The following is a 121896-nucleotide window of genomic DNA, read 5'->3' on the forward strand; positions in this document are numbered from 1 at the left end:
GGGGCTATCGAGGAGCAGCGTCCTCTGAGTAGGTAATGGGAGCGGGTTACTCTTCAGCACAAAGCTAGTGTGTGCTGGGCAGGGCAGTTCTGGCCTGTGTCTGCTGTTGTGTGGTTTGTGTGCTCTGTCTTCTGTGTCTTGGACTTTCCTTAGGTTTTGATGTCCTCGTTTCTCTTCGCACTCAAGGGGCTCGGCATGTGCCTCGGGCACCACCTGTAGGGTCTCAAATGCCTGTGCTAATTGGCATAGCGCCCAATGGGCACTTCTTTTCTTGCAGAACAATTCTAAAGCGCAGATCGGACTTGCCTCTCAGAAGTTTCTGGACAATCCTCTTCTGCAGTGTCATTCCTGGCTGCATGAGCAGCTCTGTTCTCTGAGCTCTAGCCATCTACTTTTACGGACTGGGATTTCTTCCCTGCATCCTTACGTTCTCAGGTCTTGAAGCCAGGCTTCCTGCACATATGTCATCTCAGTTTTGACAGGAACTTCTTGTAATGGGCCATTAAATTTGACTCTGTTATGGCTTTGCCATAGACCCTCCTCACGTCAACGCTGCAGCCCTGTAGGTCTTCTTGCCCGACAGAGTCTCTTGTCCGAAAGTCAGTCTTCTTGTGGAGAGTTTTCTCTCATCTTGGAGTCACATTATCTACAAGTGCTGTGTGGTGTTGGGCTGCACGTGGGTGTGTTTGGCGTGGAGCTGCCCTGCCTGGGGGTGTAGAGTCAGGGGTAGGTGGACCAGCAATAAGAGTCTATGGGTAATATGTTGATCTGCCAAGAATGTTTAGCCAAAGGTTGTACGGTCATCTGGGATCAAGCAGCCATTGGCAGGGACAGTCATTTCCGTGGTGTTTTATGGAGATGATTTGAGCCTTCTGGGAGGGCCTGTGTGGCAGTAGCGGAGCAGATTGAAGGTGTTAAGGCTTGTATGTGTGGGGGTTAATGTTGGGTCCAATTTTTTTTTAATGGCAGGCTGTAGTTGAAGCCTACATGGTATTCCTAAATGGAAACAAGACCCCTGGAATTGTTCAGCTACTGATCAGCATCTGGGTGACTTGTTTACTAATTTTTTCAGCTGTAGCAGGACAAGATGTGCACCACAGAGTGATGGAGGAGGCAAGCAGGACCCCATAAGAAGGTGGGTCAGTGCATGGTACTGGAGGGAAGCTGTGACTGGTGGCTATGTGATTATATTATGGCTTGGTGGTGTTTTTGGTTTTGTGTTTTTTTTTAATTTTGAAGGTGTGAAGTGATGAATAAAGCAGGATATTGGCACCGGACATGACTCGGGCGAGGTGAGCAATGTCTAGTGGGCTGAAGCAGCAATTCTTCTCAGATGTTATATTGTCGGTGAAGATATGTGTCCTTTGGATCTGTTTTACAGGTGGTCTGTAAGCCTCAAAGTGGCAGCCCAAAACCATGGAGGGCAGGTGGGCAAGAGGCCAGGGTAAAGGAGTAGGAGACAGGAATGGCTGTGGGCAGGCTGAGGTTTCAGGCAGTATCTTAGCATATGCCTTTTGGTTGACTTTTTTTTTTCAGGTGCAGGACCAGAAGGGCTAAGACACATGCTGATGAGCGGGCTGAGAAGGTGAGGCAGTTGTGGGCTGCATTGGTATCTAATAGTGAAGTATTATACGGCAACTTGGTTAAGTCGAGGCAGTAGCGAGGAGGAGCTTGGGGCTGGTGACTTCTCACATGTGCAACAGTAATTTTGTTTCTTGGTATCTCAAGCAATGATGGCCGCAGCGTCTGACTCTGGAATGAGCAGGTGAGTGGAATCCCATCGTGCTTTTGAGGAAGGGGAAATTGTGGAAGAGGCTGGCACTGACCTCGCTGAAACTTCTTGCTGTCACTGTTTGATTTTCTTTAATTGCAGATGATGAAAAGGAACCTGGTGACTATAGGAATGTCCCAAACAGCTGATGTGCTGTTTTTTTTTTCGTTGACATGGGATTTAAGACCTCCAGCCCTCTGAAAGCTAAGCTGAGTGGTCAGGGCTGGGGAGAGTTTGGGAGGAGGGGAGAAGTTTGGGAGTTGCAGGAAGGCATCTTAAAGTTAGAAAAGGGCAGAGGGCTGTCCTGGAGCAGTCCCCTTTGGACAGGTAAAGGGAGCGGGTTAGTCTTCAGCACAATGCTAGCATGAGCTGGGCAGAGCGGTTCCAGCCTGTCTGTTGTGTTGTTTGTGTGGTCTGTCTTCTATGTCTTAAACCTTCCTTGGGTCTCGATGTCCTCTTTACTTCAGGCACCATCCCTAGAGTCTTGAATGCCTGTACTCATTGACATTGCCCCACTTGGGTGCTTCTTTTCTTGCATTATAAGCTTAAAGCATGGATCGGTCTTGCATCTCGGAAGTTTCTGGATGGTCCTTGTGGCAGATCTATGAGCCTGTGTACGGCCAAGGACATAGCGAGCAGAGCACACAGAAACAGGAACGAAGATATCGATGTGGATGGAACAAGAAAACAGCTTCGCCTGCTTATCTTGGTGGCAACTGAATAACGCGACTGGGTTAGTGATCTGAAATATGTGTTTAATTGCCTAGCAGGTGCATGGAAAGTTTTAGAGCTCGGGTATAACAGCCGAGGCTTGAGAAGCAATAAAAGATTTCGTGCTTATCACAAACGGAGTCTGTGACTAATTGCCACAGGGACAGTGGCTGCACAAGGACCTTTAGCCCTTGCTGGCCACCGAGCCCTGCCTACGTCTTGCCCTGGCTCTGAGCGCATGGTGCGGCTCCTAGGAGACAGCCAAGCCTCAGCAGAACGTGGTCCTGGGCAACCTGCTCTAGGCGAGCCTGCTGGAGGAGATGTTGGAGCAGGCCACCTCCGCACATCCCCCAGTTTCTTGTCATTTAGACAAGGAGTCCATCACCCGATGTCCCCACCCCAGCTGGGAAAGGGAATGGGCAAAAAACCACGGAAACGCGAGGGCTGAAAGAGAAACAGATTTAACAGAAAAAGTAATTCCCATGAAGAACACTAAAGACCCAGTCCTGATCCCCATCCCAACAGCAAGTCGACAAGGATTCCACTCAGCCCCTTCTCTCAGCAGGAGGCTGTGCACTGCCAGCGGGGGACAGCAAGTGTCAGACACTGCGAGCGCTACGGCTTCGGCAAGAAGGGAAGGGCGCAGGGGTCCAGCGCCCGGGCAAGAAGTTCTCCGGGTGGGCGCCATCAAGGTGAGAGAGAACTGTCGCTCAAACCAGGACACGGACTCAGTTGGAAGGGAGAACAGCTCATTTTATTCTGGACGTCGACTCAGGAGGGCCCAGGAGTCCCAGCGCTTCACTGGGTGAGAACCCATCAGCACCTCCAACGGCAGAGTCCGAAAGCTCTGCTAAATGCCTAGAGGCAGGAGGAGGCAGGGTTTGGTTCCCCTCTCTTTGGGGAACCGCGCTGAGGAGGCATTGTTTATGGCCCAGAAGAGAGAACTGCTGCTGGCGTTGGTTGCGGGATGGCTCTCGCGCCTTCTCCCCATGGGTGATGCCCTTAGAGGCCCCTGCGTGTGCAGAGATGCTCAGTGCCCCTGCGCCACGCGGCAGGGCTCCATCGGGAGCCCCCGGGGAGTTCTTCCCAAAGCCTGCGCGGCACCGTCCCTCGCCGCCCCCTGACAGCCAGCTGGAGCGACTGAGAGCAGTGCTCCCCATTGGGAAACATGGGCAGCAGAGCCTGGTACGCACCTGGCCTTCTTGACCTGCCGCATCTTCCTGCGTCTTCTCCTGGCTCTGTGCGCAAAGGCTTTTCCTCTCTTCCTCCTCTTCTTTTCCAGGTGGCTTTCACTCTCCTCTGCCCAGCTCTGTTTTCTCTTGCCTCTTCTTCTTTTTCCCTCATCCTGCGGAGAGCCTGCAAACCTTTCCATGCCACAGCGGTGTTAGTTGGGAAAGCCACCACCCCCCAGTCAGTTCTGATTTTAAGCAGCGGCAGCTCGTTTTACCTTCTTTCTTGGGAAAGCCTCCCCACTTCTTCTGGGCACCCCGGGGAGCCTGCCGCGCTCTCGCGGGTGGTTGGAGGCAAAGCTGGAGGTGCCTACAAAAGAAAGGTTAGAGTTGGCTGGTGGCCAGTGTCACGTTAAAAGGACTGTAGTTTCGATATTTGTCTGTCAGAGTCCCACACAAATAATCGAAATGAGTTACTTTATTGAGAGCGACAGTCACAGATTCGAGATTGCCGTTGATAAATTGACTGACTACAATAGCGTTAATTACTTCAGGTTTAATATTGCTAGCAAAAATAGCGATAGTACAACAACCCAGGGTAACATTCACCAAAGGGTGAAAGGCGCAGTGCTTACCCAGAAAGGCGTCCCTGCCTGGGGTGGAGGAAGAGAACGCGGCCCGTCGACTGGTCCGTCAGATATCAAGTTTCTTCTCTCCTAATTTAACAGTCATTTTCTCCATCCTTTTATCCCCAGAATTATGAGGTTTCCCTCCCCTAGCTGACGTGTAGTGTGATTTGGGTGGAGAGACGAGTGTATATAGTCATGTATGTTCAGCATGATCTCGAAAATCTTCATTAGCATATACAGGGGTGTCAACTTTAATATGCATTTCACAGGTAATGAGGCAAAGGTCAATTACCAGGCATGGTAGCCTCTCAAGGAAACAAACAGCTGCACAAAGTCTCTGTTGTCTTGATTTTACTGTCTCTGCTGACGAAAAGCAGGGCTGTCCTGGCTCCCCAAGACTACCCCGTTATTTATGTATCACGGAATCACGGAATCTTCAGAGTTGGAAGGGACCTCTAGAGATCGTCTAGTCCAACTCCCCTGCTAGAGCAGGATTGCCTAAAGCACATCCCTCAGGGCTGCATCCAGGCGGGTCTTGAAAATCTCCAGAGAAGGGGACTCCATAACCTCCCTGGGCAGCCTGTTCCAGTGCTCTGTCACCCTCACTGTAAAGAAGTTTTTCTGTGTATTTGAACAGAACTTCCTACGTTCTAGCTTGTGCCCATTGCCCCTTATCCTGTGATAGCCAGACAAGCCTTCGCTCCCCTGGGTTGCACAAGAGATAGCAAAGCCAGTCTTAATTGCTCTTTGAGCACAGAGACTTCATCTCATTATCCAAATTCCACAGCCACAGACGGCCTGCAGTGGTGAGCGACTGTTTGCCAAATGGCTACCTTAGCTCTCCAGAGGAGATGCCTTTGGCTGGTTTGGCTCTGCCACGTTACACACACTTCCCCCGCCCCCCAAGAGAGAGACTGGGTGAAGCTCTGAGCAAGCAGGAGCCAAGGCAAAGCCCTTGGAAGCTGACAGCTCCTCCCCTCTGTATTTTTCTAGGCCTTTTGTAGGCATCGTGTTGGATGAAGCCCGTGCCTAGTGCGTTGGAGGAACAACCTTGCCAGTTTGCCCTCCTAGGTATCCCCGGGGGTGGGGGCATAGCCCAAACACATACCAGCTCTCCTGGCAGGCAGAGGCACAGCAGTGACTTGGCCTCATCAGCAACTGCCCTCCTCCACCAGATGCACTCTCCCTGTCTTTGGGGACCTGACATACCTCTCCCGTTTCAGACTCCAGCACCGCGTCTCCCTCAGCTTCTGCTGCCGCTGCAGGGACGCTTTGCTCTTCCAAAGGCAGAGTAGGGAAGAAAAAGCACGGGCAGCACAGTGACTTCTTGGAAGTAAGAAGCCGCTCGATCCAAAGCTACCCCAAGCCCTGCCCCACTTGTGTTTTCAGCCCCCCCCCCCAGTGACCTGTCTGCAGGCTTCAGCTCATCTGGCAGAGCAAAGCCTTCATGCTCCCAGAGGCAGGGGCCTAGCAGGGGCCAGGCAGAAAGGAGAAGGCTTGGTGCCCAGCCCCACCAGAAAGGATGCTGCGGTTGCTGGCAGCCCCAGCCCCAGCCCGCCAAGAGCCTCAGTCCCTCCTCTTACCTGTGCCTCTCTGCGGGGGGACTGGGGACTCCTGGGCTGCTGCAGGGGAAAGGATGGCCACCTCCTCCCCAAAGATCTCCCGGCACTCTCCATCACAAACTCCACTAGCGCCTTCACCTGCACACATCAAAGCCGCGCTCTCAAGTCTGCTGCCTGGAAAGGGACCGAGCAGCCTCTTCCACTGCGCACCCTTGCCTCTGCGCAGAAGGCAGCCATGGCTGCGGGGCTGTCACCCCCCCAGCACTTGCTGCAGAGAGGAGGCAGACAGGGACCTCTAGCAGAGCAGCCCGGCTCTCCTGGGCTGGGAAGGCTACAGCCTACCTTCTCCGTCACCTCCAGCATGGCCTCCAGCGGGAGCAGGTCCTCATCGGGAGGGCTCAGCAGGTTGGGCCCGACGCAGATGGCCAGATTGCTGCAGCTCATCCTGCTGGTGTCTGCGTTGTGCCCGATGTGCCACAGGAGGCACAGCAGCCACTTCAGCAGGACAATATTGGCCGCCGGCAACTTGTGGGCCACCCTACAGGAAGGGGAACACCACTCGTGGTCCTGAAGCAGCCGTTGCCCACAGCCGTCCCTCGCCAGGTTGCCCAGGCCTTCGCACAGCTGCCAGCCCTGCCCAGGGAAAACACGCCGGTCACTGCCCCTGCTGGCCACAGCAGGCAGTGAGGGCAAGAGGCTCTCCCTGAGCAGAGAGCTGGCTCTGCTGCGCCCCAGCCCAGGGCTGGCGGTTGCTTGCGTGCAGTCCTGAGGCACAGCTCCCTCTTGGAGTGGCCTCCCTTGCCCATCTGCCAGCTCCCCGGGCACTTGAGGGTTCAGCCCAGCAGGGCCCGGCAGGGACTTGGGCATCTGCACTTTGCTGAAGTGTTGCCTGAGCTCCTCCTCTGCCAGCTGAGCCCATCAGATCCTCTCGCCCCAAGGGAAGCTCTTCTCTGCTCCGGCCTTGTGCCCAGGTCTGTGGAGCCTGGCATGTCTGGAGGCTGGTCTGGCTGGGTCCCTCATGGCCCAGGGGGACTGGCAGAACCTAGAGTAGCCTCAAGCGCTGCCATAGGCGAGTGAAGGCCAGGAGGGTTCTAAAAGGGTGCCAAACAAGTCCTGAACCTTGAGCGTCTCATGAGCTGAATCATGAGAATTCTTCCCAGCAGCTCGTGTGGGGCTCTGTTTTGCAGCTGTGCTGAAAAGAGCCCGGAGAGCCCCAGGGTGCGCTAGTTCTTGCAGTGCCTGCGTGGCACCAAGGGCTTTTCTGCTTCTCAGACTGCAAGCCAGCGAGTGTGCTGGGGGTGCCCAAGAGGCTGGGAGGGGACAGAGCAGGGACATGTGATGCCAACCGCCCAAAGGGATATCCCACACCCTACCACACCGTGCTCAGCAATGAAACTGCAAGGAGCTGGGGGGGCGAAGGGTGGCGGGGGCTGCCCTTGCTCGGGGCCTGGCTGGGCATCGCTGGCATACAGAGGTTACATGAGATACAGTTTAAATGCAGTATGATAAGAGAGGCGAGCAAGTCCTGACGGGTCAGCAGGAATGCTGTGCCCAGCATTTGTCATGAGGCAGCACACAGCTGGCTCCGAGGGATAGAGTTCCATGGGAGCCATTGGGCGTATTTGTGTTTCATAGTTTAAGAACAGAAATGACCATGAGATCATTCACTCTGATCTCCTATGTCACAGGACAGATACCCCAAGACTTGGGTTAGAGTAAAGCAACAACTTGGAAGATTATATTTTATGTGACGAGCAGGAGAGACAGAAGTGCGAGACGTGCACAAGGCTTGGGCTAGGCCGCGTGTGATGTTTGAGCAGGTAACCCCTTCGCAAGGCCTCAGAAGAAGGTGACAAACTCCAAGGTCCCAACATTTGGTCCAAGGAAAACTATCCTGAGTCTAAATCTGAGAACTGTTATTACCCTCGCCATGGAGCAAGGCTGTGCACACCAAGAGCCTGAAAGAGCATCTGCACTGTCTGCTTTGCAGCCCGAGGTGGAGAAGCGGTGAGGAGGGACTAGCAGCGGAGGAACAAAGTACTTTCAAGCAACTGTATTTTGGAAAGAAAACTCTTTACTGGCCCCTGCAGGTAACCAGCTCAAACCCTAAAACATGAGGTTTCACTATAATCACCATTTAAAAGAGCGCACATGAAAGCAGAATACTGAGGGAAATGTGGGTTATTGCAGTCACAAGTACTGCTTTCAAACAGACCAAGGAAACAAAGCCTGGCTTCTGGGGTTTGAGCCAGAGCCTGCTGAAATAAAAAGGCCAATTCTGGATGGCAGCAAGAATAAAGAAAGGAGTCTTACTGTGACCTGTGTATGTAAACTGGTGTTCTAGCTACAAATTCCTTTCTTTTTCCCCCCATTATAGTGATTTTTCTCTACTTCAAACATGAATTTATTCTCAAAATAAACAGAAAGAGGCTGGTCAAAGCAGCAAACACTTCTGCTGTGCTACAGCAAGGTTCCTCCATGTGTGATAAACAGATTCCTGAGCTCTGCGCTTCTGCAGGTCGGAAGCTCTGGGAACTGCCCACCATGGGATGCCCAAGTACCACGGTGAAGCCAAGGATCCCTCAACTATGGGATACAGCAGGACAGGCTTCCAAGCTAAAATACTGATAAACTTAATCTGATCTCTGTCTTCCATTTTTCAGGGCTTTAGCTTTTATCCAGAACCATAAGTTGACTTGGTTTTGCGGTCTGTAGTTGGTCAAAACTGCTACCAGTTACCATGAGAAAAATGATGCCTTTGCTCTTACTGAGCTGCCTTCACACCTGAAATATCTAAGTACAACACTGACGAAGGCGCCCCAAGATACCAGGCAGAAAAAATTCCACTGACTTAAAACAGGCAGAGGCTTGGCAGGTAAAGAAGGGAATGTTTCCCTGCCCGAGCCTGTCAAGCTTGAACTCGCAGTCTTATATTCCCTACTCCAAAATACCCCAGAATTTCATGTAAGTTTTTTTTGTGTTCTATCTCATATAGGCTACACATGCACACACACAACCAAACCACTAACCTGTCACCGGGATGGCGGTTTGAACACCACACTGGTCAGCAGGCTAGGAGGGAACGCACAGGCATAGGCAGAGGACCATGTCTCCTGCATGTCTCCAGCTGCCAGCCCCAACAGACAAGTTTTTCCACGTTCCTTATGTGCAGCTAATTAAAGCTGCGGTGCTCCAAAATCTGATTTAACCACAGAACTGATGTGGACAGGCATTGGCATTGATGGCGTTTGCCAACTTTATATTTAAAAATCCTGCGAGCCCTGCAGTTACTCATTTTGGCAAAGTTGCCCAATCATTTCTAATCCGGGGTTGGGCTGGAGGCATGTGCAGACGAGAGGCAGTCAAGCCCAGTGTTTTGACTCCTGCCGCTGCCCAGGTCTGTCTGAGTGATTACAGCCACATTGCTTTTTTTTTTTTTAAAAAAAAAAAAAAAAAAAACAAAAAAAAAAACCCAAAACAACCCAGATTTTAAACACAAATAACAATACACATACTACTGATGCAAAATATGGTTAAGTACGAATTCCTACTGGAATACCAGTATCAGTATAATTTCTGTGGATATCAATGAAAACTAAAATTAAGGAAACAGCATTCAGAATCCTTCTTAGATACCAGTGATAATGTTGCAAGAAAACGGAGATAAAAGTCCTTAAAAACTTTTAATAAAGCTATGAAGATGTATAAAGAAGTTATTTTTACAAGGAAAAGTACTACCTGAATAACTGTGTACACAGCTAACACCATATTTAAAATTATAGTTGTTTCACCATCCAAACCTCTTACAGTAAATAGAAAGCGAGAATGAATATAAAATGCATACTTATAAAATGCCTTTTCTCATTGGAAAAAGTAGAAATGTGCTTATAATGAAAAGTTTGTTATTAAAATTTCATTTTGCTCAGTTAAATCTATATTCTTATATGTTCACCTAGCACTACACAGATTTCAGCTACACAGACAGTATATTTAAAACACTATCAAGCATAATTAAAAGGAACCATGTAAAATGAGTTGTGTTGGTCAACTTAAAATCACAACTACAAAAAAACCCCTAAAGAAAACAAAACTGGTACGATTCAGAAATACGGGAGGAACCCAAGCTGCTTTCACCTCATTGCTGTTAATAGAATTAGCTTTCTTAATGAAAAGTAAAATATATAGTGTGCCATATAAGAACACAGAGAGATGAGTATTTTCACATAACATTGCTCAGATGTATGAGTTTTAATAATACATGTTACATTCACATTTAACTGTGTATCTTACCTGGTTCTGCCATTCCTCCCTCTGCTGGTTTTATTGGCAAGTTTTAAGGTTTGCCTCTGCAGTTGTTCTTGTGAGCCTTGGGATGCTTCAAATAGAGCAATATTTGGAATGTGCTGCAGCTGCCTTGCTCACTGATGCCAGTTTTTGGCTATATGCATTCAATTGTCTAAAAAGGCAGGAGTTCAAGGGATTCAAGGTTACCTTTTCTTGCAACTGCACATCTGTTTCAGAGAAAACTGAATAAAGAGAGGTTGTTTTTTGAAGAGGGAGAGAAACAAGGGCAAAAACTGCTTTATGGTCTCTTTACAGCCATGAAACACCACACGATAAGCTCATTTATGTGCATCCACATATTTAGAGCATGACGGGGATCCAGTTCATTCTTTATCTCCCACATCTTCTCTCGTCCCTCTCCTATCAAAAAAACCAAACCAAGTTCTGTTCAGTAATACTTGTATATGTATTTCTGTAGTGATTAGTTACTTGCTAAGCATCACCAAGTATCTTGTACTACACAAAGGCACAGGGGTATGTTTAACGTCTTCCCTCTGACAGGTTACCATGTACAGTTGCAGGTTTTCATTACTCCTGGTGGGTAGTGGGTAACAAAATTCAAGGGAGAAACCTAAAGGGGGATCCTAAATTAACCTGAGAATTATTTTGTCCCGAATAGGACAAATTCAGAAGAGAAAAAACATGGAGATGAGTGCCAAATCTGAGCCAAAAGGACAAACTGCCCACTAGCTTGTATCACGTAAAAGGGGAGCTCCATATAAAGATCCCTTGGAGTGACCCTGGCCAGAGTTTTTGGCCAATAAGCATAAGAAACCCACTCAAAGTTTATTAGGGAAATTAAGTTCTATACAGAACATTCAGAGGAACACACAGGTGCAAAAAGCCCCTAACCAAATGCTTTTTTTCAGGCATGGGAGGACATTTTATCTAACATTCAGCAAGCTTATACATAATCCCATTTCAGATGCTAAATGAAACAGGGATTCTTCCTGTGTGTTTCTTGAATGGAAAAGGACACAAATTGCTGTTCAAAAGCCATTTCACATAGCAGGTGCACAGGCTGTTTTGAAGTGATCTAATCCGGATGTTTGTATAGTTCAGAGGAATTCATCGTGGGCTCCCAGAAGACAAGACAGTGCTCAGAAACACATTATACAGACCTTCTGAAAGAGATTATCCCTTTTTTATGTGCTCATTGATTAAAGATTAAATGCTTCACATACAAAAATGAATTTCAGTTATCACCTTTCTTCAGAATTGCTTCCTCTCTTCCAGTGACTGTGGAGATCACATCATCCTTGGAGCTATCATATCAGACAGCCTGAAGGAGAGGAATTAAGCTAAAGTTAGATTCTAGAGCACCAGGCAGAAAACATACTGGCTTTTCATACCAACACTTGTTGGTTGATATAACTTGTTCCAAAGCAGGTTCATAACTCAAGTATTTAATTTTGAAAGGACTAGAAGTGGTTATAATGAAAATGCAATCCCAGTCCATCCCAAGGAAGGGTCTGACGCTGAGCACAAGAGCTGCTTTCCAGGGATCCCTTCTCAGTTCCCTGCCTGATCCCAGAGCCCTGTGACTGCAGGGGCAGAGCAGAAGGGTGCAGGTACCTATCCAATGCTACATCTACAAAACAGTTGGGAGAGACAGCCTTCAAAATACCCATAGGAAATGCAATCATATGTCTGGTTATCTTTACAGGAATAATATTTGTTGTCCTAGATGCAAGAATGGAAACTATGGGCCCCGGGCTACATGACTTGTGTCCATCTGCAGAGCACTTTCATCTGGAATGAACAACAACAACAACAAAAAAATCTGTAGAATATTCTAAATACAATTATTTGTATTGGTGTGATCAGTATCTTAGAAACCACACTAACATACAAAATTTGTGATTGAACAGCATTCACTGCTGGCAAAACTTTACTGAAGACAGTTGTTTTACATCAGTGATGTATTTAGCTTTGTATAGATCGGTTTCATTACATACTATAAACAGTCCCCATTTTTTTTGTCTTTTGAGTTTGGCATGAATTCTAAGATGATGATTACAGGAAAATAACTGAAGCCAGGTCATGTCACCTAAGGAAGTTTTCATCCATTTCTGCAATCAATATCTTGACCAACTTGTTCCTCAGTCAGTTTGTGCTCACTGTCTCTTAGGTTCTTGTGCTTCTGTTTGTACAATGAGATACTTCAGAGCAGGTACTTTGAGACATTATTTCCAGTTCTGCAGATGCATCAGAAACATCAAGCTTTATTGTCTGCCCCCTAACACCGGGGTCCATACCAATAAGTCTCTGCTGGCTGAAGGATCAGACTCATGCTTCCTCTAGTAGGAGCACAAGACTTAAAGGATTTTTTTGGAACCTGAAACTCCTGTCTACCAATTAACAGCAATCATGTGATAACTTCTTTTCATAAATTTTAACATCATCTTAAAACCAGCAGAATTTCTGGGACCTGCTACTTTCTAGAATTTCCCACTGGCTGCTTCCCAGCAGCTGTGACAGCATTTGCAGCACCTCCAGACCTGCACGGGCTTCACAATAAAGGCTCAAGGAGTCTCCTTAAAGGATCATGTTCATCTGCCCAGGGAAACTAGTCAAAGGACATTCACTGGTTTTTAGAGATCACTTTGACCAAATGGGCATGCTAATATAACAACTGAAACAGCAAGCTCTCTGAGTACTGAACTTCTCTGGTGCTGGATATGCCTGCTGTGTCTCCACTGATGGCTTTTGCCAGTCTCTACATTCTTGAGCAAGACGGTTCTCCTTAAAAAATGCTTGCCTTTCCCCAAGCACCACGTAAGGAAAGTGATTTCATTACTGCTTATCCAAAATGGGTGTACTCGTAAAATAAAACTCAGAGCTATATAACATTTTATCATACCATCTACGATTCAGTGCATCATGTCATTTTCAGACACAAGAATAAAATGCAAGCTTTACATTCTTTGTCTAGCTTTGCTATAGAGCAGACTTTTTGGGATAGGATCCAATTTGTTGTAAAAAGAAATATGATTCTGTTCTCTGTGTAATAGATTTATTGAAAAAACACACCTCTCCGATACAATAACTTCATTGGCTGCATAGCTATTCCCGTAATAATCCTATCTGTTTTGGTTCTGCTAATTATATATATACACATCTGATCTAATGGAAATAATTTCTACCAGGAACCATGTATTCCTAACAAGACAATCTGACCTTCACAGATTGGGAACTTTCCAGGCCTAGTTGCCTTAAGCAAGGACAGAGAGTCATTGCTGTTCACAACAGTTTTGCTAACTACTGCCCTAGTTTAGCTGCATAGTAAGTACTGTTCTGCAAGTCTAAAGCGTGAGGTTAAGGATATAAAAGTTGTAACTGCATCAAAGAATAGGGTAACAATATAGACATTATTTTAGATGACACATCTTCTGTTTGGAACAGAGGAATGAACTGCAGACATAAATCTACAACAGGTCTCAGTCCAACAGCCGAAAATAAAAGCAGGAGGACAGTTTCAAAATATAAAAAACAGGGTGAGTACACAATGCTTAAGAAAAAACTCAAGAGAATGATTCATGGCAGAAAACATCTATTGTTTTCCTGCTGAAGAACAATATACAAGAAAAACAATTCCCTCATTTTTATTTGTGTTTCAAATTAAATTATAATTTGTGTATGTTTTTTCCTCTGTGTTTGTGCTGGGATGATGAAATACTCAATATCCAGAGTTAGACTTGGATGGTTAGTTGTGGTCTGAAATGAGATCTTTTTTAGCCTTCAGTTCACTGAGGTACTCAGATAGATTTGTCTCACTTAAAGCAGTCTTTTGAGAAGGCTCCTTGACTTCAGTCCCCTTAACTGCTCAAAGCTAGGAATGCACTTTAAATGCCTTTCAGGACTTTAAGTGAATTAGGGCCAAAATTAGGAGGAGGAACTGAGTAAGCCAGCAGGGCTGCAAGTCTTTCTGGAAGAGAAAGCAATTTTAAGTGGGGAAGAAAAGTACTGATGCTTTAGAAAATATTAAATTCTCTTCTTCAGATCCACGTGGACCTTGCCAAAAAAAAAAAAAAAAAAAAAAAAAAAAAACACCAAACCAAAAAAAAGAGCAGTGGCTGCTGTTGTATTCACTGGCTGGCTGGCAGTTATGAATGCTGCCTTTCACCAACTCCTGCTGTTCTCCAGCGTGGCCGCACATGCTGCTGGCTGCGGGGAGCGGCAAGAACCCTCCATAGGCTGCTAGATTGTTTTGGTGCCAAAACTTTGGTGAAGGGTTGGAAAGAACAATGTCTCTAGCTGTGTTCAAAAGTATCCCACCTCATATTACAAAGTGCATTATTCCACTGGTGGTTATCTTTTGGCTATTCCTTTAATCATACAAAGGAGCCTGCCATGGTTTGAAAGACCTGATGCTATCCTTGTCCAAGCCATTTAACTGCTTCTGCACTAAAATTGCCAGGGAAGACCTGGGGAGATGTCAGTGCTGCTGCATCTGTGGGCACCTTTGCCACACGAAACACAAGACCCCCAGCATCTGCCCTCAAGCATGGAGGGAACGGACAGCTGAGTGCTCATGGAAAGGGGACAATGAAAGCCAGAGTCCAATCCTAAAGAAAACAAGAAAAATCAAGCCAACACTAGTGGAAACATATTTGTACAGCTCTTTAACAGGTAGGCTGGTTATACAGGAGCTAGCTAACTAACAAGTGGCTAACCTAACACCAGGGCAACAAGGCTGACACATATTGCCACAACATGGTGTTGGTAATTTGTTTTCCTGTAACAATAATGAGCATAGATCTAATGTCAGAAACTGCAGCATCTCTACATCCCTCAACCCACCTGCTGTCCTGCGTTTGTACACAGGGGTTATCACAGTGAGCAGAAATACAAGCTGTGCTTGTTCAGAGATCGGAGCCATAGACTCTCGGCTTTGTGACCTTTGGGTTTCCTCTCCCTGAGTTGGTGCTGCTTTCTTAGACAATATGTTAGGGAAAGATTTAGCTATAAACAATCATGAATCACCTCAGTAAGAGGCAAACTCTTCCCCTTTTGTACCAGAGACAGGATTTCTTCATAGCACAGTCCCCTCTGAGGAATGCTTGGAATACAACAGAGAAAGCAAATATCATCTGCTGGGTAACAACAACATGGAAGCATTTGCTGTGCTACTTCTGCTGAATTCGAGTGATTTAGTGTCTGATGTTTGGGAAGCAACTGTCAGAACACCTCATTAAAATATCACCCATTTTGCAAAGAAAATTGACAATGTTTATGTTTAAATAGCTAATATGTTTAGAGTACATTCTAATCTTCATAATTTCACCAGTACCTAGATATCAAATATTATAATGTCAAATTTATATTTTTGTTAGCCATACTTCTAACATCTGTAAGTCTACATGCAGCGCTCAGTAGACCGGCAAAGAAATGCTTTCAGTTTTACAAATCCTATAAGATTTGTATAAATAACTGTAGGCTACACTGTTTTAAATTAGATTAGAGGGACATATCAACTCATCTTCACAAAAGGAATACTCCAAGTAATGACAGTTTTGTAATACTGACACTAATTTTTTTAAAATTACATTTCTTTCTTTCAGTTGAGCTTTTTCCTTTGAAAAAAACCTCTGATTTACTAGCAAATCAAAAGCCATTACTTTGCCATACTCTTCTTGTGACCTGCAGACTAACATGTGAGAACGTATCAGATTATTGCATTTACAAAATATGTATGTGTGGAAAATTTGTCTAATGAGATGCATTTTATTAGTCACATCAATCTCAGCATTTGAAAGCTCCGTTAAAAATTGCTACAGATTACTTCCACTCACATTTACATCATGAAAATATAGACTGATTGTTGATTTATTTGATAACTATGCAACTGAAGACCTGAAAAAATCCATTTATTAAGCTACTAAATATTTAATTCCACACACTGTTTCCTAGGGCTTGGGGTATACATGTCATTTCTCTTGGCAGAGCCAGCTGAATGCTGAGATATCTGATAAAAAAAAGCTGTAAATATAATGGAGAAACGGCAGTTCAGTGTAGACATCTACATGTACAATGTCATTTCTGAATTAGTTCCCCACTGGTGTCTAAAAATAATGTCGATAATGATGTGGGTTTTGTCTTTGTATAGCTTCATTTCAATAGCTGCTGAGTGATTGGTAAATACCTTTCTAGCTGGCACAGCGATAATTGCTGTGAATAAATCTGCCTGACACGTAATTTATGAGAAACAATCTCAGCTGGATTTCTTAGTACTGAGCTTTAGATGACTGGAAGATGAGCTGCATGACAAAACCGTGGCATGCAAGGCAATGCCAGATTTCAAAGCTGCCACTTCAGTGACCAAAGTCCCAATGAGCACCGTAGCCTGACCAGGGCTTCCAGACTGTTCTTTTCATCTTGCTGAGAGCACAGGCAACTGCCCACCCCACAGGGATGGCAGCACGTGAACAAGGAGCCAAACTAATTCACTGCAGATATTTGGAGAAATAAAGCAGCTCTGGAGCCTTCTCTGACCAAGAGTCCCACACCTTCACCTGCTGCTGAACTGAAGGGCATGCAGGATACTAAACACCTCCCAGGAATAGCTCAGTGACAAAAGCTGCCCAGCTGAGGGTCAGCGACAGGACAAGTTTCAGATGTTTCATGTAAAAACTTCACTGAATTTCTCCCTTTTCAGTGATTATTATTCAGGAAGGAAACCCAACCCCATCGTACACCATAAATCACCATGGGATTTATGTCTTGGGAAATGTCAGCTCTCTGGAGGATACATTTTATGATTTATACATTAGTGTAACCTGTTGGTGTGGATTTTACTGTGACAGCTGAAGAAAAATTGTCATTTTCCTCATAATTTAAAGGCATTTAATGTGTTGCTTGGATTTGCACTGAATCTTAACTTCTTGACCAAGCTGCTAAGCCCAAGTTAAATTCTAACTTTATCATGCTACCTTTTCCACATGATTTTTCTGCTATCACAAAAACATGAAGTTAATAATTATTCCATTCTATTTCTTTGGATAAGAAACTGCAATCTGTAGCATACCCTGTATGCAGTAAAAAGTTTAAGGAAGAGGCCTTGGTGAAGGCCTGGGGAGGCATGTTTGGCAGTGGCCAGGTGCCAGAGTCATAATCTCTGACACTGCTCCATTCTGCTGGCAAAAAGCTGAGAGCAGCCCCAAGCCACCCCCAGTACAAGGACAGACCCTGTACTGTTTTGCAGTTGTGGCCATGACCTGTCTTCAAACAGCCAACTTTTGACATTGTCCTGCATGACATCCTTGTCTCCAAATTGGAGACACATGGATTTGATGGATGGACCACTCAGTGGATAAGGAAGTGGCTGGATGGTCACACTCAAAGAGCTGTGGTCAACGGCTCGATGTCCGGGTGGTGATGACCAGTGACAAGTGGTGTTCCTCAGGGGTCGGTACTGGGACTGGTGCTGTTTAACATCTTTGTTGGCGATATGGACAGTGGGATTGAGTGCACCCTCAGCAAGTTTGCCAACAACATTAAGCTCTATGGCATGATCAACATGCTGGAGGGAAGGGATGCCAACCCAGCGGGACCTGAGCAGGCTTGAGAGGTGGCCTGTGTGAACCTCATGAAGTTCAACAAGGCCAAGTGCAAGGTCCTGCACATGGGTCAGGGCAATCCCAAGCACAATCACAGGCTGGGCAGAGAATGGATGGAGAGCAGCCCTGAGGAGAAGGACTTTGGGGTGTTGGTGGATGAGAAGCTCAACATGAGCCAGCAGTGTGCACTCACAGCCCAGAAAGCCAACTGCATCCAGGGCTGCATCCCCAGCAGCGTGGCCAGCAGGGTGAGGCGGGGATTCTGCCCCTCTGCTCCGCTCTGGTGAGACCCCCCTGCAGTGCTGCCTCCAGCTCTGGGGCCCCCAACACAAGAAGGGCATGGACCTGTTGGAACGGGTCCAGAGGAGGCCACAAAGATGATCAGAGGCTGGAGCCCCTCTGCTGTGAGGACAGGCCGAGAGAGTTGGGGTGGTTCAGCCTGGAGAAGAGAAGGCTCCAGGGAGACCTTAGAGCCCCTTCCAGTCCCTAAAGGGGCTACAGGAGAGATGGCGAGGGACTCTGGATCAGGGAGGGGAGCGATAGGACAAGGGGGAAAGGTTTTAAACTGAAAGAGGGGAGATTTAGATTAGACATTAGGAAGGAATGCTTGACTGTGGGGGTGGTGAGCCCCTGTCCCAGGCTGCCCAGAGAAGCTGTGGCTGCCCCATCCCTGGAGGTGTTCAAGGCCAGCTTGGATGGGGCTTTGAGCAACTTGGTCTAGTGGGAGGTGTCCCTGCCCAGGGCAGGGAGTTTGGAACTAAATGGTCTTTAAGGTCCCTTAAAACTCTAACCATTCTGTGGTTCTATCTGTGTTCAAAACCCTACACCTTCCAGCCTTCCACTGACACTGACCTGAAAAGCTTCCTCTGGCTCCAGATATGCTGGAGCAGGGTACCAGGCAAAAACAAAACAAGGCATACAATGCCATTAGCACTATTTTTGGAAAATTCTTTGCAGTTCTTATCCTCAAGATGAGCAACAAATTGATGGTTGCAAGAACAGAGCAGAAACAAGGAACTCCGTGTCTGACCTGCTTGGAGAAACCTGAACGCACAGTGCTCTCACTGCTCAGGCCAGTGAAACAGGGCACACTCAAGAGCTACCCCTTTTTCCAGCATTCACTGTGGCACAAGGGCAGTGGCAGAGGAAAGTGAATGGGATGAACGACTGCCTGAGCTGCTTTCCAACTGATTTTTCTCCTTTTGCCCAGGATGAGGTGGGGTAGCAGCAGTGAAGGAGGCCAGGAGCAAGTTGGGACACTCCAACAAGGGGTACCTAAGGGGATCGTTATTCTCGTGCACTCGGGTTCTACAACGATGCCCTGGCTGTACCCAGACAAAAAGATGGAAACAGCTGGATATTAAATTACACTTTCGATTTTTCCCTTGTTCTAACTCCTGAAAAACAAATAATGGAACTGCTCAGCTGGGTTGTGTGTTCCAGTTCTTGTTTTCAACCAGGAAATTCGGGGCTGAATCAACTTACTAGGCTGAAGATACTGCATTCAAAAACAAACGCTGGCTTGTATGATTTCAGCTCATGTGCTGAGCAAAGTCATACACAGGCTGAAAACATTTTTATTTGATCTCACTGTGTCCTCTGAAAGAACATTAGATCATGCCAGCAAGGAATACAATGGCAAAACACAAACTGGCTAAAGAAAAAAGGATATATTCATTAACATAAATTGTGAAAGACTTTCTAAAATGCTTTGTTTATCTAAGGTTTAAGTAATTTATTTCTTGATCTAATTATTCCAGTTAACCATAAAAACTGGATAAAATTGAGCAAGATGATTTCAATATGTGCTCATTAGAGCAAAATGAAGGATTTCTTCAGAATCTTTTATTCTACATTTTCCCATGTATTAGAAAACTACACCACAAATGAGCATAAGCCAGCCCAGGAATTTGTGCCCTACAGTCACCTATCCAAAACTGCACCTTCCCTAGCAGAAATACCCACAGATATTGCACTCTTATCTGTACCTACGAGGACTCCCTTTTCTTAAAAATTGGAGAAAGCAAGCCCAAATAAGGTTGGCAGTTAATGAAAGGGGACAAAATTCAAGAACAGAAGATGACAACTTGTGATAAAGCAAAAACGTATTAAGGTCAGCAGAGATACACCAAACTGTACCAGCTGAGACTCAGCATTTGTATGAGTGGCAGAGAGCTCTGCACATTGCAAACTCACCACTTTGAACGCGAGCTGAATCCGCATGATCTCGATGCAAGATTTGGCACTGTCCTCCTGGTGGGACTGGTTCCACGTTCCACTGCATTTTGTAGAAAACTAGTCAAGTCATTTTCTTCCTCCTTTTCCAGGTGACTCTGGCAGAAGTTTGCCTGGTTCTATACCTCTGTGGAGATGACCCCTCCCCTTTTGCAGTCTGTCTACTTGTGGGAGAAGATGAGATAGATCTTTGTTCCTTTCCTTTTCTGTAGTTTATATTTTCCTTTTTAAAGTAATCCTCTGTGCTGAGGAAAATATGCATTTTAAAAATTAACAAAACAAATCACATACTTCAAAAAAGCTTTGCAAGCCTTGAAAAGCCATTAAAATGTTACCAAGTTTTACCAAAACAGAAATAAAGTTCTGAAAAACATCCAAAAATTTACACTTCTATGCAAAGATTTTTCAAAAAGTATCTTATTTGTAAGAACATATCCAGCTTTACTAGTTAGATATGTGCTGTAAACACCAAGTCGTTAAAGAACAGATAGTGTGAAGAGCAGCTCCTACACTTGTGCTGCAGTACTCTCTTGCGACAGACGGGGCAACTTCAGATTTAGAGGGAATGCAGAGGATGCATCACTCAACTGAGGCACTGGAGCTATAAGCACAAAAAAAGTGTGGTTTTTTTTAAGAGAGTAAATATGCTGTACTTTAAACTTTTCTCAGAAAAGATAACATTTAGCATTTGAGGGCTTTGAAAGAGCCGAGTGTTTCCTCACTCTGGGGTGTCTTTGCCCCTGTTCAAATAAATCCTACTACGGTTATAGGAAACCAGGGCAGGGCACCTGAACCTCACAGTCCTCAGCCTGGGGTACCTGCATGTGCAGGCCAAGGATGCTCAAAAATGAGTGAGCACTGGTATTTAGGCTACTGTTCAGATCACTTGAGTAACTGGGAGCGATATCCACAGATGGAAACACAGATTTTGGTGTTTGTTTGACTTTAATCCTCCTTCGCCTTTCTCATTTCTGTGGGTTATTTTGCGCCAGACTGAGCTCCCAGAATTTGCTGATTTTTGCTTTCAGAAGCCAGTTCTGTTATTGAACCACAAAACCAGGGGTCAACACTGTCTAATTAGCCCCCTCTTTTCCAGAGCAGCCACAGATCATATGCACTACTTAAATCTGGCCACTGCAACAGTTTCCTAAGCAGAAGCCACACACCAGCCTACATCATCTCACTTTACTTTATCCATGGTACATGAAATTCGTTACTTCAAACATTAGACTGAACTTTTGTGATCACAGTAAGTCATCAAACTTCTCTAGGACTTCAGGAGTCAGGTCTCACTACCCAAAATCTTCCCTCCTGCCCAAGTCACCTTGGGACGGCTGCATCAGCCTGTGCACTCCGGCTCCAGGCTGGGGTGGGTGGCTGCCAGCAGATGGCAACCCCTTCCTGCAGTCCAGGCAGCCAGGCCAGCCGTGTCTCAGCTGTACAGTGTTTGAAAAAAAAAAAAAACATCTGAATGATAAAAAAATATATAATTAAGTGTTTCTATAATGAATTATATTACATATTATTTACATAGGAGAAATATTATTTTGTCTTGGATTTTTGGACACAAACCTCTCCTTTTAGGATACAGAACCTACAAAAGGAAAATAAAAAGCCAGTTCTCCCTTTCTCTGTCACCCACCTATAGACACAGATTACACTTTTAGCAAGGTTTTGTTTCTTAAACACTTGAGGAACAGTTCCTCTTCCACTGTCTCAATGATATATCATAGCCACAACTTATATTCAGCGTCATGTGTTATACCTTTTCTTTCTGTATTGATATATTAACATATATTTCTTAATGGTGTAAAGTTATTACATTAAGGATCTATAATGTACTGATCATTTCCTTGCTTGCTCTTCCTGTTGTTCCTTTGTCCCTGAGCTGCTGTCTGTGAACCTCATAGGGCCAGGTCCTCCCGCATCTAATGAAGACTGGTGGCCACATCCCATAGCATTGCATCGTACACCAATAAATTGGGTAGGAAAAGTTTGCACATCAGTGTAGGATTTGTTAATATGGCTCTATATACATTTAAAATAAGCTCAGGTGAATTAAATATGATGCCAAAGACTTCCCACTAAAACAATGTCCTTCACACGCAGCTGAAATTAATCTTTGGTTGATCAGTTCTGCAACTCCAGGATCTGAGAACTATCACAAACCATGCCACCCTCTTGTCCTTGCTAACACAATTCTGCAGCAGCAGTACCCGAGAAAGAACAATTGTGTCCAAAAAGCCCATACACTGCAGATGCAATTGTCTCCTTAGGGAAAGAAGGGCAGCACAAACTGCAACATTCAGATTTCAGCCAAATCATGTCATGACCTCAAATGTGGCAATGCATATGGCGATGACAGCATAAAAGACCTACGTAAAATAAAGTGGTCTTAAAACCCATTCTTTGGCCTTTGTCCTGTGCCTGACAACTGCCCAGATACCAACTATAGAGAGAGGGGGCTTTTATGACATGAGTTCATATCAAACTGGCCACGTGTCATCATGTGGAAACAATTTCCAGTCACTATTTGCCTGGACTGCATTTATGGCAGCAACAGGTGGGAAGTGCTATTCCTTTTACTCATTGTCAGGGCCACTGTGGCATGATGCCTCTTGGGTGATTTTGGGGGCTAATGACTGACAATGTGTCATGTTTCAGGCTCGTACACAAGTCGTTGATGTGCAGTATATTTTTAGTTGTTTTTATCTAACTTCTATATTGCACTTACTGCTGCAAAATCCCTGAATTTCATTCCCTACTGCAGTACTGGCACCTTGCACCATGGCCACTTCAGTGGTACTACTCCAAAAGCATAAAGTTACATATATACACATAAATCACTAAGATCAGAGATTTGGTCTCTTTATGTTATGCCCTGGGCTCTAAAATTGGAGTAGTGACATAAGAAAACCTTCACAACTGAGACACCTAAAAATATTATCCAAAATACTATCCCAGAAAATGTCACGCTGGCTGCACTGGCAGCCTACCAGCTTGGTAGCTGGAGGGCTTGCAATGCGAGCTGTGATGGCACGGCACATCTGTATTCCTGTCCGTCCCATGACAGCGCTGCATGACACCGCCACATGTGAGCAGCTCCACAGGGCTCCAGGAATGCCCAGTTCCTCTTCCCAAAGCGCTGTTGAAATGTCAATGGAAGATATGATTTACGTACTTGTACATTTGTAAGACATCCCAGCCTCATTCCATAGGGGGTGAAAAAAACCTTGGGAGGTGGCAACTGAGGCTTACGTTGCACTGAGATCGCAGAATAAAGTGTGAGATCATCTCTGAGCTGAATGGCAACTCTCTGGAGTACACCCAAGAAACATGAGCCCTAGCACTGCACTGATAACCTACATGGTTCATTTATTGACATTTTGAAGCATATCAACTACTTTGGGGAGGCTAGAGGGAACTTTCTCCTGTTAAAATAAAAAAAGCTTGGACAATTAGCTCTGGGGTAGTAAATCATACTGATAGAAGGAGCTATTTTTGGAGTTCTTGACTAATGTTCATGAACAGTATAGGAGAGCCTAGCCTTTAAACAACAACTATTTCTGTTCGCTCTGGCAAATCACATATTTGCTTCCTTCTCTGGCTGGGAGGAAGAGCTCTCCCCCTGTTCATCCGGGTGTATCTAGCCAAGCTCGTCACAACAGCAGCTGACCACAGTAATATCCAACCACAGGATAACAGTCTATTGGCATCCCTACCAATTACATCTCTCAGATGCATGAAAGCAAACGATCCCATCAAATAAACAGCCTCATCTTTAAATACTGCACCTGGAAATGCATGTTAAAATTTAGCATGAGATAATATTAACAAATTCCCAGTATTGCGCTTATCCCTTATTTAAAAGGCTTAAGATATTATATCCCCTTCCCCTTGTATAAACCTATTCAAGTTATATAACGTATGTGGATTTGCTTTGACCCGATTCCAGATGGCAATATAGTATTAAGCCAAGGCTGTACAATTGCAATTTGGTGGAAAACAGGTCAGGATTTTATTACATGTCAAAACTCTCAAACTGTTCTGAATATTTCAAATTAAAAAGGCAAGTAGAAAATAACCCTTGTATTGAAATGATCCTATTGCATTACCTTGCTCATGAATTTATATTGGGTGAATATTATGTCAGTTCTTTTGCTACTTTTCAACATCCGTGTGTGCAGTTTGTTATGACAAACCGTGGGACAAACCAGGTCAGGGATTGTACAGATACAAGATGAGGACACCAGCAGCCCGGCAGCTCCAGCTCTCCCCACCAAGCGGAAGAGCTTCAGCTCAGATCACACAGTGTAATGACAGTTTCAGGTGAAGGAGGAGCAGAAAGGCAAAGGGCGGCTGCAGAGCAAGATCTTACATGCAATGGGTTTGAAGGTTTGCTGGTACTGACCTCGTCTCCTGGCAGGACATTGAAGTCTGACTGTCAGGCGGATGTACGGTTCTCAAAGTTCATTAAAAAAAGAAAAGAGATCTCTGGAGCAAAACAGGCTTCCTTCCAGCAATCTGAGGAACATAGTTGCCTTTTCATTCTCTATCAACATCTCCTTTGAACCACAAAGCATGCAGAAAGTCAGACTGCTAATTTCCCCTGCCAACTCAGGGCCAGTCCCCAAGAAACCCATTAAATCCATTAATTTCCAGTCTCATCCTTCTCTCAACGCATGGTTCCAGTGCCGCCTGTGAACTGTATTAGTGGGCTGTTTGTTTGGACAGATTTAGTTTGTCTGATGCTATTACACTGCTCAACTACTTCCTGGCCTATAATAATCCTCTCTATTATTTTTCTGGTTTAATTAATGCTGTTAACTAATTTGTTGTTAACAGTTGTTTCCAAGTTCATTGAAGGAGAAATCAGAACCACAAAGAGTCTCTTTGATTCTCCACTGCCAATTTTAACATATATCAAAGAACATCTAATAAGCCATGTTAGTCATTGAAATCAATCAGCATATTGGTGGTTCTCTAATTTTTTTCTCTTTTGGAGAAAATACCATCATAATTACATAGATCTTAAACTATATACAGATCTTAAATTACATGACTGTCTTTCACCAAACAATATGTCCCCAAACTATATATGGTAGCTGACATTTATGTTCTCATATGCAATATCCATTAGTTTTGGTACTTTAGGAGCCACTTAAAAACAATTAGTGCTGTAAACAGCTAGACACAGGATCAGTTCCCTGGGGTGGTTCTTCGTACTCCACTGCATTATGCTACGGGGCTGAACACACTTGGCACAAGCCAGTTTTCGCATGCCAGGCTCCTTGGACAAAATACAGCATCTGATAGCACACAGATAAAATCTGTAAGGTCACGTTTAGAGTCCCTTCCAACTCTAACCATTCTATGATTCTATGTTCACAGATCAAACTGCAAAGGAAAGAGAAATCCAGATGGACCACTTACAAAATGAAAGTCTTTTATATGTCTGATTCATACTCCTTCACACAAACAGTATCTTAAATACAAATAATAGTATGTGACAGCATAAGTAGTTCCACAGAATATAAACAACTAGTGTTTCTGAACTATCCCTTACAATATCATTTTACCTTTGTGTTATTATATACTGTTATGCATATTGATTTCATAAACAGTAGCTGCTCCAGGGGGAAGAAAAAATAACCCACCAACAAAAACCCAAACCAAAACCAGATCATTTCCTTCCTTATTAAATCTCTTTCCCAACTTGTCTTCTGAATTATTCTTAATAGCCTATTTTTGAATGATTCCTCTACACATTTTGATACATCCTGCACTTGTGAATGCTCCCCCACAGCATTTGTAGTATTGCTTTTTTAAGGACAAAAACAGGACATTTTTTTTTCAGTACACTGCAAGACTGATCACCTAATGTAAAAAAAAATAAATAATGAAAGCATGTAAAATCTGGAATGCTGTCATTCCTGGTCCCAGTAGGCAGTGGAATGTATTACAAGTACCACCACATTATCTCATATTATCTAATGAGGTAAGAAGATGCCAAACACCATATACCCTGTTTTATGAAAGCTGACAGCTTCGCTGCAGCTAATTTTCATGTCTTCTCTCAAAAGCTCCAGTGGGTGAGCCCTGGGCCCTGGTGTCAGGGGCAGGAAAGGGAAGTTACTGCTGTGTCACATTTTAGGGGAACGCAGAGACTGAGCTGCTCTGCTAAAGAAACCACCTGAAAGTACATTTCTATCCAAAACAGAAGGAAAGACAAGGCTGTTCAGAATCAAAGGGGTTCTGGGTACATACTGTTTTGGGCTGAGTTCTGTGGGAAGGAAGAAAGACAAAGCTCAGCAGGGAACAGAGGCAGATGCAGAGACAAGAAGCAGCCAGAGGAGCAGCCGTGCTTGGCCTGGCGGGAGAAGACTCTGCAGGAGAAGGGCTGGATGAAAGAGTGATGAGTTAAGAATTGTTTGCCACTTACTTTGTGCATTCTGGTTAACAGAGAAATGGCGCTGCACAAAAGATGCATCAACATAACCTGATACCATCACTGATTTTTATTTTTTAGGGGAATAGACTGCTAAACCTGCTTCCCCCAGTTTTGGCTAGTTACCCAGCTCAGAAAAGAGATATCACTGTCCCAAGCAGGAGTGAAACAGCACCAACCAACACCTGGCCACTTTGCAGGACAGGGCAAGAATAGTTCTTCCACACAGTTTGTGTCTTCTCAGCAATGGTGGGGTGCTCAACTCCCACACTGAGGTTATGTCAGGCACAAGAAAGTGCAAAATACCTCAATGTAGCAAAAGAAAGGGTTTAGTAGCTCTACCAAAAATACCTTAAACAGTAAGAGCTGACCTGGGACAAGACTGCTGAAGTGAAGCAGGTAGGTCGCTACAGAGAAGAGAAGTGGTGGTAGCACTTCACGTTTTTGTTCAGTTGTAATGAACTATACTTGAAACTGTATAATCAGGCTACTTCCAGTGCAGTATCCTGACTTATTTTCAAGTACTGCCAGTGGTTCCTTGGCTTTATAAAAAAAAAAAAAAGCATTCATAAAACCATACCCTCTGCAATTAAAATGCTTGTAGAGTAAGTGTGGCTCAAGTCTGTCTAAACAGTTGTTATCTATTAACTTATGTTTTATGGCAATAGCACTACTGCTACAATGAATTAGTCATTTATTCCTAACACGCTGTCACAAAATTCAGTATTCTGTATAATACAGAGAAAAACAGAACAATTCTCCCATACCTACTAAAACTTGATATCTAACAATTTTCAGAACTAGATGATGATTGTGTAGGCTGAAATCATACAGAACTGTAGCACTGCAGCAGCATTGATGATAGTTTCCAAAGAACTTTAAAAATCCTATTCAAATTCACCCATATGCATCACATTCAGTATTTGTGTCTCCTGATAAGTGAAAACTCATTGCATCACAACTTAGTGGATTTTTATTGCCAAAACCACATTTCCCCCAGCACAAGTATGCCTGGAGCATCTTTGCATACATCGCTACAGCAAGGAATTGATTTCTTATCCCTCCCAGCTAGTTAAGGACTGTTGCCACCATTAAGGTGTTGTACACAGTCTTTCTACACACAAGTCAGACTTGTACATTCTCTGTTTTTTATGCACCATCAAATCACCTTCTCAAGGGAAAATGGATTTAATATACAAAGTCAGTAAAACATGCTTTGCTGCATAATCTCTCATTTCCTGGCTGGCACAGGGGAAAGGTGCTGCTGCATTTCCAATGAAGCACAGGAAGGAGTGAGCCAGTTGCTGGACAAATCAAACTAAGGACTAGGAGCAGGAATTCTCCTGTGGGCTATCCTTACAGGACAGATCCCACTGCTGTTTCAAAGAGACTATTTGCTCCACATCCAGGAAATATTTTCTCTTCACTCTGCTTTTCCCACAGCCACCTCAGCTACCTGCCAGGCTCCTGCCGTACCTTTCCCCCAGAAAGGGAAGGCCAGGACAGCCCGAGATGAGCAATCCTGCTGGGACCTCCAGTCAGAGCAGCTCCGCTCCCTCAAAGACTTACCCTGGAGACTAAAATTACTGACTGCACAGATTCCCAGCTCTTGAGAGGACTCATCAGCGACTGCCTTGCCTGTTTCACAAGGACAGAATTGAAACTGAGCTTTTAGTTTAAATTAGGAAAAATAACAAAAACCACCAAACATTTTTCTCTGCTGCCATATCTCAAGATTAAACACATTAAAACCCCCTAAAGCAAATGCTGAGGAAATAAATTATCCTCTCTGATTCAGTAGTACTTGAACGTGTAGGTAGGGAATCAAGGACTGTAACAAAGTTGCTGATCACCTAACAAAACTAAAGCAGGACTGTACATGGTATGTTTGGCAAAATTCTTAGCTTGAGACACACGAATGCTTAACAAAGTGAGGCTTCACTGCATTTATCCATCAAAGCTGTTGCCTTCAAATGGGGCTCGGCACACTGCAATCCTATCACAATAGTAGTATTTAATCATGGGAAGGTAGACGATACAGACTTTTCTATCCCTGTCCAACAATTCATTGATTCAAATGTATATATGACAAACAAGACATTTTCCACCATCTTTTTCCACCTCCTCAGTTACTATCATTTCCAGGTACAGGTCCTCCTGCTTTTGTTTTAAAAAGAAGCAGGTGCCTGTCTGACAAAAGAGCTGCCATACCTGCTGCTTTTATTGGCACATACCTTTCACATTCAGAGCAGCGGCTGTTGGAAAGGGGCTTTTTAGAGTTAGCCTTTGTTTTCAAATGCAGATTCATTCATGTTTATTCCACTGAATTTTAATCTAAAGTGTAATATTCTGCATATGCCACTCTGATTCTTTTTTTCCAGTTTCTAGAAAGTTAAAAGATTTGACAAGGGGCCAAAAGAGACAGAAATGCCTGAGCAAGTCCCAACTGCACCTAGAGAGCTTCTGCTTTGCTTTACAAAGCTCCTGGTCTCCATAGTTACACAAAAGTTGAAAAATAATGATCAAGTGTTACCTTAAATGCTCCCATCCAGAATGAAAAAGTAAAATTGCTCAGAAACTCCCGGTCTGACAGCCCGCTGGAGCGTGACTACGCTTCTTTCTGCTCCTGCAGGCTGAGTCCATTCCTCTCTGGATTAGGTGATGCTGGACACTCCCCACCTTGCTCTGGGTAGAGCCAGGAATCGACACATCTCTGTTGCAGCCCAGGATGCAGATCACACTCCCATGCATGCACTGATCTTATTAGGATTTCATAGACATTGTTTGCTTCCTTTGTCTGCCTCAAAGCACGCAGCTGGCAGCTTTGACTTCACACCTACCCTAGCAGCTTTTGCTAGCAATGGGCATGCAGGAATCCTGCCCAGGCATCTGCACTCCCTGCTCTCCTTGCTCAAATCAACAACCTGCGGCAGCCACCAACACCACCCCAGGCAACCCCAAACCCGGGGCAGCCTGCACACTCCTTCTGTGCTCCAGTGGAATTAAAAGCTCAGACAATTCACACCTCTCTAAGCAGCAAAAAGTGACATAAGCTAACGGACCAGTTTCAAAGCTCCAATAAAGCCCTCTGACAAAACCAGAACTGGAGGCTGTAATCTGTTAGTAGGCTAATCAAAGAGAAGGTAAAAATACATGCCATGAAAAGCTAAAGCCACCCTACAGCTTGCTCCAAAACAGATGAGGTTTTGTTTTCATTTATAAAAGGGCAAAGAACAAAGTCTCTGAGTCAGACTAATAAAAAAACCCAACAAAACAACACACTAACCACACAAACCAAACCAAAACCACCAAAAAACCCCACACAAAACAAAACAACAACAAGCCCCAAATCCAAAAACATTTCAGAGACCGCAGTTGTGCCCCACAACCATGCTTGCTCTCCCAGCTGTCCTGGAGCAGTGGAAGCAGGGATGAAGACCAGAGAAGAGACAATCACCGCAGCAAGGGCTGACCACACACTCCTGGTTTGACACACGGCTCATCTGTACTATCAAGCGTTCAAGCCCTCTTTGGCTCTTTCTGCCTGCACCCTAGGGTGTGAAGACAAGCAGGAGAGATGTGCTTCACCCAGAGTGGAGGGAGGATTGTCACCAGAATTCTCCTGCCAGAAGCCAGTAGCTTCACATGTACCACCAAGCAGAGCACACATTTGGTCTCTCGCTCTTAAAGCTGCTAGCTGAATGCCTTAGTGGATCATTTTTGTTTTCCTACTAGCAACACAACTTGCTGATGAACAGGTGTATTAAGTTTTGACAACATAATAAATTCACCAGTGCAAAGTGACATATGCCAGGGCTGCCACATGGAGAGACCATATGGATAGGCCAGTGTCAAAAAAAAAAAAAAAAAAAAAAGAGTCCTCGGATGTGGTCTTTGCCAGCAGGATGTTTGCTGGCTGAATGGGAAACTTGACTGGAAAACAGCTTGCTGTATTATTTTTCTAAAAATCAAATAGAAGTTGTTCAATAACTGGGTCTTTTTGTTGTTTTTGTTGGGTTTTTTTCAGCTTAGTAGCCTGTTTCACAACAAAAATATTACAAAACACTTTCTACAACTACTCGTCTATAGTGTACAACAGCAAAAAGGAGAGGAACTATGCACAACAGACAATGGAGGAGAAATTCTGAACAAATTTTGATACTAGAGAATATGCGACTTTGCTAAATCTTCCAAACCTGACACCCGTAAGTATCTCCAAATAGATCTATTAAATATGGTGAGGTTTGAACCAGTCCTATCGATGAAAAGATCCATTTCAGTTTAGAGTAGCTGAGATTATTATTCAGGCTTGCACTGACAGGCAAGTAAAAAGGCACAAGAACGACAATATAGTTGCTGACAGATATCTGTTCAGCAAGCATGTGAGAGTCCCTGCCAGCATCTGCAGCAAAGAAATTTGAAATTGACATAACTTAAATTTGCTGCACAAAAGTCACAAAGCTGGATCTATCCTTAATGTGTGAGCAAACAACTTATTAAACTTTAATGAATGTATGTTTGGCAGCTGCAGCTATTTAGTTATTCTCCCCAGTTCCATAAAGGTGTTAGCGCTGCTCAGGGAGCCAGGTTAGAACTCCAAACAATTTCTGCCCACATCCTACCACGCTTGTGTCACTTCATCCCATTCCACTGCCGGTCCTTTCAGCAGGGCCTTTGAATACCTGTTAAGCTCATTTGTGTCCAAGAAGCATGCAAATGGATTTGACCCCGATGGGAGATGGCTTCGCCACTATGGAAGAGAGCAGCAACAGGATTCATTTTTTACTGAATTGGTTTTAGAATTTGCCAAATCATTATTTATTTATTTATTGATGATGACCAAAATATAACAACCAGTTTGGATTTCCAAATTATTTTTCCAGAGAAGGTCTCTCCTCTGCAGGAGGAACAGGAACACAACTTCTTACCAGCTCTCAGTTTTCACACACCCCAGCAGCATCTGATGGAGACCTTTTGGTTTTGTTGAAGAGACCATTCAATCAACTGTTCTCTTGCCCAGCCACTTTTCTTCAACCTCCTTGATCGAATAGGATAAACAAATAGGATATTTTTATGGATATATATTTATCCCTTGAATTTTCTCTAGCATTTGTTAATTTTTCCATACCAGTGCTTCTGAGCAAGGTACTCCCACATTACACCAGCAGTGATTTTTATGGCAAGGGATCAGGTTAATTTGTCTATTTTTGAAAAAAAAAATGTTTAAATTGATACCTTCTTACATGCCTTTCTTTCATGGCTTTTCCCAGCAATGTTCTCTCTTCTGCCTCCTCTCCACATCATTTTGTGATGAACCAAGCTGCAGTAACATTTGATCTGTGCAGACTACAACAAATCGTGTTTGTATTGGGCCAGATCGCCGGATTTTTCATCATTATACAAAACATAACATAATCTGGCTGCTCTCGGCCAGTCAATTATCTAAATTGAGATCTAACTATTTATTAACAGATCTTCTATTCATCTTTCATTCTCAGTTTCAGATTTCTCCAAAATCTTTCCCCATGTGTGAGACGAGGTGATTTGTATGCACAGGCTGTGCAATGGAACAGATGGATCTGACAGCAGTGGCATATTCTTCCACAAAAATGACAGGATAATAAGTGGAGATCTTGTTAAACTTGGCTACTGTTAACATAACTGCTTGTTTACTAATATTTCACAGCAAGTCAGACTTACTGACAGTGCTTTACTTGCCAGTTGCTGAATGTACTGGCAGCTGCTTTTTTGTAGGCTTAAAGAAATAAAAGAAATAATAAGACTTTCTAGAGGTAGTCTGGCTTTTTTTTTTTTTTTTTTTTTAAATATTTCAACTGTCATTGATCAGTATTTGGAATCAAATATATACAGAGAAGCAAAGCAATTCAGAGCAAAATCACAAGACCAATCAATCTCTTCGAAGTGAAAAAACAGCTTAAGTTCGTGTTTGGTTTTGTTTTTTTTTTTGAAGAAAAGTATCAACTGTTTTAGTATGTGTTTGTTTTCAAGAGGAGACCAGACTTCTATTTAAAAAAGAGTAGCAATGACAAGTCCAAAAATAGAGGGATTTAGAGGACTTGGAGTCTGATAAACACCACAGTTGAAGCTGTTCCTCCTGACTTGCGCTTTCTCTGGTCTTCAGAGGAATTGTGTCCAAGGTAGTCCAAAAGGAGTTTTAAAACATTTTGGAATGTTCTCCCTGTTTGTTTACTGGAATGGCATAAGCGAACACAAATCCATTTGGATTCTTTAGTGATTCTGGGTCTAGGCTGAACGTTGCTATCCCTTGTCTGTTACTACCCATCTAAGAATATCCCAGCCTCTCCCTTCCTCTAGACCCACCACTCAAGCCGTCATCATCATACACACACAATCCAGGTGTAAGAACTCAGTCACTTATCTGAGTGCAGTAGAGCTGTGGCTGCAAAACAGGAAAATTTCTTTGTAATTTAATGAGATATTGGAGTACTAGAAGAACATTGAGGCAATACATTGTCACAAAAGAATGAAGATAAGGATGTAACCTGTTTGTTGGCACTCTGTGCATAAGTGCTATAGCAGGTAACTCCTGCCCTTAGAGTTTCAGTTCTAGCTTTAAAAGTTCAGTTCACTTTGAGAGGAAGCCATAAAGGATTTAATGGACTTACACACTGAGTAATCCTGCTTAGTTCAGTATAATGTGATAAAAATATCAAGTGTGCTTTCTGTTAGGATTTTTTTTTTTTTTTTTTTTTTTTACATCCAAGTACCAGTCTGTTGTACTCCTGTAATGATAAAAACCAGTTGCTCTAAAACAACGTGCATCTTAAGTATAGGCAAGAAGCAAATTTCCTTCTGTCAACATCCTGAGAGTACAGGAAGATACAGATGAGCTTTCCCAAGCCTTTCCACACTACTCCATCTCTGGAAATGATAAAATTCCAGAACATAGGGCCTGCATTTCAGGGACCTCACAGGGAATGTGAGTGAGTCAGGGCCAAGCTGGCATTAGAGGGCAGAGCTGGAAGGATCTGCCTCCTCCTTGCTAGGGTTCAGCTCCTAGAAAAAGACATTCATGTCTTCTAATAAACTTGCTCTCCATGCTTATCAGAAACAAAGAAGTCTTCCCCCCATCAAATCCCTTCTTTCTTCTCCTTTGCCCACAGAGGCTAACCTGGCTCTCTAGTACTTGTATCATTTCTGCTTGACTAATCTGACTCTGCATCCCGAGCATTTTGGGGCATGCACAGGGGAACAAATACCTTTTGAGTGTCTAGATCCAAGGTGGCTAGAGATCACCCAGCAAGCAGAGACTTTTCCAAAGATGCTGCTTAATTACAAGTCATTAGAGAGGTGATCAGCCTGCAGCATCTCAACAACAGTTTTCTTGCCACTGTTGCATCCTTCTCCTTTACTTTATAGGGATAATTACCTATAACCTTTCTTTTTGGGAATGCCTTCTTCAGGCATTATCTTCCAGCATGGCCTGCTTTGATAAGAACCAGCCCTAAACCCACTGGAGTTTAGCACCAAGCACGCATCATCATCCTCCCTCTCTTCTTTTAACAATACCTGGAACAGAAATTCATACCATTCAGTTTGTATCACACTAGTTTGTATTACCAACATGCTGACCACATATCACTGGACTTGCTTTGGTGCCTTGGCTCTGGAAGGCAAAAAGGTAGGATTTGCCTGATCTTATTCCTGCTGCACAGGTGATTGCATTCATTCCTTTTACTAGTCTCATTTCATTCACCTAACAAGAACAAACATCTCCAGCTGCCCCCTTCTACAGTCATAAGGGAGGAAGAAATTGTTGGAGACTTCACCAACACCTATCCAGAATACCATGAGAAACCTTGGAGGCTGATGGAGCCTGGGGCTGCCAGTCTGATATGAAACCGACCCTCTTGACAAAGGATTTTGCATACATGCAGCATCTGAGCTACTGAACTACTCGGAATTAGACAGCAAAGTTTTGCTTGGCAGAAACTGTCAGTGTTTGTAGAACCTATATCCATTCAGCAACTGCAGTCTCTGGACTGTTGAGCCTGGCAAGGCTTTAATAGATCAGAAACCCAGAACTGCCATGTTTACAACATTGTTTTCTACAAGTCATATCAGCACTTTCCCCACAATTCTTTCTCTTTAAAACAAATGAAAATACATTTTATGTGTATTACCAACAACTACAAATTTTAGTCTAATTTATACTGCTATAGAGCTCAAACAAAACACATGAAGTTATTCCTTGTTTAAAGCTTCGCATTCAGAAGTAGAAGTTGGCTGCTGCTTGTATTTATTCATCCTGCTAAGCATTTAGCAGCTCTATTAAATACAACAGAAGGTGCTGCCAAAACCGTTGAAGAGATAGAAACCATTTCATTTGGCACTGGGCTGAAATCCCTCTGCACGACTCCTAGCAAAGACCTACAGCACAGAAGGGCTTGCATCCTACTGGCCTGATAACGTATGAACTTGAATTACTGGCAAAAGAAACACACGCTTTCACATCTTTTGACTAAAGAAAGAAGTGCTTTTCAGCAAGGAAATAAAAGGGACAATTTACTGGACATGTGTGCATAAGGTCTTTTCCCTTCACTCCTGCTGTCAAGTATAGCAGTATTCCTGCTGCAAAGCTGGCTCAGTAGTGTGCTTGGCACAGAGAGGCTGAGCATGGAGACCACAGGCAGAGGAGACTGCTGAGGACTTATCTTTCAAATTAAAAACTATTAATGCGTAAATCTTTTTATCTCATGAAGGCGCATATTGGCTTCATGGAAATCCAGAAATATGAATTTCTCTGCAACCTTCTCTCACACCATTGTGGATGGGGAAGAATTCCACTGCAACAAAGGTCTCATGGCTGCAGTGCTGCCACAACTCGAACATGGGGTAAATCAAAACAACAGTTTTAACTCCCAATCGCCTGGCTTTACTTACTTGGCCCTGAGATATTTTTGTCTTTGTCTCCTTTACCCCTTGAAGGATGCTGGGTGCTTGAACTGCTCTCAGATTTGTTTTTTTTATTCCATTAGCAGATTCCCTGTGTTCACTTCAAGCTTTCTAGTTGAGGACAAGATCTCTGGAGAACAGCAGATGCTTTCTGGTGGCATTACATTTCTTCATCTGGTGAGATAACATGACAACAAGTTCTCTGTTCATGCTTCATAAATACCCTCAAGCACCATGCACTTTGAGTGTGTGTGTGTGTGCGTGCGTGCAGGACTAACAGAGCCAGCACTGTGACTACTGGCTCTGCACTCCACCTTTAGAAAGCTAATGAGTACCCAATTAAAAACAGGCACTTCATGCACCCTGTGCATATAGCTGAGACCGAAGTCTCCTCCAGAGGACAATACACATTCGAGTGGGCTGAGTCTTTGCCCACTGACTACACAGATTAAACCAGAAAATTGTAATGATTATCTTCCAGGGTTAGGAATGCAGCTGATTAATGCAAAAGCCTCATTTTATGCAAATGCCAGGTGTAACTATGTTCTCATTCAGGCTATAGGAAAAAAGTGGGAGTGCAGGTCAAGATAGCTACTATTTATTTAAATTAATTCAAAACAGCATGTGTGCCCTCACCCTTATGAAGGCTAGATATATATTGTAAATATTTAATATCCAAGTCCCAAGGCAATATATATACAACGGTATTAATTACTATCATCTTTACTCAGCATCACCTCAATTTGAAGATCAGATATGGAAAAGTAAAGAAGCCGCAAACATGTTTTAAATCAAACTTCCATCTCCAGTGTTAGCCTTTCAAACACCTTTAAATGGACTGACTTGGGGTACGTAGTCAAGAAACTGACTCCCATCCTACCATATATCTATGAAAACTCCATCAACTTCAGTTGTTACACCCTGTATCCGCACTGACTTAAAGAACCCAAATTTAGCACTTGATTGTATTCACTTATTCTGCTGAATGCTGCCCTGAAAGAGGATCCACTTGGATGCAATTAAGTTTTCATTTTACTGAAAAAAATATTAGTAGCGCTGAAAATAAATAAACAAAATAAAATTAACATCAGTTGCAGACACTCTGCACCTCTCTATATTCTATTTTCTCAGCCCTGTTAATTTTCAGAAGAACCGCTCCACACTCCAATTTAAAAGTGTCACTTTAGACTCATACATCTTGAGCTGAAATAAGATTTGGCTATAAATGTTTAAGATGTGAAGCTCTAAATTAAAAGGAAGAATCCACTTTTAAAAGCCTGTAAGGCAAACGAGTGCTTGAAAATTAAGCATGAATTAATCATCTACTTCAAGACATCTGTTTCCCTTAAAAATGGGCTTCCTTAAGACTATTATTCCTTAAAACAGGATCACATAAATACTGTCTACTGACAAACTTAAGTCTATATCCAGATGTACTTAAATTAACCATCCAACTAATGCCATTGCAGAATATTGCATGGATCAGGAACAACTGAGCTTCAGGGAAATAACTGTGACACAAAGGTGATAAAGCAGATCTAATTTGGTGTTTTATCTCCAGCCCTGGTCATACCAGGGAAATAACAAAGTCCCATGCAATGCTGCATGAGTGTTTTGTCTAAGCTGGGGGAAATTCCCTCCTGAAACCATTTGCTCTCTTGTACCACTGCACAGTGGAAGTGGGAACCAGCAAGGTGCCCTTGACCATCTGTGGCACAGCCTCCAGGATGTGTGTCACACCGCTCAGGGAGTACAAAGATGTTCCAGAGCCCTGCACTGACCCAATGGTTTGGGATATTGGACACCAGAGTTCCCCCTCATGACGTCATTTTGTACAAGGCCATGTTCCTTCCATGCCAGGATTAGATCTTACTGTTTTGAGTATGAAGTAACTATTACCACATCATTACAAAGTCTGAAATGGAAGTTCATACCACTTTTAAATGCGCCCACCAGGAAAAACAGGATCTGTCTTTATTTTCAAGTGCTTAGCAAAGCAACTTGTACAAATTTAGTCAATTCAGAATCTCAAGCTCTCTTTAGACCATTTTCACCATTCCTTACCCCTGTGTCTTTGCTGTACATGCATACACATTTAAAGCAAAGCAGCAAAGGCAGGCATTCCATCGACATAATCCACTTGCACAAGAGGCTGACCATATTCCTCAGGCTGGATCTGGACCCTACTAATACTATTATGGCTGCAGCAGCGATTGAGTCAAGTTATATGTGAAGACAAGTCTCTGCTGCAAAGGGTTTACATATTAAAAACCCAGCTGTTCCTTAAGCAGAGGACTAATAAAGCCACTACAATAGCTGTAGCTGCCTACCTTCCCTCCCTCCCCTTCCATGATGCCTTCTTATACATACAAACACATATGTGTACATCTGATATGAAATTATTTGCAAACAGACAGCAAAAGAAGGCAAGGTAATTCAGTTGTAAGCTGTACCTGGACTGCAAATTCTCCCAGTTGGTCCACAGCCATACCACATACTAAATCCACACACTAAAGAACACATTTCAACTCCCATGTTTCTTTACAATGGAAAAAAAAAAAACCCAAAACAAAACAACCCATGCTCAACCAGGCCAATTCAAGCACTGCCCACTTTCATTTATTTCTGTCTCAATCAACACGGGACTTTAAAAGATAATCTGATAGAAATTCAATTTATTTCTCCTTCTGCATGTCTGAGTAGATCTGTAATCGGCGTAATCACTTTGCCACACTGTCTCATACGTGTGGATTGAGGGTCTGGGACATTGTTTTTTCTGTTGCAAATAAGAACTGCATTAAAATCTTATCAAACCAAATCCAAATGAGCACCAGTCCAAGAATAAAACTGAACCAACATGCTTCTGGGGAAAATTCTGGCTGTTCTTCCTACAGTTTTCACTTTTTCAAAATGAAATGTTTTATTCTTTTACAACTTAATCTTATTTAAGATGAGAATGGGAAACTAACAAAGAAAGCTCTCTGATCAAAACATGTTAGGATACAAAATATGTTTCTTACTAGGAGGACTTATGTCCTGTACAGGATTTACAGATCCTGTAAGCAGTAAAGCTTGCATAGATGCCTGTTCAGAGTGAGATCAGAAAGATAAACTCAAGGATGAAGTAGGTGCCTCAGCCAAGGGATCTGACCTGCCATTTGAGCCCCCGGTCTGCCTCAAGCCAGGCTCTGGCACGCAGCACGGCCTGGGACATAAGGATACCTCCTCAGCTGCTGGTGCACCCCCTGCGTGCCCCACTTTCCCTCCATCACCCACAGTGTGCCCCAGAGCCATGGGCACACTCAGGGAAGAAAGTGCCCAGAGGTGCTGTTATGGGTTTGGTTTGTTGTTTGTTTGGGGTTTTTTTTTTAAACTATGTTGGAAAATCTGAGGCTTCTCTGGACACCAGTAATGCCACCTCGAGCACTGGGCGGCTTTGCCATCCTCTCAGAGCTGTACAGGCAGACTTTACAAAATGTGATCTTGAAAATACAGAATTAAAATGTTACTCCTGAACAATGAAAGTGATTTACCACCTCATCCGATCAACGATATCAGTAACATCACACCACCTCAGCACTGCTGAAATGCAAAGTAAAACAAATGCTTTAAAAAAACACTGTTCAATATATTTACTTCTGTTTCTCACACGTTCTAATGCCTGAAGTGAACACCTTTCTCGTCCCATTGTCCACACATAAATCACTCCTCTGGCTACTGCTTCACTTCTTGTTTGATACACCAGTGGTGAATCTGGCTGGGCAATAAACACCTCCTCTGCCTGTCAGGATTAATAGAAAAACAGAAAAACTTCTTATCAGATCTTTTCACCTCTTTGCAATGTGTTTCTATCAGAACATAGGCTCCTTTGCCAAGAGTGAAGCATGTGAAATTGGATCCCTAACACTAGGAGTATTTTGTACTGCTCTTAAAAGCAGGGACAATAGATACTCTGGTAAACAATCATACCTAGTTAACTAACTAGAGACTCGTTTTGCTTTTGAATTAAAAAATACAATTTCTTAAAAAGTAATATTGCAGTCTTATCTTTGGTGCTATTAACTGTTCTCTGCAAATTCTTGAACAGATTACTTTATGCATTCTTTCATAAAATAGAAAAGTAATTTAGGCCTCCTAACCCAGGATGTGAACCACTAGCCTTTACAAGATGAAAACAATTGCTTATTCCCCTCTTCTGATTTTTCCTCCTAGGCAATAAATGCATGCATTAGATGAGAAAGGGTAAAAACACCTTCAGCATTCATAACATATTCTTACTTTTAAAAATATTTGCAAGACATACTAGAATAGTACGGACCCTTAGTGAAGAAAACAAACTGTTTCTTCCAGCTAATTTATACTTACATGCAGTTAGGATGGAAGACAGCTTGAAAAGGAAGCTTTAGAGGAAAATAATCAATTTTCAATTGCTATTGAAGGTACAGGAAACAAAATACCACAGAAGTTAGGAATCTGTTAAAAATTTGCTTGTTTTTTTTCTTTGAAGAGAAAGAATTTGAACTGAATAATAACTTTTTTTGGTTTTGTGTTCTGTTACTACACAACCGAGCTTCTGAAATATAAGTATGAAATAATCTAAAGAGTTATCATTTGCATCATTCTCTGTGCACTGGCTTTTCATTTTCATAAAGGTCATTTACTCTCTTGCAAAAGAGATAAGTATCACCCCCTTTCAGAAAATGCATAATCCTAACACAGAGTTCCCAACAGCACCATGCCATTCATGCAATTTATTTATAGCCCCCTCCTTCACTGTGCAAAAGAAATCTTGACCCTGACCATTTGATTGATTGTTTAGGAACAGACATACACAAAAAAACCTTTGTCATTATTTGCAAGAGTTCCCAGCAATCAATTATTCTGAGTTAGGGAAAATAAAAAAAAAAAAAAAATTGCCATGAAAACCTATTTAAACCAACAGGCACAACTAGGAATAAAATAACTGGCTGAGGGACACATCACAATAGTTAATTTTTGAATTTTCAACTGTTCAGATAGTTGCATAGGGCTGAAATAAAACTAATATCTACCAATACTTAAATGAGTAAATGAGATAAATTTTACCTAAGAGACTGTTATAAAAATTAGGCAAAAAGTAATGAAAGTAACTTTAAAAATTAAGAAAATACTTATTTAGAAAGAATTAAAGGAGGGTAATGTAATTAAAACAACAAAAAAAATGGGATTAAAGGAACTACATTTACTGGACATCTTGCTTTTTATGAATTATAACAGTTCAGTCCACAGAGGTAAGAGTGATGATGACAATGTGTGTTTAGTCTTCCATAAAGCACTTAATCAGATGCTTCATGATGTTTTCATCAAGAGACTTGAATGATACGTGATCATTATGACACTTGCTAGAATAGCACAATGCTGGTTAGCAGCTGGACCTCCAAATGGAGCTACAGACAGTGAATGGGTGGTGAGCAAAAGCATTTGTGTTGGTGTCCTGTAAGACTTAGACATTGGCCCTGTGCTATATCAATGACCTGAAAAAAAAATGTGTTAAATTGGCAATGATTAAGGTTTGCAGAAGATACAAAAATTTGAGGAATGCAAAATAATAAACAGCACATTTCTGAGCTGGAGAGAAAGGTAAGATGGTAGCAAGGAAAAACACTATATACATCTCAATGTATCTCAGAGGGAGAAAAATGCAAATTGTATTTACAAAATTAGAACTCCACCCTCTAAAGTATTAAAAAAAAAAAGTAGTTGGGAGACATGACAGATACTCACTGAACAGATGCTTCAATATTGCAGCCGAAAAGAATAAATACCCTCGCATTATAAATATAAACACAATCTGGTACAAATCATGTTATCTCCGTGCTTTCCATTGACATAACTGGCCTGACATGCTGCAACTGATCCTGGTGCCTACAGTTCTTGAATAATGCTGGAAACTTTATGACCTTCACAGGAGACCTCCAGGAATGAATTAAATATTTTAAAGAGAGAGACTTCAGGGGTTTGATCTATGTAGGAAGTGACTACATGTTTAGTAGAAGTCCAGAAGGCTGTGACTTCATGTTTATGAGACAGAAACTTGCGTGGTAAGAGCCCTTTCAAGTGAGCAGTCAGATAAAACATAATTTCATGCTGGGAAGTGAAGCTAGACAAACATCAACCAGAAATATTTGGTTTTAAGCACTGAGAGTAATCAGTGTTAGAATAAGTTGAAGTCTGCAACATATTCTGCACCCAAAAAAGGCTTCACTAGATGGATTTTCAAAAAGCTGCAGCTTTGTTCATACACAGTTTAATTAATTTTGGGACAGAACTGAAAAATGAATGGCCTTATCAATGTCTGAATTGCGGACTGCTGGTCTGTTCTAGCCATATATCTAAAAATCCTGGCTCTATATCATGCTGTTTGTAATCTATGTACCAGATGCTCACAGAAGTTTGAAGACTGAAACGAGTTCAGCTACAGTGGCCCTTCATTTTATTATCCAACACACAAGACTACTGAAGCAAGCATTCTTAGTTTTCCAAAATTGTACCATTCCTACTGTTATTCAGCATCATGTTTCAGCATCACTGTATAAAGCATATTACCTCCGGTTAGACTTTCTTTGACGCTGCAATAATTTCTGCAGCACAAATTCACAGTGAGATAAACCGCTTTCTATCATTTAGAGAGTATCACTACAACTATGTCACATCACACCAGTTCTGGGCTCATATTACTAATATCCACCAGTGAGACCACATCGTCCTCCAGATACGGGAAGATCAGGGGGTTTCAGATGTGCCAGCCATCTTCATGATGGGAACATTACCACCAGAGCAGCTGGATTGGGAGCATGCTTCCAGGCTCATAAAAGCATCCCAACGAGGCTGATGTTTCCTTCTGGAAATTGGCAGTTACAGAATTAGCCTGATCCCTGGACCATCGTGCGGCACTCAGCGAGCCCGGCCTCAGCATCAGTTTGCCCGTGCATGCTCACACAGCTGCTTTCTGGTGCACACACAGCAGCAGCAATTCCCAGAGGCATGCATGGACCAAGTATGCCATATTTTCAAGTTTAATGTCCACGATCAGAATTTCACAGAAAAAGTGGGTGGTATTCAACCAAAACATGCTGCTCTAACATGCCAAAAAGTTTATATCTAATAAAGCAAATTTATCCCTAGTGTAACTCCCCTGATGAGATCTCATAGTTATACCAGAGATGTGTTTGGCCCAGTACTTAGAAATGACATACGGCCTGCAACAGACTGGTATCATACACTAATTACAGTTCTCATCACCAAAGGAATGTACTTTTGTTTATATTCCTTCCATTCCATGAAAGAAAAATGAAGCTTACTCCGTTTAACTAGAAACTGAAGAAATAATAGAAATCTTGAATAGATACAAAATCCATTGGACATGAGAATACAACCTGGCACAGAAAGCAGTACATCTCCTTTAAAATAATGGGCTTACACACCAAGTGACTTCACTGAAGAGTAACGTCTGCCCATCTCCAATTTATCTTCACCTCCTACTTAGCACACAAAAAAGTACTAGCTTATAGTTTACCAGATAAATGATGTCTTTAACTTTCTGTTCCATCTTTTGTCCTTGCCCTACATTACTATTTGTAAATTCCAGATTCAGAAGCAACATGGACAGCTTTAAACAAAGGATAAATTGTTATTTATAAACACTCATCTGGAAAAGAAACAGAAATTTAACTTGATGTTTCAAGCATATTTGACATCTGCTTATAGAACAGTTCCTAATTCTGTGAAGACCTTGATGAGACACAACAGTAAGCACAGGAATAGCCTGATTGGCTTTGGGGATTAGACATGCTTTCTGACCTGGTATACAAAGAGAAACAGGGCTGCACTTGGACGGGACCCTACGCCAGCTGGCAGGAAAACAGAAGGTAGGTCAGTCCTGGGGAGAATTCTTCACCTGCCTATTCTGCAAGGTTAATATGGATCCTGCTCCTCTGGATCTCAAGCTCTTCCTTCTAGAGTCTGCATGCTCTCCATTTCTAGTAAATTAAGAGAGAGATAGTCTAATGGTTATCTCATAAAGACACCTGGTGCACATGCTTTAATACAAATTACTATATTTAATCCAAATGTATTTCATGCACAAAACAATACCATTGACTTTTTAGTACTTTATGTTTCCTACTAATCTTTTTTTCTTTTATAATTATGAACATAAAAGCAAGAGCTAATGTCTCTGACTTTGGCTTAGATCTCTCTCCGATTCAAACATTTTATACAGAATGCTTGTTTCCAATATTCAAAATACTTTATCACATCATCAAACTTCTCTGATGCAGGCTGATAACGCAGGTATCTTTATGCTCCTATACTCATCACTTGTGATTTCATGCATTCTTCATGCATTGAAGACATAGATTTAAAGACCAAATCCATTTCTGAATACAACCTATCAAAATTAAAGTTCTGAAAACTTCTCTCTTGTAATATCAGCTCTGCAAACAGACATAATAATAGTTTTTCTTATCCGTTTTCCATGTCCAAGCCTACGAACTGCCCTACAGATTACCCAAGAACAGAAATTAATGGCAGTTGACGTAAACACTCTCTGCCTTCTCACCTGTGCTAGATCACAAGACCTCTGAACATCTTGAATACTCCAACTCAAGTTCTTCAAGGCTCAGAGTATTCCCACACTGAGAAGTTAGAAGGTTTTGGCACACCCCAATGCTACACCCCCAAAAAGAAACTTGCGCCAACAAAATATAATTTGAATATGAGTGAAACAGAAAAAACAACACTAAGCCCAGTGAGACAGGAAAAACTACTGAGACAGATCTGTCTTCGGCTTGAGTCTATGCTATAGAAATCCTGCCCTGTATTCAGATTTCACTTTCACACAAAGATCTGTCCCCATCTGAATTAACTTCTAAATTAAGAGGAAAGCGTAAAAGATTAAGTCATGAGAGACCACTGTAATAATCTATTCTGACCTCCTGCGCACACCATACAATTTTTCTAAATTAATTCCAATTAAAGCTAGAAACAACCTTCAAGTCAAGATTAGTTTTGTTCGTTTCCTGTGATGGAGATTGTATTGTTTGCTTAATTACAAAGCACTTTTAATGGCAGTTATTTCTAAAGAATGCATAGGTTCTACTAATACAAATAAATAGATCCTGATGCAGTGTGTGAGCATCTGTGGCACGCAGCATTCCACAGAGCTGATCACAGCCTGTACACATCCACTCCTTCACTTGGCAACAGTCTCTAAACTACCACAGCAGACAAACTACCAACAAGTCAGAAGTTGAAACTATCTCTCTTGGGAAGTACTGTCCCAAGTTCCGACACTCCAAGGCACAGAGGTTCTGAACTTCAGTGAAGTTAGAGATGGCTTCAGTCGCGTCTTCCAAATTGTATCATGAGTACTGAGATATAAATTCCAGTCCAAAGCTTAAGGGATTAATCCAGTATCTGGTTCTGTTCCTCCACGGAAAAATGCTTTTTTATTTAGAAAACACCCTGTTCTCTCCCAGGAGATCAAAACAGCAGCCAGTTACATCTGCTAGGTCCTTAATGGAGCAAAATGAGAATATGCAGGCAGTTAGACATACTCAATAAACATGGCTTCCTATCCAGAAAAGAGAAAGAGCTCAGCTGCAGATTTCTAGCTAAGAACCATTTACCATCATGTGAAATGATGGAATTTTTCCCTTTCTAATACCATATTGCGTGCTTATGCCAAGACAGATGCCTGCAATCACTAAGTACTGTTAACTTAATCATAATTGTGTTTGCTACAGTTTCAGTAATCATGTCACCAAGTGCTTAAAAATCTATTTTAATGATGTTTTCAAGAATAATAATACTCTGCATTCCAAAAGAAAGAGGTAAGAGGTACGTCTTTTACAAATAAGAAAAAACTTACAGCAAAGGCAAAGAATATCTTAAAACCAAAATAAAGCTATGTTGCTCCCTACAGGGAAGCTCCAGGTGTTTGAGATTACTCACTCAATTCACTTTCAGCATTCATAGAAAAAGATGAAGGACAGTCAAAATAGTTACTGTACCATGTCAGCTTTAAACATTCCACTGACTGTCAACAATTTAGCAATAAAATTACAAATATACAGAAACAGATCTGCTACTGTACGGAAGCTACACACACAACCAATAACAAAAATACCTAACAAAATATGCAGAAATTAAGTGTTTTCCATTCATAAATGCAGAATTACTCCCACATTCCACTCTGTCCTGAAATGAGCACTCCACATGGTGACAAAAAGGAAGACAACCGTTATCGTACTTGATAGAGTGCACAGAAGACAAGTCTACACATTACTCACAAATTTAGACTGACCTTAATGCAACAAATTTTTTGCTATAGAATGATAGTTCATACATGGAAACATGTAAAATTAATATTAACCATTAAGTATAAGTCACAGTGAAAACAGTGATGCTAATGAAGGGTCTCATTCTGAGACTGCTGCTTGTTGGGCAGAATGAGTCCTAGTTCAGCAGTCTAACCCCAAGGACGTTACCAATAACAGAAAGCACTATGCTTAGCAGAATTTGCACGAAAGGCCAAAAGTGATCACTAAAAATGTTTTTCCAAACAGCAGGATGGGAAATCAGGAAAACAGAAATTGTATTCATTGCAATGTTAGGCTCTTGAGCACAGATGTGCTTGACATAAAAATGACATGCATTACAAATACAAAATGCTACAAATGCTTACTGCATGCAAATAGTCCCCAGACTATTTCACTTCATAATTCCTAAATCAAAATAATACATACATAAGGATGGAACATGGTTTCTATTTACATAAGCCTTGACAGGAAAGGGCACGTTAAATCATGACTGAATCACTAGCATGAAATTGCATTTCTAAATAATTTAAACCCTCAAAACAGTATTTCTTGCTAAAAATCCTTCATTTCAATGAAGTAGTTTGTAAACATTGAAGATGTACATTTATACAATCTACAGTCTCAGCAGGAAGTAAATTTCAGGCCTATCATCGCTACTGGATTCCAGCTGCAGAACAGAATCGTGTGTATACAACTGGTCCCTACAGCCATAGTGCAAAGCAGCACATGCACCCTCTGGTATTCCTCGGCCCTCCATGTCCTCCCCAGGGAAGCCATTCAGGTACCTGGCTATGTATGAGCCTGTTGAATGCCTGTTGATAACGTGAGGAGATGCCAAAGTCTTGTTCCGAAGGACAACCCCTGCTATGCTACTTGTGTTAGAAGATTTCTGCTTGCTGGCAGCCTCTTGCCTCTCCTTGGCACGGCTGGCTATATTTCGCACCCTGCTCTGGCTTCTGGACGAGAGTTTTCTGACCAGCGCCTTCGGACAATCTTCATCAATCTGCCTGGAGTACAGTGTTTGATGGCTGTCCTCCTGGTCCAGGGACACCAGCTTCCTCAGCTGTTCTGTCAGAGCATCTGTAGAATGTGGTCTCATATTCTTCATAGCAGCAAGTTTCTTGTCTCTCATGCCTGATGAGATAAAGCTCTTACTTATGTATTGATACTTACTTTCAAAATTGCAGGAAATATCCTCTGATGTCAAGTCCCCGAGACTCTTGGATTTGCAAGGGCTAGTCTGCTTGATGGCTGAATGAGGTGGGAAAGCCAAAGCATTTTTGAGCACCGGTGAGTGTATCTTGAGCTGGGGTCTCTCAGAGGTACACGTTACATTTTTCAACTTGTCTGAATGCTGATGATACAAAAAGCCAACATTTTCACACATTGGAAAAGGGAGCTGACTCCCTGCAGTCCTGAATTTACCCGAGCAGTCCAAGGCAGCAGCACAGAGCTCAACAGTTGTGCTGCTCCCAGGGGTTTTCTCACCACCATGCCCAGTGTCCTGCTTTTGCCTCAGTTTCAAAGGGGAAGCCAACTGGCTCATGTCTTCCCTTTTGTACTCACACGCAGTTACCAAGAGATCTTGACAATCCTCATCTACTTCTACAAGACTGCTGCTTTCTGAATTTTCACCAGTGGGCAGGTCAACAAGTGTCTCCTCAAAGATGAAGCTATTGGAAGCAAAAGAACTGGCAGACTTGGGGGCTTCCCAGCTTGTTCCAGATTTTGTTCCACAATCCCTTTTGGGATTTGCATGTAGCAAAGAGAGAGGCAAAGGACAAGGAGAGCTAGGCAAGTTGTTTTCTATACTATTTAACTTTTTCTTGCAAACTAATTCACTGTGGGTCTTACATTCAGAAGCTGGTGTAAGGGTTGCTTCATGGATAATTGTGTACACAGAATACTCTGCAGTCTCAGGGCTGGAGAACACAGTAGTATCCGGAGTCGAGAATAAAGGGGATTTGACAGATTTTGTGGTAGTAAAGCTGTGCTTACAGGGACTGTTATGATCCGCAGTAAACATGTGTGGGTGTGTAGCCATCACACTGAAGGTCTGGCTGCTAGCGCTATGGAGGCTTGAGACTGCAGTAAGATTAGTTTGGTCATCTGTGACATCAAACTGTCCGATGAGAGCTGAGACAGCGCTATCCATCTCACTCTCATTCACTAAAGAAACTTCATCTATAAGGCGAGAAATGTCACTGTCTTGCATGGTTAAAGTGGAGTGCAAATCAGGAACATCGCAGCAAGTGGTAGAAGAAATATCTGTCAAAGAAAGAGGTGCTCCAGTGCTTTTCTCAATTATGTCATATTTGTGATTTTCCATCTCTACTTTTCGAGAAAGCGAAGCGCCCACAAGAGTTATTTTCTCCTCGGACCCTTTTGTGTCATCTTCCCTTTTATTGTCTGCATCGTTTTTGCCATTTGTTTTTTCTGTGGAAATTTCAAAATCAGAGTCCTGCATTAGAGGGACAGTTTCATCAGAAAGGTTATTTTCCTGATAGCCTATGAGGTGATTTGTTTCAGCCACACCACTTGCAAAAACTAAATTTTCAGGTTGCTTCTGGAGAGGTGGTACTGAAGAGTCAATTGTAGTCTCCTTCTGGTCACTCTTCTTAAATTGAGATGCCAAATTTGAAGTATTTGCTGTTTTCTCAGAACATGTGAAAACAGATACTTTCAAGTTTGTTTCCTCCTCATTTGTATTGTCATCACTGTTGGCTAAATAAAATAAGAAACATATTAGTTGCATACAATATTGTATTCTCTTTATTAACAATTATTTTGCCCTTAGACAGACAAATGGAGAATGCAAAATTAGGTAGTTGTGACAGAATTTAATTATGGGGTTGTGCAGGTTTAGTACAAATTATCTGTGTGATATGAATAAATGGAAAAATACAACTGCAGGCACTTCATTGAAACTTCCTTTGAATGTCTATTACATCAAGCACGTGATGTAATATTTGTTGCAAATAATGTTAATGAGGTACCATATCGTAGCTTGCACATAGTATTACCTTCAGCTGTGTTCCTATTCAGATTTGTACTATAAAGAAGCATGGCAATAAAGACAGAACAGAACAGCTCTGTTAAAAACCGTAATATTTTGAAACAAGATGCATGCTTAAAAGAGCTGAGTAAAAAGCATCAAGTAGATGGATGAATTTTACATGTAGTTATTGTAAAATATTACAATTTAAGGATTTAATTTTTAATCTACAAGCATAATGCATTCACAAGAGCAAGATTTTGAATTCCATGAAAATACACATTAGATATTTCCTCCACCAAATCTTGTTATTTGTCTTTATATGCCAAATCCAAGTCCATGACTCATTCTTTTGGAGCTTTTAATTAAGCAGGGACTATAGAAGTAAGCTTGGCATGATATATACTGTTTCTAACAATTGCTAGAAATCAGGTACCCTAGGAAGGAACAAGAGAAGCCCTGATCATTACGTAACAGTGACTGAACACCCACCCCCCAGTACAGTAAGAGCTATTTTTAACAAACATGGCATTAAAGGCTGATCTCCAAAATCTGAAAGTTCCCCAAGCTTTCTAGTGCTCCCACATAAGGATGGAAGAGATGTACATTTCTTTGATTTGTAGATATATTTTTTTTCTATAAAGAGAAGGGGAGAAAATGGACAGCGCACTGTCCACTTGGTGTAATTCCAACTGAGACAGTAGAGATGTTCAGCCACAGTGTTTTAGCAAGAAAGATCTCTGTTGGACAGACAGCCTTTTCCATTCTTCACAGCATCCTGCAATAACGAACACTTCATCTGACTAGTATGTCCCCGAGGGTGAAGACAGCTCCCAGCCTGAAATATTTGGGCTGAACTTACTTTCTGAGAATACCCAAGCCTATGTCTGCATGTGCATGAGGCTGCGTTGTACCTTTTCTTACCATGATTCAAGGTAAGTGCTTCCACAAAAAATGGAGCCTGAGCTGCTTTTCTCTATGTCCACTACTAAGACACGGATGGCCCTGCAGCACAGAAGGGAGAAGGTCCCTTGGGGACAGAAGGGGACTCCATCTGGAGTTTCATCTTCTTTCTGTCTCATTTCTTTCTGCCTAAGGTGGCCAGTGCTGCTCCATAAAGATTACAGAGCAAGGCCTACAGAAACTCCAACAGACAGGATCTAGTCCTCTCATAGTTAGAAGGGGCAGCGTTCATTCCCCATCACAACTTTTTAAGTCAGGGGCTTGCGTTTTCTGTAAAGGTTATTTTGCTATAAATGAATAACTGTGACCTCCAAACAGTGTGGCAGGTTCTTCTAAAAGAATTTTCTGTCTTTGTCTGTATCCTTACAGCATCCTTAAAAAGAAATATCTAAGAAATAATTACATCTGTTGCAAAGAATGGCTGAGCTGTATCATCTCACAGGCTTACCTAGAGGATCTCTCAATTCAAAATACAGCATTTCAGAGTTAGCTTCCTTTACTAGGAGTATCCTTTTCCCTGTTTATGCTTTCTTCTCAGGATGGTAAAAAAAGAATTGGTTTGATTTTTCTTGCTGTTTCCCCTAACTAACTTCTTTTACAAGATGATGTCCACATTATCTGTTCCTTCAAAGCCTGTAATACGGGCAAGTAGAACAAAGGTAGCTTAACAACACATTCCCATGTGTGCCTGGTGGTTCTCCTATTTTAGGGTGGCTCCTGTAGCTGGTGGAAGCTGCTACTCCGCAGCTGAGAATATCCAGAGCTGAGCACCACTGCCATCACCCCCCCGGCCAAGAGACATTCTCTGTACGCTCTCTGCGTCTTACCAAAGACGACAGATGGTGCTTCTGGCTGTCCTGTGCCAACTAAGGAAGAGCCCTCAGGGACTAAGTGCAGAAACGCTGCGCTGTCAGAAGTCACCAGAAGCTGAGGATCTGGCTAGCCCTACGGTATCAGGGGGACAGCCTGTATGAGTGCACACATTCTTCCCAAACAAACAAAAAACAGCCCCAAAAAGCAGCATAAACACCCTAGACTAGGGCAAGCTCCGGGTGGAGACAGCAAGTCTAATGAATTACAGCCATTGTATTCAAAGCTTCCTAGACTTATTTAAATATTCAAGTAAATCAAATATTAGGCAGGTCAAACACACTAACTTTGTTGTTGTCATGGGCATAACTGGATTTCAAAACCAGGACTATTATTGCTTGAAGACACTTAGAAAAAAAGCTATTTTAAGAATTAAATTGTATTTTGTATCAATAAAATAAGACCAAAATTTTATCCTAACACATGCTTTCCATATGACCTAGATTACTTTCCATATAATCTAGGTTATATGGAAAGCATGTGTTAGGATTCATTTAGGAGAATAGTTCGATTAATTAGTTCGATTAATTTAGGACAATATCAAGACTGACGGATACAAAGTTTGACCTACTTTTACCCCTTTTACATCTATTTGAAAGTCTGCATTAGTCTTCACACACACTATTTCCAAAAACATATGCTGCATGCTGTTCTTCCTCCTTGAAAACGGACAGAGGAAACCCACCGTGCCAGTACTTCTATTTCTATAAGTGAAGGGACAGTAGCAAACCAGAAATAGATGAGGCACAATTGAAGGCTGGTTCTTAAATTACAAAAAGAAATTTGGCAAGTGTCCTTTTAGGAGCACTTCTAGAAATTATTGTAATTCATTTGCCTAGTTTGCAGAGTAGACAGCTTTCCAGGGTGTCACTTATCAAAGATTTAAGTAGCTATTAAAATACTACAATCTTAAGCATGTATAATTTTGCCCAGTAACTCTTATTTGAGTTAAGAAAACTACTTGCAGAGACTACGGAACTAAGCCTTTTAATAGACTATTTCAATTTACTACATCAAAAGTAATTTTGGAAGCATCTTACCGGATGCATTTTCTTTTCCTTTGGCATCTTCGGTGGTTTCATCTTCTGGGCATGGCAGTCCGACAAGAAGATATTTGTCCACAGGCATAGAAGCAGGACGTGCTTGCAAACTCCGGCTTGTACGCCTTACAACTCCTTCTTTGTCTTTCAAGTCTACTGGTTCAGATGCGCTGTCTTTAATCTCAGTAGCTTCCAGAAAACCCATTTTACTTTTCTTTCTACCTTTTGCTGGTGCACTGGCTGTGCGCCGGAGAATTCGATCACCAATAGATCGCTTCCGTACATAGTGCCCACTGGTTTCAGCAGAATTGTGCTTAGAGTTCTTGTTAAACAACCCTCTGAGTCCTATCAGCTGCTTATTCTGAAAGGATAAGAATAACCACAGTTTCGAGTGAGTTCATACTATTATATAATGAGCACAATGAAAAGGGCTGCTTTTGGAGTATTTATGAATGATGAAGAAAAAATTCAAAATGCAGCAAAGCAAAAATTCACACCAAGCAATTCACATCTACTCTGACCAAGGAACTATCAGCATAGATCTCCATGAATTCATGCATGTCTGTATTTCTCCTCATTAGGATGGCAGCTTGCCACAATTACAAGAGAGGTTTACTCAAAGTCTCCTAATCAGAGATGACAAGACTGTAAGTAGCGTACCGCAGTGACAGGCTACACATTAACTTGGAGTTTTATGCACGGGCTTCATCAAAGCAATATTCAAATGTTTCAGAGTCTGAATGAAGAATGATGTAAGTTTGGTAGTTGCAGATCATGCGATTAGGAACCATTTGAAAAATCTGTGCCCAGCAAGTGCAAAGTGCATGCTAATGAAGTCTACCTTTGTGGCTCCTAGAAAGTGCAATATTGTGTAACTGGGATTGAGGATTAAAGGGCTCCACTGAAAGGCAAAAAAATGCAAATACATTTGGCTAATGTTTTCAAGACTGTGATACAAGCAAATAAGGTAATAGTACATCAGCTGTAAATATAACCCCTCTACAGCAAAAAATTTAAAACTATTTATTAGTCTAATGTCAGTCTCTCTCAAACTTGACCAGATATCCTCACTTACAAGGATGCAAGTGTGCACTCAGCCTTTGTTTCTACATTAGAAGTGATAATATAGCCCATCATTAAGGCAAGCAGTAGATGAATAGACTAAGCGATACAGAGATCAAATCTCAATGTGTCTCTCCCCCCTCTCCTCCCTTCTTTTGTCTTCCCTATGAAGCTACTCTTTACTATTTTTCTTGGGTATTTTTCTTCTTTGAAGAGCACATGAGCCAAGAGCAATAGCCAAACAGGCCCCCCATCACAAAAACCGTATGTGATTTCACACACGTACTCAGATGTGTATAGATCTAGGTATCTATTGCAGATGCATTCCTATCTGTTTACTACTGCTTTTCTTTTTACACTGATTTAGGAGTAACGAAGTCTACCTTGAATACTAGAAGTTTCTCTTTGTGCACAGAAGACGCACAGATCTGGTATGGTCAGTGCCATTCCCTCCACCACCTTGCTGCTGTCCTCCCTGGCAGGAGAAACACTTGCAGAGACAAGAGCAGATGAGAACATTGAAACACTGGTCCCTGGGCTGAGACAAGGATGCCAAGAATGAGACAGACATCTAAGTGGTTTACAGAGCCATGATTAGATCGTTCGGTGATCTAATGGGATCAGTGAGGATAAAGGTAGTGGAGTTCAGTGAGGATCTGGACTATATCACATGTCAGCCCCGAGGCCTTGTCTATGTTATTTTCTATCTCTGTTCCACTGAGCTTTCCTTGGGTGCTCGCAGAGCTGTGGGCTTACATATCTAACATGACATTTTCTCTGCAGCCACTCTCAGAAAGGAGAAACACTAAGGGCTTTTCAACCTATACCCTTCATAAAGGTGGGGTTTTTTTGCTTGTGGTTTTTGTGTGCTTTTTTTTTTTAATCACTACAAAGGTCTATTTTATTTTAGCATTCTGTTGAATAAGACCTTAGTTTCTTTGTGCTAGCTATCTACAATGACCTCTTGTAAACGGTTCATAAATGCAGCTGAAGCAGAAATGCAGAGAAAAAGCACTGTGCTTTTACTTTCATTTTTAAAGTGTTTTAAAATTAGTAATCTTGCAGAAAAGCAAGATGTATGCACTAAAACCTAAAAGATTTAAAGCTTAAATTAGCTGCTAAAAATAGCTTGGCAAATACCATGCTCTGCTGCAGTTACAGTTCTCAACATTTACTTTAAAATAAAATTAAACACACTGAAGAAATGTACTTACTGTATCTAGATGTGATAATTATTAGGTGCTAACAGTAAGAACATTCATAAGTACATGCACGCTAAGACTGGAGTAGTATGTTATGCTTTTCTTGCTGATCACCTGCAAGGAACCTCCCTCACACTATGAGCTACGTCCCTCTGCTTCCTGAGCACTCTGGCAGGGCGTGCCTGGGCTGTTAACTGGGGTGTCTCAGCTGGAGAGAGCCAAGTGTTTTACTGGACACGGGTGTGCTGTGAGCGGGTGCCCTGGCTCAGTGCTCCTCAGAGAAAACACTCTGAATAAGGAATTGCAGTTTGCTTCCTTGAGCATGCCTTAGCAGTATATGTAGATACCTATACCGATACGAGTATAAATGAAGACATCAAGTTGAGGGCAACAGAGAATTCGATGTTGTGCTTTTTCATTGCTGTATGATCTGAATAATTTGTTTAAACTTTATTACTGATTAGTGCCAGAGAGAGCTAGGTACTACTAATCCAGTGTACAAAATGCCATGAATCTAAGCTGTAAGAATCATTTAGAAACCTCTCAAATCCTGTGAGGCTCTGTGGTATATTTAAATATATATATTTAAAATATATATATTTTATCAGAAGAATTCAAACAACAAAAAAAGTCATAAAAGATGTACATTTCCAGATATACCTACCTTTCCATAGATCTCATTAATGGTTATATGAACAAATATGGACGCTTCTGTCAGTCCTTCTAAATACACATGACGATAGCCTAGTAAAACAAAAATATTGCACCACAAATAATCCACAGTTTGCATTTTATGCACAACTGGCAATGACTGTCTATAAAACTGAAATATATAAGGTAAGCCACATTATGCCTTTAGTAAAACTTCTTATGTTCTCACAGGTTTTCCAAGCCCCCCAGTACAAATTGCCTCCAAGTTACAAATAAGACACCAGCAGTAAATTTCTAAAAGCACAGACACCCAAAGTCCTTCAAGTAATGCTGAATATACCACCAGGAGAATTGTCCAAGCTCACGTATGAAGTCTCAGAGGTATGAGCATATTTCTTTTGCTGATAACCTCATCTTAAACTTTAAGTTCAAAGGTGTTTGTTCTTCAGCTAGATTCTTAAGTCAAGGAGAACAAGTGGGACTAACCAGGCACAAGACTGCTAAAGGCCAGAGTTCTTTGTCCAACAAAGTCTCGCCCAATAGGGTCATGGTCCCAAACAAGAAATCGCACCAAAGCTATTTCGGGCATGTGGATGGTAAAAGTGAGTGTTTCCTCCCAAACAGGATTAAACCCTGTAAAACAAACAGAACAGAAATTCTGTGAAACAAGTCCATAGCAAGCGCTAGACTCAATTTTCATGATGCATAGATAGCAAGAGGCATAAGAAACAGGCAGACTAAATACACAAATGAATACTCATTGCTCATCTAGATCTAGGCGCTCTCAATCTCCATTATGTAAGTAATTTAAAGTGAGAGATCTGTCTCTTGGACTGCTTTTACAAACAAAATGGCTCTGGTTGGGTAGCTGGAAAGGATTACCAAGGCAAGCTGTTGTTTTGCAGAACTATGGTACGCTAAAGATAGACCAAAACCAACTAAACTACCTTTTCCCCGCATGGCTTTGCAACTGCCTTTGAGAACTGATGGCCACTTCTCCTGCTGCAACAGGCTATTACACTGTTATTCATCTCCTTCCTATGAAGGACGTGATCTGTTTTCATTGCATTCGAAGTTATACATGTATTTTATATACATTAAATATATATATACACATATTTGGAACTTCTGCATAAAGGAGATTTAAGAACAACCCAGGAAAATGATATTGTGGTGAACAGTTCTTGTCCTTCACCTCTAGCTTGTCTGTCCCCCCACACCAGAAATTCTGTCTAGAAAGCAGAATTGGTTAAAATATGAACATTTGATTTCATCAGGTAAGAAGCTTTGCAATTTATAAGTAATAATAGACACTGAATCATTTATAATTACTTAACGTTTTACTCTAAGAAAAGGAAATCAGCTAGATTATCTTACCATTGTCGTCAACCACCCTGGTCTGATCTTTACAGCAGTCAACAGGTAACCCAATAATTTCCACCTCAACAAAGGGATCTATTATCTATTTTTCAAAAACAAAGTATTTTAAAAGCAAGCCAATCATACAAGTGATGTTCAATTTTTAAAACAAATCACGCAGAGACTTAAATTAAATTCATATGAGAATCCAAAACCCTTTGATTCACATGAATTTTCAAACAGCACAATCATGGGAAATGGCTTCATGGAGTATAAGTTGATGTATGGTTTCTAGTCTCAAGAGCTATGGCCAGCTGTGGAATAATTACTAAATTGGCCAAGAATACAAAAATACAGCATTGTTCACACATTAAGGAAAGTCATAAAATCAAGAGGCTTCTGAGGTAGAATACAGCCGCAGCTAGCACACGAAGAATGCAGCATCTGTGATTCCCTGTACAAGGTTGTTTGCGAAACTACACGAGGGATGGAACAGAACACGCTTGTTCCGTGGCCTTCCCTTGTGACGAATAGCAGATATGGGGACGAGATGGTACTACGGAACTGATAAGCGGCCTACACGCTACCCGAGCCAACATTTCGTCTAATGTTGATGAAATGCTGTCCTTTTGTGCGAACTTTGCTCACCACAATGTACCAAAACACACCTCCATCCCGGAGGCTATCCGCCCCCGAGGTGTGAACACTCCTCCTTGAATACATTAATCATAATAAAAGTACGTATGACTAAAGTCACTCAAACTCCACTTTGAAGATTAAAAAAAAAAAATATAAAAATAGCCCAAGAGAGAGGGGATGTCAGGGAAGACACCATCGCGAAGAATTCCACCGCTGATTTCCGGGATCAGTCGACGGGCTGAGCCTCTCTTCCCCCCCATAGGGACGCCTTTGGGTAAGACTTCGATTACACCGAGCGCTTTCTCGGGGACTTAGAAATTTCTCTAGAGAATCTCTACCCTACATTTATAGCCAGGCTGTATCGTTTATAATTTTGTCGCGCGTTTGTATACTTAGCAATATCTTTATTTGCACGTGCTTTGCAGACAGTGTATTTATCACCGGCAATCCAAAAGAACCTGTATATCTGTTGTTTAAATAAACTGCACTGTTTAAGTAGCTAGCCGTTTCGCTTTCTCACTGAACGCGACCAAAACTTGAGAGAGGCCGTGCTAGTTCAGGAGTACGACTAGACTGAAGGTGCAGTCCACTATTAGTGTATCCAAATTGTAATAGTTTAATACACATTAAACGCGATTGGACTGATAGTGCTGAATTGGGCATCACTCAGAATTTAAACCTAGCCGCACCTAGCCTCCCACCTCGGTGAGGAGTGTTAGAACGCAAGGGGGTTTATCTTCTGCCAAAACCGCTTGGCCCCGTTTCACGCGACACCAGCTATGATTAATTGTAAAAAAAGTGAAGTGTCACCCTCAAAACAGAAAACAAATCAGTTCCTGAACATCATGTGTAAGGGACAGACTCTCTGGGAAAACATAATATTTAGTGACCAAAAGCTTGACAATAGCTGAAATTTATTGGTGTATTTAAAGGAAGGATGAAGTTTCTTTGAGTCGCATGCTGACATGTCACTCCAGGACCTCTCATGGAAGCATTTGCTGGTATCAGAGTATCTTACCTCTCCTCTGTCTCCTAACATTGAGTCAGGAGGCTTAGGTAGCTGCTGTCCACTAATGATTTTCAGAATAAGCTGCTTTTTAGGACTGGCAGGGAGTGGATCAGCAGAGTAGGGGTTGAATGTGCCTAAAAGATGGCAAGGAATACGAAGTGTAAGGAAAAAGATACATAGAATAAGTATCACCCCCCAAGATCCATACATATAGCCAAAATTCAGTCATAAGCAAGTAACTTAGAGAGTATGAAGCAGCTGTTAATGAATTTTAAAATTCTATTCCACTTTCTTACAACCTTTACTGAGCAGCCCTCATTTACACAATTACAAGACGTAGAGGGGTCCTTTCTTAGTAGGGTTTTGCAAGATTAAGACTCCCTTGGAAAAAAAAACCAAAACAAAACAATAAATCTTTCTTCTGTAAAGTAGCAGCTTCAAAAAAACCTCAATAGTTATAGCTCAGTTCAGCACTCTGATCATGTTTCTTGCACAGCTGCCCAAATGTTGACGTGAAGCAGCAACTAGTAAGCTGCTTCCCGCAGCAGCAGCGCCTGCTTCAAGTACCCACACTCCCTCTACCATTTCTCAAGTAACTTTCAATCAATGCCACTGCTTCTAATGGTCACATTAAGAAAATAACTTAGAGATATAGGGGCACAATCAGACCTCAAGTCCTCAAAATATGGAAGGATTGTCATTGCATAACACTGAAAAACACTGGCTCCTGTTCTAACAGCATTTTGAGGACTGAACCAATTCCTTTTAAAGGGAACACAATTCCACTGACTTGCTTGAGAGCTGGACCAAGTCCTGGATATTTGATCTTGGGCACCACGGCGTACCGTGTTCTTCTTGCTTGCAGTTGGCTATGCTAGGACGCCCTGTTCTTTTTTTAGACACATATTAAGATGGAGTCCTCAAAATATATCTATAGCAACAGCAAGAGATTGTATGCTGGTACTTACAGAGTCTGAGAGTTAAACACCATTTTTTGAGGATAAAGAAAAAAGAATTCTGAAGTAAAATAAGCTTATGAATTTATGAAAATATGAAAGATTCTACATATGTTCTTATTTTTCTTTCTTGCGTCTTGGAAGCTTCACCATAAAGACATTTTCTGAAAAGCTTGACATTTACAGTTAATAAATGTATAGTGAGACATTACCTTTGCACATCTGCTGAGGTTTGAGGACATAACCACAGTTGCCATTTACCCTAAATTTTGCATCATTTAATTGCATCACACGTCCCTCAGATTGGTAGTTTAGTGCCACTGTTGAAAGAGAAGACTCAGGTGTAAGATATTTACTTAGCACATATCCAAGAAGTGGGAAGTAAGTTATTCATGCAACACTCACCTAACTGGCAACCGACATTCCAGTAAGGTAAAGGATTGAAATTGCTGGAGTCAATCCGATAGGCTGATGGATAGACCCTTGTAAGCTGTTTCTGATTGTAAAGCATAAACTGTTCGGCCTTTTGCTGCACTGCTTGGTGGGCTCTTGTTTCACTGAATGATAGCACATTCCCTGTTGATCCTGTGTGTATCGTTAACCAACAAACAAATTACAAAGCAATCCCAGGAGAAAGGGGGCTGAACTCAGACCTCAGCTGCACTGGTATTAATCAAGGGGAACATTAGATTTAGTCCAAAGTTACACTGATAAGTTGTCTTGTCACATGCAAATCATGTACACTGCGTAACTGAAGGGCACCAGTTTCCCCTTCCAGGGGATGGTCTTTTCTTCTACCCTCAAGTTTCCAGACTTACAAGGAAAGCCAAGCAAGAACTTATGCAAATTGCTAGGACCTTTTCTCCTGCAGAACCCCAGACACGATTGCTATAAAGAATCTACAGAGAAATCTACTAATGGCAGCATGATCAAAACTATCTTACTGAAGAGCTTACAGCCGGGGGAAAGATGGGCCCAGCAGGGTTGTGATTTTGCTCTTCTCCTTGTAACACATGGAGCTGCACTCAACCCATTTCTCTCTCACAGAGGTTTCTGCAAACTCATCCTTTCTCTAAATAATCCAAGCAATCTTTTTTTAACTCATAAGTTTTCTCTCTGATCATTTTACCCCCTTAGGCAGACCCCTTTGATCATCTCTGCCCTCTGGGAAAGACTGACCAAAAGAATTTCCTAGGCGAGAGTGCCCAACTTCAAGGGAGCAGTTAGACCAACTCAACTGTACCATCTCTCCATGCCCATCTCTTCAGCTAGCATCAGGAAAGCACAAGATCTAGATGAAAGGCAGCTGCAGTATTGTGCTCTGATGAGCAGGCCCTCCTTTCCAGAGGGCCATGAGCCATCAGATGGATTCAGTAGTACCACCTAATTGCAGCCAGATAATGTTAAAAGATGATGAGAATTTCCGTGAAACTGTGAAATCAGGAAAGGGTCCACCTGAAAAAGCCTCTTTTTTAAAATTGCTATTAAAACATGAATGTCATAAGAAACCAAGGGGAAGGATATTTCCTAGGGAAGGAAAGGGTGGTGCTTTACTCTTTCTCCATATTTAAGTAAATGGGACAGGTAACTAACTATTCTGCTTTTAAAAACAAGGGAAATCTTGAGAACACAGACACGTTTCCTATCTGAACAGAAAAGTGAAAAAGGCATGTGTAAGTCTTGTGCCTGCAGCCTTACCATCATCTACTATATCCTGGGCAGCCACAGAGTTCGTGTACACCACGAGGTCAGACAGAGCTCGGCACAGCTTCACCGTTTTTCTTCGACGAGCCAGTCTGCCAAGTTATATTTGATATACAAAACAAAATGGGAATATTTCAATATTTAAAGCCTATTTCAATGCCCCTTTCTGTTCTTTTCACCAATAAGGAAATAAAGAACTGCGAACAGGGAGCCACGTGTTGCAAACCTCCTTAGAGAGGGCTCCAAGATGACTGCTCCCCTTGTCACGCCACACAAACAAAATTTTTCATTTAACACATAATGAAATAGCTGCACCGTGGCTTTCTCAACAAAAACAAGGCAGACAGGTTTGAGCTGTCTGAAAACAATGTTTCGCTGACAACAAATGCATTCTCAATGGCACTTTTTGGATTGCTTTTTCTTTACATTCTCAGATGTAATAAGGTTGGCTGGGCTGTGATGTACCCTTGTTTAGCCTAAACAGTTTTCTTTGAGCACTATTTACAGCATGCAAAATGTAGATTGGCATTTTTCCATTAGAAGAGTATTGCTATCACATTTCTTTTCAGTTTAAGGGTAATTGCTATTTGTAACCTATGAAAACCTACACAATCAAAATACCAGGCTACAGCAGTCACTGCAAAATATACCCCAACAGTAGTGTCATAAATGACCTGCTCTTAAGAACAGACTTCTCTGAGGCAGTGACATGTACATACTGATAGTAGTAACATGCCTCTAGGTGTAACTAAGCTGTAAAACTATGGTGATTCATAGCTCACCTATGGAGCTGTCCTGTTTCCTTCCCAGAAGAGTTTTGCTGGCATTCTTCATCATCTGATGCACTATGGTATTTAGATGCTGCCTTCACACCTTTCTGTTGGGAAAGAATCAAGCAGAGCTCTGTCAGTTTATAGGGTGGCTCTATAAATTCACATTACTGTAATTAACGTCAGGTGGGTGGGTGAGCTGCAGCAGGTTTACAGCACAGGACCAGCGTCCCACAGGGATGCAGAATGAATCTGGGGGTTTGACAGCAGAAATCCCCAAGTCATATGTCAAATGTTTCCATACGTGCAGAGGAGGAAAGCCAACACAAAGCATCTGTGCCCTCATCTCACTCCATCTGACTGGAAGGATCCAAGCCTGCAGCCACAGGGCAGGTTTATCTGCTGGCTAGCAGACAAATCCAAGCCTGAAGAAAATTATTTCTGCAAACTGGCCAACACATTGCAGGCTTCCCTCCCCTGCTCTCTCTCTTTCCCCCCTGACCTGAGAGGATAACTTTGCTCCACTGTCTCCAGTACACTGGCACTGGTCCTGATGAAATTCTAATGTATCATATAATATTTAATAAACAGTAACACATAGTTTACAGTGCACTGTTTACACCTACCTGTGCTTTCCCCTCACTTTAGAAAATTTAACGAATTCATTCATGAAATTGAGAACAGAGTCCGGGCAAAATTTTCAAGCATCATCTTTCTGCTGCCTTTTGAGGCACACATATAAGCATTCAAGTTAATCTAAATTATTACAGTATATCGTAAAGAAAATAGCTATGATAAAGAGATTAAAATCTCAAAAGCACTTTTTTTGTTAAGCACCTATTATTAAGTACAGTTTCCAATTCCTACATTACATCTTTTGCAACACTAACTATAGCTTCTAATGAGAGTTTCTTTAATTCCCTTCTCATCAAGAGGTAATTAACAGTATAACCGAGAGCTCCTTATCCTTTTGCTCATATGGCTAATTGAACACAGATTTCTTTTCTCCTGCTGTGCACCAATAATGCACATAATTTAGTTTGCTGTGTTTAGCGCTGAAATAAAGTTGACTACACTGTAAATCATTTGCATGGTTCAGTTTTGGAATCCAAAGGTCTGGACTGTGGATGTTTCCTGCAGTTAACTTGCAGGAATTACAAGCCTTACTGTCTTTTTCCCTCCATGGGCAGTTTTTAAAGAGTTTATACGTGGATACATTTGGCACAAGAGCTGGCTGAAAACATCACAAGTCAATAACTCTGGGTAGATAATTCTGTGCCTTCAAAAATATCAATAGTAACCACCCTTCCCAGGCATCCCTTTAGCTGGAAAGGGATAATGGGGAGGTTACTGGATGTCCCTGTTGCCTCAGTCTACAATATAATCATTATTTTAAAAAAAAAAAAAAGTAATCTATATATACACTGTCTTATTTTGTTCAGCAGAGATGAAACAAATGGGCTTTCCAACCTGATATATCCATTAGGATAACTAGTTGAAGTAATTAAGTAATTAAGTTACTGACATACTTTCCAGCCTTCAGTATTACCAGCAGTTTTTAGTGGCTGACTTTTCTCTGTGACATCTCATTCCACTGCATTTGTTTTCCCATCAGCAAGCACAAGTTGCAATGTGAAATGTCCACTATCATGCACAACAGGTACTTGCAGATACCACCACATACTGAGTCAATAATACACACTTAGCTAAAGCTGCTGAAAGAAATATGACCACTTTAAACTGATGTAAACTTATAATCAAAGAGTAAATATGAGTCCTGGTATTGTCTGCCTAGAGAATTTTTGATGGCTCCTAGCTGGCTTCAGGGCAGATGAGCTGCTGGCTGATTAAATTCTATGAAGTATTTCATAATTGCTGTTTTTCCTAAACTGCTGCTCATATTATCAATTACAGGGTGTGCACCCTGCTCAGCTGCAGCATTCACCACAGATAGCACTGAAGAAGAACACAGGTGCCTAGCAGGATTGGAGCAGAGGCACCGCTGGTGGCACAGTGACTCGGCTGCAGACGTGCCACATGCCTCTCATGACGAGCCTATCTGCTGATTTAATTACTTGGTATCTGCTAATTGACTCTGTGAGGAAGGAAGCTTTCAGCTGAATCGGCTCATGCTGAGGCTACATGTTCAATAAATCGAAGCCTCGAGGCACCAAGGGAGTGTGGGAATAGGGGAGGCAGATGACAGGAACACATTTGTCAGGATATGGGAATGGGGCGCACTGTCCTTTTTGGTGGCTGCTATCTGTCCAGCTGCAAAATGAAACCTCACACTCATTTGATTTTTATTAGCTCTTGCTCAGTTCAATAGAGTTGCCACAGTGAACACCCAGTGGAGCAGACAATTTGACCTAGCAGCTACACAAATATATGAACACTACATGAAAAACTATGAAGAGATCAGAAATAAGCCACATTTTTACAAAGCAGGAGCCCAGAGCCAGTACTCAGACACAACAGTCCCTTAAAGCAAGTGGAAAGACAGTAATGGCATGGCCTGCATGGCACTGCTCAGGGTTTCAAACTGGACCCTGATTGAGAGAAACATTGTCAGTTGTGTGGACAGAGGTCTGGAAAATGAGAATATGCCAAGACATTTATCTACATTGCTCTTCTGCTGCTGCAAGTTTGATCAGAATATCAGCATTTCCACATCACCAGTGAAGATGATCGTTTTGGTCGGGAAAGATATTTTGAGTTTGTGTGATCGTTTTTAAAGGGTTCTCCATGCTGCTAGCAGCTATATTCTTCTGAACAGCAATAAATATACCAACTGTAATCACATAGTCTCTCCTCACTGCTCCCATACACACCATGCTTGTCTCAAGCAATGAAACTTACCTGGTGTCTCCAGAATGCTGACAGACCTAGGACAGCAAACCGAGTCTCTCATTTTACTTACTTTATGTTTACCAAAGTTGCCCATTAATGATCGACTATGAGACTTTTTTCCACCTTCTTTTGTATCCACGTTCTGCGCAGAGAGAATGCAATAAGAAGTGTAACTAGATAGCTTCAGAAGTATCTTTAAGGAGTCTGATACAGTCTCTAAAAGACATAGTTTCAACCTAATAAGTTCTTGTACACGACCCTGATTCACTATTAGAAGAGAATAGAGATGAGAAAAAAGTCTAAACACAAGTTAAATTCTAAACACAACATACTCATCTGTGAACACAAATTGAAATCCAAAATCTCAATACAGGACTTTTCTAACTTCTTTATATGCTTGATATTTAGCAATCCTCTAACAGTAAGGAAAAATACTAACATTAACACTCAAGACAACAACCACCCATGTAGAAAAAACAGTCTAGCAAAACCAGGCAAGCAACAACAAAACACAGGAACATTTGAAAACATACTCGAAAATAGCAACAAAGGAAAAGGGGAAAAAAAAAAGTTTCCTAACAGATAAAAGTGATTTTTTTCATAGGCAACCTGAAGTCCAGGTTTCACATTTATAGCCATGCCTCTAGACGTAGGTTTGATAATTTCTGGCAGCATCTAGCTTTTTCTGTCAGAAAAGCACATTCCTTCATCTTCTAAAGAGCAAAACAAAAAAGGTACTAAAGAATATTCCCCCAGCATTTCAGCAAGTCCTATGAGCTCCAGTTACTCTCTGTTCAGTGCTGAGTTTGAATTCACTTCTGGCTATCATAACAGTAATGGCACTAGACAGTTTCTTCAGGTCCAAGAAGAAAGTCAATAACCTCTGTATCTACGTTCAGAAATTTGTTTCTAGCTCAGGCTGAAAGTCTCTGTAATACACAGAAAGAAACCTTAGCAGATAAAGTACTAGTGTCCCTCAAATAAGAAAGTTGACAGTTTCAACAGCAAATCCAAATTAGTATCAGGCCTGACTGACAGTACCATACAAATTGCCTTCCTCCCTCCCCACAAAAAACCCCAATTGGTAATTACTGAAAATTAGTGCGTAAACTTGTACTGTGAATGTTTGGGGTTTGGTTTTTTGGGGTTTTTTGGGTTTGTTTTTTTTTTGGGGGGGGGTGTTTTGTTTTTGTTTTTTTTAAATAATAGCAAGTCTTTGGGAAAATAAAACGCACATCAGTGACTAAATAAAGGAAGATCAGCTTTAACCAGCAAAAAAGTAGAAAAATTTCCCAACAGATTCCCTTTTGGTACATCAATTATACAGTAACTGCTAGAAAAGAGTTTTACAGCACCACCAAACAAAGCTAGCTAATGAGTTACAGAATTACCAAACCATCACAACATTTAACCATTTAGTTTTCTTCCATCTATGTCAACAGTTGATATAAATTAATCTTCCAGTAGTTTTAACTTATTATTACTAATTGTTCAGCTCTGTATTGCTTTAAGACCCTTGAAAACAACAGTCATATGCAATCAGTCTTCATACAGGATTGTTGCAGCAAGGGAAGAGATCTCTAAATGTCCCTTAATAATTTAAAATAGGTAATTCAAAAAATCTATCACTTTATATTATTACCTGACAAATGTTTGAATAATGCAGTTGCAGTACTCAAGTATTTTCAGTATCCTGGTCATGTCAAAGACATGTAATGGGTAATCTCAGGCATCATATCCAACACAAACACCTTACGGAAATTTGCGTTCTTTACACAAAACTTCCTGCCCCCTCAAATGCTAGCTAGGGGCCAATCATTTTTCCAGATTCCAGAGAACATACCAAGTGTAATTATTCTATCAAGATAGTATTGAAATGGCTCATATCTGATTGTATTTACTAACACGGGGAGTTTGCTCTCTGAAATCCCACTTTTCCGACCTCATGAAGGCCAAAGGGAACACGCAGGCTGACTGTTCGCACACTGCAAAGCCACAGTCTAAAAATAACCCTTATCTGTCAGGTCAGATGGCTTCGTCCTGTGTATTCTTACAGCCTCTTCCCACCACAACTCAGCTTTGACCAGAGGTCTCAGGCATCAGCACAAGCCGAGTATGTTTTCTGTAGTCAAGCCTGGCTTCAGGCAAAAGTCTCATAGGTCCGGCCTCAGAGATTGACAAGAACGAGATAAACCCTACAGAGCAGGAAGATGTGCAGAAGGCAGATCTACACATACCTGACCTTTAAGACTGCAGCAGCTACAGAGCAGGCACATCCTCCACAGAACAATTTACTCTGTATTTAACATAACTGGGCTTGCATCTGGTTGAGGTGAAAGTATGGGAACCATGGATTCAGGGTACTAATTGCATATTGATGTATTCAAAATTCCAATACATTTAGCTGTTTTTAAAAAATAGTTTGATGTCAAACAGGAAAAAACCCATACCATTTTTGATATAAAACAGTCTGGGCATGAAAAACTAGAACCTTGTTTAGGGCATTAAAAGCACATCCCTGTGTTTTAGTGCTGTACAAAACAGCCATCAGCATTGCAGGCAGACAATGCTTTCAGTTATCACGGCCAGTCTTGATAGGACTAAAGCAATAGAAATGGGGTCTTTCCCCAGTAACTTCGACACAAACCAAATTACTTGACACATGCTTGCAATATTGGTACTTACTAAGTTGCTTTCAAGCCTTACAAGTAATAAATCAGACCATATTGAAACATACTCTTCACATTTGACCATTCAAATTCTCTCATTAGATATCTTCCTGAAATAGTTCCAAGTTTTTATTTTGGCTAAAACAAACTCTCAGAAGTTTTTCATAATTTATCAGCTTTCTCATCTGAAAAGTGTGTAATACACGTTGCATTGTCTAATATGCAACAGAGCATGCAAAGGGGAAAAACCCACATACCTGTTTCAGGTTAACATTTAAACCCTCATGAGTTGCCTTTAGCAGGGCTCTCACAGTGAAGCTGTCAGGGTCTTCTTTGTCCCTGATTTGGGATTCTTTTATCAGGGATTCCAGTTTTGTTCTTATAAAAGATTCCACCTGGTGCTCAGTTGCACCATTACTCTGAAAGACATTAAGAAATGCAGTTGAAGTAGATTATTATGTCCATCACTTCTGGGACAGCCTGAGGGAGCATCACACACACTTCTGGCCACACAGCGCTCCCAACATTTCCTCTCTCTGTACAAGAAAAAGCTTCTTGCATAATCCTGGCAAAACCAGGCAGGTGGCTTTTACTGCCATTTCCATTTTCCTTTTTCCTCTTTAGTCTTCCTGACACGTAATTTACCCTGCCTCACCAAAGCACAGCCCACCACATAGATCACCCCAGAACCTGGCCCTAGCGCTAGCTCTTTGATTCAAAACTGTCACAGGTCTGAACACCTCTTTCAGAAGATGGCATGAATTTTCAAGCTAATACAGTTAATACGTTTCATCCAAAATATCAGACAACCTAAGCATCATTAGATTCCTGCTCCAAATGGAAAGAAAGAGGAAGCAATTACTGTTAACAATAGTCATATGGACACACAAACCAGTTTCTTACGCAATGTGCTTAAAATAAAAATGGATCCTATAAAACTGTCCATGGGGTGCAAGACCTCTCCTGAAACAGGAGAGGAAAGCAATTGTTCTGTCCTAACGTGTTCCATTTCTAGTCCAAAACGATATACTGTGTTTTGCATTGGCTTTAAGGATTGCCAAATTTTGTCCCAGGTCTTTCTGTTAAAGAAAGCATCATCTCATCAGAATTCCTCAAGCCACCCTAGAAAAGCATATGTCGATTACATAGATCACTCCTATTGAACAGGAAGTAACAACAAATCAGGCGTTATGTTGGTTCAAAACTGGTTGAGCAAACTTATCTCATCCTACTACACCCATAATTAGTTATGCTCATTCAATACATACTCTTCCCCCTGAACTTACATCTGTGGAAGCTTATACGTGTACTTAAATCTTTAGCAATATGATTGCTTTATGGGATTCAGAGTCTCCCAGGATGGAAGGATGGGGAGGGAGTCTTTATCAGGTAGTGTAATGATAGGACATGGGGTAATGGTTTCAAGCTGACTAGAAAAAAAAAAAGCAAAACAAACACCTGCTGGATGACGTGTGTCAGCATTTGCACACCCGTTTCAGTTTGTAGCAAAAAAATGCGTTAATAAAATTAACAGCTGGAAAATAAACAAGGAGTTAACAAATAAATGGAACAGAAAGCAAACTCCAGTGTCAAAAAATTAGAAACAGAAGGACTGAAAATAAAAGTCTTCCACACCTCTTTTTTTTATTTGTATGTCTTTTCATAATTTTCATCTAGAAATTGTGTAGCAATTTGTATCTGAAAAAAAGTCTAGCATGCTTATAGTGCTGGCATCAATGTTTTCAGTATAGCATACCTAAAGTACTTTAATCTGTTATTCATATGATTTAAATGAAAAAGTGTGCATCTCTGAACAACATGACTCCGTATCTAACTGTGGAATTATATAAATTCTGTATCTTAAGGACCTGATTTAGAAATCAAAGTTAACAACTCTAATCTGCTAACAACTGCAATTAGGATTATGGAATATGCACATAAGAAATGTAGAGATGTAACAGTTCTGGGAATTGTGTATATGCACATACATAGCAGGACTTTAATTTGCAGTCATCTTCAATTTCATCGGCACTATCCTCATCTGAAACTTCCCCTTCCTCAGCATCTGCTCCAAGGCTGTATGGCAACTTTTTACCCTAAAATGAAGAAAAAACATTCACAACAAATGCACACGTAGTCAGTGTTATTTAGTGCAAAGACCAAAATAGCCCATTCCTCAACTATTCCTTATGTAAATTGCCACAAGAGTTTAGAATTCGTTTTCAGAGAGTCTCATGCAAAGTGGTTCAAAGACCTAGATTATCACAGATGATAATTTAAGTATTTCTGGAAGAATTTGTTACTGAAGGATCTTTGCAAGCTCTTTCAAAGAAAGTATACCACCTCCCATCTCTGGAGCAAACTAGCAAGTGTCCAAAAGATTTTTTTTTGAGTTGACTCGCAGATTTTTCAGGCTTACCCCTAGCAAGCAGACTATTGTATACTTAAAATAAAACCCTAAATATCAGGAACTCAGATTTTGTTATAGGCTCTGCATCAGAATGGAAAATGCAGACACAAGAGAACTCACTGCAAGCAGCCATCAACACGCAGAAGCAAAGCCTATTTTACTATGGCATGCTCATGCAAGAGTGTAGTCAGCAACCTAAAATTAGTTGCTAACACAGTATTATGAATGTCATATACCTACATTAGAAAGAAACTACTTTATTTCCATGTCTAGTTTCCAACATCTTATTAGAGTAGTGAGCAAACAGAGGTTATTGGCCAATTCTGGTAAAAAATAAAACAAATAATAAAAAAAAAAAAAAAGAGGCTCCAACAGATAAATTATCCTTTTCAGAGCATTCATCTTTAATTCTCTTGTATGATCACTTATAGCAAAGCCCAATCACAGAACCTTATAAATTTTGTCTACGGGACCTCTGAAGGTCTCTGGTCCAAATCTCGCACTAAAGGAGGACAGTTGCCAGCCCTAGATGAGCTTTGTTTAGCCAAGTTTTGCAAACTTTCAAGGCTGGAGAGTCACCCAGCCTACTGGGCAGCCTCTTTCCATGCTGCACTTCCCACAGCTGAAAAAGCTTTTCCTGTCATCCAATCTGCACCTCCCAAGCTGTAACTTGGGGCCAGTGCCTCTTGCTTTACCATCTGCCACTTAATAAATCACCTATTAAACGTCTGTGTAATTACTTCTGTGTCTTCCTCACTGATAGCAGAAATGTTCACAGTCTACCTGTTTCATCAGCGACAGAGGCAGATAAGAATTACATCCAGATTTCTGCAGAAATGGATTGATTTACAAACTGCATTTTGAAATTAATAAGGCTGCCCTGCTAATGAGTGGGTCAAGTTAACTTCACACTTACACCTTTATACTGGCTTAAATCCATGAGTATTACTGGAATTACTCTTTATATACACTAGCAAGATTAAAATTATGCTAATTACTTGAAATTGTTTAGCTAATGAATCAATACTGCCTTTCAAAGGAAAATGTATAGAACATAGCAAAAATAATAGCAAAAAGATGAGAAACTGGCTTACTTCTCAAAAAGACACTGATTCCTAAATATGATGTTATCTTTTCTAACTGGGCTGCTTAATTTGAGCAGGAGATGAGAGATAGGTCTTTGTGAAAAGACAATGTAATGCTGAAAATAGTATTCTGCATTCTAAAAATGTTAGCTCAGCTGCACATCATTCTGTAACTACTCACAGATTTCAGCACTGTTAGCTGAAGAATCAACCTAAAGTTATGAACTCAAATGTGCTAGGAAGACAAGCTCGCTCAAAAGTTCACATTAAGAGCAGCACAGTACCAAAACTCTCTTGCCTTTTGTGCATTGACACAGTATTTCAAACCAAGCTGGCTGGGTTTTGTTGCATGTCTGACATGACACGCTATTTTGTTTGACTCCCTAAAATACCAACACTATATGCTTGCATAGTTCATTAACTAGCATTTACACAAGAAAACTGATTCAGTGAAATTCAAAATCACAGTTAAGTACTCAAAGACTTTACAATTCAGAGTCAGCTCTGTACTGTACATTGAAATATGTTCAAACTAACATCAAACCAAAACTGTGAATCCTTGTAGCCAGCTTGATACAGAGGATAGAGAGGGAAAAAAAGTCTCTCAAGAGCCCACAGCGAAGTAATTGCCCCCATGTGTCAAAGTAAATTAGATAATCTAATAAGCCACAACTCCATTAATCATCCTCTCAAAGGTCTGCCTTGCATTTATTTCTTATTATAGCCATCTTGGTCTTTGAAATCCCTTTCAGAGCAAATCCGTTTATACTGAGAGGCTCAAACAATTAATCTCGCATACAACACTAACTTCAGTGCTCCAGGGCCTCCTCCCTTGCTGTTCCTTAGAGCCACCTTCTGAAGTGCTCTTCTTTCATAAACACAGCTGATGAACCATGAAAATAGTTTCATTTCATGAACTACTGCTCATAGCAGGGTGAGGGGGAAATGCAAGAAAATGAAAGACGTTTTCAGACGATTTTATATTACTCCAAAATACTTTGTCCAAGGAGGAACTGTAGGATAATGTTTAGATACTACAGGAATACGGACCATACAGAACAATATCCACTAATAACAAATCAGAAAAATTTCAAAAAAAGATAAAATACCGAGTCGATGTAACTGTATCACAGTTGCTTCTATTCATAACAATGAATTTTACATAATTTTTCTGCTCTCCTGACTTGATGCTAAGATTTAAAAATAAACACCTCTGACTTCAAGACTTGCAGATAAGATGCTTAAGAAGTTGAAAGAATTCTCTTTCCACTGCTGTGGATATCACCTCCCTGGTGAAACACTTACAGAAGTACTCTGGGACACTACCCAAGTCCAAGGTAAACTCTGTTTCAATGTCTCTGAAAAGCTCAGAATTTTAACTCACTGTACTATTCCACATGGTACTGCTGAACTGGTTCTCCAAAGCCAAAGAAAAGTGTAAGACAAATATTACATGCTGACTTTTGTTGCATTTTGAACAGGCTGCCAATAGCAAGTTACCTTCACTAGGATTTTCCCTTTCAAATTTTGAGGGCTAGGAAGCTGTCTGGAATCTCCAGTGGTTACAGATGACAAGTCCAGTTTGTCACCAAATATCTCCTTCAAGTACTGAGCAATCTTCTTTTGCTGTTGAATACTGCAGTGGTTTTCAATAGACAGTATCACTGGAAACCTAGAAACAAAACCCCCAGACATTGTCATAACTACATTTTAAGAGAGAAGACTTGCACAGCTTATCATATAAACTGGTTTAAGCACTTTGCTTTTGCATTGTCAGTAGTCTGGAAACAAACTCACTTTGGGAAGAAGGACTTTGCACATGAACTCCCAAATCCCTGCTCTGTCAGAATCCCTCAGATAGTCCCTGCAGGCGTTTCTGGCCTCTCCCTCCCACCCTACCCACTAGTGCACAGGGTGACAAAGTTTGAAACCGACGATCACTACGCATGAGGCACCGTGAAACTTGCAATAAAGCTCAGAGCAACACAATTCCTTTCTGTTCTATGTAATTGAGCAGAAGGTATGTTATTCCTTTGAAGCCACATACAAAGTCATAAGCCATAAGCCATCAGCAAGCTGCTCCTGGAGAAAAGCATTTGGAAATCAACAGATGTGAAGGAACTGCTAACTCTTCTCTGTTCATCTTCCAAAGACTGACAGCTGCATGAACTATTTGCCTTTGTCTTAATAAGTGCAGCTACAGTGAATCAGACCAAATCTCTGAGGGTGCCCAGACTCTGGAGAAAGAGAAATATTTGGCAATACTTTCCAGAATACTCCCCCAGGCTCCAGGAATTTGCAGTTTAAGTTTCCTGACATAAAGACATGGATTCTTTATATAACAGCCTATTTCTTCCACAAATTTGACCTGTTGTTTTCTAAACTCTTAGCAGCCTCAGAATCCTATGGCAAGGAACCCAACATGCCAACTATGTACCAAATGAAGAACCTCCTCCTTCAGTTTTGAAACCATCACCTCCTATTTCTAATCAATAACACCAAACTTTGGGGCTCAGGTTTTTGGTGTTTGGTTTTTTTTTTCTTTATCAAAGAGAAGTAAGCATTGGAAAGGGACCTGGGAATCCTGGTGGACAACAGGATGACCATGAGCCAACAATGTGCCCTTGTGGTCAAGAAGGCCAATGGCATCCAGAGCTGCATCAAGAAGAGTGTGGCAAGCAGGTTGAGGGAAGTCATCTTCCCCCTCAGCTCTGTCTTGGTGAGGCCGTATCTGGAGTACTGTGTCCAGTTCTGGGCTCCCTGGTTCAAGAAGGACAGGGAACTGCTGGAGAGGGTACAGCAAAAGGCTACGAAGAAGACTAGGGGATTGGAACACCTCTCTTATGAAGAAAGGCTGAGGGACTTGGGTCTCTTCAGTCTGGAAAAAAGATGCCTGAGGGGGGAATCTTATCAACGTGTATAAATACTTAAAGGGTGGGTGTCAGGAGGATGGGGCCAAGCTCTTTTCAGTGGTGCCCAGCAACAGGACAAGAGGTAATGGGCACAAACTTGAGCACAGGAAGTTCCACCTAAACATGAGAAGGAACTTCTTTACTTCAAGGGTGGTAGAGCACTGGAACAGGCTGCCCAGAGAGATGGTGAAGTCTCCATCTCTGGAGACATTCAAAACCCACCTGGACGTGTTCCTGTGCAACCTGCTCTAAGTGACCCTGCGCTGGCAGGGCAGTTGGACTAGATGATCTCTTCCAACCCTACGATTCTGTGATTTTCCCTTTATTCTCTCTAAACTACTCAAAATTCTATACACCCCCTCATGATTTGAGACTGTTGTGTATATATATGGCTAAACTCCGTTATTTTCATAATAAACTGTTATAGTACCACAGCAAATTAAACACAATCTGAACATAACCACATATCTCAGTATCTCCTCATACTACATATAAGACAGCTTTTCAATTTTCCTACTGAAATAAAGTATTTCCCTTAGGTAGAGAATAGTACAGTATTGATTTTTAAGGAGAATTTCCCTGTGGATATGAATAGGAAGTTCTGTTCAAACAAAGGACCAAAAAAATCTGTAGATATTCACTAGTCTAAGACTGTTCGAAATATTACTGAGTTAACAATGCATAAAAGGTCTTCCTAATTTAGCTTGAACTTTCCAACTTGATTGATGGAAAGAGCTCATGCAGTTCAACAATAAACGTGACAAAGGTAATAAACAGGGGAACAGAATCAACTTTATAATTTCTCAATGTGTTTAAAAGAACATATGTATTTCCTGGTGTTGGTTGTTGATTTTGACACAGAAATTAACTACACAAAACAGACAGGTGTAGCTTCAAAACTGACTCTACACTTACTCATTTTTAATGAAGGCGTATTTATTGATAGTTTCTGCCACATCACGGAAGAGTATTTTAGAAGTAAGGGTATAGCCATGGTGCACTACCGGATCTCCGTCTGGACCATCCCAGCAATCCACTATTAAGACAAAAAAGCTATATGTTAAGAGATGCCCATGATCTTATACATTTCTGCTGATCTTGCTTACCAGCAGAACTCATGTACACTACTCAACTGTGCAGGTGTCAACAAGTTTCATTCAATCCACTATCACCTACCAATTGAGTTAAGACTCACAAGACAGTCTTTTCTTATATCAAATGAGAAATCTGCAATCTAAACTTCGTTTTTTCCTTGTATATTAAATTGTGGGGTTTGTCCTCATATATAAAATTACAAAGGTGTAATAGGTCAAATAATGTTAACAACTATCTCTTGGGAAAGCAGTTTCTGCTTCTGAAGACAAAATATTTAGAAACAATTTAGTCTTTTTCCACTCCCTATTAAACTTGCAGTTTTATAACTGACTACAGGAAGAGTAGCATCAAATCCACCACATGCAGAATGGACTAGGGCAGTAATACTTTTCCTAAGAAATTACTGTACCCTGAATTTACACTAAACTTGTCACTACTGTTGCCTCTACAGGAAGTTAAAAATGTCACAAAGAGAAAGCTACAGAGCTATTACCTGGGCTGCACAGTATCTACAATAGTTTTGAGGTCAAGCGAAATACCATACTACTGTGCGTTCTAGTGAACTTTCCAACAGTAGGGAAAGTACAATGATAGACCACCCAGTTTTCTCAGGTTCACTTTCTCTAATTAATTTTTAAATTCAGATTAACATATTTTTTTTTCGGAGATAAGTTTTGTAATAGTAGTCATAAAAAATTCATATTGAGTTTAAATTTGCCAAAAGACTTTATTCCACCCAGAATCTTGAAAATAAAACTACTAATCATAAAGAACTTAAATCATGCAGAGCCTAAACAGGAATCCAACAGGATCTCCAGGCTGAGACAAACAGCACCTTGTTTTCTACCCCCAGCACTCAGACAATGAAACAGCATCCTACCTCTCTATTGTGGCAGACCAAAACCAAGTTTCTCAGCTCTAAGGCGGTAACAGAAATAGATACACAGCTGTGCTGACAGAAGGCACTACTTGCTGACCTCTCCTCCTCCTACAGGCACTTTTCATCTTCCCTTTGCATCCACAGGAGGAACTGCATACACAAACACCCACTTTCCCATTCAGTTTATGAAACAAAAAGGTCTTTGCTGGCTCAGCTCCTTCTGAGCAACGTGGAGTAGGAAGCACTCCTGCAAAGTGGTAACCTCCAGCACAGGGGAACTGCAGAGCGTAACAACCAGGGCTGCTCTTTTGGAACTGCAGGGCCCCAAAAAGATGCCTGGCCTTTTTCTCACTGGGGCATATACAACAAAAAAATGCTTCACATAAACATGGGAAAATGGAAAACCTGCACTGACTAAGAAAAGCATAATAACACAGCAGCAGGCAGGAGGAAAGAGTGGTGTCTATGAAGTTTGCCCACAAAGGTCATTCCCAACAGAAAAAAAAAAATAATCTTGTTTAAACTGCTAGAAAACAGGAGTTTACCACTGAAGTTAATCAGACAGTGAAGCATTAATGCTTTGAGTTTGCCACTGACTTTGTTCTTAAAAGAAACATCCATCATACTTCGCACAACCAGCAAGTTACATTAAAACTATACCTTCGATACATCGACAACCATCTTGCAGCACTCGTGCATACATCTCCACTCTGGACTGGGAGAGCAGCTGGTCTCCTGTCAGGTATGTATTGTGAGATGAAGCAATAAAGTAGTTACAAAGGGGTTGATCCATATCCTGATGCACTTCGCAATGCAGTGGATTAAATATATCGCAAGCAGGACTGCGCATGAAGTTGGTGAAACCTTTGAAAAAAAGAAAAACAGTTTTGCCAAGGATGCAGTATGTATTACCAAGGAAGTTATTTGCACCCTAACATTTGTTTTTTCTGTTTATGCTCATCAGGGCTAACTCATGTGTCCAAAACCACTGAATCATATAGCAGGGATTAATCTTACTGTACTCCATGTTTTCAGCATATTAACTGCTGTCTGTGGCTTGCCTGGTACTCTGCAAACTGAAGAGGCTGCACAGACTCCGTCAACTGCTGGCACACACACAGGTATTTCTTTTTGAAGCCTATGGAAGTTCTGTCACCTTTGAGAAGAATACATTCCCAAGATCCAACCCTTGTCCCCAGTCAATTTTCAAATAGCTTTGAACTAGAAAAGCAAATATAATCTAGAAAGACACATTTGTGACTGACAAAAAAACCCCAAACTGATCACCAAGCATTTGCAAAGCATGGCATTGAGCTAAACCTCTTCAGAAAAAAAATTAACAACCAATAGTAAAAAAAAAAAAGAAAGTAGGATTCTAAGAGAAGCATAAAAGTAAGAAATAGTAGCTATATGAGAAGACTGAAAAAACCCACAGATTGATGCGGCCACTGCCCAACCTATTTTCAGATCCAATGTTTCATTCAGACCCTCAAAAGGGTCATATGACAAAAATGCACATGTAAAAATTCTCTGAAACCCTGGAGAAGCTCCCTACGCCAAACCCAGTGCACAGACTATGACAAGTGTATCAAACTGCCCTCTGCAGTTCAGAAAAAAACACTCCACTAATAAGCAGAACAAAAGAAGGTGTTACTGGTTTTGTTAGAATCAGTGAAAGATAATATCCTCCCTCGCAATTATCCAGTGAGATAAAAGTGATCTCTTCATCTAGATGCTACTGCAAAGAGACAGTATGCAGCTAACCCACGAGTCATTACTGTTAGAAAAAAATATCTTTTCCGCCGCCTTCTCCTCCTTAAACTGGTATCCTCTACCCCTTCTTGATTCTTGTTAAAGCATCAGCACAAGGGCAAAATTGAGTCAAATACTTAGGCAGCATTGGTCTGCATTGCCTGGGATGCTGAATCGTGCCTTGGAGGATGAGTGACCCGCTTAGAGGAATAAAGCTGGGTAGCTGGAAGGGAGGGAACATCAGCCTCACATTCAGCAAGGTGCAAAGGCTTTGAGATATTTCCCTCAAGGGACCCTCGCGATGGTAACAGGTAAGAATTATCTTGTTCTGCTCCATCACAGGTGTGATGTCTTGTAAATAAGAGGATGCAGAGGAAATCCCTCAAATACCAGGCAGCAGAAGAGAGGTAGGGTATGATGCCTGCAAGAATATAGGTTTGGTATTCTGCAGATCGTGCTGCTGTTGATGCCTCATGGGTCCCAAGTTGAGCATCAATCTTCAGAAGGTAGCAACAGTTCAAGAACAAAACAAAACGTACTGCTACCAAACTTAAAGAAAGATCTGACCATTTATACAGATCACACGGCAGAAACAGGAGCCAAAATGACATCCTGGCTTGGAAGTAAATGCTTTTTTCCACCCCCCCGAGTTTCTTGCTGACACTTAGGTTGTCCCAGTGCCACTCTTGATGTAAATAAGCACAACCCCCATGGCAGATACGGCATAGACAAGTTAGCAGCCACCCAAAGGGCTGCACTGCCGCACAAAGAGCAGGGGCTCGTGCTAGCCGATTCGCTAACCTAGCCCATTTCACTCTAGTTTACAGTTTTCTCTATGCTGCAAGTTTATGTAAGAAGATGATGTGTGATTTATATCCCTGTAAATCAGATCAGCATTGAACAGAGAAAGTTTTAAAAATAACTCCTTTGAGAATGAGAAATATAAAATATTTCCAAAGGATAGTGCAAACAATACCAACCCTGAAAGCAACTCAAACATAAAAGAAGCATCAGTAAGATTAAAAGAAACAGAAATGCTTTCAGAGGCATATTTTTAAATGTCATCACTTGTTCATTTTGCTTTCCCTATATCAGTTTAACTGCAGTGCCCAGGGTCACACCAGAAGCTTGTTTAAGATCTGGGAGGCCATATTCAGGCTTTAAGTACCACGCAGAGGAAGATTTCTTCCTCCCCCACAAAATCACCATGTAAGTTATGCTGCTTCATGAAAGCTATCTTCTGGGCAAATTAACACACCACAGCGTTTAATCTATTTTGTTCCAATTCAGATTTTTATTTGCTACTAAGCTGGATTCTGGATAAATATACCATCTACAATTGCTTTAGCAAACAAGGTGAATAAGGTATTAAAACGCAAAGAAAATGCAACTATCCATATTTTATTTCACATAAGTATAAATCAAAGGATTGTATAGGAGCAATTCCAGATCTACAGAGACAGAACAGAATGAAAACTTTGCTTTTATTACTTCAGTTAGAACAGGCTATAGTATAAAATACATGGTATAGAATGTTTTATGTTTGTGTTTTACAAATACACAGTTAGCAATAAATTCCTGCAAGCCTAAGGCATTCACATTAGCATACGATGGCTCTGATGTACTGCTGTATAACACCAGCTGCTAATTCACCCCACCTACTCTCGTCTCTCCCATGTCTCACTACAGTATATTGAGACAAAACTAAGACTGAAATCAAAAACTTTACCTTCAATCCCAAGAATATTTTGCTTCTTGTTTTCTTCTGATACTTCAAACTTCTGTATGATGTCAAGACAATATTCTGGTGTCACATTATTCATCTGTACAAAAAGAACAGTGTTGGTCCACATTTTTTTTTTTCTACCATGTCACCAGCATGTCAAAATCTACTTTAGGCTTCTGGGTCCAGTTGAAAAACCTTATGATCAAACATTGAGGTCGGACAAATATGAATATGACAGTCAGTAACACTACTGTAAAAGGACCTTAAGATTTTGATTTGATTTTTCTCAGTGCTGCACAAGCCTCATGGCTCTTACCTTCGAGGAGAAAAATAGGAGTGAGAGGTAGCAATCACTTAAAAACTGTGTTATTTTAGTTTAAAGATGAAAATTAGCTGTTTAGCACACTTAATAATGGCTGTACTGGGGAATAGTGTTGAAATGAGAACTATGAAGTTATATTCTTTAATATAATCTACTTAAACATGCAAAAAGATCTGACAGGGTTTGATTTCATTTTCATGCGTTTTCCAGTTCTGTGATTTCATTACTTCCAAGAGAGTTCACAGTAATATACAGGGTATGAGATAAATAATTAGAATCTGAAATGAAAACCAGTAGTTCTTATGAAACAAATAAGAGAGTTTTGTCATCAGCTTCAACTAGGCCACAACTGAAGTCCTACCTGACTAGTCAGGCCAGAGTATCACCATACACTTATATTTCCACTAAAATTAAAGGAAAGAAGTAGCTTCCATCACTCATCTCATCTATTCTCAGGCCCCTGCCCCCCTTAAGTTGTAGGGAACCAAAGTGAGATCTAACATGGGGCGTTTTTCATTTCCTCCACTAATAATATCACAGGATGGCAATGACAATGCTAAAACCCTTGGCAGCTTATTTGTATTTTTATCCTGTTTACTGTTTGTAGTCTGCATCCTTTGCCAAAAAGTCAGCTCTAACACCCTGACATCTTGAGCAGTCTGGAAGCAGAGGAACATGCAGTCCCCACTCTTAGTGTGTCATCTCTGTTAACATGATTGCTTCAGGCAAATGCAGGAGGTAGGTTAGTCATCTTGCAGATTACATAATATTTATTGTTTAAATCCGAAAACGGTCCCTCTTTGAACTGTTCTTTTACTAACGGAATTCTCTTTCAGATGGCAAAACCAATTCCATTTACTCTGCTCTGTCTGTAGCCTTTGATGAATTTGTGGTTTCCATTATTTGCTGTAGTTCAGTATTCCCATCATCTGCGTTGAGCTATATGGAAATCTAGAAGTAGGTTCACTCTCTTGATCTAGTCTTCTCTAAGGGCCTGATCCTGCCAAATGCTGAGTTCCTCCTAAGAAACGTGAGTGTCATGACTGACCATATCTTGTAACACCTAAATGGCTACAGCCTAAGTATGAAAAACTACCAGAGGGGAAAAAACAGACATGTGAACATTAGAAGTACAATAACAGAAGGCAAGCAAGTAAGCAGCTCAACTCATATGGTGACTTAAGCTGAAAAACTTGGAGACAGTTTGCAGCCTTTCTCCCCTTCACCCTTCCCTCTGTTTTTTCTCTTACATAGGGAAATCATGGCTCAGACTGTTTCCTTCTCCATACATTTTATTTATATCTCCTAGCTAAGCCAACAATATGAGACGCCTGCAGGAATTACACAGGATAATAGGAATGAGAACAATTCAGTAGAGAAAATAACTGATTATCCTAGCTCAAGTAGATCTTGCTGTTTGATTGCAAACACTATTCATAGCAGGCCCTTCTTCACCACAAGCTGGCTAGAATTAACTTTTTCATTATGCCACATGGCTCCTTGATGGCTGAGTGGCAGAGTACTTGCGTGCTCTACGAACAAAAAGTCTAATCTACTCCAAAGCTGCATCTGTTAGGGAAAAGTCCACTGATTTATGCTTTTTAACTGTAGCTTAAGAGACATGACTATTTCGGCTACTAATTTAAATTTGTTTTCATTAAATCTTAAAGTATTCCACTAGAAATAATATCAAATAGTAATGAACATTGTTGATGGCTGAATATTCAGATACCTGGATTACTAAAGATGGGCAATAGTGGAGGAGCTTCCAGAATCTCTTAGATAGAGGGTTACTTTCTGTATTCTGGGTTAAAAGCTTTAACTTTGAGGCAGATATGTTCTTTTAAAGATTATCAGCCTTTGAATGACTGATAAGATCTTGGTTTTTAAGTAAACGAACTAGCAAATAATTTTCCTGAAATAAGATCCTACAAAACAGGCAACATTAGCCCTAATCTTCGGTGAAGAGTTGTTTGGACAAAGAAGGGAGAAATCCCTTTTGATTTCACCTGTATCCTTGGAAGCAGGTCAGACAAATCTATTGCCAGAAATCTAAGGTCATCTGAAGCTGCAGCACACTGCTGTGTCAGGTAATAGAAGAACCCTCCTCTGTAAATGCCCATGAGCTAAGAATGGGAATTGTTCTCATTTCCCATTCTCATGGGAAAGGAAATAAGAGAAAGGAATGTAAAGTAGAAGTGAAGTTAGGAAAAAAACAAACATGAAGGAGAAGTTAGAAAAGAAGTGCAATGCTAATGACAGGTGTTCCTAAGCAGGATGCCAGCCCACCAGTGTGTCAACAGCACTTTGATGGTTTAGACTTAAGATGTTCACAGTTAATCATTCTGTAAGAAAAATCAAAACATAGATAATCAAAGCAAAAACATTCTTCCAATTTCAGTGCAAGATGTCAATGTAAAGTGTCATGACATATCGAGTCATTGCATAAATCAGTTATACTGATTATCCTCTTGTGTAAGCATGAGCGAGGGATGAAGGCATCAGCTTGCTTTCCAGTTGAGACTTTCTGTTGCCACAATAAGGGTTCTTTGCAGAAAGCAGCAAGGATTGACCAGGCATGATGATGTGGTATTGTCTTCCTTGTCTGATATTATCAAGCTCCACAGTCTCTCCTCTTTTCAAAGTCCGTGTACGAACATTGATATTCTTATAATTTCTCATTCCTTTTGGGATGTTAGCTCCTGTTATCTTTCAGCACACACTGTTTCAGATCATAGCCTAACAGATACCAATGTTCCCTGGCATATACTATCTCATTACATTCCTTTAAAATTTCTTCCAAGAGAGCAGGTATAGTTGTTTCAAAACATTCCTTTTCTAAAAGTGTACTAAATCCCCACTTACCACTTTCTGTCACATTTTCACTATTCACTGCATCACTAGTTACTCCTGTGACACTGTATAATGGGTGTAGACAAGTAATAAGAGTAAACTTACTCTTTCAAACAGGCTTAACTCAAAATGCAGTACTCCATATCGAGTAATTAAGGAAGAGCTTTACATAATTATATATGCATGTTCCAAAGGTGTAATTGTTATAAAATTTCTTCCTTTTCAGTTCAATTAAAATGAACAGGGGCATTAATTTTGCCCCCAGTTTCATTTGGGCTGCATACAGAAGCAGACCTTTTAGAAGATACTGGTTTGGTACCAATACTATAGCATAATATTAACATTTCCACCTGGTCCCTGTCACTTGGGAGTATGACAGGGCACACCATACAATATGCAGCACTTTCCCAGAGCACACAGAGAACCCTGCTGAAGGCACGATCACAGCAGGCTGTCCTTTTTCTCAGGACAGATGAAAACTGTATTGCAAAGTAACTGATCCATGGTAAGGCAGCAGGTGGCAAGCAGGCACTCGGGAAACCTCACCCTCAGAAAACCAAACTAAACATTTCAGGTTTGTGACACCAAAGCAGCCTTGTAACTGTGTCAAAGAGACAGTTATCCTATGACTGAAATTAAAGCACTTGATGCAATGTGGATACAGCAGAAAGGAGAAGGGAAGGACAGACAGCAATCAGAAAACAGCCACAGGCTGGCTGACCCACAAACACATGGCAGCATCGCTACAGGGCTCCCAAGGCCAGGGCAGAATGAGGCCATTCACTCTACAAAGGAGGTCCAGAATGGCAAGCAACCACAAAGCTGCTCCTTAACAGGGAAGATGACGTTTGTAGAGCCTATTCCACCCAAGCCTCACTACTCAAAGACAAATATGAGACAAGATCTGTCATCCAAAAAAGCCTGGAGATCCTGCTGTGGAAGTAATCTGCCATTTAGCAGGAGATCGGTTTCTGGAGAGGACCAACTCAGACATTGATACTGGTTTATTAGGAGAGGGCACTCCCAAAGGGACAACACTCAGGCATGCAGGTGTGACTGGACATCCAGGGATGTTCCTCCCTCACAGCCACTTGTGCTAAGGGGACTGAAGTCATTACAGGAAACCAGCCTATTTTCTGCTGTTCTGACATTTGAAGCCATATAATTGCAATTTCAACAGCAATGAACTGAGTTTAACTGCACCTACATGGAAATAATCTGTTTCACAAGCTCTGGGATGAAGGCAACAGGGAGCTCTCCTATAAAAAAGAAAAGGAAGCCAGCTTAGCAAATTAACAAAAAACCCAAACCCCTTTTGCTCTATCTTCAAGCTGTAGAATATTCTAAGAGTTTTGCCAAAAGAGTAGCAGATGGAGTTGGACAGACTGTCCACAGATTTCCAAGCAGCCAGACAAACAAAAGCAAAATGCTGTTTGGTTGAAGGCACTTGAGAGCTGCATTATGACTTGAACCATTAACAGCTTTTGAAGGCAATCTTGCCTTACCCAAGGACTTTGTTATCATGTCTCTGTTCTGAAAACATTAAAGGGTAAATCTGCTCTAACACTACTAATACTGGGAAGTGAGAAGACCAGAGGAAAGAGGCAAAGAAAGTGTGAGGTGCTTCTAAACTACGCTGCTGAGAGGATAATCTACAGATCATGCTTTTACTCTTTTTATTGTTTGTTTTTGGAATAATGTTAAGCAGAGCATTTATAGCCAATAGCCCTGTCCGTGTTTTGGATAGTGTAGACAAAGGAGAGGATGCAGTGTGCCAGACTTGACAGTCAACGGGTTTTTTTGCTGCATCAGTAATTTTATAATGTCCTTGTGCACCCACGAAGACAGCTCTTCTGCCTCTTTTGCATGTTTTTCTTCCTGCTCCAGGTCCCCAAGTGCCCTTCTCATACCACTGCTCTTCAGTTGTTCCTGGGCACTTCAGCATCTCCATGAACAGGTCCTCCCTGGAGCACTTCTCTGCTTTCTCCTCAGTGTCAACCTTGCTACTGCTGCTGTTGAGAGTGCTCCACTGAAGAGCACCGAAGTAGAAGGCAGTGATTAAAAAGGAAACAAAGGAAAAAGCAGTGAGCTCAGAAGACTTAGAGCACTAGCATAAAGGGAAAAGATAAAAGACATTTTGTGTTTTAAAGCTGTAATTAGCAGAATTGCAAGGACTGGATTGCTTGCAAGAATCTGGATGGTGAGGCTATCACAGCGAGATCAGTGACATGATAGTGCTCCATGTTTCAAGGGGGAAGGAAGGAAGAACCGGGGAGTCATACATGCCGGGGATTTGCCACAATGGCCAACAGGGGAAAACTCAGCAACAAAACAGCACAAACTGTTGATATTTTATGCGAGGGATAACTTGGAAAAAAGCAATCATCACAGGCAGGATCTCAGAATGGCACAGGAGATTATCCAATAATTGCAGGCAAAACGCAGCATCAATACCCAGGAAGCTCAAGTAGGTTTGGACGTTAGCATTTATTTTTGGGAGGTTGTTTTGGAACAATACTCCGCAAGGACACACAGGGTGAGCAAAGAATCCAGGATCAATTGCCAGCAGCAGACAAGAGTCCTAGAGATCACAAGGTTCCTTCTGTGCTCCTCGCTATCCAGTGTACAAGTTCTCTCCATAGCTTCTACAGACAATTTTTGCAGTAATTTTATCTCTTTCAAGATGGGAATGAAAATCTCCAACAAAGCAACATATATAGGAATAGCTAGAGATTTTTTTGTTCAGCGAGTTTGTTCATAAGCATATTGGGGGAAAATCTCTGATCTTGACCCAACTTTGCTCATTAAGTTACTTATGCTTCTTTCCATTTTTATTTTTTCTTAAATTCCTTACCAGTGTGTCTGTTCCTGTGGTTCCCTGAACCTCACCTCTCTCTCTTCCTTCTTACTGAGGAGCTGCAGATAGAAGTGCAAACTCCAGATGTGAAATTTTCTTTGTGCAAGTCCCACATATCTGTGAGGAATGCCTGGAAAACAGACTTTGCTGAAGAATAATTGGGAAAGAAGGCAGAAGGGAAAAAAAGGGAATCCTGGACATCTCTCCCTCGGACAGGTTGATGCGATACCCATCTCTGTATTACATCACAAAAGTGTAATCTTCCCTTAAAATTTTAATAAAGATTTAGTCCAAATTTAAGAGGTTGTTCTGTGTCAATATTTAAACTGCTGTCTTAGTAATAAAAGCAGTAGACCTTACAATTATTGCTACTACTGATACTTGGGAACTCCTGGGATATAAAACAGTATTGCAGGATTCAACTTCCCTTATAGGAAAGGATATGCAAACACAAAGACTCATTTTAACAGGCTACTGCCTTAAGCCATGCACAGGCAAACCATTTGCAGATAATCAGAAATAGTTTGCTCTTCCATTGTTACATGTTTCTGGCTTTAAAACTTATCAGGTATGATCCTAATTTGGAGTATATCTGCAAAGACTCATGAAAGGCATCTCCTGAAAATATAAACATCGCCCCACAGCACCAATAAAGAATCCAGACAAGCTACGCAAGAGAAAGCAACCCTGCTAAGACACAAGATAATCAGCTGTAACTAAGAAGTGTGAATGTTACCTGAATGCCATTATAAACGAACAAAAAAACGTTAACCATATTGCCTTTCCTCTACCAAAGTCTGAAAAAATTCAAACTCTTTCTAGAAGCATTTTAAAAACAATAAGGCATTTAGACTTCTTTTTTGTTACATTCTCCCTCTTGTGGTTTAACCCCAGTGAGCAACTAGAACCATGCAGCCACTTGCTCAACCCCCGCCTTTCCACCCTCCCCAGAAGGGTGGGGGCAGTGGGAAAGAAACGAAAAAAAGGGATAAGGGATGAAAAAAAACCTGTGGGTTGAGATAAAGACAGATTAATAGAAACAATAATAGAAGAGGAAAGAAATAACAACACCATCACAGGTCACTAACCGGCCAGTGAATTGGCACCATCCAGAGCAGTAATCCCAGATTCCCATCCCCCAGCTAACCCCCATTTATATACTGAGTATGATGCTTATGGTATGGAATACTTCATTGGCCATTCCATCATTCTGTCTCTGCTTCTATGGGAAGCTGAAAAAAAAAATAATCCTTGAGTAGTGTAAACATCGCTTACAACTAAAACAATTGACTTTCCCTTCACAGCAACCACTAGAAAGCAAATTAACTCTTTTCCATCTGAAACCAGGACACCCCCCTGCCCCATGCTAAACTTTTTCCATAAAATTATTTCCATATACTTGAATGCATTTATATGCGTATATATATAGGTACATAGTATTCCCATACCTTTTGTTCTACCTTTAGAAACTGAGCAAGTTCTTCAACAGTGAGGTGATCCTTCTTGTCACTGTAGCTTAAGAGCAATAAGTAGAGATCTCGACGTAAGGACATCATCTTGTAAAATACCGAAAATTCTTCAAAATTTAGGGTTCCTTGGTTCTCATCTGTGTCTGCTTCCTAGAGATAAAGAAACTCAGGTAAGCATGTGAAACACAGGTGAATTCAGAGAACAAAGCAGAACGGAATTTAAATACAGAAACAGAAATTTAATAAATTCTAGTCTGCAAGATTCTGTTCAGACTCAAATCCTAGTAGGCTAAAATAACTGCAAAATTACGATACCATCTATTGGGGTTTTTTGATGAAAATACTACACTAAAGCCACAGGTTCCATATGAAAGTCTCAATTCTATCTTTAGTTTTGAATTTGTTTCCCATGTAAAGAGGCTCACCCTGGGCTTTATTCTGATCCCTGTTACTCTCCTGTATGCTCTCCAGTTATCCTGGATTAAAACATAGCAAGGAACCCGTAGCTCCCTCTAACAGAGTCTGACATTTTAAAGCATTCAGGACAATATCACAGTCTTGAATTTACATTAACTCAAACTGCAACACTCTCAGCCCTCTGTCAGCACTCTGTAGGGTGATAAGTCTGCAGCAGCAATAAGACTCCACACCAAAATATATGCCCATTAGCCTCAGTCTTGGTGGCAGCTTTTGTTTATCCTCAGAGGTAGGAAGAGAAGAAAACAGTACTTAACCCACGTTAATGCAAGCTTTTTACTATGAACATCTGCCTAAGAGGATTGCTTTGGATTTTCAAAACAAAGAATATATTCTGGAGAACTGCTGTCAAACATTATGTAGGTCTCCATGAAAAATGAACTTCAGGGAAGGTACGGCTCTTTCTAAGTTTGAGGCTGCGAGCAGACAATGAAGAAAAAGCGCAATAAATGTGTTGCTGTTCCCATTAATAAATTCCTTTGTTCATAACTGTACATAATGTTTTTTCTCTGTAGTTATAAACCCCCTTGGCCTTTCCCATGTCACCTTCTGTTAAAAATTGTGCTTCCTTCTGTCCAGGTCAGAACATCTCATGTGCAGAGTCTTGGCTTTGAAACTGTTGGCTTGTCTCTACACTGGTACACCAAATACAAGTTCTTCTCCAGAAGGAGGGTATACTCATCTTGCTTCTCACTTTATTCTTCTCAAAAAAGCCCTTCCAGTTGGTGCCCAACCTCACTTCTATAGAAGAGGAGCTTGTCTAATAGCGGATGCAATGAACACATCTCTGGCCTGCTTTGCTTTCCAAGGATCCAGTTTTACTTTCCCTTCACATAACCCACCTCATTTAACTTTAAAGCACCTCTTAGAACAGAAATCAATCTTTACACCAGTGACTCCTAGTACGTACACACAACTGAAGTGGCAGCCCTGTACTCCATTTCCAGACGCAGGACCTGGACTGCTTCATAAGCCTGGCCACCCCGAGGGAGCCACAGCTCCCCTGGGCACGGGGGCTGTTTGCGCCAAGCCACACAAACAGAACCACCTCAGCAGATCAAGTGCAAGAACAGTGCAGAGTAGCCAGGTGTAGGGGTGAGGATTTGTCACAGAGTTACTTTGCCATTCCCTTTATCCTGCAGTAAGTCCTGGAAGTCCATAGGACTGCTGGCACAAAGCATTGCTTGTGGGGTAAGGCCTTTAGGATTGAGCCCTGAATGACTAACAGTATACAAACCTTCAACAGTCCTTTTATATTCAACCTTAATAACTTCAGCCATGCCTGTGAGGTCTAGGATATTAACTCAGGTATAGGCCGGCTGCAACTGCAGCAAAATAAAAATAAGTAAAGCAGCTTATTTTTAACCAAAAGTTGCCTCTCATTGCACAAAGGCTGGTGGTTGCTAGAGTGCCCTACTTCATTCCTAGACAGTTTAAAAAAGCAGAGTGAAGTATTTCTTTTTTTTTCCTCTTGGTAGATGGCTTCACAACTTTCTGCCTCTCCTGCAGCAGTCAGAAAAACCCAAGGATCCCGGGGAGCTGCATTTCCTTACGCCTTGTTAGTGCTACTGTCATCTGAAGCATAAACTCAGATCATAGCAATTAAGCTAAAAAAATAATTCCTAGCTATCTGGTGTCATATGGGATTTTGAATCATGTTATATCTACTATATATCTTAAATTACATTTTTAATTTGTGGGAATAATTGTGGAAACAAGTACAACCTGAATTCACCTCCGCAACACAACCCCACCAGTTTCCACACTTCTCAAGTCTTTGGGGAGTAACTTATACCCTGCATGTGTACCTCTAATGCAGATTTTACGTCAGACCAAAAAAAGCACTTTTGACCACAGAAGATTCTTCAACTTCCCCCTGTTTTATAGCAAACTAGATTTTGGCTGGTACTGTTTTTGAAGGGTTAAAAACATTTTATTTTGCTCTCCATCACATACTTGGCTTATCTTTCCTTTCCTACAGTAAACACTAGGGCTGGTGGCAAATGGTAACTGTTTTCAGACAACAGAAGTAAAAAATTGATTTTGGCTAAGTAAGAGGAAGTTGTTAAAAAAACTAATTACTTTCATAAAGCTAGTTTCTATTAAGTAATTTTACATAAAGGAAATTAAAAAAAGATTTCAGTAGAAGCAGAGTAACTTCATTGTCCATCAATGCCAGCATAGAACAATTCAGTTCATAGAGATGAAAACAATAATGCATCTAAAAAAGTAATATTAATAAGTTGTCTTCTACATGGTTCATGCTGTTAAAACAATGTTCTGATGCATCTTTGTCTACAAAGAGTAAGACTTGGAAAAAGTCCGTGAGGTGTTGGAAAAGACAGAGTTTTAAGTCCCGATTTGCAGACTCTATTCTGGATCCGTCCAGAAATAGACAGTAACTGGCACCATCTTACCACAATAATGCTGTGTGTTAGAGGCCACCAACCTGAAACATCTGCCGGACCTTCCTGCGGGGCAGGTTAACATTTAGTTTATGCATCAGCTGGTGGATCTCTTCAATATTCAGCAGACCATCCCCATTCTTGTCAGCCTCTTCAAAGGTCTGTTTAACCCAGCTACAAACATGTCAAGGAAAGGTATAAGAGGACAATTTCCTCATGGAGGAGAGAGGCAGAGCAGTTGGGCAGGTAAGGGACAAGACTCGAACTCAGGAGAAGACCACCCTGCCCCAGTTCTTCTGGGCAGGAGGATAATCGTCCTTAGCAGAGGACCTTAACATCTTCCAGGGAGAAGAACTGAACATTATTCGATCCAGCTTCACAAACATGTCTTTTCAAATCAGCACATCTGGACAAAACATTTTAATTAAGACTTCCCACAGCCTGCATTAGAATTATTGGGATACACTGTGAAATAAAGTCATCGCTGGCAAAGATCTGGTGTTATCTACACGGTTCTCCCCATGCTGATGCAAAACCAAAGCATTTTTGCTACCATACACCTTCTGGTACAATTTGCTATTGTACCTCCTATCTGGTGCAACTAAGACTGTTGACCTCCATAAAGTTATATCTGAGGGCTATCGGTTTTGTGACACCACCCAAAGGAATCAAGATCAATAGCCATCTGTACCAGGGATGACATTAATCTAGTGCAAGAGGATGGAATAAGGAAGACTGTGAAATCAGCCCAAGTACATTACTACCAGCCTGTGGTTTCCATAAGAACCTCATTAAAAATTAACCACTCATTTTTCCATGAGCTCTCCTCCAAGACTGTCACACAGTTCTTTCATCTGTATATTTGTAACTCTTCTATCTCTGGACAACTTCTTTGTCCACCATTTTCTCTCTGGTATATCTGCCCTCACCCTGTGCCACATGTTCCACAGGGCAGCAACAACTCCACAGAATCATAAGTTGCACAGAGAAAATGGATAGTATTCAAACATTTCCTGTTTCCCCCCTCATAAGTACAAAATGGCATCAAATAGAGCTAGCAGCTGTCAAATTCAGAAAACAAGAGGCAATTCTTCACACAGCATATGGCTCATCTCTAACATAACATTTTTTGGGATGTTCTGCAGGTTTACATGGGTTTGAGGTGACACCGAACCCTTTCCTCCTCTCTTCCCCCCCCGCCCCGCCCCTTTGCTACAGTTTTGTTCAAATGCTTAAAACCGGTACCGGTTTATGACAATTATTTACAGCTAGGTTCACAGTACCAGCCCCTTTGTACTCTCATTTCGGCTACTAGCTTCTCCTCCAAGAACATACTCTAAGTTTTCAAACATTGCTGGGCTTTCTCTGATATCTTCTTCCACTTCTCCCTTCATTCTGCTTGAACCTCTCCACTTCCTAACGAGTAACTTTTACCCCCTCTTTGCACATATATCCCTTTGCAGCTTTTCTAAGTTCTTACACTAGCTGGAACTGGTACAGGGTCATTTCTTTCTGCAGTCTCCCAGCTGCCACATTTGATAACACAAACAAGACTTGAAGTGATGTTTCACTAGTAGAGAACATACAGCAGATATGTGCAGCTCAGAAAAGTCACGGATAAACATAGTCAGCTGAGTATGTGTCCATCAGAGCATGCAATATATCCCCCAAGTGGATCTGTGCCCGTCTTGTATCAGAATTAAACACTGAAAACATAAATTGAAAATACCTAAACTGTGTACATTCTCCAGAAGGAGTATTTACAAGTGACCACTGTAACTTTCCACAAGGCAGAAGAGACAGGTTACAATTTTAATCAAGTTGGGTTTGAATTTTGTCTGTCTGTTTGGTTGTTTTGGGTTTTTTTGTTTGGGGGAAGAGTGTTCTTTGTATTTTAATACACTAGTCAGCACAGTTGTGAAAGAAGGCACATCAAGAACATATTCAATGGACATGATCTTTACAGGAAGTTCCTTTCTGTTACTAGGCTACAGTGAGCATTTAAGGAGCTTTAAAGATTTGTGCTCCGACAATCAATGGAGGCTCAGCAGTACACACAGATATCTGACATAGACCAGTCAAGAGAAACAGATGGCCAGGAGTTCTAAGTCAGTTTACTGAAAGACTCCCAAAAATGTTAGGATTTCACCTGTGCAGAGGCTAACAAATTCAAATTTTCAATTAGTAATATCTTGAACACAGTGTCTTCTAATGAACTTTGCAATTTACAGCAGAAGAATAAAAGTACAGTTGGGCAAACAGGTGACAAAAATCTTGAAATCATGCTGGGGTTGGTACTTATTGAGATAACTAGAAATGACCCTTCAATAAGAATTTCACTAACAAAATGCAAGACTATTCCCTGACTTCAGTGGAGTTTAATCCAGTCCCTAAGGCATGTCTGATGTTTTATTGTACAAATAAGTGTCCATGTCAAACCCGTAAGTCCAGTTTCCATTGCAATCAATGGCAAGGTTTTTGGTCAGTTAACAGGAGGTCAAAGGACACCCTATGGTGAAGTCACTCACAATCAAGCCAGAAATACTGAATCAAAAGCTGAAGCTCAGGCTCATAAAAGGATACTGATCGTGCGTTCTCTGTCGCTTAGCGAGCGAGTCCTCATCACTTATTCCAGCCATCAAATATTTCAGTCCTGTGATCCAGGTGCGAGCTTCCTCTGGGTTAGATGTAATCAGATCCAGTGACTCCATGTGGTTACCATGGTAAATAGTAAAGCAACAGCTTGGGTCAAAGTTCCCCTCTGCATGGCGGTGGAAGATTTCAGACTGCCGGCCTTCAGTGACTTTGTAAATAGAATCGATAACAACTGGGGGGGAAAAGGGAAACCAAAAATTGACGTGCTTGGATATCCACCCCATTTCTTTCAGCTTTTGAGCAATTATGAATTATTAAGGCTAAAAATCATTAAATGTTTTTTAATATTACATCTTACATCCAAAATGGCTTTTTGATTTACAGGTTTATCCTTGCTTTGGCCATGCCATGTCCACAGCACAGCTGTCTTGAAGGCAGGCCAGCGCAGGTACAGGCAGGTTACAGCAAAGCTCCCCGAGTGCTCCCTGCAACATCAGAGGACTGTAGGTTACCCAAAGGGGAGCATGAGGAGACCAATGCCAGATGTCTTCCATCAATCAGCGAAATGCTGCATAGCTCCAAAGGGACTGCTACCACCACAGCCGTGCTTTCTATGGCAGGAAGAGAGGGATACCCATCGCTGCGCTAAGGTAACACAGCTCCCAATGCCATGGCTCCAAACAGCTACTGTTCAATGCAGCAGCTCTTAGCCACCACACACTGGCTCAAAAACATCAACTGTGACTATCTGTAGCCTTCTCAACCACCTGTTTTTAATCTCAAGCCTCTGTGACAGTTCTGTGTATTTCTAGTCCTTATTTTATTCAATAAATCACTAATGTGAATTTCCAATTTTAAACAGTACAGCAGGAACAGTATCAATGAGACATAACGCTACACAATAAATTCAAGATGTAATAATGCCTAAAGAAAATTATCACAGTTAAGATTAAGAAACCTCAATCTAAGCTTTTCTAGGTTCTGTATTTAAATTTGTGATGTATACATTGAAAAGAGTTCAGCACACTTTGTTATCAAGTCAGTTTTCAGTGTGCTCATAATTCACATAAACCTATGGAAAATGTTGACAACTGACAACTATACTCTGCTTCCTTGCATAATCCTGAACTTTTAGTAGGTGCGTAAACTCTACACATACTCTTGAAAACCTTCATGTAAGTATCACATCACATTTAAAATAAGCATTAAAAAGCATTTATTTAATCAATCAAAAAAATATTGTTCTGTTTTCTCTCTGTAATTCTAATACTGAACTACCCAAGAAATTAAAAGAAATATTCAAAGTTTACTTTTTGCCTTTTCGCTTTTTCTGGATGGTCTCCATCGGATGCAGGTCCTGTGCTCATCCAGGTAGAAGAGACGAACTAGCCCTTTGGTTCCACTCTTCAGCTTAACCATTTGAGTCCCAGACTGCATAACACTCATGCATCTTTCAACTGCAAACCAGAACAAAATAAATTCAAATGAATTACTTACTGGCTTTCCAACATCTGCCAAGCTTATAAAATTTTTGACTTGCACCTTTAATGACAGAAACTAGTTATTGTTGTGTAAGACATACTATTTCTTCTTCTTCACTACTAGCTTCTCCACATATGAAAATAAATTGTCTGTCAAAACAACTTCACAACAAAGGAGGCAAAGAAAACTTTACCATATGTTGAAGGATATTTTATAGTTTTTCAATGCTTATCTCATTTAAATATTTTTATATTATTATACACAGTACTGTAATTTTAAACCCCAGCACTCCACAAATTTTGAATGGTGAGACTATGATTCAAACTCCACATTCCTTCGGGCTCAGTAATCCTTTAGCTTATATCTTGTGCTTTTGACACTGTTAGAACTGCTGAGAGAATTATAAATACACAATCCCTCCTCCCTACCACACACATTTACACCCTCTCCATCCTGCTACCAAATTTCAAGCACACACTGTGACAACTTCCTTTTATCCACCCATCCCATCTGGGAAGATAAGGCTTTGTTTCTCTGTGCTTTGACTAAAATACACCAATCTCTTCTATTTCATCTCACATCTTCCCTCCTACAGTTTTCCAAACACTAGGATCAAGATAACATTTCCCCTTGATCTCAGTATATATCCATGCTCTTAAATTACCTTCTCCTGTTTTTATCCATTCACAGCCTCTCCTCACTTGATATCACTCCAAGTTCATCTCCCAGATGATTTGTTTACACTCTGGCTGGCTCCCAAATACTATCTGTGTCTGTCTTTATTTCTTCTTATCGCCCTTCTCTTCACCACTTCTCTCTTCAGTACTCTTCTCTCAGTATCACAACAAAGACTAATGCACCCTCCCACTCTTCTCTGCCAGAGCTAGGATTTATTTTCTCTGCTCCTGACACCTCCTTAGCTCCCACAGCAAGTGGCACAAGCAGCAGGGGACTTGGCGCCAGCTGAAACCCCACAGTGCACGTCGTGGTGGCCCTGCTCAGTTCATCTCCACAGCAGAAGCGTGGTCAGAACACATCTTCCAGCAAACCCGCACAACCCTGAGGCCATCAATGAAGGAGAACAAGCCAGCTGCTCCTTCCAAAGCGCCTCTGGGTCAGATGCAGTCAGAGTGGCACCCTAAACATTAGTCAAACATGGGACAAACAGCCGGTGCCGCTGGAACAACTTCCCCCAGCTCCCTTGCACAAAGCCCTTGTTGTTGGGAAGCCAAACTCCACATCAAATAACCGCATCAAAAGCGGTAGTTTTGCTGAGTTATTGTCTTTCTTGGAGGAATGTGAGGACTCAGGTTGAGCTGAACAGAACCAAAACTTCTGAAAGCATCACAGATGTGCATGAGTGCTATAAATTTATCCGTTAATATGTCCATAAATATATAGCCTTCACATATACCAAATGAATAGGTGGGTATGGAAGGGCTTTAAGATGAACCAGAAAAGTGACATAAATAAAGCCAGAAGTAGACGTTATACAGTATCCACACATTAACTATGGCAGTTTTAACTTGTATCTATTTGAAGATGCACAAAGTACCAGGAAGACAAGCCTTTATACCACTAGGGATGGAAAACTCAGAACCTTAAAGAAGAAAGAGTAACTGAAGCAAAAATAAGTCTCTAAAACTTACTACACACACATATATATACATACACACCCCCTTCTCTTGGGAGACTGAGCCTTTCACTTTGGAACTGAGTTTAGAGCAAGTTTGCCTTGCATTCTAACAAACAAACAAGAATTGTCCTCCAGCACAGAAATAAGGCTCTCCCATAGGAAACAGTTGTACCAGTGTGTGTGGACACACAAATCTGAACTGCTACATTAGCCAGGCACACAAACTGCATGCACATTTTTATTTCACTATTAGAGCAATCAATTGCAAGAGGGTTTTAGCTCAGGAAGAGGTTTAGCAACAAGCTAACTCAACAAAGAAAATCTGCTTCTTTGCACCTAAGCCTATCAGTTATTAATAAAAGTCTTGCAAAAATAACTAATTCTCACATAAGTCTTTCTATTTTCATCAGCTCAGCTGTCATAGAAAAAAACAAAACAAACTTGCTTCCACTATGATGTTGTTGAGGACCACTAGCAAGAGGTAGAAGACAACTACGTTTCTTTGATATAAGAAAAGCAGAAAGTGGGCCACACTCAGTAATTACAGCCAACAAAACCTTGGGGGAAGAAAAAAAAAAAAAAGAAATCATAAAAGGTGATCCAGTTTCTTCTTCATTGTTTCAATTGCCTAAAGATTTTTATATCACGTTTGCAATTGTTTTAAATGCATTTCACATACACATTTTCAGGTAGACTTCAGAATTAAAGTTATATGGAATAGATTTTAAAACACTTTTTTCACAAGTAGAGAAGCATGGAAGAAATCCAATTCCTGCCAAATATCTCAACACTCTCACTTTCTCAATGCCATCTACAATAAGTCTAGTGCCCAAGTAAGCACAATCCTTTATGCTTGCACTTTTCCAGTTCTAAGAAAATACCATCAGAATGCAGACATTTAAATAAGAATAGTAAATGTGTAAGAAAATTCATTGCATCATCCCTACTGCATAGGTGTTAATAACAGAAAGAATCCACTTTAGAGAACAGACTGCGGTAATAGAAATGCCATACCATTCAAAGGTCCATTGGATTTCAACTCTGGAAACCATTTACAAAATGCACCATCCTCTCCTTTAAGCTATTTATAAAATATAAGCACACAAAGAAACAAAGTCTTTTTCAAATCTATCCCAAATATGCTAATTTCAATCTCTATCCAGACATTCACAAGAGAGACACCGCACATTAGCATCTGAATAAATTGAAGTTATTGAACAGAGGCAATTCAGAATAAAGCTCCAGAAAAGCAATTCAAGGATGCTTTCACTAAGGAATAGGAAAACTGGTTCCAGAAAAACATTTAATCCTCTAAATAAACTATGAATACTGAGTAAATGAAGCAGCCCCTCAATGCAAACATATATTAAACTTTGAGAGAGCAAGACATGGTTTCCATTATATGTTATTTTTCTAACACAAAGACTCTGCCTTTTTTGCCCAAAGTCTGAAAATTATTTAAGTTAAACTAGAATATAGTGTAGTTTACGTGTTACAAGAACAAAGAATGTTAATTAATCACTGAAAGTCAAATAAAACATTATGTTTATGCATTGCATATTTAAAGCTTTACTTTCAAATCTGAAAACTACAAAGTCACTTCCATTTCCAGACTTACGGAAACTTTTTCTTGACAGTCTAAAATCATCTTAACAGACATCCTGCAGTTTAATGCTTTTAATAATACTGAAATATCAGTCTATTTTTTCCTCCCAAAATAACCATTTAAAGCAAGCCAGATCTGAATTCAACAAGCATTTTTTAATTTTTAGCGCAGGCAATGATAACCATTCTTAGTAGAACACACATCCCCTTTTCAGAAGGAGCTGCTTCTCTATCGAATGGTGAACCGGATACAAACCCATCTGTGCCAGCTGGACTTTTTCTGAAGTGGCCACACTCCCCAGCACATGATAGACCTCTGAAGCCAGGAGGAAAGCCATCCGAGCCCCCAGTAAGTCCAGTCGTTACTGGAAATCCTGTACGTTGGGCAGATGCTATTTATTCTACCTGACAACACTGCTCCTCGCTGCTGAATAAATCAAGCTGCTGCCTGGGAACACTAAGCTGGAACTCTGACCACTAACCATACGCAGCCTTACATTGAAAAAGCACTCTAATCCGCCCCAAATCAGCCAATGCTACCTTCCATTCAACTCTGCTCTAATCTATCCCCATGTGCAATCAGGTTTTTAATAACCAGGGAATAGTTTAGCACTGTGCCCTGCGAGAATCTGTTACAAAAAGTTATGGCTCTGTTCACAGGTTTAACAGACACTCCCCGTACGACCCCTGGTTTTCAATAGTTTGCAATTAATTCGGTTTAATTCTCAACAGTGATAGTCATGACACACTTATCTGCCTGCTGTTGTGCTTTACCACAAAGCCTTTAAGGCATGCAAGACCCTTTAGTTGATCATAGACGGAAAATACTTAGGGAATTAAAACATTATTCCTCATAGCACTTTCAGTAAAATAGAAATGCACTTTGATGTACAGGGCATATCACAGCAGTGAAACAAACATCCACTCTCCATAACACATGTTCATCCAAGATTAAATAAATATGCTGGTCACTTGTCAACTGGAGCTGAGAGGCAAGCACCATGCAGGAGCAGCACCAGCACCCCAAGGACGCTGGTGGGGATGTGGTGAGCACCAGCTGCCCCATCACCCGCAAGCAACAGCCAAGACTGCATTGAGGCTTTCTGGGTTACCCCAGCTCCTGAACTCTTGGTCTTGCTGTATCCTCTGTGGAACTAAGCTCATCCCGAGCACACTCTCACTTGCATTTCCATCAACTTCTGTGAGATAGCACAAGAAAGCCATTAGACAGCATACATAGGTCTTCAAACAATGAGTTATTAATTCAATTTTGTGACAGCAAGTAAAACCTCTTTTTGCAAGAGGCAGCATATGCAACTCCTACATGCAAACAGCTCAAGTGCTCACAGCAAACCCTTAGTAAATTAATACAGTTAGACCTTAGCAAAACAAATATAGTACAATGAGAATATATTTAATAGCTTTAGGAACAGTATCCTACAACTGAATATTAAGACTACACCGCTGAAATTGTGAGACAGTTTTTGGTTTGTTTGTGGGTTGTTTTTTTTTTTAATCAAAGATCAAAAAAAATTTTTTTACTGCTGGCCAAAGCAGTTCTTGCTTATTTTTTCCCCTGATATACTATTATATGTTAAGAAGTTAATATTTCAAAGTGCAACAAAAAGAAAAAAGGTTTGGTCTCATGTCTTGCTTTTATGGACTTAACGTTAAAGCCATCTGACAAAACAAAAAGATTAAATAATGTATAAAGAGCATTACCAAACAATGAGAAGTATAATTACGAAAGAGGATATAAACTGTGTTTCTAAATTATATGCAGCAAGCTGCATTAAGCCAACATTAAGCTTGAGATAAAAGAAACCCATAAAATGCATAAGTTACTTTTTCAACTGCAACATCAGCTTGTCTCCCCTACATTAAGTATTTTTAGTTTTACTATACACTTTGCAGGTATATTGTTTGTTCTCTCTTCAGAGAGGAAAGAAGCAAAAGACTCCCCACCATTATCACCACGTGCTGTTCCCACTCACATGACTACAGACATCTGTGATTCACTGTGCTGTGGTTCCCAAGAACCAGAACAGGATCCTATACTTCACCTTAAGGTAACTGCTCTTACACTATGGGAAGCATGGTTTATCTTACTTTATTTAAACCCCCAAATGCCACCATAGTACTTCTCTCAAATTCTCAGATTTCAAAACCTCAAAATTCCCAAAACTCAACTCTAAGTGAGGCTGTTATACAAGAAGTAGGTGGTTGATGATTGACAAAGGAGTCACAGAATGCTCCCATTACTGGAGTCGTGTATCTGGATCCAGAATGGAGTCCATTTTTTAACTGAGGGAGATGCACGTTCCCTGAAGCAGGCATTGAAGAAACGTGCACAGAAAAAAGCGCATATTCCCCTGAACTAGAGAGCAGTATGCAACTGAACTATCGTGATCTAAGTAGTGAAAATATCCAGATGCAATCACAAAAAAAACAACCCCAAAACCCCCCTAAAAACACCAAACCAAACATTTTCAGTTGTCTGAACTCTTATCACCCTGTTTTGCATCATTTATTCATCATGAGTATGCTGTAAGTTTGCCTGTGTGCTAATGCCATTAAAAGCCATTTACTTCCTACCTCCATGCCCCAGAGAGCACATTTTATCTAAATCCCATAGAACAGCACTAATATCCAGCACACCACACAGCTTACCACTAATGCCATCACATTGTTGATTGCCATTTTGTTACACAACAGCCAAAGAACCCAGGAAAGCAGAGACCACAGCTGCAGGTCCGGGGGAATCTGTGGCCCCAGTCAGGACCATTTTTAATAGTCACATCTCATATTTTATGCCAGATTTTAATTTGCTCTGCAGCAGCTCTTCCAGCCCCTCACAGAATTACATTAAGCTTCTTACAGTGGATTTAATCATAATCTCTGTGAAGTCCACAGACATGAGATGGACAATCTCTCACACTTCTGCAAATCTCAAGAAATCCTCAAGGAAGTCACACACAACCAGCAGACACACAAAAGGCCGAGGCTAGCCCTTGCAAGGCCCAGCTGAAAAGTGTGCAGATATTTCATTTCAGCCCTGAAGGAGGTAGAGAATCAAGACAAGCAGAATAACCAGCCAACACACAAACTGTGACTACTCAAAATAATTGTGAATTGTTTACAGTAAATGAAACTCTGAAAAACAACTCATGCTTGTAAATTCACTAAATAATATGCAAACAACAAAGGGGTAAAGCTTAAGAATAAAAATATATACTACCAGAAGAAAAACAAACAAAAAATCCAAAATCTGTCAGTATAGTTTTAACTTTCTGTAGGTCCGAGAACTGCCTGGTGGTGTCTTTCTTCCTTTAAAAAACAAAACAAGACACCAAACAACATCACAAAAAAACCCCACAAGAAACCACAAATCAAAAATTTAGAAGCAGTAGCACCCAGAACTTATGTTTGAGTAATACATATTTCATAGTAATTGCTGTTTCAGCCTACCATATTGGGACTGCTAGCTTAATGCTTCTAGGATGATCAATTTAACTCATCTTATTTTCATATTACCAGTGAAAGGTTTTTGCTATGTACCTTGTCCAGAGTTGATCCTTGACAGTAATTCATTAATCTTGCCATGGGAGCACCCAGAGTCCTTTCCCAGGCTGAGCCCCCCCGTCTTTTGCACTTAAGAGATCGTAAAGGAACCAGAAGCATCAAAACAAAGACCTGGCGCTACAATATAATCCCAAAAGAGTTTTAATGATCCTTAATCATAAGTTTTGTTCCGACAGTGAGACTATCTTTTACAGAGTACTGTGCAATGTAGAAAATTACTTACTAGGAAAATGCCTATTTACAGGGCCTACAATCCCCTTTTTGAGACCTCTACTTCAGTACAGCAATGAAGTCTGAGAGTAGTCCCCAGGTACAATGAATAACGCATGTTTTTCACCTCTGCTTGAGTATACCTCCCCTCTGCTATCTCAGCAAACTTCTAATTATTATCTTCAAGAAATTAGCCCAGGTTTCATTCAAGTAGCACTTTGGAAAGCAGTTGACGAACAGATCGTTCAGCAGGTGCAGCTTCACTGCATTCCTGCTGGACACTTATACTGCAGAAGCATCCTGAGGGCCTGAGAGGTCGCAAGGCTTCAGGACCCCAGCTCTAAGTCTCGTCCATAAAGAAGCACCTTCAACAGGCCACCACCTGCCAACACAGAGCCAAGAGACTCTGTGACAGCTTACAGGGGAACATTAGTGCTACTGGTTCCTGAAATACAATAAATATCCCTGACATCTCTTTTTATTTTTTTTTGTTCTTCAGAAAGAGACTGCAAAACTGTTCATTTTGAGAGCTCTGGTGCCACTGCAACCCAGCATGACTGAGGACTATAAGTTTTCCGTTAAGACTATGGAAGTAGTCCTGTATCAACACTGAAAAGCACAATCATTTAACCACAGACATGGCCAACTGCCAAAACATATTGTCACATCAATACAGTGAACAGGGAACACAGATTTATTAAGCAAACACGGTTAACAAGTTTGCACATCCTAATCCTCGTTGCATGTGGATCCCTCATCAGGGAGGGCACAGCAATTGATTACAACACTATAGAGCAAGTGGAAGAAGCAGACAACAGAAAGAAACAAAGGAGGATAGTTTCCATTACACCTGCCAAGAAGGAGGATGAGCGGGCAGGTCTGTATGTGCTGCTGTGACAGCCTCAGCAGCAGGTTTCAGGAAAAGCAAAGGGCAGAGAAGCATTTGGCTTCTTGGGCAGCATCCTCACACTGCCATAATCATTCACAGGGAGAACAATACATCATTCTGTGGGTCTGTGGTCATGTCTCTACAGGAAACCCTAGGGTCCCTCCTTAGATAGGCAAGCTTTTGCTCAAGTACCAGAAAGGATGGCAATAACTCCCTCAAAGGAGATCAGCTGAATCACCTGTGCATACTCCTAAGCACTGCTAAGACAGGAGCTCCTGTGCGGCCTCACAGCAACACATAAAAAAACAGTTTGAAAGGCATCCCAGGAGCTACACCTCTGAATGCAGAGGTCAGTGGAAAACAGTAATCCACAAGCTTTCTCTTCCAGGATCCCATATCTGCTCTCTAAAAAAATCAATAAGTACATAAATAAGGATCATACGTGCAAGAAGCAAGCATGTCTTGTTCTATGTCTGCCTTCATTGTACAGCACTAAACGTCATCCCTGTTCCTTGATCCTTTATGTCCTACCCAGGACTTCAACGAAATACAGTTCCCACCACAACATACTGAGGTGGGTCAGATCCCCTCATCCTCCCCTAAAAAAATATACCATTCCTTTATATCTCACCCCACCCTTAACTTCCCCAAAAAAGAAGCACAGAAAAACCCCACCAGAATACCCTTCATAAAGCTTGCTTCTGTCTCCACACAGGAGATGTGCTGAGGATAAACTGTCACAGCTTCAGCACAGTGAATTCTGACGTCTGCAAATTTATCAGCAAATAGCAATATGTCACAGCAACCTTGGCACCCGTACAGCATCACAGCCTGGTGAGGGCAATACAACACAAGGCACAAGAGCAGCTGTAGCTGCAGGATGAAGTGGGTGGAAAAGGGATCCAGTCCCCAGGACTGGGAGTGCGCTTGTCAGGCTGGGCTGTGACAGCGGCTGGGCTGGAGGGCGCATTGCTTCCCTTTCAGGCTGCCAAATAAATCCACATCTATGGCTTGATCAGAGAGTAGGAGGGGAAAAAGCAGAGCAGAACTGAAGGTGGAGTTAACTAACCTTTAAAATTAATGAAGACTACAGTGCAACTGATGATATGAACTAATTTATTCACACTCCTCAGAAAGTAATTTTGCTGAAGAAACATGTTTATCTATTCTATTCTCAAATTACCTTGGTGCAAGTCATCAACAGTGAGTCATCTGTGGACAAATAATGAATTGACAGTCTCAAACACCAATGTAATATTATTACCGAAAATAATGATGTTTTGTGCATCTGAGTTTCATGCTGATCAATGTTTCTATTGGTAACATGTGAAAATGCCTCCAAACCAGTTTTCTGTTATACTGCTGAGGATACCAATAACCTGACATAGAACAGGCACAAACTTCCTCACCTACAGCTGCGTTTTCTGTCACTTGTATAAAAAAAAAAAAGCCAGCTTATGGTTTCCCATAACTTTAAATTCAGTCATTCAAGAAGCACACACACCAGCACAAAATGCTGCCTGCATGCTAACAGGCTGTCCTCCAAGACATGAGCTTCTTAAGGGACTACTTCAAAATGTATGGTAAAGAGGAAGAATAAAGACACACATTTCCTCTTGCAGGTAAGCTCAGTGCTGGAAAAAGCTGTGAACTTTTCTTGAGCAAGCTCCCTTCACTAGCCTCTGGTTTCACTGAGCTAATGCATGCCAGGACACCATTAATGTTGATCCCAATATATCATTTGGCCATTTTAGTCTTCATCAAAGCAGTGAGTTATTTTACCAGTTTTAAGTTTATGCCACCTAGTTTCACAAAGGCACAATTCTGGAGGCAAACTCCAAGAACCTTTTCAGTTTCGCACAATGATGGTCTTTTGTAGATTTATTGAAACGAGTATATTCAATTCATAGGCACAAAAAAAAAAAAATACAAAGTAGTTAACAAGCACATAACCTAGTTACTTGTTGGTCTCCCGCACCCTTGGCACTGCAGAAGCAGATTAAATACCTCTCATGGAGGCAAGCAGTGTTCAGCATCCAGCTCCAGCATCCCCTAAAACTTCACCAGTGCCATGGAAAGGACCTGGCACTCCACAGTGCCACACCACAGCAAGACTCCTTTCAGGCTCACAGGGGAGGCCTTTCTCTTCACACAGGGTAACAGCCTCAGAACATATCAAACAACCCAGGGGCTTTAAACCTTTCAAAGCTCCCACGTGCAGATGCTATTTTATTGCGAGGGCATATAATGCTGTGATAGATTGAAGCTATTATCAGAATTAAACCTGTGGAAGACAAAAGTTCCTCCCAGGAGGAGGTTAATATCTTCAATATCTACTCAGAACAGCATACCGTAAAGCTAATTCCTTTATATATCCCTCACTATGCTAGAGTCTATATTTCATAGAATCACAGAATGGTTTGTGTTGGAACAGTCCTTGAAGATCATCTAGTTTTCACCCCCAGGGACACCTCCCACTAGACCAGGTTGTTTAAAGCCCCATCCAGCCTGACCTTGAACACCTCCAGGGATGGGGCAGCCACAGCTTCTCTGGGCAACCTGGGACAGGGGCTCACCACCCTCACAGTCAAGCATTCCTTCCTAATGTCTAATCTAAACCTCCCCTCTTTCAGTTTAAAACTGTTCCCCCTCATCCTATCGCTCCCCTCCCTGATCCAGAGTCCCTCCCCAGCTCTCCTGTAGCCCCTCTAGGGACTGGAAGGGGCTCCAAGGTCTCCCCGGAGCCTTCTCTTCTCCAGGCTGAACAGCCCCAACTCTCTCAGCCTGTCCTCATTGCAAGGTGCTCCAGCCCTCTGATCATCTTCGTGGCCTCCTCTGGACCTGCTCCAACAGGTCTATGTCCTTCTTATGTTGGGGACATAATACTTGTTTTATAGGTGCTTGGATGGATTTAGAGATACAACAGTCCCAAATAAGCACTAATAATGGCCTTAAAAAAGGCTGCTGAGATAGTCCCTGTGAATGAAACGCAATGTAGTTCACTGCTGTTTGTCTGCTTAGCCGTCCCAACTGCAACCCTAGTGTTCTGCTAAAGCAGTAACAAGATAACTACAAAGCACCACCACACATTAGCCAAAGACCCAGACCCATAACCAAGGGAAGCCCGTACAACTCCTCCAGTACCATGCCTGCTAACATCCCACTGCCGATACCCCTTTGAGCACAGGAGTGTTTCCCATTCAGCAGTTAGAAGTTGTGTACAACTTACGGCCAAACCGCTGGCAGGTGTGGAGCTGCTGCTTCCTGCAAGCACTCATTGCAGAGCCAAGTCAGACGGTCGGCCAGTGACAGCACCCACTTGTTCAGTTATCCCTTTATCCAGCTGCTATCATACAAGCACTCTTTGTGCTTAAATTGTGCAAGAGGTGTGATCTTGCTGTTATCAGTATCAGCGCTGGCAGGCTAAGGTAACTACCAGCCTGAATAAGGGGGAGATCAGGCACTCTGTCTTCTTCCACCATCCAAACATGTGAATATGTTCGTGCCTACAAAACACAACATCCCAAGTCTGTGCTTGCGCAGCACGGTGTCACCCCAGGAGCCCAGCATGACCCCACATGCCCTACTGCAATGCCACCAAGGTAGACAAACCTGAACACAAGGGACACCAAGTTGTACTCATTGCTTCTGCATCCTTTAACCGTCTCCACCAGACAGAGAAATGGTAATGATACTGACTGAAAGAGACTAACAGAAATTTGGCAGTTGCTATTATATCTGTCTAAGGGACTGCAAAATTACCTCAAACATAATTTCACCATCAACCGAGTACTTCAGTCTGAAATGTCTTTATCTACACATACACACACATTTACACGAGCTTTAAAATTAAAGCTGATGCTTTTCTTCTAGGACTGTTCCCAAAACCTCCTTCAAATAAGCTAGCTCTTGTAAATTATTAAATGGGGACATATCCATTACCTTCGGTGTCTCAGAAAGCAGATGGAGTAACACCTGGTCTCCTTTACCTAACCATATGCAAAGCTTAATGTAGAGTTTGTGTAACCAGAGCCTCCAAAATAAAAATACAGTGTTTGGAAATGTAGCATACCAACTCCAACATAGGAGGCCCTTCCCTGAGAGGATATAAAAATAACTGACTTTTTTCTTAAAAACATGCTTCATATTTAACATGCTTCATAGTGGGCAAAATGATATTTCAAAATATGAGCCATGACTTTTGGTGGCTTTACTTTAGACTAGTTAATTTTATAATTATAGATAATCTTGTTAGAAAAATGTCTTCTGAACTACCCAATTTTGACAAGCCAGCTTTGCTAAGTGTATTTTGTAAGTTTTTTCTTTAAAGACACATAACGCAACATTCATTAAGAATAAGCAAAATACAAGAATAAACTTTATCTACCGTGATTTCTTCTTCTCTTTACAGCATTTACTCTATATCCACTTAGAGGCTTAAGCTAATTACCACTTTCCATCCAGCGCTAACTTAAATTGAACAAAATCAGACATTCTAAACTACAAGTTACTAAACAAAGTTATTCAAGATGCCTTCCTTATTTGTATCACCCTTCTACAATTCTTGAAGAGACACATCTTTCTCATCCAATGCTGTTTGATCAGAATTGTACACATTTGTGTTATACTATTTATAAGTGCTACTAGAAAAAAAAAACAAACAAAAAACCAGAAACTCTTTTCCATAGAAAGCTATGCCACAGCAAACTGACCAATAGAGGAAAAGGTCAAGAATGTTTGTGGTTTTTTTTTTTTTTTAAAAGGCAAACATGTTTGTAATAATTTAAGATAATATATAAGTGCAGTTTGTCTATATCATAGAAGCAGTATCTCACATGCAATCCACGTGTTTTCATGGAGAAATGTACTTTCAAGTCAATACAAAAATACCAAATTTCCCTCTTAAATATTCAGGAATATATATACACACACACACACATTTTTCATACTAATAATGTCCACATAATTATTGTATGTAACTTACCAATTATAAGGATAAAAGTTACCTGATTTTTCTATAAGCACTTACAGAAATGTTATGAGCTCTTCCTACAGTAATTCTAAACTCAAACATCCTTACCTTTTTCTGGACTTAAATTTTTATATACTTCAAGGTCTGCCATTAAATTTGGAACTTGTGCATTATTGGCAAGTAGAATGGAAATTCTCACGGCAGGAAAGCCTCAATTTAATCTTCATGTCTCCAGAGCTAAAACATTTGGAAAGCAATCCTTAGAAGTACAGGAGAACATTGCCAGCACTGCTCTTTACGATGAACGACAAAATCTTCATGATCCATAACACAAAGACAGAAAAGCACAAATCCAGAGACAATACTAGGCAACTTCCTTCAAAACCAAAAAGCACAGCCCGAGAGGGCAGCTGGAAGCATCTGCTCTGTGCTGCCGCTGCGGGAATGCAGGAGGAGTGACTACTTTTGGTATGAGACATGCATGCACAGCACAGCGATTAAGACACTCCAGGCATTAAGTGTGTGTAACGCCTGGGAAGAGCAGCTCTATAGGCAAGCACAAGGAAATCCTGCTGGCACCTAGGGATGCCGGTCAGGAACGGATTACCATCCTTCAGTGAAAGAATGGGAGAGTGACGCAGGCTGAATGCAGAAGAGAAAAACCACCCTCACTCCAAAGTAACTCCCAGCATCCGCAGCCAGGGAATTCTGTGAGGTAGAAGGAGAACCTCTGTGGACTGCATTCCTTTTCCCCCAGGTCTTGTGCCCCCTTCCCCCATCTCTGTCATTAACTTGAAGAGGAACAGCCATTCTGCAGAATCAGGCCAGTTAGAGCACAAAGCATGCAAATGGTTTAGTCTGTGCATCACTGAGCATTTGATTTCATAAGAACAAGTAGTCTCCTGTGAGATGCTGAGCACTAACTCTCCCAGTAGCTATAAAGCATTACCATGCTACTGGCTAAATACCATGATTGTTTAAGCCAACTCAATGCTACTGAAATCAGTAGGATTATAGTCAGTGTGGAACAATCGGCAGAAATTTTCAGACTTGCATGAATTACACTTACTTTTGATGGAGCCCAAGGGGACACAGTGTTGGAAAACATGGCAAGAATAAAGTAGGCTCCATATATAACGCTTTGCATCTTTGATTTATGGCATTTCCTGATTATTTCACTATTCAGCTGGCTTTTACACAGTGACATTTACATCAGCACACCAAAGGAATTCCCAGCTGTATTCTCAAAGATTGTGACATCAATAAAAGAGGACAGAATTTGTCTAGCATATGCTAGGGAAAAGTTACACAGTAGACGGCATGACTGAAAAGAGGAAAAAAAACACCATAGTTCTACATGCCTGCAGAGCTTGAGATGGGAGACAAGACACAAGTGGAGGTGACACATGTTTTACTTAGTGAGAAATTATTATTTCTTAGTTATTGCTAACACAAATAGTAAGAATTCCCACAGTCACCACATGTCATGATAGATCGCAGGACACCGCAAGATGTATGTTGACTATATCTAGCAACCTATAAAGAGACACAACCCCCCAAACCCACTGTAGGATTATTCTTGGCTGCACTCAAAGTTTGTACTTCTAAACACACTCATCTGAGGATGGCAAGACACAGCAGAAATCATGCTCTGCCAAGAGATGTGTCACTCACTCTCAGTTATGACAAGGGAAATGGAACAGCTACATCATTACCCCACCACTGGTTCACACCTCAGTTCACAAGATTAATGGATGAAGTCATCACTCTGAAGCCTCTAGAAAGTTATCAATACATTTACATTCAAATGAATTGATGTCTTATAATTGCAATTCAACAACAAAAAATAAACTGTCACCACTCTACAGTTTAATTATTGATATATCAGATTACAGTTGATAAAGCATTAAGTGCAAATGACTCCACACTCCTATCATTCTATTAATTATGAGAGGAGCTATACACAAGCATCTTTGGCACCAAAACTGCTCTGTAAGAAACCCTGCCCAATCATTAATACATTCCTTATTAGTCTTCAAAATAAAGTTCAATTTAAAAACAGAAGTGCTTAAATGCTGTATGGCTTTAGAAATTGAGAGCATGCTATACGGGTTCGCAAGAACATTACAGCAAACAAATGAAGACTTCTATGTAATTCAGGAGATGTATGCCAAATGCTATGAAAATACTTGTAGGTTTATTCAACTTCAAAAAAAAAAAAATCACCACGACAACTCTCCACTGACCAGCCAGGTTTTGCATCCAACCCCTAGCCCTGTCAGTCAGTGTCAAATCTGAAACTGGTGTGTCCTTGGAAGACACTCTACATTAGAGTTTGACTGTCTTTAAAGGGAAAAGTCAAAAGGTAACTAGTTCACTTTATACCACCTGACACTGCACCTTTAAGCATTGGCCAAGTAACCCTTGCATTTTTCCAGTTTGCTTCACTTTCACATACATGCCCTGTTCTCAGAGTGGTCACAACACTCCTGCTGGGAGTGCTCTGCAGAGCCACAGCACACAAAGTTCTATCAACATCTCAGAGTTGATGGTAACAAGCAAGTTTTCTGAATATAAGACAACAGTACATATTTTCAACAGCCTGTTTCACAGGTATTGCACAATCCCAAGACAAGGTTTGGCAGGAGAGGAAACAGACTCACTTGTATGCCTGTTTTTCCTACTTGTGTTTTCTGCCCTTCCTTGGGAGACCTTTGCCAATGCCTTGCATGCTTAAAAGTGTAGGTTTTTTCAACTTTTTAAGCTGGTTTCAAGAAACACGTGAGCCGTCCTCCAACCCTCATCTCATCAATAGATTTTGACAAATCTCAGCTACAAAAGCACTCAAAATCCATCTCCCCTGGGGTAATACTATTTTCCATTCTTCTTAATTTGCCAATCAAAAAAAAAAATGTTCTGTCATTAAACCACTGGAATTATTTTGAGATAAGACAGCAAGTACCTCCAGGTATGAAGCAGACAGTGTCAAAGCACTATCCGTGACATTTCGTTAAAAAGGGGGATTTAAAGCTTTCTTGCAATACCTGTAAACTGTAATTCTTCTCTTCTATGCATATAGTTACAGATATGTTCTAATATAAAATACACTGTAGTTCAGCTGACAGGTTCTAGCTGAGATGAGGGAAACGTGGCTTGTTTTGTGCCGAAAGCAATGCCAGAGGGACAAAACAGTGCTGGCTTGTCTTGGGGTATAGTTGCTAAACCAATGTCAATATTTCTAGCTCCCTGGAAGAAAGGAGATATTAAACCCGCCACCGAGGCACTCCCAGCTCATCCATGCAAGTGAATAACCCACAGCATAACCAGCAGATATTCCCACAGCAAAATGGATGACCAACAGGACAGACAGAGAGCTACAGGAGTTGCTGCACTCAGGCCTCTCCTCCCCAGGCAGCTCAAGTCTGCTGGCCTACAAAAGCAGCTAAAAAGTCCCTCAAAAAGCACAGAAGATATATTTATGCCATGTAAACTTGAATCAGTAATTCCAGGAAAAAAATCCTGCCTCATGCTTTCTCCTATAGGTTGGAAGGGATGCGGAGGGGCCACTCAGGGCTGTATGCACACAAGCTCACATAGAGGTCCCCTTCGAGAGCCAACAGTCCTGTGCTGGCAGGGCTGAGTGGCCATGCTCCAAAGTATCTGCTGAGGAACCAGCTGCGGTACAGCCCTGCCCGTGCCCTGAGACACAGGAAATTGCCTTCTCTCCCCACAACATGGCAGCATCCGAACCTGCCTGTGGCACCATGCAGCTGCTGCAACCCCATTCACAATTAAAGAAAATTTATTAACAAAAGCATCAGCACGTGCCAAGTTGCCAAAAATGGAAGCCTGGTTTTTGAACACTAAAAACCATACACCACAAAGGGCTATGAAGATGATCAGAGGCTGGAGCCTCTCTGCTGTGAGGACAGGCTGAGAGAGTTGGGGCTGTTCAGCCTGGAGAAGAGAAGGCTCCAGTCCCTAAAGGGGCTACAGGAGAGATGGGGAGGGACTCTGGATCAGGGAGGGGAGCGATAGGACAAGGGGGAACGGTTTTAAACTGAAAGAGGGGAGATTTAGATTAGATACTGGGAAGAAATTCTTGACTGTGAGGGTGATGAAACATTGGCACAGGTTGCCCCCCTGAAGGTGTTCAAGGCCAGGCTGGATGGGACTTTGAGCAACCTGGTCTAGTAGGAGGTGTCCCTGCCCATGGCAGGGGGGTTGGAACTGGATTAAGGTACCTTCCAACCCAAACCATTCTATGATACCTCACAAGGCTTAGATTACTGGACAGAGCCACGGCAGTGCAAATTCTACTGCAAAATATTCATTTTCCAATAAATGAGAATATGATTTAACTAATAGTTTTGAATTTACAGCATCAGAAGAATATTAATTTTCTGGCTCATTGGTTTTTCCTTTTTCACTGTCAAAATAGCTGGAAACTGGTACAAAGACTAATTCTGCTAAAAAGCAAGAAAAGCTGATTAGAGAACTTCTACCTCTTACAGTAAATAGATAATGAAATAAGACGATAACAACAACTTCATATTCATCATCCAAATTTAATCTTAGACCTAAACTGTAATACAACCTCCTCATGAAAAGTCAGCTAGCAATGAATAAAACTTTATATTAGCTACATGAAAAACTTGTCATTTTTATCAGATTAAAACTTTTATCAACTCTACTCATTTGCCATTAATGAAGAGATGGTTCTTCGGAAAGCTGACAAATATACAAAGATGGAAGGGGAAATCCACTTGCCATTAGAACTCAACAGCCTGATACACTGGCTCGAGGGAGATGCCAGACATGAAACTCCTCCTTTCACCAAAGGATGCATTTAGCGATAGACATAAGGTTCTTAAAGGTAGTTACACATTCAATGGAGCACCAAGGGGCAGTTTCTTCAGGCATTTTAGTCACTTTTTTAATCTATGTAAACCTTAATAAATAAATACTTTAGTGCCCTTCTCACATACATATTTTCAGTTACACCTGGCTGTCCCAAGGAATGACTTGTGGATATTTCCCTACATAAATCGGAACATGAACCAAAATATAAATTATTGCACCATTAACTTGTCCTGCTTTCCCAATCATCATTATAAAACTTAAATTGAAGCTGACTATTAAGATACAAGCCTGAATTCTGGAGTCTACATCTGGCATGTTTAACACTGTAGCCTCAAGCATAGGGCTTGCATGAGGTTTCAGCAGAGCTAATTATAAAGCATTGCCCATCAGCAAACATCAAGCTTAACAAATACGTGCAATTCTGCAAAGATTTAATATTGTACCCCCAAAACTTTTGTGCTCTAATAACAAAAATAGACCATTTTACTGTATACAAAGCAAAACATAATGCATTTTATATTCCCTTTCATTGGGCACAAAAGTTCAAGATCACTGAAGCAAAAAAATCCTACAAGAATTTGCACAAAAGCTCAGCTTCTCAGACTGAAGTGAATGGAAAAACAGTGCAATGTCATCTGCCATAAGCAATTTCTTGTGAAGCTATCCAAAACTGGTTGTGTAACAGCAGTACATGTTCATCTAATAAAGGTGGTGCACAATTGCATCCTTTACATTTGGCAAATCTTTGAGATGATCTCTCAAAAAAAGCAATTGCCTTGGACTAAGTCTCTCTCTCCCCCTCAACTTGGGATGTAATACAAGCAGGCAATTTGGAAGAATGTTTTGAAGGATGAGCTGGATATGCCCGAAACAAGAGCCTAAGAGCACACGCAGGAATCCAGATCAGCAGTTTCCCTTGCAAGTTCACTGGTCACTGCACGTTGCCAGACAGCAAAATAATTAGTGAAAAATATTGTTTGCTTAGCGCCGGCATGAGACAAATGTTTGAGTGGCCTATCTCAAAGTGCCATTTGAAGTAAGTGGAAGTATTGATATCCATGGCAGCACCGTACCAAAGCTGTGCTGCAGTGGCTCAGGATCTCAATATTGAAGTCTAGAATGAAGTTCCCATTCTTGCCACTCTCCCTTTCCCAGGAGCAGAAGAAAGTGTTATCACCACAGTGTTCTCCATTCATTTCCTCAGTAAGACATTAGAATGCAGACATTCAAAGCTACCAAAATGCCTAACACACTTAAGTACCTATCTACCTTACAGGCTCGGCCCTCGGTTCAGTACACTCAGTCAATGGTCTTTCAAAGGTCAAGGAATCAATCACCGAAACCTGCTCCAACCATTACAGTCTGAATGTGGCACGCTTGTGTGAAATTACTGTTTCCCTTCAAGCAGAAGGGAAACCAACATGAATTTCTGAGTCAATAACCACAGATGGTCAAAAAACTTTAGAAAAACTTATCAGATGTAAAGTTAATAAATGCAATTACCTAGATGCAGCTTCTGGCTAGGGAAGTACTTCCGTTGCTGGCCAGCAGGTGCTGGGAGTATGCACCACAGGAAGGGCTGTTACTATTTTTCCCCCCCTCTTTATAGCCCCAAACATCTGCTAGCAAAGTAGAGGGATGTTTGGTCTGACAACACAGTCATTCCTAGGTTGTTATTGCCAGCAAACAAATAAAAAGTGATCCACTTTTACAGCTTGAAAACCCTGAGAAAAAAAAAAAAAAAAAGTCTTCCAAGCCAAGAGCGATGAGGTACTTTGTATTTTGGCACTGTTTGCAAGAGGAAGGAAAAGAAAGTAGGTTCATCAAGTCCTCAAGGCTATTCCAAACATTATAATTGCTTATCTGCTCTATTCTACAGAAACTGCTAAAATAGCTTAAACCCAGATCTGTCTTCAGTTTGCTATTCTCTGAGTGCACATAGTGCTGCATCTCGCTGTTACTGAAGAAAACTGACATTTTTGCTTCTAGGCAGATAAGACTCCCTGGAGTACAAGACTCAGCAGCAACCTCCACTTCTGTAACCAAAAATTTCAGACGTAAACAGATAAGAATTTTAATATCCTGCAAATGTAGCTATTAGCAGCTTTTCCTAATAAAATTAGAAAATTATGAGAAATCCTTAGGCAATTCTGATGCATATAACAGTTCAGCATTACACGTATGAACAATTCAGTCATTACTCAAAGAGAACCTGTCAAAGCCCTGTGGAAAGGCACACAGTTGTGTATCAATGCAACATGCAAGTGTCTCAAAGCATCATTATAATGTGGTAGAGTGTAGCCTCATCTGTGTACAGCAGCATTTTCCGGAATGGAATGGAAACACCGCTGTTTGTAGTTCACTGTACACAGGAATTAAACTGGGACAACTTAAGCAGTTCTCCAGCCTTATATTCACATTAGTTGATATATTGTCTTGCTACTAATTACATTTACTTCATAGCAAGAGCACAGATAGGATGCTTTAACAATTTTTGCAAAGCTTACCAATCTCCACCTCAAAGTATGTTAGTTTCTCCTGTGTCTGTCTATACTCATGGACAATTTTTGATTTGCTCTTGTGCCAACTTTCTTCTTCAGTTCAAATAAACCTTTTCTTCCCTGATCTTTCTCTTCACAGTGCATTTATAGTCAGTCACATTCCCTCTCAATCTTTGATTTTCCAAGCTAAACAAACCAGGCTCATCTTATCTCCACTTCTGTAGTTCTTTTCTCTGCCTGTTCCTCATCTCCCTTGCTCAAATACTGCTGATCAGAACTGCATTAGGCTGGGCCTCACAGCACTAACACCTTACTCCACGACACTAAAAACTGCATCTGCCTCCGAGTAATGCATCACACAAGCAAGGTGCTGTCCTCCTGTTGTCATATCTCATACGCTTTGTCCTCCACCATCCCTCGCTTGCTGCTGATAGTCTCCCACATTGGAGCAGAATTGTTCACTGCTAGTCTTCTAAGTGAAGTTACTTGACATTCATGCAGAAGCACCGTGCATTCCAACAGGCTATACCTACAGTGCTGCAGTCTTATTTGGGTGTTTTTCTGCTTGAAGTTGGGGGTTTTTTTCCCTTTGATTGGTTTTTTGGGGGGATGGGTTGGTTTGTTTGGGGGTTTGTTTGTGGGGTTTTTCTGATTTTTTTTCCACACACCCCCCCAACAAAACAAGATGTTCAAAATACCGCAAATAAAAACAGAGCTTCTGCATTCTCATTTATGGAGTCCACGGCAGATTCTTGCACTTAGACATCTCAGCTGGAGATGAACAAATTGAATACCATCTGCTCAGGTTCTTAAAGCAATGCAGGTCCCAGAAGGATATGAAGGAAACACCAGAGACAAATGCAGATGAGCAGCAAATCCTGTACCTCTGTAGATGCTTGCAGTCCTTTCTCTATGGAGAAAGATGTTCCTATGCTTTTTAAGAACACCAACAGTGGGATATTTTTATCTGGCTAGCTCGCACCTGAGGTGCAACAGTTCTTCCAGATTACAGGTTCAATTACAGATAACCATGCCACTGTAATGTGACCTTCCAAGACAAGCCTAATACAACTGAATTGCTCCATTGCTCTGAACGGAAGACTGCAGTTTAGATAAAATGAGCAAGACTGAATTAACATGACATCCTACCAATAGTGGTCAAGTCCCCATTGACACAGGTCTGGAAAGAGCTGAAGAGACCAGAAGATAAAATTAGAAAGTAAGAGAGAGAATTAATTACAATTATGGAAATGCAATTTAAACAAAAGGTTTATATTTCTGAGAGAACTTAAGATAATTGGCATAAGTAACTGACTCTAATAAGATAAGTATGAACATCTACTCTCAGAACTGCTGAGACAAAATCAGCTATTTGCTAAACATGTCACAGCTTCTTTTTGTTTAGTGATTACAGAATATTAGCATTCATAAATGTAGAAAAATAAGCTAATCAACGGCTCTGTGTGCTTGCCTCCTGAAGTGCCATGTTCTCAATGCCAGAATATGAAACTATAATAGTAATAATTTAAAAAAAATCATTAAAACACTGCATAAATTGGATTTATAAACACTAAAGCTGGACACATACAACCCAAACACTGAAACGTCAGCAAACCACTAGGGGTTGGATCGCAGTACCTTCCCTACTAACAGACAGTACATTTCCCACGTAGAGTTCACATTAGATTTTCTTTCCTAATTTCCCAGTGGTGTAAAGAAGTTTTAAACAAGTACAATTTCCTTACGTCTGCTGCAGAAAATATGGTCTTGGACACAGGTGAGTCCCAATTTAGTTGTTTGGCATTTGCTTAGTCATGCAAAGCCCAGAGTTCACACTTGGTTCCACTTGGTCTCTCCGAGAGAGACAAGGAGGATGGGTCAATCCTAACTGCGAGGCTGCCATCAGGAATGGGGGCGAACACCCAGCCCACTCACCTCCACTTGTCCCACTGTCCTTTGTCAGGACCTACACGATCAGAAGACTCACCAACAAAAAGCAAATCCTTAAAAAGCTCCATCAACTCTTTTATCTGTGTCAGCACAGTCCCATAGGAAACCAACTTCTCCCAAGCGTCAGGAGCAACATGCTAATTCCTGGGGACATGCACACTGTTGCCTTACATCATGCTGTTGGGAACTGCCACTCTGCAGCTGACCAGCGGGGACTTCAGCTCCCTCTATATACTTAGGGTGAAAGTAACTGTCACTGCAGTGTTTCACTTAGGTTGAAGAGACAAATGGGAAGCCCTGAAGCATTCTGTCAGGGAAAAATAATTAATCCTGTCTGGTCATGAATGAAGACAAATAAATTAAGCCATAGAATCTTTCTGGTCTAGGACTCCTGCTAATTAGGTCTTCTACTTTAGATGATCATCACTTTGCAGACTCATCACTCAATAGCTGTTCATGGATTACTACACTTTGTGCTAATGGCTCATTATCCAGCCTTCACAACATTAGCAGGATAAAGACATCGTGCTGCTCTACAATAAAATACCACCTCAAGTCCCCCAGTATGGACCAGACTTTTCTTTCACTTGATCTGGAATAGCAAAACTGCAAATACACATCCAAATCGTAGCTGCTCCAGTTATATGCTCATGCTAGAGAACAGACTGTTTCCTGGAGAGAAGTGTTATTAAGAAGCATTGACCAAAACACTCCAAGAGAGGTCAGACTCAGGAAAGGTGGACCTGGGTGAAGACACCTGCAAGACAACTCTTTTCTTCCACAATGGCAGAGAGAACTCAGAAGGAACATGATCCCACCACAATCAGTGGGACTGCAGGAGTGGCCTGATAAATCCCAGGAATGAATCTCAGTTTCATCTGAGAAGCAGAACAGTTGAGCATAGAGATGACAGGTTCACCAGTGACTGACCTGTGAAGCACCTTCCCTGTAATGTGTGTCCCAAATGTAACACAGAAATGAATTAATATGACAATGCCATTGTCAGACAGACTTACAGAAAATTTATTAACATTCTTCTAGTGTCCCAAATAGAACTAGCAATGACTATGGGCAAGCAAAAAGCAGTACAGGGGGAAAATGGTGTTCTCTCTGAATAGGCCTTTGTTAAGAAGATGCACAAATTGACAAATTATTAATTATCTCACTAAACAGTGACAAATATGCAAATAGTTTTATTTACAGTGGGTTGCATCATAGTTCTGTGAGATGCAAACTTCCCCAGCTTCCTGTCAAACACAGTGAAAATAGTGATGTAGGTTCTCTAGGAAAAAAAACCTGTGCTTTTGAAAAAGATGAGTATTTCTATCTTTAATTTATAGGCATTCCATGCTGCTGTCATTAATAGTGCCATAAATCTGCCCTAAAGTGACAGTTCTTAATCACTGACTTCAAAGGCAGTAAGAAATACAAAATTGGGGCCTCTCAGAAACAGCACTAGGAAGTCACTCCCCTGGTAGGACAGGTAGACTGTTAGAGGTAGACGGGTAGACTAGGTTAGACTAGACCTGCAGGGGTCCAGTCCAGGCAGGAATGGCTCCCGAATCCTGGTGGTCCCTCATCCACTGCAGGAACACGGACTGGGCTCAGTGCTGCTCCTTACCCTGTGCCCAAGGGTAAAGCTACACAGCAAAGGGAGAGAAACCTGTGTGGGGAACGCACACGCACTCTTGTTAAGTTGATATATCAAGTTTTAAGTCTTGAAAAGGAAGTATTTTATACCAAAATGTCTTGAGAGTATTTCCTGACTTTGCTATCAGAAGGATACTTCAACAACTGAAAGATCGATCCCAGCATGTGATCTATAATGGCAAGAGACTAAGATGTAGGGAGCTGATAGGGGACTAATTAGGGATCACTGTTAGGCATCTATTTTGCCCAAAATTCTGATCAATACTTGGAAGCCAAGCTCTTCCTGACACTTATATATCTTATCTGCACTGCAGATATGCACTTACCTGCATATCTGCAGATTTTCCTGGAGCCGTTCTAGAAATCCCTCAGGAGGAAAAGTTTATGTGTACAGCAGTACCAGACCGTGTGAACACAATTAATCCATTTCACTGCAAAACAATGCAATCGCTGCCTGCACCCTGAGCAACTGTGCCCTTTGCCTATGCTCCAGCCACTGCTCTTCTCCAGGCTTTCACGCCCTAGTTGGAGCTGGAGCCCTTTCCCTGCCAGCTGCATCTGCGTGTCGGTGGCCGGACCCGACGGGGAAGGGCTCTCCGCGCAGCCCCCCGCCCGCCCGGCGCCGACCCCCCGCGGCCGCCCCGGCCCCCCCGCGAACACCGGCAGCACTCGGGGGGGGCGGCGGTGCCGGAGCGCCCCCTGGCGTGCCCGCGCGGCGCCGCCGGCGGCCAGCCCGTCTCTGTCCGTGCCACCCCCCGCCATCGGCGGCGGCCCCGGCAGCCCACCCGCGGAGCGGCCACAGCCAGCTCGGCCGCCGTCGCCCCACGGTGGAGGCAGGGCCGAATGGAGACTGGTGTAGCACCGACTGCTAATGGGCCCTGGGAGGAGCGTCACCAACAAAATACACAGGCGCTGCTCGGAAGTTTCAGTGGTGTCTGACAGTACAAAACACAGGAAGGCAAAAATATAAAATAGGTTGTAACTTACCATGAAATACACCATTATCCACTAAGAAGTGCCTGCAGTACTGCAGACAGCGTCTCTTATCCAGACTCCAGTAACTCATTGTAAGATGACTTTCTGTTCACCATCAAAGGCAGCGACCCTATGAAGAGAAAGAGTATAGATAATTATGAGTTAATTTACAAGAAATGCATAACAACTACAAGCACTGTAAAAACGTATTCATTGGAGCCCTTTACACCAAATAGTTCATCAGCTTCACTCAAAGTATAGTCCTTCACTCTGCAAAGATGCCCATCTCCAAGGACAGGAGGCAAAGGGTAGATCACTTGGACGGCACTAGAGACAGGCTACCAGCCATGCTTACAACCAGCAAGGTCAAGGCTGCTGGAGCAAGCCCACCCTACCCAGCAGCGACAGCACCTGCAACGGGTGGCTGTTGTTACAGCCAGCCCCCACGCCCCTTGCAGGCTATTGTGGAGCCATGGAGAGAGGATCAATTTAATCCATTTAATGATGCTGTCCCATATTTAACAAACTACAGACACATCAGACAACACCACAAAACTATGAATTCCACCCAGTGAAGGTTATCCAAAAAAAAAAAAAAAAAAGAGTGAATCAAAGGCGATCACCTCCTGATTTTGAGACCACAGAGTAGCATTATGTGGATGCAGAGCCCCCTCAGCATTCCCCCTGCACCAGCACACCCCTGGCCCTGGCAGACATTTGTCCGTGGGAGCTCGAGATGAACTCTCCTGGGGACAGGCAGTTTGAGCAGCACCTTTGAGGAGGTGCAGCTGTGTCAGCAATGCAGAATTGGTGTCCTCCAGCCCCAAGGTATCCCAGCTTTGCACAGGGAAGAGATACTCTCAACTCGGAGCATCAATGCTACCCTGTGCTTCAGCACAGGATAAATCATCAATCTATTTTACCATCTTTTCCACTTCCCCTGCCTACTCTACTGTGTAACTAATACACAACTAATCACCAACGGGGCCAAAAAGAACAAATAAGAGCAATACCCTTCCCGGGAAATGTCACTAGCTGAGGACACCCCAGGGCAGCTGGGAACCTTGATGGCTACCTGAACCAAGCATCTTCATCAGAGGGCAGAAGCCGGCATTGCTGCATAGGAGGAAGCCTGGGATTCATCTCTGACCCACTGCACTCTTTTCAGATTTGAAAAGGCAGATTGCAATCTTTGAAAAGGCAGATTGCAGAAAACTTCCCAGGAGAACACAGCAACCCTCCACTGCAGGGGTCCATGCTGGCCCCTGCTTTCCCTGCTCGCCTGCCAGGGCTGAGGCCCTCAGCACTGTCACAGGATGAGCTTTGCCTCTAACGCCAGCAGCATCAGGCACAAGCCCATCAAAGTGTTCATGGGTAATTTGCCACGGATGCTATCACCAGTAAGTGCTGGGAGTGGGAGCACGGTCTTTTTGGACACAGGCCCCAGAGCTCTGCTAGGCCAAGCCCCTGACTGCCAGTTCTTCTTGGGTCCAGCCAGTAGTGTTTATAAACTAGTTAAAATGGAAATGCAGAGCAAGCCAGCACAAAACAAAGACCAGCCAAGTGCAGAGAAGGCGAATGGCTTCATTCGCTGACAATGAGATGAGAAACAACCCCCCTTCAGGCCCAGGACTGTTTCCATCACAGCCACTCACTGTTCCACTGCCACAATCCGGGACAATGGGAACACTCAGAACAATTATTTTCAGAGACCAAAACAGTAGAAGTTAACTCATTAATAAGCTGGTGGTTATAACTCAAGACAAGGCTGTATTTGTTTGAGTCATTTAATTGAACTTCTATTCAAAGAATTTCAGCCCATTACTTTGCAAGTCGGACCTCGCAAAAATCCATCCCACCAGCAGGACTTAATATGCACAGTGATAGTTATAGCCCCACAAACCAGCATTTCATATTTCTTTGATATTTGTTGCTAGAAAAACAAAACAAAAAGCAAAAAGCCCATGGACTCCTTGATCTCCTGTTCTGACACCAAATCCATTCACTGGTTTCTCCCTTTGCTATTGTATCAAGTTCAAGGCTCTCGTTTCAGCAATCCAGATACCCCTTCCTGTTACAAGCCTGCTTTGGTCTCCCATTTTACCTCCCTCCCACATTCACCCCGGTGAACCCAGCTGCTTTCTCGCCCACACTTGGCACAAACGTCAACTGTCTTTATCCAAGCAAACCACTAGCAGGATGCAAGGACACTGCAGCTCAAGCCTCGTCATAAAACCACTGCCAGGATGGCCTATATATTCCCCCCCGAGACAAAATACCACAGTAAAACACTAGACCGTAAATGCCCAGACTGCAACTCTGCTGAGGAACACAGATCCGTTTTGCTCAAGTGGTTTCAAAACAAAAAGGAAAATAAGACATTTTAAAATCATAGCCAACAGGACTCATATTATCCTTAACAACCAATTTAGCTACAATCATTTTGTGGGACCCAACCACAGTACAAGGGAACAGAAGAACCTGGAGAACTTTTCCCCTTCCCCACACATCAGTGCAATGAATGCTGTCTCCCACAGTGGTGAAGGCAAAAGAGGTGATCATGAAGAGCCCAGAAAACATGTTTCTGGTCCACCTGGAAACAGTCCCACTCCCATCTCTATTGCAGTCCCCTGCAATGGCTGAGCAGACCCCCTCTCCCCCACCATCATTCCTGCCACTTCTGTCAGTCACCAGGTACCTCTCAACTGATTCAACTCACAAACCCAGGGGAAAAAAAAGCAGGCTGTTCCTGGAGGGCTAGCAAGCTGAATGATCTCAGAGAAGGTTCAACAACACTGGTGCTGTGAAGGGGTAGCAGTACCCTGCCACCTGGAGGCAAGGTAGAGGGGAGCCACCTTCCCCCTATCCTGCCAGCGAGCTGTTTGATCAGATGGGCTCTCACGGACACCCCAGCCACGGCTGCTCCAGTCAGGAAGGTGGCAAGGTTTTCTTCTGCGGGAGAAGCAGCTAGCATGGGGCTGAAGCCAATAGCTTAGTGAAAAAAGTGTAGAGTAATGTTTTTGTTTACTTGCACTGTTGATCAGATGAGAGACTGATAGACAAATACTAATCTGATATCTATGATGTTTCGGTTCCAGGTTTGTGAGGCAGCTTTTCATTGCAGATGTGGGATTTGCCTCTCATTATTGCCTCTGTGGGGAGGAGAGATGGTCTGAAAGATCCACTGCAGGTGTGAACCAAAAAAGTCCGTTTCTGTTTTGCTCTATCTTAAAACTCCCAGAGTCTCCGTTACAGTACATGCTTTGGGTATGGCCTATGTATTGTTTACACTAAAGGCCTATTTTACTAAAAATTGGAACACTAAGCAATAATACTCATTATCTCTGCCAGACGTCTGCCAGATTTCTTGGACTTTTGCCCTTGCCAGCCATGAGCTTTCATTATAGCTTGCCATAACTGGGGCCACTCTTCTAGCATTAATTAGTAAGGCACAAGCTGTTAGGTATTGTAAATGTGTAGGAATAGTTTTACCATCATGGTCCAGCCTACTACCAAGCTTTTTGCTATGGCAATGAAAAATACAAGTGGCACCATATTTTAATTAAGAAAATTCTATCAAATATTCATCACTAAGAATTTACGCAAAATTGAAAGAATGCATGCCCACACAGAACTCATGTCACAAGGAGGGGAGACTTACAGCAAAAATGTTGCTATTGATATATATATGCAGTGCCTCTGAAAAGAAACCCTTCAGCCCCCTCCCCTCCCTTTCATGGCTCATGCCACTACAATGCTCCTTTGTTCTTGCACAAAGGGTTCTCCCTGCACCATGGTGGCCCCTTGGAACAAAGGTTCACTCTGGCACGTCAGGGATGGAGGCAGAATCCCAAAGTGGCCACATCAGCTGACATAAACATCCTGTAAGAAAACTTTCCTAAAACCCACCAGCAGTTATTTGGATGGCCCTCGAAGTTATTTGCTTTCTCTGTTGCAGAGCTCTGGGAGAGTCCAGCCAGGATCATGCCTTACTGTATTGTACCAAAAAAAAAAAGCAAAGAAAAATGCCACCAATCACGCACTTTGGGCCAAATACCACCACCTCAAGTGAACGTGCACTTAGGAACTTAACTGTACAGAAATTTGCCCCATTTCAACAACAATGACATAGTAAAAAAAGAACATCCTGTTTATGTCATAGACCAGAATGTTATACAGGCTATATTTTATACATGTAGAATAAGCTACATGAGTGAAAAGTGCCAGTAATCATATAATTATGTTTAAACAGGAAAGGACGGTACCACCAAAACTATT

At 41.5% G+C, this 121896-nt stretch overlaps 1 protein-coding gene across 4 annotated transcripts; it reads right to left on the reverse strand.

The window, feature by feature from the left end:
• Positions 1 to 45202: 45202 nt before the first annotated feature.
• PLCH1 (phospholipase C eta 1) lies at positions 45203 to 117744 on the reverse strand. Of its 4 annotated transcripts, XM_063339357.1 has the most exons (24): positions 117631 to 117744; positions 92614 to 92760; positions 91292 to 91535; positions 88753 to 88882; positions 85806 to 85976; positions 78329 to 78422; positions 75508 to 75711; positions 73788 to 73908; positions 71461 to 71632; positions 68454 to 68561; positions 66723 to 66884; positions 63867 to 63938; positions 60959 to 61053; positions 60171 to 60268; positions 58878 to 59057; positions 58685 to 58792; positions 57526 to 57650; positions 55887 to 55971; positions 54996 to 55142; positions 54523 to 54602; positions 52436 to 52495; positions 51595 to 51955; positions 48750 to 48778; positions 48326 to 48450 (listed from the first exon to the last, which is right to left on the reverse strand). In XM_063339357.1, exons 1-23 carry the CDS (start codon positions 117707 to 117709, stop codon positions 48768 to 48770), a joined length of 3054 nt encoding a protein of 1017 aa, XP_063195427.1. In that variant the 5' UTR covers positions 117710 to 117744; the 3' UTR covers positions 48326 to 48450; positions 48750 to 48767. The 4 variants fall into 4 exon arrangements, with proteins under 4 accessions (XP_063195424.1, XP_063195425.1, XP_063195426.1 ...); XM_063339354.1 differs by lacking the exon at positions 48750 to 48778 and having other exon boundaries at positions 45203 to 48450; XM_063339355.1 differs by lacking the exons at positions 48750 to 48778; positions 117631 to 117744 and adding an exon at positions 105788 to 105972 and having other exon boundaries at positions 45203 to 48450.
• Positions 117745 to 121896: the final 4152 nt, after the last annotated feature.

This window comes from Chroicocephalus ridibundus, chromosome 6, assembly GCF_963924245.1.
Source record: "Chroicocephalus ridibundus chromosome 6, bChrRid1.1, whole genome shotgun sequence".
Taxonomy (NCBI): Eukaryota; Metazoa; Chordata; class Aves; order Charadriiformes; family Laridae; genus Chroicocephalus; species Chroicocephalus ridibundus.

Excerpts from the sequence above, each read along its gene's own strand:
- PLCH1 (XM_063339354.1), bottom strand. The coding sequence starts at position 117,709 with ATGAGTTACTGGAGTCTGGATAAGAGACGCTGTCTGCAGTACTGCAGG. Across the intron at positions 52,496-54,522 it reads TTAATGAGATCTATGGAAAG|TGGAGCCCTTTAATCCTCAA; the intron begins GTAGGTATATCT and ends TTTGCCTTTCAG. Across the intron at positions 48,451-51,594 it reads AGGAAAAGAAAATGCATCCG|CCAACAGTGATGACAATACA; the intron begins GTAAGATGCTTC and ends TATTTTATTTAG.